Source organism: Spinacia oleracea, chromosome 1, assembly GCF_020520425.1.
Source record: "Spinacia oleracea cultivar Varoflay chromosome 1, BTI_SOV_V1, whole genome shotgun sequence".
In the NCBI taxonomy this organism is placed as follows: Eukaryota; Viridiplantae; Streptophyta; class Magnoliopsida; order Caryophyllales; family Amaranthaceae; genus Spinacia; species Spinacia oleracea.
In genome coordinates, this window is record NC_079487.1 from 115,001,127 (window position 1) to 115,137,534 (window position 136,408).

General features: G+C 36.2%; 12 protein-coding genes across 15 annotated transcripts in view; 7 read left to right on the forward strand and 5 right to left on the reverse strand.

The window, feature by feature from the left end:
- Window positions 1–159, reverse strand: part of LOC110778184 (uncharacterized) — a 1,191-nt gene extending 1,032 nt beyond the window's left edge. The window contains exon 1 of the mRNA XM_056834849.1: window positions 1–159. This exon is cut by the window's left edge and continues 279 nt beyond it. The gene's annotated coding sequence lies outside the window, so the exon portion shown is untranslated.
- Window positions 160–6,555: 6,396 nt separating this feature from the next.
- LOC130470506 (uncharacterized) lies at window positions 6,556–7,936 on the forward strand. The gene is made up of 2 exons (XM_056840753.1): window positions 6,556–6,712; window positions 7,394–7,936. Exons 1-2 carry the CDS (start codon window positions 6,625–6,627, stop codon window positions 7,702–7,704), a joined length of 399 nt encoding a protein of 132 aa, XP_056696731.1. The 5' UTR covers window positions 6,556–6,624; the 3' UTR covers window positions 7,705–7,936.
- Window positions 7,937–12,373: 4,437 nt separating this feature from the next.
- Window positions 12,374–17,171, forward strand: LOC110799005 (probable dolichyl pyrophosphate Man9GlcNAc2 alpha-1,3-glucosyltransferase). The gene is made up of 8 exons (XM_022004208.2): window positions 12,374–12,423; window positions 12,771–12,869; window positions 13,889–14,390; window positions 14,485–14,668; window positions 14,753–14,860; window positions 15,518–15,679; window positions 16,223–16,475; window positions 16,576–17,171. Exons 3-8 carry the CDS (start codon window positions 13,993–13,995, stop codon window positions 17,019–17,021), a joined length of 1,551 nt encoding a protein of 516 aa, XP_021859900.2. The 5' UTR covers window positions 12,374–12,423; window positions 12,771–12,869; window positions 13,889–13,992; the 3' UTR covers window positions 17,022–17,171.
- A 16,556-nt stretch (window positions 17,172–33,727) lies between these two features.
- On the forward strand, window positions 33,728–36,363 carry LOC110798999 (3-ketoacyl-CoA synthase 6). The gene is made up of 2 exons (XM_022004198.2): window positions 33,728–34,617; window positions 35,308–36,363. Exons 1-2 carry the CDS (start codon window positions 33,919–33,921, stop codon window positions 36,079–36,081), a joined length of 1,473 nt encoding a protein of 490 aa, XP_021859890.2. The 5' UTR covers window positions 33,728–33,918; the 3' UTR covers window positions 36,082–36,363.
- Window positions 36,364–40,221: 3,858 nt separating this feature from the next.
- Window positions 40,222–44,705, reverse strand: LOC110799001 (pentatricopeptide repeat-containing protein At4g32450, mitochondrial-like). Of its 2 annotated transcripts, none has more exons than XM_022004201.2 (3): window positions 44,446–44,705; window positions 41,347–43,693; window positions 40,222–40,770 (listed from the first exon to the last, which is right to left on the reverse strand). In XM_022004201.2, exon 2 carries the CDS (start codon window positions 43,657–43,659, stop codon window positions 41,371–41,373), a length of 2,289 nt encoding a protein of 762 aa, XP_021859893.2. In that variant the 5' UTR covers window positions 43,660–43,693; window positions 44,446–44,705; the 3' UTR covers window positions 40,222–40,770; window positions 41,347–41,370. The 2 variants fall into 2 exon arrangements, with proteins under 2 accessions (XP_021859893.2, XP_021859894.2); XM_022004202.2 differs by having other exon boundaries at window positions 40,222–40,755; window positions 44,446–44,686.
- Window positions 44,706–58,682: 13,977 nt separating this feature from the next.
- Window positions 58,683–62,499, forward strand: LOC130466143 (uncharacterized). The gene is made up of 4 exons (XM_056834850.1): window positions 58,683–58,756; window positions 60,893–61,011; window positions 61,747–62,142; window positions 62,233–62,499. The coding sequence occupies exons 1-3, from the start codon at window positions 58,723–58,725 to the stop codon at window positions 61,972–61,974; spliced, it is 381 nt and encodes a 126-aa protein (XP_056690828.1). The 5' UTR covers window positions 58,683–58,722; the 3' UTR covers window positions 61,975–62,142; window positions 62,233–62,499.
- A 14,359-nt stretch (window positions 62,500–76,858) lies between these two features.
- Window positions 76,859–82,032, reverse strand: LOC110799003 (caffeoylshikimate esterase). 3 transcript variants are annotated; one of them, XM_022004206.2, is made up of 9 exons: window positions 81,810–82,032; window positions 81,427–81,678; window positions 80,187–80,216; window positions 79,360–79,486; window positions 79,110–79,256; window positions 78,183–78,316; window positions 77,960–78,091; window positions 77,776–77,874; window positions 76,859–77,266 (listed from the first exon to the last, which is right to left on the reverse strand). In XM_022004206.2, exons 1-9 carry the CDS (start codon window positions 81,813–81,815, stop codon window positions 77,036–77,038), a joined length of 1,158 nt encoding a protein of 385 aa, XP_021859898.1. In that variant the 5' UTR covers window positions 81,816–82,032; the 3' UTR covers window positions 76,859–77,035. The 3 variants fall into 3 exon arrangements, with proteins under 3 accessions (XP_021859898.1, XP_021859896.1, XP_021859897.1); XM_022004204.2 differs by having other exon boundaries at window positions 81,427–81,686; XM_022004205.2 differs by having other exon boundaries at window positions 78,183–78,313; window positions 81,427–81,686; window positions 81,810–82,027.
- A 6,226-nt stretch (window positions 82,033–88,258) lies between these two features.
- Window positions 88,259–89,087, forward strand: LOC130465627 (secreted RxLR effector protein 161-like). Its single transcript, XM_056834461.1, has 2 exons — window positions 88,259–88,325; window positions 88,660–89,087. Exons 1-2 carry the CDS (start codon window positions 88,259–88,261, stop codon window positions 89,085–89,087), a joined length of 495 nt encoding a protein of 164 aa, XP_056690439.1.
- A 7,073-nt stretch (window positions 89,088–96,160) lies between these two features.
- Window positions 96,161–98,197, forward strand: LOC110799004 (uncharacterized). The gene is made up of 4 exons (XM_022004207.2): window positions 96,161–96,315; window positions 96,602–96,831; window positions 96,957–97,020; window positions 97,484–98,197. The coding sequence occupies exons 2-4, from the start codon at window positions 96,656–96,658 to the stop codon at window positions 97,799–97,801; spliced, it is 558 nt and encodes a 185-aa protein (XP_021859899.1). The 5' UTR covers window positions 96,161–96,315; window positions 96,602–96,655; the 3' UTR covers window positions 97,802–98,197.
- Window positions 98,198–100,028: 1,831 nt separating this feature from the next.
- On the reverse strand, window positions 100,029–104,547 carry LOC110798995 (50S ribosomal protein HLP, mitochondrial). The gene is made up of 4 exons (XM_022004195.2): window positions 104,395–104,547; window positions 102,866–102,916; window positions 100,985–101,079; window positions 100,029–100,763 (listed from the first exon to the last, which is right to left on the reverse strand). Exons 2-4 carry the CDS (start codon window positions 102,897–102,899, stop codon window positions 100,380–100,382), a joined length of 513 nt encoding a protein of 170 aa, XP_021859887.1. The 5' UTR covers window positions 102,900–102,916; window positions 104,395–104,547; the 3' UTR covers window positions 100,029–100,379.
- Window positions 104,548–104,594: 47 nt separating this feature from the next.
- On the forward strand, window positions 104,595–113,202 carry LOC110798994 (uncharacterized). Its single transcript, XM_022004194.2, has 11 exons — window positions 104,595–104,731; window positions 106,641–106,718; window positions 107,754–108,143; window positions 108,722–108,829; window positions 110,069–110,159; window positions 110,476–110,544; window positions 111,059–111,136; window positions 111,500–111,592; window positions 111,911–111,961; window positions 112,475–112,714; window positions 112,811–113,202. The coding sequence occupies exons 2-11, from the start codon at window positions 106,645–106,647 to the stop codon at window positions 112,934–112,936; spliced, it is 1,320 nt and encodes a 439-aa protein (XP_021859886.1). The 5' UTR covers window positions 104,595–104,731; window positions 106,641–106,644; the 3' UTR covers window positions 112,937–113,202.
- Window positions 113,203–115,088: 1,886 nt separating this feature from the next.
- Window positions 115,089–116,140, reverse strand: LOC110799000 (ribulose bisphosphate carboxylase small subunit, chloroplastic 2-like). Its single transcript, XM_022004199.2, has 3 exons — window positions 115,816–116,140; window positions 115,571–115,705; window positions 115,089–115,465 (listed from the first exon to the last, which is right to left on the reverse strand). The coding sequence occupies exons 1-3, from the start codon at window positions 115,990–115,992 to the stop codon at window positions 115,235–115,237; spliced, it is 543 nt and encodes a 180-aa protein (XP_021859891.1). The 5' UTR covers window positions 115,993–116,140; the 3' UTR covers window positions 115,089–115,234.
- Between the last annotated feature and the right edge of the window lie 20,268 nt (window positions 116,141–136,408).

Consider the following 136,408-nt stretch of genomic DNA (forward strand, 5'->3'; position numbering starts at 1 on the left):
AATGAAGATATAAAGAAATAAAAAGGGGAAAAAAAAAAATTAAAGTTACAACGGTTATAATGCCACGTGGGACGCTTCACCGGCTAAATCAGGTTTATTACCTGTAAGGTCTAATTAAAGTAGTTAGGGCTTAAATGTGGGATTATTAAAAAATATCGCTTAGGTGGGATTAATTAAAGAAAACCGGCCAAAGGTGGGATTAATATTTACAAATTTTCCTATATATATATAATATATATATATATATATATATATATATATATATATATATATATATATATATATATATATATATATATATATATATTTACACTCAAATGAGAAGAGAGCTTATAATGAGAAGAATGAGAAGTGATCTCATACGTTCGCTAAGATCTGATCTAACGACTCCTACCGCGTTTTAGTCATGGCATAATTGTAAATTTCACCAAAAAAAATTCCGAAAACATTCCAACAAACAAAACAACTCTAATTTTCTCTCTCCTCATTTCCGTTGCTATCTTTTCTCTCTCCTCGAGAGTTTCCTCTCCGTATTCTCTCTCCTCCATTTTCGTTCGCTCTCCTCTCCGCCACTGTCTCCTCTCGCGCAGCCACATCTCCGCGCCGCCACCATCCACCGTGCCGCCAACGTCTCCAACCTTCCATCTCCGACCGCCACCATGTCTACGGCTTTTCCTTTTGTGAGTTATTTTTAGGTTTTTATTCAATTTTAGGGTTGTATTTTCTGTCCAAAATTTCTGCAATTAAGTAGGTAGTTGATAGTTATTTCCTCTGATTTTATTTGTTTGATTTGTTCTATCCATTAGCAATTTTCGTATTGTTCTTGATCTAAAAAACTTGCTCATTAATTCCAAATAATTAAATAAATAATTTCTTTAATTTCGATTTCTTGCAATTGAGTAGGTTGTTGATAGTTCTTTAATTTCTTGTGATTTTGTGTTGATAATTACAGTGTTGTTTAGTTAAATTGATTATACTTTTAGAATCTACTCTGAAGCTTGTTGGGCCTGAAAATTTTGCTCATTTATTCCAAATGAGAAAACTTATAATTACTCATTTGTGCAAATGAGCAAATTTAAGTGTTTACATAGAACAGGACAAGCCACATATAATCTGTTACATAGAATAGAAACAAGCCAACTATGAATCAATCAGGCCATTTGCTGCAGCTGACAATGAACATAGAAGGTTGTGCAATCCATTTAGCTCATTATGAAGTCAGTGAACTGAGTTGCTGCCAATTGACATTGTTGGGAAGTTTTGAGTTGTCTTCTTTACTGGTGATGTTGGCACTTGGCACTTTCGATTTTGATGCCTTGAGGTGTGTTGCTGCATTTGCTACCGGAACCTCATCTTTTTTTATTCCCGTCTTATTGTTCGCATCGCTAGTCTTAATTGATGGAGTGATTGATAATTTCAAACCTGATTTTCTTCTTGGGTATGATATGAGGTCTGATTGTCAGCTAGTTGAGGAACTAGCAAACTGTAAACTTGTAATCTCTTATATTGCCTAATTAGTCCTCAAACTCTATTGTTTTTGTTGGCTAGAATTTTAGTACTGAAACAAATCACCTGTAATGATTCTGTCTTCTTGTTTTCAAGAGCTTCTAAAATGTTAGTACTGATATTACTCCTGTAATGAATTGCTTATTATTGATAAAAACTTACTTTTCCTAAATTAATTAGAACTAATATTACTTACCCATTATGTTTTTTAGTTTTTTAATTTTCCTTTATCAGTTTACTGAGTTTTGTACCGCAGCTCAAAAGATTAAAGCTTCGCAAGAACAACTGGGACTCAGATACTTATGGGTTTGATGAGGTTCTGACCGAATTTGCATCTCAAAAACGTGTATACGAGGTTGTGGAAAAACCTGTTGTTGAGGTATGTATTCTTTCTTTTCCATAGTTCATTACTGAAACAACTGAAGAATTAATACTTCTAGCTCCTGGTGCTAGAGGCAAGTTAGAAACTGAATTTGTTGATGGTGGCAGGCTGGCCTGGCAGCCTCATATATATTTAGACAGTCCATCTTGCTGCATAGTATTTGTTGCTAGACTGATAGGTGTTGGTGGTTTTTCTGTTGAGGTGTCTGCAAGTCTAATTTACATATTATGGTTTAAGTTTTTTCATTTCATTTTTTCGTGTGTTATAACTTATAAATCTGCTATTGAAATTATCATACTCCATACAAAGGACTTAATATGTTTATGTATCTTATCATAATCTGCAGAGTGTTTTGGATGGTTATAATGGAACAATTATGGCATATGGACAAACTGGAACGGGCAAAACTTACACACTAGGACAACTTGAGGAAGACACAGCTGGTCGTGGGATTATGGTGCGGGCAATGGAGGAGTATATAGAGTAGGGAATGCACCTATGGCCCCTGATGATGTTGTAGCAGCTGCGAGGAGTTTTTTAGAGGCCTTCTGTAGATTAGAGAACTTACAAGAAGGGCAGCATCAGGTACTATTGATATCAATTCTAACTTAGTCCAGATGGTTTATACCTAAGAAAGCCTCTGCTTTACAATGCTGGTTAATAGACTTGTATGTTATAAAATTCTACCGCTTAGAGGTCATTAAAAATAACTTTTTTTTGTTGTTGTACCTAACATGTAAGTAATGCCTATTAGCTCAATTGGTAGAGCTTTGTGCGATTGCACAATGATGTAGGTTCGAATCCTACATAGGCAACTCTTTGTATTCCGTTATGGAAACAAGTATTAGGAGATGTTCTGCCTGAAAACTATAGGACAACTAGATCTGCAGAATTTGTTTGCTGAGAACACTTCTGGTGTACAACTTCCTGCTGCATCTCAATTGGAAGTAGTGAAGGAAATTGATGGTACGGATAAGAAAGTTCAGTTGAAAGGGACGATGAAGGACAATGATACGATATCATGACCCTCGAGATTACTGATTTTGGAGGTAGTGTACTACAAAATACAGTTCGCTTTGAGTTCTTACTCGAACATCATACAATTCAGGAATTCGTGGAGGAACATCAGGAAGTGGCATTAGGAATTGGCTTGTCAACTGAAGATGTTACACTGATTGCTAAGCTGATTGAACAACTGGATAACAGGACTGAAAAAACAACCTAGTTGCTTTGGGAAGATGTCATCCCTTTGCTAATCACATAGCAACCCAAATAGAACAATAGCTCTATGTAATGGAAAGCAGTTATAACTTGCTTCATAATCAATCACGATTTCAATGGAACCCCACCAAAACCAAATCTAGTAACAAAGAAGAAATGGAAGATCTCATGTTGCATAATTTATTTATTGCAAAGGAGTTAAAAATAGAGGAGAAAGGAAAATGGAGGAGAAAGACAGAAAAATGGAGGAGAGAGAAAATGGGGGTGAGTTTTATTTGACAGGGTTTAAATATGGAAGAAACAAAATTGAGGAAGGAAGAAATCCACGTGAACAATTAATGGTTCATTTGGCCGACCAGCTGTCAACTACGGAGTAATTTGTTTCTCTTCAAAGGCACATTTACCATTGTGCCATTAATGACACGCGAATATAAGTCGTCGGATTTAAACAGATTTAATGATGGACAACTCTTCTCATTCTTCTCATTATAAGGATCTTCTCATTAGAGGGGGACCCTATATATATATATATATATATATATATATATATATATATATATATATATATATTAGTAATTTTAAAGGAATAATTTTTATTAAAATGAAAATTTTATTACTAAAATAGACAACATTACGTATATCAGAAAACTATTAAATATTTTAAATTAACTTTTACTCCAATATGCCGATGTATATTGTATAATATTTAGGAAAAATTGATAAAGGCAGTCCCAACTATGGACGTTCTTCTTTAAAATGTCCCAAGTACGGATTATTACTGACTGGTCCCAACTAAGAGGGGTGTTGACTTTGCGTGGGCCTTCCCCAAAAGTGACCGGTTTGGTAAGTAAATACTGATGACGTGTCAGGTTGTTAAAAAAATCAGGTGCCCACTTAAAAAACCGACCCGTTTAATAAATACCCGCCCATTTAATAAAACCCACCCTCTCAAAATACCCACCCACCCCTTTAAATTAGAACCTAGACCCCCACTTCTTCTTCTTCTTCTTCCAAATTCGACCTGTTGCTGCTGCCAACTACTCTGTTCTTCCTTTCTTCTTCTTCTTTTTCTTCTTCTTTCCTAACTTCTTATTTCTTTTCGTCTTTTCACTCATTTTCGACCATTGCTGTTGCTGCTCTGTTCTTTCCTTTCTCTAATTTCTTCCGTCTTTTCACTCATTTTATGTCTGTAATTTTGATTTGTTGATTTGCTGGGTTCGTTTGATTTGTTTGATTTGTTGGGTTTGTTTGATTTGTTGATTTATTGGGTTCGTTTGATTTGTTGATTTGTTGGGTTCGTTTAATTTTGATTCGTTGATTGGTTGGGTTCGTTTGATTTGTTGTTGATGATGATGAGGGGCGAAGCTACGAAGTAGGAGAGCAGCGTTGGTGGGCTTCGAATTGTTGAAGTAGAGGAGAAGCAGAAGACGAGAGGATGTGAACTAGGAGAGCAACAGAAGATGAGAGGATGTGCACGAGAAGCTTTAAAGCACGGGAGTTGCTCCCATGGTGAATTAAAGCGAAGACGGTCTAAGGAGGATGAAGAGAAGCGGCGTTTTTCTTTTTTTTAAAGGAGCGTTTTATTATTTGTTAATTATTTTTTATTTTCTTTTCTCCTTTTTAATTTTTTTAAAAAATTTTCCTTTTCTTTTTCTTTTCTCTCTTATATTAAGTGAAGGGTTGGATGGGTGAGTAATAAAGGCAGGTAAAGAAGGTGGGTGAGTTGGAGAAATAATTTGGGGAAAAAAAGATAAATTAAAAAAAAAGGGAAAAACTTTGACTTATACAATCGGTCACCAGTAAAAAGGCCCACGCAAAGTCAACACCCCTCTTAGTTGGGACCAGCAAGTAATAATCCGTACTTGGGACCTTTTAAAGAAGAACGTCCATGGTTGGGACTGCCTTTATCAATTTTTCCTAATATTTATTGTACAACAGTATTTAAATAAGAACTAGTGTGTGGCTCGGGCGATGCCCCGATTACTACATTGAATAGTTAAAATTTTAGATTTTTCTTGAGCAAAATATTTGATAAGATACATGTAAAGCATCAAGTGAAAGCATTCATCAAGTTCGTCAAGTACACAAACACACTAAGTCATTTATCATGAGAAATAATTTTTCAATTGCATCATCTTACAATTTGTATAATTTGTTTTTCTAGTGGAAATAAGTGATTCAAAATTAACAAACACCAAATTAGATACATGCAACCATACAAGACATTTCTGTAGTTGATGCTTATGAGACTTATGACATCATGTTTATTCATGATTGTCCTAATTCTTTAATTTTTTTTTCCAAAATAGTCAATAGAAAATAAAAAGTCACATAAAAGTTTTGTTGTTGTAAACTTCATGTTAACATCCATTTATAATTAATGTGAAGAGATAAACCACAAATGGTTGTTGGTTAAGATGGTAATGATAGTTATCCTCCACACTTGAGGTCTGGAGTTTGAAACTCATTGTACGTATTGATTTTTAATATATTACTACCTCCGTTCCTAAATACGTGTCCAGTTCCCATTTATAACGTTCCCTTTTATGTGTCCACTTTCCGTTTTTGGACATACACCTTTACCACTTTTCTATACACTTTTCCATACACTTTTCCATCTTTTCTATACATCATTACTCCCTCCGTATTTATTTAAGAGATACACTTGGTCGGACATGGATATTAAGGAGAAGAATTGAATGAAATAAAATAATAAAGCAAGTGTGGTTAGATAGATATTTTAATAATTAAACAAATGGGGACCATGTCATTTTGGTGGGTGGGAGGTGGGGTGGGTTTATGAAATTATTTGTTTAATAGGATGGTGGGTCATAGGGTAAATTAGATGTATTATTTAATTAGATGGTGGGGTTGATAAGTTACTAAAAATGGCAAGTGTATCTCTTAAATAAATACGGTCGGAAAAGGCAAGTGTATCCCTTAAATAAATACGGAGAGAGTATTACCTTTTCTTACACATTCTACACTTTTCCCACTTTTCAATCCCCACATCCACGAGTAAACTGTACTGAAGGTCCCTAAACTTTGCCAAAAGGAGCAGTTAGGTCCCTCAAGTTTCAAAAGGAGCATTTAGGTCCCTCAAAATGGATGGAAAACGCTGCTTTTTGTTTTCCGTCACTAAGGGCCGTTAAAATGAATATAATAATATTAAAAATTATTAAAATAAAAGTAGAATTAATATACACGTAGATTAATGATTGAAAACAGATGATTTTGATGAAAAGAAGCCTTTTCCAATTACTTAGAGGTTTCAACTTACTTTTTCAATGTGTACACGTGGAAACCTTCCAACTTCTCTCGTTTTTTCTGGTTCCTTCCTAATAATGTTTTGGCGGTAATTTTTTACTGTTCCCAACCCTATTTCCCCCCTTTTCACTTCCTATTTATATGGTCCCCCCCCCCCCCCCCATTTTCACTATCAGTTGTCTTTTTGCCATTTACTCACTCAAACACTTAAGAGAATTTGAAGTTATTACTCTGAGTTTTCTGCAAAAATGGGTTCTTGCGTATCAGGAAAGAGGACTGCTGATAAGTGGGAATGTCGCACCCCCAAGAGAACAAGAATTTCCAGATGGGACGAAGGTATTTTCATTCAATTTGTCGGTTTTTTTCAATAAATGTTTGCAGTTGAGCCATGATAAATTAGGGCTTTTTTGTTAAGTAACTTTTTCCCAAAATTGGTGCATGCATTATCTTGATTGTGGTGTTTTATATGTTAATTTAAACAATCGTGGGCTGATTTCGCATAATTTATCAATTGAAGTTGGAATTAGGGTTTCGTCCGTTTTTACTTTCCAATATTTAATTCGAATTGATGCTTGCATGTTCTTGAAAATGGTGTTTAATATGTTAAATTATACAATTGTTGCGTAATTTGGAATTAATTTAAACTAGATTTTGTAGTAATTAGGGTTTCACTTACTGTTTTTGATTCACTTAAATAAAAAACAGAGTTTGATTAATTCGAATTGATGCTTGCATGTTCTTGAAAATGGTGTTTAATATGTTAAATTATACAATTGTTGCGTAATTTGGAATTAATTTAAACTAGATTTTGTAGTAATTAGGGTTTCACTTACTGTTTTTGATTCACTTAAATAAAAAACAGAGTTTGATTAATTCGAATTGATGCTTGCATGTTCTTGAAAATGGTGTTTATTTAAACTATTGTTTCTTAATTTAGAAGTATTTTAATCTAGATTCCGTATAATAATTAGGGTTTACTTACTGTTTTATTGACTTTGGCCGTTACTTTGACTTTAGGAGACCTTGCTTTAAGGGAGGCACACCCCCTTTGCCATCATCAAGACATCCTCATCACCCAGATCTTCACCAAGCTGGACTGGGAGGGGCAGGCTGCTGTGCAGATGGTATGCAAGCAGTGGCGTAGGTGGGCCAAGTTGCGGTACCGCCTCCCATACCACTACCCTCAAGGATGCTACCGCGCGTGGCTGCGGGAGTGGGTGATCATGGACATCATTGACAATGATGGCCGTGACTTCCACGCCTGGATGGACAAGGACATGACCGTCTACTTTGACGGCTTCCCCCTCCTTTTCAAGGAGGAGGAGTAGCTGGTGGTGGAGGCCATGCAGGGGTGGGTGGTGGTGGCGCTGGTGGTGGCCCCTCTTTTGTCAAGCTTATGATGATCCAGCTTGTTTATAGCTTTTTTTTATTTTTAATTTTCAAGGACAATTACATTACTACTGTCATTGCAAGTAGGTTTTTGTGAATGTGACAAATGTTGGTTTTTGGTATTTGTCACTGCTATGACAGTAGTTTATATCTAACCGTAGGCTTCTCCCTCAATAGTGGGTTGAGGTTTGAAATGTTAGGGTTGAAGCCTACCCTTTTGTAAATGCAACTGACATGATCATGATGAATGAATGAATGCAACTTTAACCTTTTGTTATCTCTTGTGTTGTTATTCAAGATTTGGTTTGGTTTGATTTCTTAAAGTTTTTTTTTTAATTGATATTGTTTTAACTTTGATCAGATGTTGATGATTTGACTTTGAACCCTTGCATATATGTGCATCATGGTGGTGAATGGGTTGTGCAAGGTGATATGGTTTATAGTGGGGGGAGGGTGGATGTCTTTGATTACATCCATGAGAATGCAGATGGCAAATATGTTAAGGAATTAGTGGATAGTTTAGGTTATAATGATATAGAGAAAGTACATTTCTGGGACCCTAGGAAAGAATTCAAGAATGGGGTTAGGTTTTTAGGTTTTGATAGTAGTACTTGTGACCCTTTCTTAGCTTTACTCTTTGAATACAAAAGCATTCATATATACATTGAACATAAAATCAAACCCACCTACAACTTTAACCTAAACAGGAGTGAAGGAGGGGGAGGAGGGAGAGGTAGCTTCCTTGAGTTGTTGAATACTGATGTGGTTGACTTAAATTCTGATTATGTGGAACCACCTTTTACAGTACTCCCACCCAAACAAACTGAAACTCAACCTGAACCTCAACCTGAACCTCAAATTCAACCTCAAAATGTGCCTCAACCTGAAATTGATTATGATTCAGAGGGTACAGATGAAGATGATGATGAGTTAGCCACTGCTAGGTCTAAGATATCTGATGATATGAGAAGGGAAAAGACTTATTTGGAGGAGTTAGTAATGCTGAAAAAACTAGCAGAAAGTAAAGTAGAAGGTGGTCTGAATTTGGGGGATGACTTTGATGGATACAGTGACTTAGACAGCCCTAGTGAGTCAGAAGATGAGGATGATGTTGGTTACTTAGTTGCACCACAACACCATAAGAGGGGGAGAGGGAAACAGAAGCAAAACAACACTGAAACTGAAGAGAGGGAAGCCACTTTTTATGTTGGGCAACAGTTTGAGAATCCAAAGACATTTAGGAAAGCAATCATAGATTATTCAATTGATAAAGGAAGAAACATTCCATTTTCTAAAATGATTCCACTAGGGTTTGTGCAGAGTGTGAGCACAAAGATAAAGGTTGTAAATGGATAATTTGGGCTTCATGGGAGAGAGGAAGAAGGTCATTTACAGTGAAAACATTTGTCAGTGAGCACACTTGTGGTAGGACACCTATCATTAAGAAGATGACTTCACATTGGATTGCAGAACACTACCAGAATCTGTTTAAGGTTAACCCTTACATGAGAGTGCAAGATATTCAGGAAACCATTTGGTTAGAAAAGGGTATAAGGGTGAGCAAAGACAAGGCTGCCAGGGCTAGGAGAAGGGGTCAAGCACTCATTGTTGGTGAATACAAAGAGCAGTATGCATTACTCCCAAGGTATGCAGCTGAGATACTAAGAAGCAATCCAGGGAACACAGTGAAGTTGAAGTTGGATGCAAATGTGTTTGACAGACTGTATTTGTGTTTTGAGGCACTTAGGAAAGGGTTCTTGGCAGGATGCAGACCTTTCATATCACTTGATGGATGTTTCTTAAAGGGACCATTTGGGGGTCAATTGTTAGTAGCAGTAGGGAGGGATGGAAACAATCAAATGTTCCCTTTGGCTTGGGCTGTTTGTGAGGTTGAGAGCACTGACACATGGAGTTGGTTTCTAGAACTTCTAGCTACTGATTTAGGCACTAGTGAAGGAGCAGGGTACACTTTCATGTCTGACCAACAAAAGGGTTTACTTGCTGCTGTGTCAAATGTGTTTCCACAAGCTGAAAGTAGGGTGTGTGCAAGGCATGTGTACTGTAATTTTAGGGGAGTGTTTGGAGGTGGTTTAGAGTACATAAAACAATTTTGGACTATTGCAAAAAGCAACACAGTAAATCACTTCAATGAAAACATTGAAGTAATGAGGGGTATTTCACATGAAGCTGCTGAAGACCTACTGAAAAGGAACTACAAGAAATGGTGTAGGGCATTCTACACTCCATTATCTTGTTGTGACAGTGTAGACAACAACATGAGTGAGGTGTTTAATGCATGCATCTTGAGTGCAAGGCACAAGCCTATTATTACCATGTTGGAAGATATCAGAGAGGGTTTGATGGAAAGACTGCATAAGAAAAGAGATTTCATTGGGAAAAAGGAGATAATGTTGTGTCCTAGGATCCAAATTCAGTTAGAGAAACACAAAATTTGGGCTAGGGGTTGGAATGCATACTGGGATTGTGGGTTTTGCTATGGAGTAAGAGAAGGTGCAACACAGGTTAAGTATGTGGTGGATCTGAACCAACATACTTGCAGTTGCAATGCATGGCAGGTGAGTGGGATTCCATTCAAACATGCAATTGTTGCTATATGGAATAAAGTAGACCACCCAGAACAATATGTCAATGCATATTTCTGCAAACAGACCTACATGAAGGCATATGAATTTTTGTTAGAGCCTTTAAATGGTCCTCAAGAGTGGCCTACTTCTGATAGCATTGTTGTGGCTCCAAAGGTGAAAAAGGTCAATAGAAGACCTAAAAAAAGAGGAGATATGGTGTTGGAGAGGTAACTGCATCTGGTAAGCTGAAGAGAACAGGTTGTTCTATGAAATGCAGCTTATGTGGTGTGATAGGCCACAACAAAAGGGGTTGCAAGAATGCCCCTAAGCAACAACAACACAGCAACAATCATGCTACTGCAGAGCAGACCACACCACAGCAACAACACCCAAGAACCAGTTCAGCTATACCAATGCACAATAGGGGTGTGGGTATTTATACCTACCCAAATGGGTATCAAAGAATAGCTACTGTAAGTCATTCAATATACTCAAATTCTTTCTTACATGTTACTTTATTGTACTGAAGCCAACTTGTTCCTAATTTGTTTTAATTAATGCAGCCTATATCACAACACTTCCCCACACCACAGAGGCAAAGACCTCCTGCAGCTTTCCATTCTGATCATGGGGGTGAGCAAACCATCTACTCCTTCTCTGCACATGACTTCCCATTGTCACAGACTCAACCAAGTCAAGGACACACAATATCAAGCCAAGCATTGCAGGATCTTGCAATGGCTAGAAGATTAGAAAAAAGACCATGAGGTTAGATTTTATTGAATTTAAAGTCTTCATTACATTTCATTAGTGCAGATCATTACATTTTACCTACCCACTTAACCCACTTAACTTAAAACAAACCAGATAAAAAAAAACAGAACCACTAGGATTACAACCCACACTTCACATTTCACACTAATAGGTCTTCTCATCTTGCTCATCACATAGTCTGCCTCCCTCTTCCTTGCATAATTGTTAGCTTCACTAAGTTTTGTCCTAAAACTATCAACTTCAGCAGCAAGGCTTTGTTTATCTTGCATTAACCCTAGTATGACAATTGTTTGCCAAGTTGTTGGTTCTTGTTCATCAATCCATCTAAAAAAAATGCAACCCCTTCTGTTTGTTTCAACGTCATAATCTGGACAAGCAATGAACCTCCTTCCAGGATTTTCTTTTGTCCATGCCTTTTGAATGGATACTGTGAATCCACAGTAGCACCTCTTAGGGTGTTCATTATCACCATTGTTGAACAAAGAGATAGCCCTGTTCATCATTCTACAAATAAATTACGTTTTAATAATTATTTCCTAAATATGTTTAATTATTGTTAAAATAAGCTAACTTAAGATTTTAAAAAAAATGGCAGAAAAATACCTTTTTGTTGAGAAGAGTCAGCTATGGTGGAGCAACAGAGAAAAAACACAGAGCAGAAGATGGAGAAGAAAGAATTTTGTTTTTTAAGTGTTTTATTGTTGTTTTGTTGTGCATGGAATGTTAAATACTCTGTTTTTTGAGAGCCTCAACGGCTATATTTTTGTAAAAAGCTAACTGAAATGAATTCCCCTTTATTTAATTATTGGTAAATGGTAAATGTAACTGTTTTTTTGTCGTTTAGTGCCTTTTATTTAGTTTCTTTTTAATTTAATTGAATTTTAACGGCCGTTAGTGACGGAAAACAAAAAGCAGCGTTTTCCATCCAAACGCAGGGACCTAAATGCTCCTTTTGAAACTTGAGGGACCTAACTGCTCCTTTTGGCAAAGTTTAGGGACCTCCAGACCTATTTACTCCCACATCCACTTTTATTTATACTTTATCAATAAATAATTATCTAATTTTACCTTTCCAAAAAAAAAACATTTCCAATCATTACCTCTTACACACCATTCAATTTTATTAATTACCGTGTACATGTCCAAAGTGGACACGTATTTAGGAACGGAGGGAGTAATATAGATTTGAACTTTTTATCACTGACAGGTAGGTTTGGTTTTTGACAGACTATGAGTAGATAGTAGAGTACCGTACTTCGCATTTAGGAATTCAAGTGTTTTAATCTCATCTAAAAGGAGGTTTTCTGAATCTATACTAGGTATACCATTAAAATGGTATACTAAGGGTAAAACAGTAACTTCATTTGGTATATTAAGGGCTAAATGGTAAGTTCATGTAATAAATTAAGTCTGGCCCACGAAAAATAACATTTATCTTTGACTTGTTAGTACCAAACTATGTTGTTTAGAACCAAAAAAAATGAAACCACTTTACCAAACTATGTCATTTGATATCACATGAGAAAATACAACTATTTTTCTTGTACCAAACTATGTGGTTTGGTAGTAAATAAAAATGCAGAATATTAATATACCATTTCAATGGTATACCTAGTATAGATTAAGACTTTCTCATCTAAAAGTAGTAAAGGGCATTCTCCCTCCTTCCTTCTACGAATCTACCCTCAACCTCCAAACAGAAATTCGGGAATTTAATCTTTTTTCAGAAAGTCACTCGCTCTCAGGTAAATTGATGGTTGTCTTATCATCTTTCGAATTCAGATTCATTTTAACATGTTCAAGATTAATTTTTTATTTATTTTATATTTTCAGATTTTGGATGAATACACTATTGTGTGTAATTTGTATGATTTCATATATTAACTGTGCTGGATTTTGATGAATTTATTGTTATGATGGTTGATAATGCAGATCTTGTTAAGTAAACAAATGCCAAGAATTTCATAGTTTTGAAACAGTATGTAATTTAATTTTGCAATTCTATAATCACTTGAAGCAATGCTTGGTTAATTATGATATTTCAGCTCCAGTTTGTAGGTTATAAATTAATTCTGAACCGGATTTTGATGTATGAAATTTTAATTGAACATAAACACTATTTGTTGTCAATTGTCTGATTATTGCTTGCTAGTACCCCTATTCCGATCATCGATGCCACCTGATTTTGTAATTAGTTTCATAAAAAGAAATTATTTTGAAGGTATACATTTCATCAAATGTGTGTAAGTTGGATAGAAGAAAAACAGTATTACTAGATGGTACTAAGTGTTTGTAAGTTATAACTTGTGCGTTCTAGGAAGTTATTAGAGGGCAAAAGAACTGAGTTGGTCTTACCGTAACACCAAACAGCTTATGGTAACTGGAATGGGAAAAGGAAGCTAGAATCTTGTAAAGACTTTGATTTTGGATGTATGAGTTTTGTCTATTATGGCCTGTTTTCTCCCGTTATCGTGTATTGTTCAATACAAGAATACAACATACAAGTACGGTGTTGCCATATTGTTCTGCAATACTCCGTATTTCACATTGGACTACTGACACGAATTGTTTCTCGAGATATTATTACCTATAAAAGCGTTTCATAACCACTTGTGTTGCTGATGATATATCTATTCCTTTTCTTTACTTACTTTTTTTTTGCTATGGCTGAGGTTCATGTTTTTTACCTCAGCTGTGTTGAATTCCATTTTTCATGGTGATATTGTGTTTAGTGTTCTACATATTGAAACTTTGCAACTTATAGTGTTCTAGGTCTTGCTTTAAATGCCATGCTGGGTTGTCAAGGATGATGTAAAAATCTGATCTTTGGGTAAGATTGGAAGAAGACGGATAGCTTGGAAGTGGGAGATGGGAAACAAAAAGGAAAGAAAAGTCATTATTGTTGATCAGAATGACAATAATCCGTGGTGGTGGTTAGTTAACAAAGGTTTGGGAGCCTCATTCTTGTGCATCTCTCTTTTTGCATTGTTAGTTAGGTTGGCTGTTTCACTTCATCCTTATTCGGGTGCTGGAAATCCCCCAAAATTTGGCGATTTTGAAGCCCAGAGGCATTGGATGGAGATAACTATTAATCTCCCTGTTAAGGAATGGTATCGTAATAGCACAGCAAATGATCTGAGCTATTGGGGCCTCGACTACCCTCCACTGACAGCCTATCAGAGTTACGTTCATGGCATCTTCTTGAAGTCATTTCTTCCGGAGTCTGTTTCCCTTTTTACTTCCCGTGGTTACGAGTCTTATCTTGGGTGAGTGCTTTCTCGCATATTCCTCTCAGTTATTGCACATATCTGAGGGATGAGGATCCTTTTGAACTGATTGTTTTTTCTCCATTTCCTGTAGAAAGTTGCTGATGAGATGGACAGTCTTGTCTTCTGATGTGTTGGTGTTCCTTCCTGCTGTTTTTTACTTTGTTATATCATATAGTGCTAGCCGTCCTCACAGGCATAAGAGTGAAATAGCTTGGCTAATGGCAATGATTTTGCTGAATCCATGTCTCATTCTTATAGACCATGGCCATTTCCAGGTTCACCTCCATTCTTCCTGTCGACCTGTCATCTTTTCAATGCTAAATCTGTGGTTTTGACTCCAAATTTATGTTATATTCCAGTTCAACTGTATCAGCTTGGGTCTCACTATTGGAGCTGTTGCTGCTATTATATCCAGCAGAGAGCTGGTAGCTTGTGCTTTGTTCACACTTGCTTTGAGCCATAAGCAGGTGCTTCCTTGACCTTTAGCCCAGATAGTCAATGTGAGCAGGGCCTGAACTTGGTTGGACCAGGCACTGTTATTGGTCTACGGTTTAAAAGCTCCCCTTCCCCTCAACAACTGTTATTTATGGATATGCAAGTTTTACCACTGCATGCAAAATTGTCCAAATTCATTGCTTGATATTCTACAGACAGATTGATGCATTCTTGAATTACTTACTAGCTACAAATTGAGTTTATGCATTGCTTTTAAACTTAAAAGATAATCAACGGGGATTCTGATCATCTGTAGGTCTGATGTCTAGCAACCTTTTTCCCCTTATTTTTGGGTTAGTCGGCAGAGGAGAATTTTTATGACTTCTTGCCTTTGCTAAATTATAGTTAACTTGGGCAGCCATTCTTCGTAATAGGATGTAGCGTGTTCTTTTAAGTATGTGAGTCAGTTTTGTAAAGGAGATAGTACTTTAAGAAATTTGATTAGATGGCTGATTCAAATTCCTCTGGTTATTAAAAAAAAGGGCTTGTTAAGGTTGTCTCTGCCTGAAATTTGATTAGATAGGCAAGAACTTGTTAAGGTTGTCTGTGCCTGAAGTAGAAATTCACCTGAGTATTACAGCTGTTTTTTCTTGTGATTTGAAGTCAAATGATCCGTTGTTTTCTGACAGATGAGTGCATATTTTGCTCCAGCATTTTTCAGCCATCTCCTTGGTAGATGCTTAAGGCGTCGCAATCCTTTCCTTGAAGTGTCAAAATTGGCCTTGATTGTCATGGGAACATTTGCTTTAGTCTGGTGGCCATATCTGCATTCCAAAGAAGCCTTTTTAGAAGTATGAAACACTAAACTTTCTCATTTCTTCCTGCTGAATACTTATTGATGTATCACAGTTTTTGCTTATTAACAATTATGGTGGAATGCATATTAATCTCTTCATTTCACCTGTAAACTCTTCTGTATATAAAAGCACGTTACTCTGCTCCTGCAGCTTTTTTCTTAGGATCATTTTTTAGGAGGCAGCATGTTTATGTTCTAACCTTTTCATGTTAAACTCTGGTGCTAACTACTATCATCTTATTTAATTTCTGTCTTATACATGGTTTCTTGGAATATCAAACGTATTTTGAATAAATTTGCATCTTAGGTTAATAATTTGTAGTCTCTTCATATAAGCATAGTTATTGACCCTGGCTCACATTTAACTGGTTCCTGCCTCCTCTCCATGAAACCCTATGAAGAAATTTTGATTGCTTTCCCTTTTGGAAGAAATAGGTAACATGTTTTTTGTAGACAACTAAGGTTCTTAATGACTACAACAGTCTACTTCTAACTCAATGAGATGGCTGTCTTATCATTAATTCTTAAAATTGTGCAGGTTCTGGCCCGTCTTGCACCCTTTGAGAGGGGAATCTATGAAGATTATGTTGCCAACTTTTGGTGCACAACTTCAGTTCTTATTAAGTGGAAGAAACTGTTTAATACATCGTCTTTGAAGCTTATTAGCTTAGCGGCCACTTTGTCAACTTGCTTGCCTTCGATGATTCAGCAGATAAAGGACCCAAGCAACAAAGGGTTTCTCTATGCATTGCTTAACAGTTCTTTCTCATTTTACTTGTTTTCATTTCAAGGTTAGCTTTTAATTCACTACCATCCTATTGATTATTGCATTCTGATGATTTTACCCTTTAAATGCTGAACATCTGTATTTTTGTGGCTATAACTCTGCAGTTCACGAGAAGTCGATTTTACTGCCACTTCTGCCTGCAAGTCTCTTGGCTCTTGAAGAACCTTTGGTTTTCAGATGGTTAATCCATTTTGGCTTATTTTCGATGTTTCCACTTCTATGTCGTGATCAACTTGTCTTGGCATACATTGCACTCTTCTCTCTCTTCTACCTTCTCTTCTATGCACCAAGGAAGAAAGACTCGGGGAAGATCAGATCTTTTTTTACCTTGAAATTATTAATCACGACCCTTCTCGTGTTTTGCTCTTTCGTGCTTCACATTGTTTACTTGGCGATGAATCCTCCAAAAAGGTATCCTTTCCTTTTCGAAGCTATAATCATGCTTGTTTCCTTCACTCAATTTGTTTGGCTTGCACTTTATACCAATAAGAAGCAATGGATGCTACAAAAACAGTCTACTTGGGTAGAAAAGGAAAAGAAACTTCTTTGATCTCTTTTATGACTGAATTTTGCTAATATAAACATGCCATTTTAATGATTTATAAATGTTGATGCATTTTAGTTAAAGCCTTAATGAATTTGCTGTTTTGGAGCGTGGAACTTCTTGATTTTATTAATTTGATATCTTTGTACAGTCAGATATACCCTTGTTTTTCAAGTTCTGGTCTGGAATTGACAATATACCAGGCTTATCATAATAATATCTTCATACATGAAACTTCTATAGTTATATACTGTTTGTAAGAGTATAACTATCGTCCTATCGTACACATGCAATTTCAGTGATGTATTGCCATACTACCTCGGATAAGGCTAAGGCTACGGGTACAGACTGTAGGTTACACTGTTACAGTAATAGTGTATTTGGTATCAAGGTAGTAGGAATGAAACTGTGTTTGAATTTGGTTGAACCAAGTGGTTTTAGGAGACTTATGAGTGAAACCACAAACTAGGTGCTCGGGATGAAGATGATGCATTGTCAAATTATCATGGACACAATGGTAGTCTTACATACTTCCTCCCTTTTTTTTGCTTGCACTATTTTTCTTTAATAAAGTTGCATATTACTTGCACTATTTTTCACAGTGGTATACTGTATGCATTAACACATTTATTTTTTGGTGTGTTCAGAAACCAAATACCCATTTTACCCTTATACATATTTTATATTTACCATTAACACCTAACCTTTTCTACTGAATTTGTTTGTTATCACATGGGTATTCTATATTTACTTCATTTCTCAATGTTTGTGTCCAATCCAAATGGTGCAAGTAAAAGAAAAAAAAATGAAAAAAAATAATATTATTTAGTTATTGGGAGCCATGAAAGACAACGATGTAAACCGATTATGATTATACGGGGTAGATTTTTAGTACCAACGAGATGTTTGCAATTGCAACTGGCAAGTCCTATAGTCCTATTTGGCTATTTGTCCTGCAAAATTGACCTCATAATGCCGTAAAAGAATGTACCTTGTCCCTTGACATTTAAATGGTTACGTAGAAGGAATGTCGACGATGTCGATGTAACCAAGTCATAAACCTGCTTCATCTATTCGATTTTTTTTTTTATTTTTTTTTAAAGAACACAACCTTTCCGGTTGCAGGTAGCAAATTCATTTAAATCTTACATTCCTAATATATTTTTTTATTTTTTTTTTGAGGGAAAGGGTACATTCGTAATTCATTACGGATTTATGACTTCGCTACATTGATAAATATCAAAGGAAAGATTTTTTCACAACAAAAAAAAGAAGTAAAGATTTAGTTTGAGATGAAAAGGCATTAGATTATGAATGTCAATTTAATCCATAGTATTAATAAGGAGGGTCAAGGCCTCGAAGGGGTTGCCGGATTTAATTGACCCTATTTTATCGGAATAGCCGGATGTATTTGACCCAATTTCCCAGAATATCCATGGTAATACGATACAAGTCATACAACTGAAGGAGTGAAGGGGATTATGAAGTAATGTGTGGTGTTGGGCCTGGAATGCAGCCGTTAGCCGTATCTGTCGAAACAAAATACAGTTGGAGAGCAACAATGTGTTCAACATTTGGCCCACTTCTGAAAGTATCATTAACCTTCCCATTTTTTTTTATTTTTTTTTTTTTTTTATTTTTATTTTTATAAGAGCATGTATATTGGGGCTCTTTTTATTTTTTATAACAGCATGTATATTGGGGCTCTTGGAGTGACTCTCCAAGTAACTCACTAAGTAACTCTTCAATAAGAACTATCTCTTGGCCAACATTGGGGATCTTGAGGGGCTCTTGAGTAGCTCTTCATGTAGAGTTACTCCAAGGTAGCTCTTGCCTAAGAGCCCTCCAAGAGCTGATTTTTGTTGAAAAGTTGGGAGTAACCAAAGTGGGTAATAATTTTGAAAAATAGATAGTCACTGTGGTTAAAAGGACTATTAATTATGGACCATCATATGGTAAAAAAGAGTTTGGAGAGCTCATTTGAGAAATCAACCAATGTTGTATGTTTTTAGGAATAAATTATTGAGTGTGTCTTGTAGAGAGATAGTGGTAGAGAGAGACTAGAGAACCCTTCATAAGTTCTTTTAAAGAGTCACCCAATATACATGCTCTAAGGAAAGTGAGGGAGGAACCAAATGAGTAGCTTTAAAATTACAATCCTCCATTAAAGTGTAGTTATGTTGCTTTCGCTTGGTATAAAGCCCGATTCCAGCATCATTGTCCCTACTTTGCTCGTTTGCAAGTGGCCCTTAGTATACACCCTTTGAAATACTTGGGAGGAGCTTTGGTAAGTTTTTTGTTTTGCAGGGTTCGAGTTCGTGTTAAGAGCTCTGATGTCTCTTGGCTTTGGTCTTGCAATCCGGTGGGTGGATTCTTACTTCTTGTAATATTGTTTCATGTTGTGGTGTGTATGATGTTTGTTTTTAGCTTTCCTAGTGATAGGTTATAATTTGTCCTTCTTTTAATGAACTCTTTGTCAAAAAAAAAAAAAAAAATTACAATCGTGCACATCCTTTTGTTGAGTTGCAACAATGTTGATGAATAAACATCCTTAACTTATGTTAAAAGTGGCCTCTCTTTAATTGCAAAATAAAAAAGTGACCTCTTTTTAAATCTTTTATTTATTTTTGTTAAATAAGTTAAGAGTAACTCTTTAAGTTTTTAATTAAATATCGTACATCTTACTCCTTTTATTATTAATAACTAGTTTTTGATCCCACAAATTCTTATTTACAATGGGTGTACAATAAATATTGTACACCGGAATAAAAGTTGACTCAAAATGCTTAAAAGTTACATTTATATAGGTAAAAGTTATCTATTTTTTAATGATAAATTTTTTCATTTGAATAATAATTATTTCTTCAAAATCACTAATAATGTATAAATTAATCATTTAACCATTTAAAATGTTTATTTATCAACTTTTTAATTTTATAATATAAAAGTTACAGAAAAATTATTTAAAGTTACGAAAAACTGCATAAACGTTATCTTGGTGTACAATAAATTTATTGTACACCTTGTGCGCGCAAGACCTTTTGGATCCCGGGCAATGCCCCGGGTCATTACATGAAAAAACATATTTATGCCATTACATACAAAAAAGGTGAATAAATGTTCTATTATTTTATTTTCTTTACTATTTTGTCATTTATTGTATTTTTTATGGAAAGAAATAAAACAAATATGACATAGCTTGGTGGATAACTCTTTATTGTTTGAAACTTGAGATCAAGGGATCAAGTCTTATATAAACAATATTTATATTTTTGATTGTATGTAAAGCATGAAGTTAGACCCTTAAAAGAGGGCAGAAGGAGAGCGCCACATGACAAATGAACTTGATTATAAACGTCTTTTAATATATAGTATAGATAAAATTATTAGTCATACATCGTACTCCTTTTATTTTTGTATATTTATTATTATTAAATGGTCAAAATTTAATACAAAGTATCCATTTTCATTTAAAGAAAAACTTACGTTTACTATTCTTAAATTTCGTGTTAAATAAAAAAAAAGGCATAACGGTTTTGAAAAATACTGACAACAACTTAGTACTATAATGTATTGTGTATATTAATATCTAAAATGACAACTAAATGAAGAACACTGTAAAAATTCATTGAAGTAATTTATTAAGTAAAACTCATAAGTCATACTCCCTATGTATTTATTTAAGGGATACACTTGTCTTTTCCGACCGTATTTATTTAAGATATACACTTGCCATTTTTAGTAACTTATCAACCCCACCATCTAATTAAATAATATATCTACACCCCACCCCACCCCTCATTCCCTAAAATGACATGGTCCCCACTTGTTTTTCTTATTAAAATATCTACTCAATCCCACTTGTTTTATTATTTTATTCCATTAAATTCTTTTTCTTAACACCCGTGCCCGGCCAAGTGTATTTCTTAAATAAATACGGAGGGAGTAACGAGTAGGATTCTAATTTAAGCCTTTATTTTTAGGTATTTAATTGACTTTTTTTTATCATTGAATAGATTTGGGATTTGCTTGTTTAATTTATTTTGACTTATTTCATAAAAAAGAAGTTCCAATAAGTTTAGCTAAATGCAGAAAAGTTCTAATAGTCTAAATAGAACAAGTTTATTTCAAACAATTCCATATAAAATGATTTTTCCAAGAAAATTTAACTAACAAACATAATAATTTCAGACAAAACGGGTTTAGAAAAAACACAAGTTCATATAAAGAAATTACAGTCAATAATAAGTTAACAAAATCTTAGGGCACAAAATACATCTTACACTTAGGTAAACATAGAGAAAAATTGATCCAAATGAATAAAATTAATTATCAAAATTGAAATATAAGAGGTTAAAGATCATTAGGATTAATAGGCAAAACAGATCAAAGTGAGCACAAAAAAATGGTGAAAGAGAGGGGTAAGCCCCAAACGAAGCTACAAAAACACTAAGTAGCAAGCTAAGTAAGAAAAACAAAAATCTACACTACTATAGAAAAAAGAACGAGGAAAACACCAACTAATATCAAACGTCTATCAGGCACCAATCTAGGCCAAGCCACTCGGCCACTCCACTGAAGTCCTCTAATAAAACGGTTCAAATATCCTCTGGGATCGCCCTTAAAAGAATGGACGTGTGCTCAAAATGAGCAAAATACACACAAGTTTATGTATGATACAATCGGTTGTATAACAAGAATGTTAAAACACCTTAAAGGAAGTCAGATTCAATTACAGAGCTAGAACTTGGGATTTATGACATTAAATTTTAAGATTGTGAAGCATTTCCTACCCTAATGACTACTCCATAATAATTAGTGATGGTTTCTATCAAATAAAGATTGAACTTTCATTAAATTTGTGTCCATTCAGTATTACTCATTAAATAAGTACAGGTGTTTATGCAATGAATAAAACAAGAAAATCAATCATCAATAAAATAGTTGAAGAAATCAATTTCATCAAAGAAAACAATAAAGAAATTAATTTTGTTGCTTACTTGTCACTTATTCTTTGGGTCATCTCCAAACCGTTGGGTGTTGCATCTCCAATTACTTGAGAAAAATATTTAAAAAATAAAGAAATAAACATTGACTGACGTGTTTATGTTTACGGACCACTAAAATTAAGTGATTATAAAAAAGTATTCATCCTATAGTCTATACAAGTTGAGAACACCATTGCACTTTGCACCAACAATGGCTATCTACATTAATTGGTATTTACACTTGGACCAATAAGAGGCTTTTAAAATATAATAAAATTGACCAATGAGAGATCTAATAATAACAAGTGGACCAATAGAAGAACAAAGTAAAGCTCGATCAGTTTTAATTTTAAAAGGAAATTTAAGACATAATAACTTGTTGTACGTTGCTCGATATGGGTAAATAGAAAGGTTTACATATGATAGCCGTAGGGTCGAACCCTGTTAGGGGTAATTTGAGAGTAAGAATCGTCTTTTCTTCCCCTCTTCCTAACACCTTACCTGCCAAATTTCAGGGAACCTTTTTTTTTTACATAATATAATTTCTCTGTTCTTTTTTAAATGACATAATTATTTAGGCATGTTTGTCAATGCACGATTTTAAACATCAATATCTTCAATTATGAATTAGAAAAAATTATAAAAAAGTTGATATTAAAAAAATATTTATTGGGGCGATTTTAATAAAACCTCACACGACTATGTTATTCCTTAAATATAAATCGCAAAAGGAAGACAAAGAGGTTTGTGTGAATAGCGTCCAAAACTCAATTGTGTCCTGTAAATAACAGTGGACCCCCCAAAAAAAACTGGGAAAAGAAAACTTATAGCTGAGAGCTAACAGGCCTGGTATTATATAGAACCGATCTCTTAGGTTATAAATTTTGAATAGGGGGATAACCCTAAGAGTGCAGTCTTTAGAAACAACTGGTCTCTTAGAGTTTTGAATTTAAACACCCGCTCTCTTAAATTAAGTTATTCTTTTCGGTTTTCACCACGCATATGAAAACCGTAGAGAATAATTGTAATAATTTTGTACGATTGTAACATGAATATTGATTAATTTTAGGACGATACATTTTTTTATAGTAATATATTGTGTGTTGTGGAATATCACCAAACACAACATTCTAAAAATCTTGGGAACGTCACTGCCGACACCCAAAAAAAAAAATCCTGGCTCCGCCACTGATAACAACGGGAGGGAGTATATAATACCTCGTGAGCATTATATTATGTGTATGTTCAAAACCACAATAATATTTGGTGAATTATTCTAAACCTCATGTATACCAATTATTTAATTAGCTCGGCTTAGCCTTTTAGTTAATTAAATATTACCTTTGGGTTGTGCATCTAGCTGTTTAGTTCATACTTGTGACTTCGACGATGACATAACTAGTCAACTCTGGTTATTTTCTAGTGTGACTTTGTGTTGTGCGTCTACTTCTTTAGTTCAAGCTTTTTTCTAATTATTTTCTTGCATGAAAAGAAAATAATTCCACAAATGGATATTATTTTAGTCCCATGATGAGAGTGCAAAATGTAATTTTGAATTCTATGTGACAAACGTATGTTTTACTTTCAGATTAAACAATAATGATATGGGTTTTGAGGTAGCGGGTAGCGTTTTGACCTAGTCAAGACGCTACTTGTAAAATTTGTAAGTGTTTGGTAAAGTAACGATTTAGGTAGCGGTTAGCGGTTGGGTAGCTTTTGTCAAACGTTAAAATTAGTAGCGTTTAAGGTAGCGGGTAGCGTTTGACAAATTTATAATAAAGTTTTAAATAATACTCTTACTTTTATTTTTATTTTTATAATATCAACCGCTACTTTACCGAACACTCATATTAGTTACCGCTACTTTGACAGCTAACCGTTACCCACTACTATTCACCGCTACTCGCTACTTTAACCGCTACCCGCTACTCAACCGCTAACCGCTACCGTTAATTTTGCCGAACAGGGCCTTAAACTGGCATCTGAAATTTGTCTATCATTTAAAAGTTTGGATAAAGTTGATTTTTCTTCAAAATATATATACAAATATATTGAAATACGACTTGTATAAGATATGATTTTGATGCACTAACTTTAATACAACGTCAAAGTAAAGTAACCTTAATAAGTCCATTACATCTAAAAATAAACGAAGAAAGCTTTGTAAATAGAAAAATCAGTCATCACGTATAAAAAGCATGATATAAATTGATGAATTCACTATCGGCAACTTTTGTGAAAGACCGTCTTACCATAAAGACCACTTTAATTGGTTAACTAATTTGCCACATTGCTTAACTAACTAGTTTTAGTGCTTATATAACTAATTAGTTGCATTGTTTAACTATTTGGTTTCAGTATTTAACTAATTAGTTTCAGTGATTAATTAATTAGTTCCAATGATTAACTTATATGACACCAATGTGGTCTTTTGTGTAAGACCGCCTTATACAAAAGTTTGTAATTCACTATAGAATGGAAGTAAATAATAAATTAATTAATTAAACAATTATAAATCCATATTGAATATTTCGCGTAATCGTCCACACAAACAAGCACCTTGATGAGTATTAAACTAGTTAATTAATTACCCATTTACAAGAAAAGTGACCAAAAAAGTTAATTTTTCTAGCTTGAGTGACGTTAGTTACGGTGTAGTAGTTTAATTAGGCATTTTTAGGTCGATTTCCTAAAATAAGTAATCAAACTTTGGAGTTTAGTTTGCCGATATCCAACAATAATAACTGAATTGCCAACACTATAATTTCTGCTGCAACTTGCATCTAAAGTTTATTCGCTCATTCTTTTCTCTTTTGCTTGTCCTGTTTAAAATATTTCGTTTAAAGATGGATAAACTTCGATAATAAATATTTATCGAGTTTTATGTATATAAGAATGTACTACCTTCAGTTTAATTTTTTTTACACTTTGGAACATGTGTGTGTAAAGTGTGAAAACTTTGACCATAGAAGCAAGATTAACAATTTAACATAGTCTTGTCTTGAGACTTTCTTGAAAAGTCATGACAGCATTCCATTAATATTTAATAATTAAATTGTTGTTAAAGGTCCTTAAGATTCAATCAACTTTAGTTTCTCATCCATCAAATTCATTTAAGACTTGTAAATTTATTTACAATATTATTTTATTATTTAATTCAACTCACCCACCAAGTCTAAAGTTGAGTCTTAGTTTTTCAAAACTCAATTTAAGAATTTGTTAAGATTCATCCACTTTAGGGCGTGTTCGGCGGTAGCGTTTGAGGTAGCGGGTAGCGTTTTGACCTAGTCAAGACGCTACTTGTAAAATTTGTAAGTGTTTGGTAAAGTAGCGATTTAGGTAGCGGTTAGCGGTTGAGGTAGCGGTTGGGTAGCTTTTGTCAAACGTTAAAATTAGTAGCGTTTAAGGTAGCGGGTAGCGTTTGACAAATTTATAATAAAGTTTTAAATAATATTCTTGCTTTTATTTTTATTTTTATAATATCAACCGCTACTTTTACCGAACACTCATATTAGTTACCGCTACTTTGACAGCTAACCGTTACCCGCTACTATTCACCGCTACTCGCTACTTTAACCGCTACCCGCTACTCAACCGCTAACCGCTACCCGCTACCGCTAATTTTGCCGAACAGGGCCATAATGTTATAATGTTTTGCGTCTGCTTTTAAGACTGATGAGTCATATTCCAAGAACATTAATATGTGATATTCTGTTAGTTAAGTATCAATATTCAAAATATCAACTTTTAATAATTTTGTCTCAAATAAAATTGGATATATTAATGGTCAAATATTACACTGGAGTTCATGTATATAGTAAGTATAGGAAACTTTCAGGAACATAAATAGTTATTATGTCGGTTATGTGAGATTTTTTTATTATTATTTATTATTATTATATTTAAAATACGTAGTTAAAAATATTGATACTCTAATTAATACTATACGTTTTAGAAACTGAGTAAAAAAACAAAATGTAGATAATCGTGGCAAGTTACTAGTTGGCTTTTTCTTTATTGTTAATCAATTAAATTAACATTGTATATATATGGAAAAATTATAATGATGAGCAAATGATGCATGTGAAGAAAGGTACTAAAACTCCATTTATGGGGGTTCATCCATCAACTAAGATACGAAATGCAAGAATTATTAATGCCATAATTCATCAAAGCAAGCTAGCTACCTAGCTTAATTGACCATCATCACACATTTTTAGTATTGTTTGCCCTCCATGCGAAACTTTCAACACTCTTTTGATGATTTTTTTCCAAACTACTCGTAAAATTTAATGCTTACTAATTAATGCCTCGATCCTCCTCTGATTAAGACTTGTTACTTATTTGATACGGAGTAAATTTGAGATAACGGGAAATGAAAAATCAATGGATTCGAGGCATAATATGTACCCGCTAGAAAGGATGCGACTAGAGAGTTGGTTTAATTACAAGTCCGAATGATCGAGTAAAGTCGAATCCCACAATGATAACTCTTAGGCTTATACAGTCGGACAATACAAAGTACAAATGGGGAGAAAAGATTTGAATAATCAATGACTTTTCGTCCTCAAACCCTCAGTGTTAACTATTAGAAATTATAGCAATACTAGTATTATATTATCTAAGTTAACATGGTGGAAATTTTCTATTGAGGTAAATTTCCCCATTTATACTGTTTAACATATCACTTCAGATTGTTAACATGTGTGAAAAACATGGGTGTATCATTGTTATTGAATTCTTGAGAACTTATGTGTTTCTATACATGTTCATTTTGTTACGACGAATACCAAACAATTTCAATTTTATGTCAAACAAATAACAAATTTACTATACGTTGAAGTTGGGAATTGATTTTAGCACTATTGACATCAAAAGTGCCGAAATCGATTTTCAGAGTGTGCCGAAATCAAATGTCGTTGAAGTTATACGAGCCAATCAAGAACATATAACGTGGCACTACTTAAAGCACATACCAATAAATAATGTTGCCGCCTAATTACTGCAACTAAAAGTTATCAGTAAGTACATACTATCATTCACACTTAAAAAAAAATGGAAAATATCAACGTAAATAACTCCAATCCAAGTATCGTGATCCAGGGTTGCTTATTTTGTTTAACCGTCGTCTTAGATAAATTGTTTATATGAGTATGATTATAGTAGAAAAATACTCCGTAATTACGGAGTACTAATTAATAAGAACAAGTGAATTCCTACGAAGTACATAGGTATAGTGTATACATACAACCAATTGAGGTTGGCATGAGCGGTTAAGGGTCTCTTGCTCCTTAACCAAGGTATCGGGTTCGAGCCTTGCGAATGGAAAAAATCTCAACTGGGAGGGATGCTGCCCATCGAGGTACCCATGCAAACTCCCACGGGAGATTACCTCGCCGAATGCGGTGGGAACTCCTCGTAGTAGAACCAAAAAAAAAAATAGTGTATACATACAAAAAAATTAATTAGGTACGAAGAACAGACCATATTGAACCAATACCATCACAAGTTAGTAAGCCTAACTACGCACGCAGAATATGGATTATACACCCGGGTGCATAGTGCTCATTGTGCACCATAATGAACATTCATTGAACACCCAAATGAACATGAAACATGATTTTAATGTACACATACACGTGAAATACTTTAATATATGTTCTTTGGATTTGAATTATATGTTCTTTAGATATAAACAATATGTTCTTAATTTATATTTGAACTAAATGTTCACTTAAAAACAGGGTGCACATGCAGTTATCAATAGCATTGTGCACCCGGTTGCATAACCACATTTTGCTACGCATGTCTTCGTTAGAGCCACTCTTACGATTTCACAGTTGATAAGGCTCGGCATCATGACTTCCAAGTCACAAGTTAAGTTCCTCACCAACTCCACCAACTTATGTTGGTTATTACGAAGTACATAGTAGTACATAGAATATGATAATTAATAAAAAAAAAAAAAAACATTTATTGATATACATACTTCGTCAACAATATTTTTTTATAAATATCGAGTACTACATCCGTTCTAAAAGTTATTTACGCATTAGAAGATGTGTCCAAAGTATTAAATTTTTTTCAATTATTATACACATTAAAACGTACTACCCCGTCTCAGAAAAGATCTTTACATTTACTATTTGCATGAACACCGTGCGATGTTTGACCATTAATATATCCAATTATGTATGGCAAAAAATTATAAATAGTTGATATTTATAAAGTACATTTAGACGGATCTAACAAGACCTTTAGATATACAATAGTGAAAATTTATTTAAATAGTTGATTATTTTTTATAGATATAATAGTGAAAATTTATGGCCAAAATTTTGATTGTTTGACACATTTATCTAAGCGTAAATAACTTAATGAAACGGAGGTAGTAATATGTAAGATTTTGTTAGATTGGTCTCGGTATGTATCAGAAAATTAACTTTTTATAATTTTCAAACTATTGGATATATAAATAATTAAATATTATATTGGAGTTCATGTAAATAGTAAGCGTAAAGCACTAATGGAATTATAATGTCAATCAAATGATACACAAATGATCACCCATTGAAGGTCAATTTGGGTGAAAGTCCAGCTAAAGTTAACACTCGATCGATTTGCACCAAATTTAATTAGAAAAGTGCATGTAGTGTCAAAATTAGTTTTCGATCCAATTTGGAAAAGTGCATATTCAAATGCAAAAGTTAGAATATATAATGAAGATTGAGATTTTTTTTTGCTCATTCTCATAATAACTAACATTAATCCAATTTGGAAAAGTGCATATTCAAATGCAAAAGTTAGAATATATAACTAGTATAGTACCCGTGCGATGCACGATTTATTAAATGAATATTAAATTTGCATATCTAAATTATAGCTATAGAAAATTATCATCAAAATAAAGCTTATAGAAAATCTTCTTATTAAAACTAATGATGAATAGATTTATTAATGCTCCATTTCGTGTCTTATTTATTTAACAAATAAAATAAATTAAAGGTATATATATAGGTAAACTTACGTTCTTCCCCTTTCATATTCAATGTCAAACATAAATTTATTCTCATCCGCTCTTTACTTCGATAGTCATACACATATACTTTATTCAGCTAGAGATAACTTCGAAGCGGGGTGAGAATGGTCCCTCAACACATGTACCTTTCTAAAATTCTCATCCTCATGCCCGTCACCACAATATGTACAATACTCATCCCCACCCTAATCCCCCGACCCCCCGTGGGCGGAAAATAAAATTCACACCGCTTCATCACCCGTCCATGTATCTACACCCGCCTCAAACCAAGCCCTAGGCAAATGAACCCGCCATTATTTTATGATAAGAGAGTTTTGAATTTTAAAACTCTAAGAGTATTTGACAATTTGGTTGTCGGATTGAATTATACTTTGGACACATATATCTTATAGATATTTTCCCGAATAAAATTAATGATGGATAAATTTGTTATTGTCCTATTCGGTGTCTTATCCATTAAAAAGAGAAAACAAATAAGGGTACATAAACAAAATTATTTTCTTCCCCATTCACCACATGTGTCACATCTAGCCCTTGACGGCTTGACCACACATTTTTTTTTTTTTTTGGTAATAAGAGAGTTTAGAATTTTAAAACTTTGTTCTATAGTATTTGACAATTTGGTTGTCTGATTACATTATAATTTGGACACATATAGCTTATAGTTATTCTCTTAATTAAAATTAAGGAATGATAAATTTGATATTACCCCATTCTATGTTTTATTTATTAAAAAATAAATAAATAAGGGTACATAAACAAAATTATTTTCATCTCCATTCATCACATGTGTCAATCATAATGTTATTCTCGTCCATCTTTCACTTCGATAGTCATACCTACTTAGTCACTTTATATTTACCCGAGCACTTAACATCTAGTCCACTATTTACTTTATTTAGCTAGTCATGAATTTGAGGTTGGTCGGGGTCTCCACACTCGTACTCGTCTAAAACTCTCATCCCTATCCCGTCACCCATGATAGGAAAGGAACTCACCCCTCCCAATCTCCTTCTTAACGTGTAAAAAATAAACTCATCCCTGGTCTACCACCCATTCGTGTATCCACACTCGCCTCAAACCCATCCATAGAATCAACAATTTTTTTTTGTAAGAGAGTTTTGAATTTTAAAATTATACTATAGAGTCTTATACAAACTCCAGTGTCTTATTAGAATAATTGATTAAACAAAACAAAACATAATAATATTTACTCTCTTCGTCCGTATTTAATTGTTGCAATAGTCTTTTCACATAATTTTATGTGATAAGCTATTATTGTAAGCTTATATCCCTCCGTCCATAAAAGATTACTCCATTTTCTTTTTTGGGACGTCCCTATTTGTTTGCCCCATATCTTATTTAGTAAATCTTCTTACTTGCTCTCCCTCAATCTCTCTTTTCAAGGGCCCACTTTACCAACTCATGTTCACATTTTACACCCAAATGTTAATAAAGTGAAAAATTCTCGATGGATTTAGGAACGGATGGAGTATAATTTAATAGAAAAATAGGTATGTTGGGAGATAGGTGATAGAATCAAGCATAAGAAAGGCAAATCAGAGAGCGGCATAGCTCCACATCGATTTTCGTTATCCATTCCTTCTTTACTTCCATTAAATTTTATCAATTTTTTAAATCAATGGTGGTGAAAAATTATGTAAATTATTGGAAAATAAGGAAGCGGCTGAAGAAAATAGAGTTAAATACATGAAATCGTGGAAGAATATAACATATTAGAAGTATTACCGTTATTGTGACCCCTGCATAACATTTTCATCTATTTTTCCATTTTTCATGTGGTAAAAAATAATTTTTCGATATTTTTAGGTGGTAAGAAACAATTTATCCTAAGTAGAAATTATAAATTCGAAAAAGAAAAGATAAAAAGTAATTCAAAAAAAATTCAATAAGCATGATTTACACAACCTTGATAATACTACTTCGAATATTAAAGCATAGATAAATGGCCGTAATACATATCCACATTCAATATAAGACGCATATTTTAAATAGAAATTGACTACGCATACAATTAATCATTGGTAAATTTAAGTTAAATATTTTAATACATGCTAAAAGATGTACGCTAAATTTTTTTTAAATAAAAAGATGTTTTAGACAACCTTGTTAAAATATTTTTATTTTTATTTAAACAGATTATTGTCATATTGTAAATATTGGGATATTGAAGAAGATTCTTAGTATTATTTTTTTTAGCCAATGATCAATCTTGATACACACACAATATATTTCAACATGTTATTTTAGTAGTATGATTAAATTAAGAAATTTATTGCCATAAGTAAATAAATACTGCGTATTTCATAGTGAAATTGATTTATTACCATAAGTAATTAGAAGTTTTAAGTAAAAAATATACGAAGTGTATTAAATATTTTAAGTTTAATTATTTATATTAAAAGAGAGGCGAATCATACAGTGACATTTGTCATCACCACATTGATTTCCTCTATTTCAGTATATATATAGATAGATATATAGATAGATATATCATAGTGTCTTGTATTATATATATAGCATATTTCTTAAGTTCATGATATCAATATTTAGATTACAAAAACATGTAGACATGACACATGCAAGCATACACGTAGTGTCCTGGAAACTTACATAGTATATATATTTATGCTATATTTCACAGAATATTCATTGTAAATGGTAATTTTACTTAGTGCACCACATTTAATTTACGTAACGTTTAAATAAGTACAAATTATGCATGTTTTTCACATTTTCTATTTTTATTTAGTATTTTTAGCATGTTTATAAATCAACGAAATCTTTAAGATTTATATTTAATACTACTTCGAATATTAAAGCATAGATAAATGGCCGTAATACATATCCACATTCAATATAAGACGCATATTTTAAATAGAAATTGACTACGCATACAATTAATCATTGGTAAATTTAAGTTAAATATTTTAATACATGCTAAGAGATGTACGCTAAATTTTTTTTAAATAAAAAGATGTTTTAAACTTATTATCACCCTTACCATCCTAATGTTAAATATTTTATTTGCTCATTATCATAATAACTAACATTAGAAATGTTATACATGTAAAGATATCGATCAACTTAGAGCATTTCTAATGGTAAGCAAATTGGTAAGTTGCTTTTATTTGCCACGTCATATTTTAAAGCTACTCCGTATTATTTTTTCATGTGTGCTTTGCTCCAATGGTTAGCAAGTTGCTTGAATTTTTAACCATTTGTTTTAATTTATTTTTATTATTCAATTCACATGTTTATCAAATAAACAATTTATTTTCCGTACTTTTTTTCCAAGCTAATTAGCTTTGTAGAGCTAATTTCTAACTTGGCTAATTGCTCATATGTACTCCAAAGTAGCTAAAAAAATTATGAACATGACCATTGGGATACTCTTATAATTTTGTCGGAATATCCAAATTCAAACCAATTTTAGAACTTTAAACCATTTGAACTCCGAATAACAAAACCTTTTATTTAATGTAAAAAATTAAAACGACATCCATTTCTTATTTGTTATTTTGTTAATAATATCCCCAAATATAGACATTTTTTCAAAGATCTAATAATTGCGTCCTTTTCAATTGAGAATTTGAGATTGATCTTCGATAGTAGGCCAATAACACGTAGTGACGTTATAAATCTTGTTGCTTTTTAACATCTACTCTGTGACCGATATTGATTAAGCTTAAATATGATATGATATTATGTGACATCTAACCAATTTTGGATACAACATACAAGTATATCTTAAATACGCACGATATTATATTATTATGAATGATATACAAAATATGTCTACTGTCTTTTTAGCCAATACTCGCTAGTCACTACTCCTTCCGTCCCTTAATACTCGACCTGTTTTGAACAGATACGCTTGCCAATGCACAACTTTGACCACCAATTTGTTTAACTACATATTATAAAAACTTATAAAAATATTACTATTTTGAAAATATATATTAAGATGAAGCCAACAATATATTATATACTAACATTTATTTTCATGTACTAGAAATAAAATAGGGTCAAAGTGAATTATGTGAATAGTGCAAAAAGTCAAAACGGGTCGAGTATTAAGGGACGGAGGGAGTACTACTCACTAGCCATAAATATACAACCACATTCTTGTAAAATACCGTTTGACAGGTAGTAATTTATTAGACCGCATGACACATCATCGTCCTCCTACACAACTACTCCGTAACATACTACTATGTACTACCTCCGTTTCTGAAAGTTCTTTACGCTTTGGAAAATGTGCCCTAACTATAAAAACTTTGACCGTAAATTCTCACTATTATATACATCAAAATGTTACATGTAAGATCTTGTCAGATTGGTCTTGGTATGTATTTTCACAATATCAAATTTTTATAATTTTTTCACATACGAAATTGGATATATTAGTAGTTAAATATTGCATTGGAGTTTGTGCAAATAGTAACTGTAAAGATCTTTTTGAAACGGAGGAAGTATAATGTATTGATCATGATCTTTGACAATTAAGTAAGTATAAGACGGTCTGATAAGATATTAACGGACATACATTAATTCGTATGTTCTTTTTTCAACAATATATATTTTTCCCAACAATATTAATTAATATGAATATACTACGTATAATACAATAAAGTCCCCCAGCTAAGAGAGCGTTGCACGATGTTGAGACGTCCTCCATTGAATATCTTCCCATCTGCCCTCATTTAATTGCTTGCTCTCTTCTTTGGCCTCTCTTTATATTCCCCCTTTTTCCCCTCCTCATTTTTCCTATAGCTTTAACTTGAAATTTTCTCAAAAACTTTCTTCCCAAAAAAAAAAAAAAGAGGGGGAAATATTTAAAAAATAAAATTATATGGAGACTAAATCAGTAAGGCTAAAGTATGTGAAGCTAGGTTACACTTACCTAGTGAACCATTTTCTAAGCCTAATTCTTGTACCCATTATGGCGGGTATAGTCGTCGAGATCCTTCGGGTCGGGCCCGAAGAGATTATATCTCTCGTAAAATCACTCAATTTGGACATGATTCATGTCATGTTATCAACTTTTTTCTTAGTATTCGTCCTTACGGTTTATTACATGTCCAAACCTCGACCAGTTTACTTAGTGGACTACTCAACGTTTAGACCCCCGTATATATTCCGGGTCCCATTTGCAACCTTCATGGAACATAATAGGCTCAACTTGAAGGACGACCCGAAGGCCGTCAATTTTCAAACACGGATCTTGGAGCGATCCGGGTTAGGTGAAGAGACATGTTTACCCCCGGCTATTCATTATGTTAATCCTAAGCCTACAATGGAGGCAGCAAGAGGTGAAGCCGAGATGGTAATTTTTTCTAGTGTGGACGATTTATTGAAGAAAACCGGGGTTAAACCGAGAGATATCGATATTTTGATCGTAAATTGTAGCTTATTTTCTCCAACTCCGTCGTTATCCGCCATGGTCGTCAACAAATACAAGCTTAGGAGTAATATTAGGAGCTTTAACTTGTCCGGCATGGGTTGTAGCTGCAGTCCTATTTCCGTCGACTTAGCACGGGATCTGTTGCAGGTAACTTTCTATCGGTCGATATATTTTTTTTGCAACTCCGTACTATTTTAAATTACCGTAGAACAGTTGGAATAAGTATTTCTCGAAATTAAGTATGATTAACTTAAAACAGCTACCCACTTCTTGTAGGCCGATATCTTTCGAAATTTAAGTGTGGTTAAGTTATTTGTTGGGACATCAAAAATTGCATTTAATTCGCAATGAATATTGGTCCGTGACTATCAAATTTCATAGGCTCTTCACTGATTTCGAGGCATTTAAATCCGGAACAAGTTGCTAGTAGTAGTTGGGAGGATCTTGGTACGGTTCAATTTAAGTTGTTGGATCAAAACGAAATTAATTGACACTTTCAACATTTGCCACCAAATATAATCGTTGATAAAATTAGATTAAGGTCTAACTACATACTTAGTACTCGTATCTAACTAAATTTGTTCCCATGAGATACATGACTTTAACAAAAAATTGTGAATTTTTACGGAGTATATAACCAGAAAACTTTTTCTAGAGTAAATTCGGTACAACGACTAATGCTAGCTAACGTATTCATTCGATAAAACTAAATTAAGTATGCCAAAATTGTTTTTGGGTCAGAAAGGGTAAAGTCCTTTTTGGAAAAATAAGACTAGCAAATTTTCTATATGTTCATTTGTTAGTTTTCTATATGCTCATATAATTCATGGATTGCAGGTTCATCCGAACTCAAATGCCTTGGTGATTAGCACGGAGATCATAACTCCGAACTACTACCAAGGGAAGGAGCGAGCAATGCTCCTTCCCAATTGTCTTTTCCGCATGGGTTGTGCAGCCATCCTACTATCCAACAAACGCAAGGAGAAAAAGAGGTCCAAATATCAACTGATGCATGTTGTCCGGACCCACAAGGGTGCGGATGACAAAGCCTTTAAGTGTGTTTACCAGGAGGAAGATCCCGAAGGCAAAGTTGGTATCTCACTCCAAAAAGACCTAATGGCAATAGCCGGTGAGGCATTAAAGTCCAACATCACTACTTTAGGGCCAATAGTCCTACCAGCCTCGGAACAACTTCTATTCTTATTTTCTCTGATCGGAAGGAAAATCGTAAACCCGAAATGGAAGCCTTACATACCGGACTTTAAGCAAGCTTTCGAGCATTTTTGTATCCACGCCGGTGGTAGGGCCGTGATTGACGAGCTTCAAAAGAGCCTCCAACTCTCGACCGAACATGTAGAGGCTTCAAGGATGACTTTACATAGGTTTGGGAATACTTCTTCATCCTCACTTTGGTATGAGCTTAGCTATATTGAGGCTCAAGGGAGAATGAAAAAGGGTGACCGTATTTGGCAAATAGCTTTCGGAAGTGGTTTCAAATGCAATAGTGCTATTTGGAAGTGTAACCGTACCATTCAAACACCCACGGGTGGGTCTTGGGACGATTGCATTGACCGATATCCGGTTGATATACCCGAAATTGTCAAGCTGTAGATGGGTAATTCAACACACAAAAACAGTTGTTTTTCTTTCATGTCATCACTATATTTATTGTTACATCAACTTAATGTGGTTAATTACTCTTATTATCAGCACAAAGGGGGGTAATAGAACATCCTTTTGGGATAATTTTAATTTTTAGTTTAGTTGTCATAAATTAAGGTTTCTAAAGAAATCAATAGATCATATTTCGTGTTACTTTTAGCTTCTCCATGATGTACTAGTACTAGTACTGTATTTCACAAGGAAAAATTAAACACTGTTATATTATTATCATATGCTTTTTCATAATTAGTATATCGTCCCAAAACTTTTGCAATGTTCAGTGCATAAGTTAAGAAATTGTGTAGCGTAAGAGGGGAACACGAAACCCATATAAAATTAGCCGCAACATCCAAATAGTTACTTGGGATTAAGATACTTGGGAATTGTCAATTGAAATATCATTGGTTATTTTTGAAGTTTATTTACCAAGTTTACTTGAAACTTGGGTTTGGACAGTACGAGGTTTGAACGTAGGTTTTATTGTTCTCTTTATTCTCTATCTAATTTGCATAAAGTTATTGTATTCATCTGAAAGGATGATTTCAGATAATCCGTCTGAGTTTTATTTCTTATAAAAAAAATAGCATGAAGGAATGACATTGGATTTTCTAAAAGAAAAACAAGTTACAACATTCATGAAACTTTCGTGTAAACATTTCAATATTTATGGAACGACCAAGAGAGTATAAAAAGTTACTTTTATTGGTTAAAATCAAAATTGGCACGGTCCAAAGTTACTGTATCTGGTAAGAAAAATATTTGTCCAAAGTCAACACTGAAGAATTATTAAAATAGTGGAGCGCTAAAAGTCGCCTCATATTACTCAAAACCGTCCTACTATTTTCCCTTATTTTCCATTAGTACCCTTACTTAATCTTACTTTCCAATTCTCTCTCGCCACCGCCGGCTACCACCATCACGTCGTCGGCGACAAAAAGGCCACTTTTCACAAGAGTTTTTTTTTTTGTGCGGAATTTTTTTTTAGAAACTTATGCATTTTTATCTTGTACCATGGTACAAGCTTATGAATTTTAAGCTTGTACCATGGTACAGACTTATGAGTTTTTAGCTTCGACCATGGTATTGACTTATGCAATTTAATCTTGTACCATGGAAGGAGCTTAAAATTCATAAGCCCGTACCATGGAAGGAGCTAAAAATGCATAAGTCTCTATTTTTTTTTTCCGATTACATTTAATCAAATGCAACAACAAATCAAAACCTTAAATAATACTCCGTATAAACTTATGAATATTTAGCTTGTACCATAGTACAGACTTGTGAATTTTTAGCTCATTCCATGGTACAAGCTTAAACTGCATAAGTCAATACCATGGTCGAAGCTAAAAACTCATAAGTCTGTACCATGGTACAAGTTTAAAATTCATAAGCCTATACCATGGTACAAGCTAAAATTAAGTTTCTAAAAAAAAATCGGACCAAAAAAAAAAAAAAAAAAAAAACAGAACTCTTGTGAAGACTCGGCCATTTTGTCGTCGACGACGTGATGGTGGCGTTGGTGGCCGGAGATGGTGGCCAGCGGTGGCGGTTAGATTTGGGATGGGAAGGTAAGAGGGTAAATGAGAGGGTAAACAAAGGAGGGTATATGAGTAAATGAATTGGGCGGTTTTGAGTAATATGGGGCGGTAATTAGTAAGCCCCTTAAAATAAAGTACTCCGTATGTAATTATGTCAAAAATAAATCAGTTTACAGGACAAATTTCATGGAAAATGATGGAAATTAATTTAAGTGGAGGTTGAAACTGTGCCAATGCCAAGTTGCCAACTCCTTTAATTATTAATTACCTCAAAAATGTTGGAGATGACCCTTTGGTTTACTGTATGTTTTGATATAAAAACACCCAGAAATATATTCTGACATGAATTTATTACACTCATTTTTGCTGGTTCATATATAGATACAGTCATACAGATGGATTTTCCAAAATCCTTCATGAAAAAATGATGATCCAATAGTGATAAATGTAAAAAATTTGTACTATGTAGTTACTCCCTCCGTCCGGAATACTTGACCTGTTTTCCTTATCGGGCCGTCCCTTAATACTTTACCTGTTTCTAAAAATGGAAATATTCTAAAAATATTATATTATTTCTCACTCTACCCCTATTAACCCACCTACCCCCTACTAGATACAAAAAATAATTAAAAATTCAACCCCTACTCTCCCCCAACCCCACCTCTTAACCCACCTCCCACTAACTACATTAAAATAATACCCCACTATCAACTACTACCTATTAAATTAAATAAGTCAATTCAAGTTCCTTAAACTCTGTGCCGGTCAAACGGGGTCGAGTATTCCGAAACAGAGGGAATATTCAAGAACTCAATAAGGACCTCATGTCACATAAAAAAAGAAGGATCCCATGTCAAATGTCAGGGAAAATGATTTTCTCATATCAAGGAATTGATTTTCGCACACCCATAGTAAAATGAGAGGCAAATTTCTGTAATTCAACTAAGGTGTGCAAAAATCAGTTTTCTACATAGTTAATGAAGGCATAAACCTTTTATGTCACAGTAATATTTTATTCTCATTCTCTCCTTGTGTCAATGTGACTATGTGAGACAATGCAGATAACATTATCGTCCTATACAATCGTTTAATAAACGCACAGTAAACTTACTTTTAAAGGAATTAAAAATCTGGGATTATCCAATAAAGATGGTTGGATCCAAATCCAATTTTATTCTCATTCTCTCATGAAGTCATGTGACTATGTGAGACAATGCAGATAACATTATCATCCTATACAATCGTTTAATAAACGCACAGTAAACTTACTTTCATAGCAATTAAAAATCTGGGCTTGTCCAATAAAGATGGTTGGATCCAAATCCAACTGTTTGACAGGATTATCCAACTATACGGTTTAAATTTTGGAGGGTGGGGATCGGATCCAGTGATTTTTTATATGTAGTAATTGCCTAATAATATCATCGACCAACTGAATATCAATATGTAGGACATAGTTTTAGTTGGTCTAATTAATACGAAAAATCATTAAGTTTGGCAAATGTCATTATTATCAAAAACCCCATACTAGTACAATGCAACAACAACATTACTCGTTTTCTATAAACGTATCCCCTACTTTAGCTTATACTACCTCCGTTTTTAGCCCGTTCATAAAACTTGTTAACAAGTTTGTTTTATTCTGCTTTTGGCATACTATTTTCCCACATTAGCCTATATTTGTGGAGTTTAATACATTACACGTCATCAATTTTTTCATACTTGGTAATTTATAAAACTCTGCGAACCAACCATAAAAAGTAGTTTTGCCATTAATGTTTTATTCAGTTTGACAATTCTCAGCTGAAGTACTCAACTTCACTACTACTACTTCCCTAAAAGCTACTCCCTCCGTCCCTAAAAATTATAAAGATTTTAGTTTTGTTTGAATAAAAAGACAGATTTTAAAAAACATGGAATATAGTATTTGAGAAATTGAAGCATAGTACATTAATGATGTGAAAGTAGAATATAATACATGTAAAAAGGAATATATCATAGGGAGGTTTTCAATTTTTTTTATTTTTTTTTGTGTGTGAGGGTTCCAAATCAGGTTAATATAGCTATTGTATGTTCAAATAAGAAAACAAGACTATAATTATGGACGCCTAATTTAGAATAAAAGACTATATTTTTGAGACGGAGAGAATACTCCATTTCAAGCAAATTCTTAGTTGGGATAATTTATTGATAAAAAGGAGGACAATAAAAGTGGCAAAAGGAGAGAATACTGTGAAGGACGATCAACTATGGCCTACGGGCAATAAAAGTTACAACTGTCGAAATTCCGTCTAATAAACGTGGCAATTTTTCTAGGTACAAATGGTTGTACCTTTACCGGGTACTCACATCCAGAGCTGACCTTTTTGTTTATTTACTCATTTGAACTTCCAAATGAGCAAATCAGTAAAAATAAAAACATCAGAAGGTACAACCAAAGCTATGGAGAATACTCCCACTTACCGTTTAGACTTATGGTGATTTTTTAAAACTCATATTCTTAAAGAGGTATTTTGTTACATTTTCTTAAAAAACTGGTCACCTTTCGTGATTTTTTTAAAGGAATTGTAAGCCCGGGCAATTTATTAATGTAAATCAAGTTTCACCAAAGCTAAAGAGACTCTGTGGAAGTAACCAATACAAATATGCTCATCACTACCATATGTGTCCCCACCTTGCCTAAGTGACCTAGAATATTACTTGTATATTATATGCATGTTAAACATGTGAAATACTTTGTAGTTTGTAACAAATAAATCTAACAATAAGCTATAGTTCTTAATATCCTCAAACATCAAATGGAGGGAAAGAAGGAAACACATATACGTACTGTTTGTTGCACGAACCAAATCAATGGCATCACTCTTGATCAAAACTCGGTTGTACACAAACCACTTCGCAATTTCTGGTGTAGTAGCCTCGATCTTCTTCATAGAAGTCACAAGCAACTCATCATTTCCGTCTCGCACAAAAACCCCAAGCCCCGCCTTCGTCCCTTGCAGACAGTGAGCATCAGTGTTTATCTTGACACAATTTGAGGGTGGGCAAGACCATGGAGCTGGCTAGCCACGAACAGTTCACTTTTCTGTGATTTAGGAACCTGGTCATAAATGGCCAGTTGCAATGACAAATTCATCCAAACAAATTTTCATACTTGACTCATTCTCAGGGATTTCAAATATGACAAAGACCTAGTATTGAATAAAATTCAATATACTGTACTAAACTACTAATAGTTTTTTAACTATATTTCAGTTCAATTTAATACTTCAAAAAATAAGTTTCGTTTTAATGCAGAATTTATGCGAAGTATTTAAATTTAATTTGGCAATTTTAATTAAAAAGAAAAAAATACTCCGTATAAGATAAAATGAACATGTCCAAAAAAGATAACATATGTTCCATTAAAATTAAAAAATTATGAGTTGAATGGCTAGTTCACAGGACAAGACTTACCGTGAAAAATAAATTAGAGAATGTAGTGAAATCAATTTAGCATTTTCAGAAAATGTAGGTTTTCATCCTTGTCTAGACACAATCCTATGTGGGAGTGAAGGAAGTTACTTTGAAATTTGAATGTGCTGAAAGAATATCAAACATAAATTAAATGCCAAGACAGACTCTTCAAAGAGAAATGTTACAAAAATATAACAAGAACAAGGTGATGCATTATTACCTTTGGCTGTCAAAACATATTCATTCACCAGTAGTCATTGCAGGAACATTTTCCATCTTTGAAATGATGGAATCTCTTAGCATCTCTCATGATAACCTCCCTACCTACGAGTTTTGATATTATCTTAAAGTAATTGTGGCAATCCCCACAAACACGAAGGTTTTTAATTATTCGAAGTGGCATGCGTGCTGGGTTGGTAAGAAGTGCATAGGTGCAAGCAAGCCTCTCGCTATGAGCCATAATAGCTTCCTCTTTGCCCTCGTGGTCAATGTCATGAAGAACAAATTTGGTCTCTGCTACATACCCAGCTTCTTTTACTGATTCTTTTATTCCCCTCAGAACTGTATAAATCTTGTCATTCTCTGGATGTGATCGATCACCTGCTCTGTATTCATGCTTTGTCTGTGCCAATGGATTATGCTTCTTCACCTTCTTCTTCGGAGTGTCTGAAACATTAACCGGCAGGAGCCCATCTTTCAACTCCTTGCTCAAGCGATCAGGATCCAGCTGCTTCACTATTTCAGCACAACGATCCCCCATTTCAATGTTTCCTTGGACCCTAGCAATATTCATTAGGCTTTCCCAGACACTTACACTAGGCTCAACAGGCATTTTCTCAATGAACTCCAATGCTCCTTCTAGATCACCTGCACTGCCGAACATGTGTACTATGCTGGCATAGTGATCCATGGTCGGAGTAATGCTATGTATCTTGGTCATTGAGTCAAAATGTAGCAATCCCTCGGTAACATCATTCAGAACTCCGCAAGCATCAAATATACCAAGGAATATCTGACCATCTGGTTTCAGCCCTGCTTCCTTAAACTTGGTGAACATATCAATGGCATCTTCTCCAAGACCATTTTTAGCATACCAAGTAATCATCGTGTCCCATGATGTTAAATTACGCTCAGACATATTGTTGAATGTATAGTAGGCGTCATCCATTGAACCACATTTCCCATACATCTCCAATATCTTGTTAAAGATGCTAACTTTAACAGGAGAGGCAAATTTGATAAGATTCTGATGAACATCTTGAGCTTCTTTTAGAGCTTTGGCCTTCCCGCATGCATCTATCAGAATCAAGTAACGAGGCATGTCTATATAAACTCCTTTCTTGCTCAGCTTTCTCATGGATTTTACAGCATGTTCAAGATCCCAATCCTCGCAGAAAACATCCAACTCTTCAAGTGTGCCCTCAACATCATCAAATTCATCACTTTCAACTGATTGCCAATGAGGAGTGGCACTTACTTGTGGCTGAGGAAGTGTGCTAGGAGTCTTAGGACTATGAGATCCATTAAAATTCTGCTGATGAGGTCCCAAATTAGTATTACGATATCCACCAGCATTTGTTTGGTGGTTTGCATTCCAACTAGATCTACTGTCCACACGTTCTTCCTGATTATTTCCAGTGGGGTTTGCTACTCCATTTCCCATGTTATGAGGCGTAGTATTTACTTGCGGCTGAGGAAGTGTGTCAGGAGTCATAGGACTATGAGATCCATTGAAGTTCCGCTGATGAGGTCCCAAATTAGTATTACGATATCCACCAGGATTTGCTTGGTGATGTGAATTCCAACTAGAACTACTGTCCATATGTTCTTGCTGGTAACTACCAGGGGGGTTTGCTACTCCATTTCCTATATTATGAGGCGCAGCACTTGCTTGTGGCTGAGGAAGTGTGTTAGGAGTTACAGGATGATGAGATCCATTGAAGTTCTGTTGATGAGGTCCCAAATTAGTATTGCGATATCCACCAGCATCTGGTTGGTGATGTGAATTCCAACTAGATCTACCATCCACATGTTGTTGCTGGTAATTACCAGTAGGGTTTTTTACTCCATTTTCCATATACATATTACTTGGACTTTGCTGATACTGACCAGTACTCAGAGTCTGGTGGTTACTAGTCTGCTGAAATGCTGTTGTATCCACTCTATGGTGACCAAGATTTTGTGGACTCGTCCATTCATTTGTAACATAATGACTTGTTGGGCTAGAATGATGCTGAAAGTGTCCTGTATTCTGCTTGTAATTTACACTCGCAGCTCTAAGACCGGAATCACCTGGTGTATGTAAGTCATTAAGATTTCGAGGATATTCATACATCCCATCTGAATGAATATCCTGGTTATTTTCTGGAATCTGTTCCACTCCAACACTAGAATACTGTCTCCCACAAAAGGCAATTTCTCCTACGTTTGTTCCTTGACAAGAAGCAATATCATTACGCCGACTAATATGTAGATCACAATGTCGATTATGGAACCGTCTAAATTTGGAAAAGAGTGGCCAGTATCTATTCATCTGGAACTATACTCGAATTTGCTCATGAAATTTCCTACAAAGAGACAAACCATATAAGAGCATCTCTAACGGTAAGCTAATTTCTAAATTAGCTTGTCATGCCACATAATATTTCAAGCTAATTCCCTTTCTAGCTAATTAGTACCCTAGTGGTTAGCTACTAGTTTGATAGTTAATGTAGTCATATTTGTCAATCAATATTTAAATTTAATTTAAGTTAATGTTATTTCATTGGCCAAGTTTTTTCAAGCAACGCTATTTTATCATTTCAACTCCAATGGTCAAGCTAATAGCTTGAAATTTCTATAAATTGCAAGCAAGTCCCTAGCTACAACCATTGGAGATGCTCTAAACAAAATTCTCTCTTACCTTAAAGTAGAACAAAGACTATCTCTTTCAAATTCCGGGGAGGTGTTCCAAATTCTCATCACATGTTTGCATAAAATGGTAATGCAAAATGTTGTTTTCCTTAATGTAATAAGGGAAGAATGCCCCCAAATATAACGAAATTGCTTCATTGTATCTATACCTAGGCTATAAAACTACAAGCACAAATTAACCAATTTATTCAGTCAACAAATTTCATGTTCCCGAATTAACTTCCTAATTTATCAAATTAAAGAATTTCATGTTCCCTGTTCCCAAAACCTAAATTAACCAACTACTAATTCCCAAATTAAGTTCAACACAAAAATTAAAACAATAAGAATCCATAAAGGCCAATTTGACAATGAAACGAAGAAATCATCTACGAAGCACGGAAACGCCAAAAAAATCACGACTTACCGTTTCCGAAACGTCCTGGAACGGGGAAACCGGGAAACGCGCGCCGAAACCGTTTCAGAAAAATAGAGACGTGTTTGAAACTGAATTCATCCCGGAAACGAATGGGAAACGAGATTTCAATCTAATATTCACGTTTCCCAAGCAAACTTGCTGATTGTATGAAAATTTTTCCGTCAGAAAACTGAAATTAGGTTGAAGAAGATAGGTTGAAGAAAATCTCAGTTACTCTGTATTTCACACTTGCATAGCCTATATTCGAAACCGTGCTACAAATTTGGGCCTGGCCCAAGTAGACAAATGGAAATTAAATCATTAAGGGTGTATTTAGTTCATCATATTTTGAAATTACGTATGTGTTTGAAATTATCCAACTCCATACTTGATGTTTGGTTTACTATTTTTATAGGAGTAAATTTAAAATTTGGGGACCCACCTTCAAAACCTCTATGGTATGGAGTTCTCATACTCAAGGGCGAGGTGGGTATATGGAATTATATTAACTGAAAATAAAATCGACAGTGCAAACTCGATCAAACAAACACCATGACAGCCTAACTAATGTTACTCCACCACCGCCGCAGCCCAGGCTACCCAAAAATCAATATCAAAATTATACTACAAAGTTACTACACTGACGATTCGCCATCAAATCGCCAATGCTACCTAACGCCACCATCAACACCCCCGTAAGAACCCAAAATGACGAAATTAGAATACTGAAAAATAATTTAACTAAACATATCTTTGAATAAAATACCTAGATATATTGTTAATCGTCGAAATTTTGGACGTTGAAGTCTAGATTTTGTAGCTTCAATTGTAAAAAAAACAACCACCAAAAATCAAATTTCGTCTAGTGACAGAAGAATGTGATGGTTAAAGTTGAAGCAAATCGAACGATTGTGGTGGAGATGGGGCATATATCAAAATATAATGTCTGCCTTTTATATTTTATTGAATTTTAGTTTTTTTTTTCCTTACATCTTTAAGTAGAAGGAGGAAGGGAAGGTGTAAAAAACTAAAAGATGAGAATAAGGAGTAAGAGAGTATATTATCGGTAGGATTAAATTCTAAATTTATTTTACCAAACAGGTTGAATAAGTTATGATTTTCTATGTATCGTTGATTATAAACTCATGGGTTTAATACTCAAACATATACCTTATACATGTGGTCGAACCAAACGGGGTCTAACTGAATAGTCAACAAAATATGGATATGACTGTATACATTAAAAGTATCATAAATGCCACTAATAAGAACATTGTAGACAAAACTTTGACGTTAAATTTGTGTTTACAATGACAATGGATTTTTATTTATTTTATCTCTTCTCATTACTTTACATCGTAATAACATTTTAAAAATTGAATTTTAAAGTTTAAAAATTATTCATTAATAATTAATCATATGTAAATCAACAATTTTTTATTTATCTAATTAAATATATATTTTTTAATCAATCAATAACTTCAATAACTATATACTAAAATACACATCATGATTGACACATGTCATCTCTCGATGTGTCTTTGATTCTTATTTTTTAATTTAATTTAATTTAATTTTATAATCTCTACTCCATTAAAGAAACTTTTAAAAACTATAAATTTTCTAATTTGTTTCCTTCCATATCATAGAACAATATACGGAGTATATTACAAGTAATATTACGAGTTTTATTTATTATGGAAAAAATCGAAAATAATACACTGCACTATTACTATTGATTTTCTAATATTAATATGAAAAATATCAATCACGTAACATGGAAAAAATTGCAAATTATACACTGCACTATTACTATTGATTTTCTAATATTGGTTTATATGTTACTAATTACTATCATAAAAATATATGATTTTACAATCTTAACAGATGAATTTCAACTGCAATACAAAAATTTAGAGAAATCATTTAGCTCTTATGATTCTTAAACTTAACTTATTATTAAACATAATTTCTATTCAATTTTCCCGAAAAAAGTGAAAATAAATTAAAAATACGATGTTCAATTTGTAGTTTACGTACGTATTAAAATTCATGTTTAATTGACCACTTTGAACTAATTGTGTCTTATACAAATTCAAAATTTTACTACGTCGTAACAAAATATTAGTTCATTAAAAATATTTCATATTTATAATATTATTTACGAGTAATTATAATACTCCGTAAACAAATTTTAATTTCATATGTGCGTTACATGAGTCCTAAGCTAGCTATTTATGTATTTAAGACGTTTCCCCGTATTTTACAATTTTGAAATTTGAAGTTTCCGCGTATCTCCGTTTCCCCGCTTCCGTTTCCGTTTCCCGTTTCCATGCAACCTAGGAAATCATCATGGCAAATTCGCAATAAAGCAGCAAAAAGAAGTTGTTGGACATTGAAAAATTACCAGGATAGGTTGAGGAGGAGAAGACGTTTGCGGAAGACGAAATAAGAAAGCTTGTGAGCGCCGGCGGTGATGAGCTGGAAATCTTAGACAAACTCGGTTAGCCGTAAAGCTTTAGGCGGACTGTACAATGGTGGTGCGCCGGTGTATTAGGTGGTGTTGAAGGATGAGCAAATCGAAGGCTGCGACAAAAGCTAATACGGAGTCGGGAGTAAGTCTGAGCGCGGCGTTCAATATCTTAAGCCATGCATCTTAAAAGTGAGAGGCCGCGGGTCTATTGCATTTGTCGATTTGCGCATCATTAGTTAGGCTATGTTTGGTTCTCAGTTTGTCTAAACCTATTTGGCTATTTCGTGAACTTATTTTACTAGCACAAATTCTTATTTATAAGTGGTGTACAATAAATATTGTACAACGGAGAAAAAGTTAACTCAAAATGCTTAAAAGTTACATTTGTATATGTAAAAGTTATCTACTTTTAGTGATAAATTTTATCATTTGAATAAAAATTATTTTTTCAAAATCACTAATAATGTATAAATTAATCATTTAACCCTTTAAAATGTTTATCTATCAACTCTTTATTTTTATCATATAAAAGTTACAAAAAAGTAGGTTAAAGTTACAAAAAACTGCTTAAAAGTTATCTTGATGTACAATAAACGCTGTGCGCGCAAGACCTTTTGTTTTACTAGTATATCACGCCGTTTTCGACTTCGTAGGTGGCCCTGGCGATGTCTTGATTGGTACTCCGTAATAATTAAAATTAGTATGTGTCCGTGCCATTGCACATGTACCTATAAAAAGTACGGAGCATGAAAATTGAGATTAATACTTTTAATGAGAGTTCGAGAATACACTGAGAATGAAATCGAGTAGAGAATCGAGTTATAACTAGTGTCATGCTAAGAGACGTCTTGATGAATAAAATAAAGCCTTTGTGAATAATTAACGTCAAGTATGAATTTGATTGGGGTATCTGAATGGTCGAGACTCGAGAGTCTGAGTTTAAGATGAAATTTTAGGTAATAAAGAAGATGAATGATATCAAGTCGAGCCATATACACGAATAATATAGAAACATAGGATTTTGAGCAAGATGTTCAGCAGATTTATTGTCACAAAAGAGATGAACAGGTAGGGGAAGTGTGACCTGAAGATCTTCCAACAAACCCTGAATCCAAACTAGCTCACTTGCAGTAGCTGACATGCTTCTGTATTCTGCCTCAGCAGAAGATTTGCTTACACTTCTTTGTTTCTTAGTTTTCCATGAGATCAGATTGTTCCCTAAAAATATAGCATATGCATTCAGGGATCTGTTGCTGAATTGACAAGAGCTCCAGTCTGCATCACTGTAAGCAGATAATTGAGCTTCTGATTTAGCAGAATACCAGATTCCATCATCAAGAGTACCTTTCAGATACTTTAGTACATGTAGTGCAGCTCTTAGATGTGGAACTCGAGGATTATGAACAAATTGACTAAGATGCTGCACACTGTAGGACAAATCTGGTCTGGTGATTCCCAGATATAGTAGTCTTCCAACTAACCTTCTGTAAACATCAGGTTCATCAAGCAACTCACCTGAGTCTAGAGACAGTTTCAAACCACAAGATAAAGGTGCAGGAGCAGCTATACAATCTTCCATGCCTGCATCAGTGAGTATATCTTTGATGTATTTTCTTTGGGATAAGAAAATACCATGTTCATTTCTGTGTACTTCAATGCCAAGAAAGTATGAGAGCTTTCCAAGATCTTTAATGGTGAATGCTTGATCTAGTAAAGCTTTGACTTCTTCAATTTGATGCACAGAGGTACCAGTTACCAAGATATCATCTACATATACCAAGACAATGAGAAATTCTCCATTCTTGCTTCTAGTGAAAAGAGAATAGTCCTGTTTTGATTGTTGGAAGTCTAGAGTTTTCAGAAATTTACTTAACTCTTTGTTCCACTGTCTAGAGGCTTGTCTCAACCCATAAATGGATCTTTTGAGTTTACATACTTCATCAGGATTAGCTTTAGTGTAATCAGGAGGGGGTTTCATGTAAACCTCCTCATCAATATAACCATGCAGGAATGCATTGTTCACATCCAGCTGAAATAATTCCCATCCCCTCATAGCAGCCAAAGCAATCACTATTCTTATTGTAGCCACCTTAGCAACAGGAGAAAAAGTTTGGGTAAAGTCTTTACCCTCAACTTGCTGATATCCAATGGCAACAAGCCTTGCTTTATGTCTTTCTATAGTGTGATCAGGGTTTAACTTGGTTCTGTACACCCACTTAGAACCAATTGCCTTCTTGCCCTTTGGTAACACTGTGAGCTCCCAAGTATCATTGCTTTCTAAAGCATGAAGTTCTTTGTTCATGGCCAACACCCAGTTGCTGTCATGTTTTGCCTGATTATAATGCTTAGGATCAGTGTGTGTAGGTAATACAGAAAAAGCCAAAGATTCCCAAGTGTCATAGTTATCAAGTGCCATGGCAATCAACCAGCTGTCATCATTTTCAACATCATCAGCAGGTGATTTGACACAAAAAGAGAGAGACTCAGTAGTGGTGGGTGAAGGCACATCCCTATGAGGTACATAACTGCCAACAAAATCTTTCAGAATTGTAGAAGGTTTAACCAACCTTGCAGAATGTCTAATAACAGGTTCAGTAGGAGCAGTTCTCAAATCAGGAACATGAGTGACAGAAATATCTTGTCCAAGATCAGAACTGTGAAAAGATTCAGGAGAAGAAGATGTATCATGTGAAGTAGATAAAGATGGAGAATTGTGTAAAATCTGTGGGACAGAAGAATTAGATGGAGAATGAAGTATTGGTTGAGAGTTAGAAGAAAAAGAGAAATTTGAATGATTAGAAAGAGATAGATCTATAGAATCTGTGTTTATGTTAGAGGATTCAGTACCAAAATTTATCATTTGAGGGAATGAAGATAAGGATTTGTCAGAATTTGAAATCTTGTATGGGAAAATATTTTCAAAGAAAATGATATCTCTGGATACAAATATGTCATGTGTATCAAGATCATAACACTTGAAAGCTTTGTAATTGGCAGGATAGCCAATAAACACACATCTTCTTGTTCTGGGATCAAATTTGTCCCTTTGAATCTTGTTGTTATGTGCAAAACAAAGTGAACCAAACACCCTTAATCTGTCATTAACAGGTGCATTGTTAAACATCACTTCAAAAGGAGACTTCCAGTTCAACAATTTTGAAGGAAGTTTGTTGATTAGATGAGTAGCTGTCAGAACACACTCACCCCAAAACTTCTTGGGAAAACCAGATTGAAATCTTAATGCTCTAGCAATCTCAAGTAAACTCATGTGCTTCCTCTCAACTCTGCCATTCTGTTGAGGAACATAGGGAACACTTTTCTCATGTATTATACCTTTTGTGGCAAACAATGTCCTGCAACTTTCTTTCACAATTTCTGTTCCATTGTCAGATCTAAGTCTCTTAACTTTCTTGTTAAACTGAGTTTCAACCATGGACAAGAACTCAGAAATCACTTTATACACTTGTTGTTTATTGTGAAGCAAATATGTCCAGGTAATCCTACTATGATCATCCAATATAGTCAGAAAATATGATGCCCCATCTAAGCTTTTTACTCTATAAGAACCCCATAAATCCACATGTATTAAATCAAAACATTCAGATGCCTTACTATCACTTACAACAAATGGAAATTTGTGTTGCTTAGAATGATAACAAACATCACAATTATATTCTGCAATCCTTTTACAATGTTCAGCACTCATATGCTTCATCTTTGACAGAGATGGATGCCCCAATCTGGCATGAAGAAGATCTAATTGACCTTGAGTATCTATTTTAGACTGTCCTATACTAGTTGCAGTCTTATTAGGAAATCTCAACCTAGGTACATTGCTCACATCATGAGAAATTACATTTGCTACTGTATTACAATGCAATTCCCTTCTAACTATGCCAACATTATTTCTTCCAATAGAGCTGTTGCAGTCTGTATCTTGGACAAAGTAATATAGACCTTGTAACCTTTGTCCAGCACCAATCACCTTGAAACTAACAGGGTCCTGGAAAGAATACCCAGTACTAGTGAATACAACATGAACTCCATTATGTTCTATCAATCTTCCAACGGATAGAAAATTGTGTTTGAAACCATGTACCAACAAAACATCATTCAATATCAGCGTATCACTCAAAATTATGTCACCTATAGTGTCCACGGTCATTTGAGTTCCATCAGGTAATCCAACTTTAATCAAGCTTTGCAGTTTTCTTTTATTTATCAGCAAAGTTTCATCATATGTCATGTGATCACATGCACCAGAATCCACAATCCACAAGCACTTATCATGCAAACTACTCATAGTGCAATTAAAAGAATGTGACATTATACCTGCATAGTTGGCAAATGAGCAAGAATTTCCACCACTGGTTTCACCATTCTGTGCATGCTTCCCTTTCATTGCTTTCATGACTTCTAGACATATAGCATTCAGCATCTCATTATTCACAGTACCACAATCAGCAATTGTATCATCCAGTGGATTATCACCAACATCTGCAGAATGCACATGAGCAGCAAGCCTGTCTCCAGTTGATTGAAGCCCCTTTGATGCCTTGATTGAATTGTACCAATCTGGATAACCTATCAGCTTAAAACATTAATCAATAGTATGACCTTTGTTTTTGCAGTGAGTGCAAACTTTGTACATTTTCTCCTTCTTTAAGTCTTTCCAATCCTTTCTCCCTTGACAATTAGTGGATCTCTGAAACTGACCACTCTTATGAATCTGAGCAGCCATTGCACTGCTATTCATAGCATTGCTTTCAGCAAGAGCACTGCTAACCTCCTTCTGTTTTTCTATTTGTTGAGTAATAGAAAACACCTTATTTATACTAGGCAACGGATCCATAGACAGAACATTAGTAACAGTTCCTTCAAATCCTCCATTCAAACCAAGCAGAAATTTCATCATCTTATCCTCTTCTTCAAATTCTGCTACCTTCTTTAGAAACAAGCAATTGCATCTACTCAAAGCACCACATACACAAGCAGGAAAAGCTCTTAAGCTCTGCATTTCATCCCACAATTTCTTTAGTTTCCCATAATATGTGACTATGGTCATATTTTCTTGATTTAAATTGTCAATCTCCTTCTTTAATTGATATATCAGTGGACCATTAGATTGTCCAAACCTTTCATTCAACTCTTTCCAAAGATCAACAGCATTATCAATGTATCCAAAATCATCAGCTAAATCATTATTCATTGAACTCAATATCCAGCTAACTACCATAAAATCCGCACGTTTCCACTTAGAAAAATCTTTGTGATTTTCAGCAGGTTTCAGAATATCTCCATTAATGAATCCTTCTTTGTTCTTAGCAATTAGTGCACGTTTAACATTTCTACTCCAGCGAGTGAAATTCACACCATTGAACACCACAGCTACCAAAGAAGATGTAGGATTATCCGAATTTGCTACAAAATAAGGATCAAGATTACCTCTATCTCCTTCATTCTGCTGAGAATTCTGCTGATTACTTTCTGAATCACCAAACGCCATTTCAAACAAGTTTTGGAAGCAATTTCAATCGAGGAATCACAGGATTTGCACAAGAAATTTCGCACCAGCAAGAAATTTCGCAACAAAAACTCTCAGTAATTACTCGCACACACTCTCAATTTTTGGAAATCAAAACTGAGAGGAAACCTAAATCTCAAGCACGAGATATTGCTCTGATACCATATAGAATTAGAGAGAATCAGAATTGGGAGATTAGAGTTGTATTCTCATTATTGTTACAAACTGAAATATGAGGAGAATACAGCTTATATACAAGCGAAGAGAAGAGCAGAAAATAGGCAAGGCTTCTAACAACTAAGCCTAACAGCCTAACAACCTCTAACAACCTTTTGAAATAAAAATAATAAAATATAAATATTGTTATAAATCCTATAAATAATGTGGTGAGTCCTAAATTGTGAAGTCCTTATTATTTGGGAAGTCATGTAAGATGAGCAAGATCTTAAGTTAGAGTGGGTAATATTATTGTGATGCGATTGTATTTTTTTCTCAACTATTGTTTAAATAATGTTCCGGTGTTGTAAAGATGGAAACAATGGGCTTCGAATGAAGGCCCTTTTGTATGCGTTGAAGATCTTGCTTGTTGAATGAGTAGAGTCCGAATTTACCTGCACAAGAGCAAAGTCACTAGCCTCGGGGGTGTTTCCGAGGAAAGCCCCTCCGATGCCTAAGTAAGAACGATGCTCGGATTCTAGAGAGAAGTTCCCTAGAAGAGTAGTCTTAAGGCGATCAATTGGACGTACCTTGAGGTGTGAGCCTTGGCGGCCTATTTATAGTGTTTGCATAATAAATGCCCATAGGTCATTTATTGCTTTTGGGCCTTGGGCTTTAATGGATGGCTGACTAGCCATTGGTAGGTTTGATGCTGTTTGTTTAGAGCCATTGGGCTTTGGACTTAGTGGCCCAATTGGGAATCAATTGGGAGCCCAAACAACATGCCCCCCAGACCCGGTCCATTTAGAATTAAATGGGTGGGTTTCCAGCTGTCAGAAGTCCGAAAGTTCCCTCTCTTTTTTGAAAAGAGACGATTTGCATTGATGACAAATGTTGGGAGTTGTATTGTGTCGTGGAGATCATGGGTTTGAGGAAGTTGATGCGCCCCTTTTCTTTTCTATAAATACCGGGTGCTTTGCTCCTTTCGAACTTTTTACTCTTTCTTTCAAACCCATTCTCTCTCTAAATTCCGGCGATCGCAGTTTTTAAGTTTATTCAGATCTACGAAATTCGGCCAACTTTAGACTTCGGGAACTTGTGTTGTTCGTTTTATCGGCGAATTCCGCTTCGGAAAAAGGTAATTTGTTTCTGAATTCTCCTTTTTTCTTCGTTTTTCCTTCTACCCCTCAATCTCAACCCTAGACCGAGAATTCGCGGCCATGGCAAAGAATAGGGGCAAAAGCAAGTTCGTCGTTGGCTCCTCTAGTGAGAGGGAGAACGCGCCTTCGGGAAGGTTACCGAAAACTTCGAGGGGTCGGCCTTCGGAGAGGCCGGTGGAGAGGCGTTCGACTGGTTGGGATGCTTCCAAAGATGATGTTGTTGGCGGGTCTAGCGTGTCTGAACGCGTAACTTCTGGTAAGAAAGCTGGTTCTTCGGGTGTGCGCCGCTCTTACCCTGAGTTTCCAGTTCATTGGACTGAAGCTGATCCGCAGGGCAAGTATGCCCCGATCCTGCATGAGACCACTAAGATCGATGGTCCTTTGGAAAAATCGGTCAGCGGTGACTGGTTGGTGGAGGCGAAGCTGGGGAACTACCATCGGAGGGCCGAAGAGTTATACGGAATCCAGCACGCCTTGGGGTACTGGTGCGAGCTTCCCGATCAAGAGCGTCCTCGGGTGACTCATCCGCCGAGGGGGTTCATCTCTATGTATACTCATCACTTGGAGAACGGTCTCCGCTTTCCTTTGGATCCCTTCGTTTCCGAGCTCCTGGTGTCGTACAACATCAGTTTGGCCCAACTTACCCCCAAATCTATGAGGCACATCATCGGATTTAGATGGGTGTGCGATTTTATTAACTTTCCCTGCTCTGTTGCCGTGTTTCGGGATCTGCACGATCTGTCTTTCAATCACGCTTCCAAGGGGGATGGGTATGGTTGGTGGACCATTATCAACAAAAGGTCCCAAAGGAAGGGGGAGCCGAACTACATTACGGCCTACCCTTACCTCAGCTCTGACCATAATTGGAAGACGGAGTGGTTGTTCGTTCGCGTGCCGACAGATCCGAAGCATCCACATTTTTACCGCCCTCCGAAGTGGTTTGTGACTCCTGATCCTGATATGCGAAGCGTGGCTGCTCCGGATCGGAACCATCACCACTACGTGGATCTCCTCCAGTGGTTTTTGGCTCGGGAGGACAACTACAAACTGCCGTCCAACTGGCTCCCGAACCTCAACTATATCTTGCAGGAGGACATTCTTGCTGTTGACGGTCTCAGCAGGATTTTTGACAGGGGTAGGTGTCTTTCGGCTGGGACCGTGCTTTAGTAAGTTTGTCCTCCTCCTTTTTGTCTCGTTTTATTGACTTTGTTTTGTGCTTTATTTCTGCAGAGTACGGCTTTAGCTGCGTTGATCCTGTGGTCTTGGGCATTTCTTTGGATCTGAAGACTATTCACGACTCGGCTCCTGATTACAAGTTCGGAAAAGAGAACCCTCGTAATCCTCGCTTGAAGGATTACGTGCTGTCTCCGTCGGGTGTCGCTCGGATATCTGAAGTTCGAGCTGATCCGTGGGATTCTGCCTCTTCTCCCGAAGCTGTTCCAGTGAAGGTCGTGCTCCCTGATTTGAGGACAACCTCGGATCCGGTGAGTGTTTCTATATCTCGAAGTCTTTTGTTTGTCTTTCTTTCTGGTTGGCCGTCGGCTAACGTCTTGGTCCTGGACCATCTTTTTAGGGTCCTAGGACTGACGCTGTGCCGCGTGCCGTTCCTTCGGTTTCATCTCCGGCTCGGATAGATATCTCTTTATCTAGGAACCGGGTACTTCACGGTTTTTGCTTTATTCCTTCCTTTGCCTTCTTTTACATTTATTGACCCTTGGTCTCCTCTGTTTAGGATCAGCGCAAAAGGAAGGGTAGCACTCTTTTGAGGCCTTCCGCGCATCCGAAGAAAGCGAAGGCTTCTCTGTCCTCGGAGAAGGTATTTGTTCTGACTTGGAGCTTTTTGTAGTCCGTTCTCTCCTTTTCTGAAACTGACCTTTGAGCGTTTGCCCTGTAGGAAGCGGTTTCGGAAGTCATGCCTCCTCCCAAGAATCTCCTTCACTTCATGCCCTTGCTAGGGCAGAAGTTGAAGAGTGTGGTGGTTGCGGAACTGCCGCCCGTGGACCAACCGTTGGCTGAGGAAGATACCATCCCCTCTCCGCTGAAGCCGTCTGCTGCTTTAGGGATCGAGATCCAGGATATAACCAAGGTGATGGAGGCGATTGAAGCCGACCTTGTTCCTGGCTCGGATGTCCCTATTGTGGCCGAGCAGAAGGAGGAATCTGCTGACGTTTCTCTCGAAAGGGAGAAAAGTCCAGATAAGGAGATGGTGGATCTCACCGAAGCTCACATCACTACTACAAAAAGTGGCAAAGAGATCCCTTAAATAAGACCCCTTATTTAAATAGCGGGTCTCTTTGATGGAGGAGACCTCCTATCCCAAAAAACGGGTCTCTTATATCACGTATAGAAAAAGAAAAGACCTACTATCATAGAACACGGATCTCTTATATTTCGTGGGCCCCATTTTAAAAGAAAGAGGAGACCTTCTCTCACAAAACACGGGTCTCTTTTTACACCCCTCCTCCTTATTTCAATCTCCCTCCCTCTACCCGCAAACGAGCAGTCTCTCTCAGCAAAACCTAGCTAATGTTAATGTCTCTCTCCTCCACAACCTACAATAATCTTCAAAAAGAAAAAATATATGGAGCTTCAGCAAAAACCCCTAAAAACAACGACGATTGAGAACATGTTGGTGCAGATCTGCGATTGAAAGAAGCAAATTATGGAGAAATTCCTCGCCATTCTCAAATTTATACTTCAGGTATCACTGGTATTTCTCTTTCTCCTCAATTTTTGATGATTTCTTCTAGTTATGTCATAATTTGTTGGATGGTATTATTTCTTGGAGGCGTAGGTTTGTCAATTAGGGCAAAGATTTGTTCATTTTTTCAGCATTTCTAGTTAATTTGTGATTGCTGCAGATATTGTTAGCTCTAATTTTATATTTGTTGCTGATAAATTTATGTTAATGCGTTTTCAATTGAACTTCGTGATTTATGTGTTGTTAGCTATGGTTTTTTTTTTGTCAATTTTGTTCTTTAAAGGAATAAACAACAGAAAATGTGTAATTTTTTCAATTTGCTTAAACTGGATACAGTTCTTGTTTCTTCAGATAATTATTGTTGGTTTAAGTTGTTGATTGCTTGGTTTCAAACTCCAATTAATGTGAAAGGTTCTCTGTGTGACTTTATTGAGCTTTAGCAGGTTTGGTTTGGAGAGTGTCTTCTTAGGTATTGTTGGAACTTAGAAATACCCTTGTGTTTGTTCTTCAGTCAATTATCCCATAGGAAATGTGAAGTTTGGGCGTTTGGCATTTGTAACTTTCAAGTAGTTTGGGATATAGATTGGTCTATAGTATTATCCATTCTGAACTTTCTAGGTGTCTCTGTTTATTCATGGAGAGGGATGTTATTTGTGCAGAGAGTACAACTGAGCATTTCTTTGAATTCATCATTCCTGATATAATAATGTTGACCCCCCAGAGAAACTTTGCATACTATTTTCTTACGTCACTCAACCAAGGGACTGGTTTTTTTTTCTGGGGAACTATGTGAGGTTGATACTATTAGTTCAAGAACTATAGAAGTATTCTTACGTATATATCTTCTGAACTCCGCCACTATTAATTGGAATTTGCGTAGTCCATGACTTGAAATATTTGCATAGTTAATGACTTGAATCAACATGGTCTTTTTTCACGGGTTTCTCCCCTATATTGTGTAGTAGTATGACTGCACAATCAGAAGAGCGAAACAAGGAGCCTTTGTAGCCTCTTGCGTTTATTTGTTTGTAGCCACGATGCCCTTATGGATGCATTTTCAATTTGGAGAAGATCATACTAAGCTCGTGCAATGTTATCTGATATATGCCAACAGTCCCTTGTAGATGTATTTTCAACTGCTCGTGGTTTGTTGCTAACGAGTTACTTACAAGATACTACTCACAAGTGGATGTTTCAACTCTGATATTGTTCAAATCAACTATAGCTCTTCTTGGTCTCAGTAGTTTAAGAATACTTTGAATTCAGATGGGTATATTAACTATTCTAATCTATACTACTATTTAATAGCAAGGATGCATGCAAGAAATATAGAATGCACGTGTCCCCTTTTGTTATTTTTTTTAAATTTTTTTTTTTATATTTCAAAATTCCAAGTACTGTATTTTCTTTCACGTCGTTCATCAAAATCACCTCATATCGCTCATATCGCTCATCTCCTCTAATATCGCCTCTCTCCTTTCAAAATCCTCAACCCATTAAATTTGATTTCCATCCCATGGATTCCACCAGAAACTTCCATTCCCTCCCCCTAATTAATCCTTTAAACTCCATCCTGATCAAACACTTTTAAAAAGTTTATAAATCAAATATAAGTTAATCAATTTCCTCCACCAAGAAGAAAATTGTGTTGGTATGATTAATCCTGTTTTTTCTCACTTGCTATATTGACATTTTAAATAGGTTCATCTATCTTTTCCAATTTGATTTAAAGTTTTGTTTCTGTCTTTTCCAATTTGATTTTACTCCCTCCGTATTTTTTTAAGAGATACACTTGGCCGGGCACGGGTATTAAGAAGAATAATTGAATGAAATAAAATAATAAAGCAAGTGGGGTTGGATAGATATTTTAATAATTAAATATGTGGGGACCATGTCATTTTGGTGGGTGGAGGGTGGGGTGGGTTTATGAAAATATTTGTTTAATAGGATGGTGGGTGATAGGGTATATTAGATGTATTATTTAATTAGATGGTGGGGTTGATAAGTTACTAAAAATGGCAAGTGTATCTCTTAAATAAATACGGCCGGAAAAGGCAAGTGTATCTCTTAAAAAAATACGGAGGGAGTAAGTTTTAACTATTTATTTCTACGATATTTGCTTGACTATGAATTTTCTTTCTTTTAATTGGGGGTTTATTCATAATAATTTTAAAATTTAATCATTAAAATTGTCAATTCATGCATACTAAGTATAATTTTTGGGTTTGGAACCTGTGTGCAGGTGTTTGTACGAATTTAATTTAACGAGTTAATGGTGGATGGGACGGACGGAAATCTGAGTATAGGTAATCTTCTGGTAAAATTCAGATTTTTATACATTGATTTGAGAAAAAATGTGTAACGAAGTTGGGATAGAAGAAATTGGTTGGTATAGGTTGGATTATTTGAATGAGTAGTTCGTTTGATCTAGAACTATAATGTGTATGCCTATTCAATTCGAAGTTGGATTATTAATTAATAGTAGTTAGTTTGATCGAGAACCTGGAATGTGGGTGTTTATACAATTTGGTGTTACTGTTGCATGAATTTGGTGTGTTTATATAATGGGGTATTAATTGTATAGTTTTATGATTTTGTCAAGTTAGCAATGGTTGATGAAATGTCAAGGATATTAGATGCTTCAATATATGGCATTATGGCTCGGTAGTGTGAAACCCCCTCAATTTTCTCATTGACTCACTTTCTCCAAAGCAATATCTATTTCGTATGTCCATTCGACACTACGTATTTTCATTCAGCCTTTTCTTTTAATTAACCTTTCATAACAATCTCCCTTTTCAATCTAAGTACTCATCTCAAACATGTTTTATACTATATGTTTGGTGTTTTTTTAGCGTACTGGATTCAATTTTACTGATTTATTTTTCAATTTTTTCTTCTCTTTTTGCTATTTCGTGTAGTTCTCTGAAGCAACATACAGAGTAATGAATATAAATGAAAATATAACACAAATTCAACAACTTGCAAGACTTGGAGTTTTAGCATCTACTTTTGAACAGGTTCAGGTCATATTAACTCCAAATTTTTCACTTACATACCAACCAATTTCTTCTATCCCAATCTGAATAAAAATCGGAAATCTGAGTATAGGTAATCTTCTGGTAAAATTCAGATTTTTATTCATTGATTTGAGAAAAAATGTGTAACGAAGTTGGGATAGAAGAAATTGGTTGGTATAGGTTGGATTATTTGAATGAGTAGTTCGTTTGATCTAGAACTATAATGTGTATGCCTATTCAATTCGAAGTTGGATTATTAATTAATAGTAGTTAGTTTGATCGAGAACCTGGAATGTGGGTGTTTATACAATTTGGTGTTACTGTTGCATGAATTTGGTGTGTTTATATAATGGGGTATTAATTGTATAGTTTTATGATTTTGTCAAGTTAGCAATGGTTGATGAAATGTCAAGGATATTAGATGCTTCAATATATGGCATTATGGCTCGGTAGTGTGAAACCCCCTCAATTTTCTCATTGACTCACTTTCTCCAAAGCAATATCTATTTCGTATGTCCATTCGACACTACGTATTTTCATTCAGCCTTTTCTTTTAATTAACCTTTCATAACAATCTCCCTTTTCAATCTAAGTACTCATCTCAAACATGTTTTATACTATATGTTTGGTGTTTTTTTAGCGTACTGGATTCAATTTTACTGATTTATTTTTCAATTTTTTCTTCTCTTTTTGCTATTTCGTGTAGTTCTCTGAAGCAACATACAGAGTAATGAATATAAATGAAAATATAACACAAATTCAACAACTTGCAAGACTTGGAGTTTTAGCATCTACTTTTGAACAGGTTCAGGTCATATTAACTCCAAATTTTTCACTTACATGCAACTTTAAAATATTTGTGTCGTTTCATACGGAGTAGTATTGTCTGATTTTTGAACAAAATAGTCAGAAACATATAAAGTCATTGCTTTTTTCACCAGAGTGTTTTTTCTTCACGTACTTCATTAAAAGTGTTTTAAATTATAAAGATGTGAATGTTTTTTAATAAAGGAAAAGTTATCAGAAATTAACCTGATGTCAAGACCATATCCTGACGTATATACTCCGTAATTTGAACAGATGAAATTTAATTGTTTGTTGACTACAAAATAAGTGTATGCGATGATATTGTGAAATGTATAATGTACGTAGTTACACAATAATAGTGTGGTTGATGATGTTGATCGTTTATATTGCATCATTATCATTAAAGTTAAATATAATTAATGCTAATTAGTTGTTCAACTATACGCCTCACTAAATTGACAAAATATAATCAAATATATCACTTTTACTCTTTTTTATGTCCAAATTACTTTGTTCCTTTTGATTGGTTGCCAAGTTTGCACATTGTATTAGAAATAAGATTTGCAAAATGTATTTTGGACTACTTATTAAATATTTTACTATCTCACTCTACAGGTGCGAAAAAAGACAACATCGTTGGAAAAAGAAATTATCAACCCTCTTATGGAGATTACGGGGTTGGTCTGCCACAAGCCTTTTCAGCATCTAACATCTTGAAGAACTTAAATTTGAAGGTAATATTGACGCAACAAGTTCTAGAGGAATTCACTAATCACGAAGACAATAATGGATCTAAGATTTAGTTGATTTTGATGCTTAAGAGAAACACAAACAAAGGGCATTTCCTTATGCCAAGGATCAACCTCTAAAGTTAGTGTTTTATGCTTCTAACTGTGATATAATGTACTTCAGTTGCTTTTGTTCGTCTTCTGTTCTGCTTCTGATCTGCTCTGCGTACTAGTCTGTTTCTGTCCTACTTTACGAACTATTCTTTGCTTTGCTGATGTGTTTTTTTGCTCTAATGTGCTGAGTTCTAAACTGATTTGCTGTTCTGCTAGCTTTAACTAACTTGATTTTATGTAACTAACCTGATTTTATGTAACTAACCTGATCTGATCTGATTTTCTGTACAGCAGTGTGTAAACTGTTCTTGCTAGTTTTAAGGAGCTATTTATTGCTTTTAAGTTGGGATATATAACCTGATATTGGTTAATGTGGTGTTTTGTTTGAAGGATCTACATGTCCCAGTTCCATGTTGCCCGGTTGTTGTGCTGGTAGTGTCTTGTCAAAGTTATCCTAATTTAGTTGCATAATAAGTTAGCATTTAGCCTGTTGTAAAGTACATGAAAAATCTTTCTTACGATCCAGAAGCTTAATATTGGAATATGGTGCACAAGTTAATTCAGTTGCGTGCTATCTTTTGCTGTCTTTTTATGATGTACATTGCTCGTATTTGCTCAATTTTTCAGGATTGGGATTCACAGAATGGTTCACAAATAGCTACAGAATTGTGTGGATTTGTAACCATTTTGTCTGGGACGTTTCTGCTTAACAAAACAAAGGACATGGGAAGTACTCCAACAGCACCAGCAGTACCTGTAACTGAACTTGTTAGGCAATATAGCAGCAATTGCATTCATAAAAGTTCAAAGCATTCTAACCTCCATGGTAGCCCAGAACGCAATTGCAGAGAATAAGCTCAATTTTTAGAGATCCAACAAATATTTTTGCCGGTTAGATGATATCTTGTCTCTTGGTGCACAAAGTTTGGGCTTGAAATGTTCATCACAAATACAGAATGGCCAATTTTTTTTAGCAGAAGTGCAGACAAATTTCTGATTAAAGGGTGGACAAATTCCTGACCTGTATGTTTTGTTTGTTGAGGTTTTACCTACTTTGTTAACTATTATAGAACAATGCATTTGTTTAACTACTAATTATGCTACTTATTACAGTTTTCTGAAGAAATTTATTCATCGGAAAATGCGGATGAGGTTAGAGACATGTGGGTCGAGTATTTGCTCAAGCAAGAAGCGGATGAAGAAAACAAAGTTGATGGTATGGAAATAACTCCATGAGTTTTGGTTCCAATTGTTGATAAGTTGTGAATTATTATATTTTGGAACTGGTTTTTGTTTTACGTTTTTTGAAATTGCGATATAAAGCTTAGACGTTTATGCAAATTACAATTAATGTAAAGCTTTTGCGTTTTGAGCATTACTTGTGGGATTTTTATTTTTTTTTGGGTAATATATCGATTACTATGGAAGTTCTCGAATTATTACAAAGTACGTATTATAGCAGCAGGTGTACGTAGTTACGTACGTAATATCGATTTTTTTTTAATAAAAAAATTTGCAAAGAGACCCGTTAGGTATAAAAAGGGCTCTCTAGTTATAATAATAAAAAATTCAAAGAGACCCCATATCTAACATATGGGGTCTTAATTTGTAAAATATAAAAATATTAGAAGTAACAAAGAGACCCTCTATATTATATATGAGGTCTTAATTTCTTGAATAAAAAAAAATAAAAAAAATCAAAGAGACCTCCTATCTTACATAAGGGGTCTGAATATTTTTAACAAAAGACCTCATATCTCTAATATGGGGTCTCTTTCCCTTCTAAAATATTTTTGACCAAGTTTACATAAGAGACCTCCTTTCTTACGTGAAAGGTCTCTAGCTTTTAACAAACAGACCCCCTCTTCTAGAGAGGGTCTCTTTATCAAAGAGACCTCTGAGATAGAGACCCCTTGAAAGGAGGTCTCTTTGGCCATTTAGGAAGGGTCTCTTTACCATTTTTTGTAGTAGTGCATGGAGGTTCCCGAAGCTGAGAAGGAGGTCCCTTCTGCTGAGGAGGAGCAACCCGAACAGGGTCTGACGAGGAAGAGGCGCCACTCGACCTTGGGTTCTACTTCGACCTCGGCCCTGGATAGACTGATCCACGCTGACCCTTGCTCGGATGTTCCGCTGAAAAGGATCCCCGAGGAGGTAAGGGAGGCGATGGCTCGCTATGCTAGAGCTCCGGTTTTGGGGGAGAACCCCATGGCTCATGTGGGATCTTTGGTGGGTCCCGAAGCTGCACGGGAGAATCTTCTTCGGGCCAACCCGCAGTGGAGGGTTCCTGGAGCTGAGGAGAGGAACCCAGCTATGATGGCCCAATACTATCTGAATGAGGTAAGTGTTGGATTTTCTCTTTTGAGTTTCGTTTGTGTTTTACTTTTCCTCTTTTTTTTTTTCTTTTTTTTTCTTTTTCTACTTTTCCTCATCTTTTTCTTCTTTCCCTAGGCTGTTTTCTGGTCCTCGTTCGCTTCCGAGTGTAGCTCGGTTGAGGAGAGACAACTGAGGAGATATCAGGAGGCTTATGCTCGTGATATCCCTATTTTGGACCAGAAGGCTGGGCAGCTCTTCACCGAGCTGGTGGAGGTCAAGCAACTGTACCTTCAGTACAGTCGTGAGGCTAGGTAATCGACTGAACAGATCGGGGCCGAAGTTGGGAAGCTCACTTTCCAGGTCGAAGAGGATGCTGGAAAGATAGCTTCCTTCGACAGGGAGAGGAGAGAAATGGCCGCCAAGTTTGCGAGCGAACTTGAAGAAAAAGACAGTCTTCTCAAGGAGATGACGTCTAAATTTGAGGCGGCCATTAAGCAGAGCCAGGAAGCGGAGGCGAGGCTTCAGCAGTTTGTCAAGCATCGGGAGATTATTCAGAATCAAGCTGACAAGGTGCCCGTTCTCCAGCTGAAGATCCGAGAGAAGGATGCTGCCATTCGGAAGTTGGAGCAAGAGAGAGTTGACCTCTACACTGCTGATCAGTGTAGGGAGCAATACTGGAATGGCATCCTGGGTGCTCGGCGGATGTTCGCGAAGCATATGCCTCATTTTCCTTGGAATGAGAAGGTTCCGCTCTGGATGAGGGCCCAGGATCACTTGGTGGAGTGCCAGGCCGATCGAGACGAAGCTGAAGCTGAACGCCAGGCTGCTCTTGCAGAGGCTCGGGCCCAGAAGGCGACTTCCGAAGGTGACACTACTGCTGGGGGTTCTTCGAAGGATGCTCCCCTGGGGGCTGCTCCTGAGACTCCCAAGAGTTAGGGATTCGGGCAGTCGTCTTCTTCAGAGTCGGTCGGTTCCAGTTGAGGACTTCCGAATATGTGCTTGCCTTTCCCCCTTTTGCCTCGGCGCTGCGTTGTACTCATTTCTTTTTGCTTTCTTAGTACTTCGGTAGGCCGGTATTGTCTGTTGATGGCTGCCGATTTTAACTGTTTTCATTTTGTTTTCAATTTTTGAGGTTTTCAATGTTTTTGTACTTCCCCCAAATATTGAATGAAAAATGAATGTTTGTTACTTGACTGCTTCTTTTCAATTTGTACTTTCGCAATTTTAAGTCTTTGAATCCGTAGACTCTCCGAGCTTTTCTTTCTGTAGACTTGCTGAAAACCTTTTGATCTTGCGAGCTCTTTAAATCCGTAGATTTGATAAGAGACTTTTAATCTTTGCGAGTTCTTCAAATCCGTAGATCTGCTAAGAGACTCTTTAACTTTGCGAGTTCTTCAAATCCGTAGATCTGCTAAGAGACTCTTTAACTTTGCGAGCTCTTCAAATCCGTAGATCTGCTAAGAGACTCTTTAGTTTCGCGAGTTCTTCAAATCCGTAGATCTGCTAAGAGACTCTTTAGTTTCGCGAGTTCTTCAAATCCGTAGATCTGCTAAGAGACTCTTTAGTTTCGCGAGTTCTTCAAATCCGTAGATCTGCTAAGAGACTCTTTAGTTTCGCGAGTTCTTCAAATCCGTAGATCTGCTAAGAGACTCTTTAGTTTCGCGAGTTCTTCAAATCCGTAGATCTGCTAAGAGACTCTTTAGTTTTGCGAGTTCTTCAAATCCGTAGATCTGCTAAGAGACTCTTTAGTTTCCAGACTCTTCAAATCCGTCGATCTGCTCAGAGGTCTGGATTGTTCTTCCGATCTCTTGTGGTTCGGAAACCTGGGCAAGAGATCGCTAGTCTGCCTCTTAGTTATGTCTTTGGCGATCCGTGGATCTGAGCCGAAGTTTTATAACTTGATTCGAGCGACTGTTTGTTGCGAACAAATTTTATCAGGGTATCGCGAATCCGAGGATTCTGGACGATTCCCTGAAGTGTATGATTTGGTCATTTCTTGCATTTTATCAAGGAATGGGCAAAGTCAACCTGTTTTTAGTCTCGGATTGATCAGATCCGAGGCTGCATATATATATAAGGGGACAATAAATATAGAGATAAGTTTAATGAAACACATGGTGCCAATGGCTTTCCTCTTCTCATTAAACAACTTACTTGGTTTACAGACAGAGATCATACAAAATATTTCTTGAGAACATCGGTATTCCAATGGTTCTTCAAAATTGTTCCATCTAACTGTTTCAGCATAAACGTGCCTGGCCTTTTTTCGGAATGGATGATGTATGGTCCTTCCCAAGTGGCTGAGAGTTTGCCATGGATCCGTCCTTTCTGAACCGAGGCGGCGTTTCTGAGCACTAGATCACCGACTTTTAGGGGTCTGGCGTTGACTCTTCGGTTATAATGCTTGTTGACCCTCTGCAAATAGGCTGCGTTGAGTGTCCTTGCATCGTTCCGAGCTTCGTCCAGTAGATCGAGAGCTTCAGACAGAAGTTGGTTGTTGCTTTCTCCTTGGAGCCCATCATACCTGTTGTATGCCTGGATCCTCAGGCTTTCTGTTCCGATTTCCACAGGGATTACAGCTTCGGATCCATATACAAGGTGGAACGGTGTTTGCCTGGTAGCTTCTTTCTCAGTGGTCCGAAGGGACCATAGCGTTCCGGGTAGTTCTTCTAACCACTTGTTTTTGTCATCCTCGACTCTTTTCTTGAGTGCATTGAGGATGAGTTTGTTAGCAGCTTCGGCTTGCCCGTTGCTTTGTGGGTGGCAGACTGCCGAGTAAGCTAGGTGTATGCCGAACTGTTTGCACCACTTTTGCAACGGGGTGTTGTCGAACTGTTTCCCGTGGTCGAAGACCATCAGTCTTGGTATGCCGAACCTTGTGATGATGTTCTGCCATATGAACTTGCGGACCTGAGGTTCGGTGATGGAGGAGACAGCTTCGGCTTCGATCCATTTGCTAAAATAGTCGACTCCTACAATCAACCACTTCTTCTGGTTCGTCGCTGAGGGGAAGGGACCAATGATGTCTAACCCCCACTGTGCGAATGGTAAGGGATACAGTGTTGATTGTAGGGTTTGAGCTGGTTGATGGATGGCTGGTGCGAACTTTTGGCATTTCTCGCATTTCCTTGCCATCTGCTTTGCCTCGGAAACCATAGTGGGCCACCAGTACCCAGCCCGAAGGGCTTTATGTGCCAATGTCCTGCCTCCGATGTGGTTTCCGCATATCCCGAGGTGGATTTCCCTTAGGATGTAGTCAGCGTCTGTTGGACCCACACATTTTAGCAGCGGAGCAGAGAATGATTTCCTCATGAGCTCTCCTTCGGCGCTGATGATGAACCACTTGTTGAATCTTTTCAGTTTCCTTGCCTGCAGCTTATCCTCGGGAAGTTCTCCCCTTTCTTTGTATGCAACTACTGCGTCCATCCAGCTGGGTTTGGTACGTAAGCTGCATACTGTGGTGGGTGGCAAGTCAATGCTTCTCTCTTGGTGAACTTCCACGTGGACCGACCTGTTTAGGTCGATGAGTGTTGAGCTTGCGAGTTTTGACAGTGCGTCTGCTTGCGTGTTTTGTCCCCGGGGGATGAGAATGACTTCAAAGGATCTTAACTTTGACGTTAAGGATTTAATTTTTGCTAAGTAAGCTGTCATGCTGGGCCATTTGGCCTCATACTCCCCTCGGATCTGGTTGGCTACAAGCTGGGAATCAGTTTTGAGGCAAACATGCTCGGCCTCCAAGGATAAACAAAGCTCTATCCCTGCGATTGCGGCCTCATATTCGGCCTCGTTGTTAGTTGCTTTGAAGCCGAACTTCAATGCATACTCTATGCTTTTCCCCGTCGGGGGGATTAGTACAACTCCTGCTCCTGAGCCGTTTATTGTGGAAGATCCGTCAGTGAAGACCTCCCAAGTGCTTTTCGTATCATCCAGCATTTCCTGGTATGAGCACTCGGCCAAGAAGTCTGCCAATGCTTGTGCTTTGATTGCTGTCCTCGGCTGATATTTGATGCCGAACTCTGATAGTTCGAAGGCCCAGGCAGCCAATCTTCATGACCTCTCTATTTTGTCGAGTACTTTCTCGAGCGGTTGGTCAGTTAGTACTGTGATCTGGTGGGAGTCGAAGTATGGCCTCAGTTTTCGTGCAGCTACCACTACTGCATATGCGACTTTCTCGATGAGTAGGTACCGGGTTTCGGCCCCTGTGAGTGTTCGGCTGGTGAAGTAGATTGGCTGTTGCTTCTTTTCTTCTTCCCGAAGAAGCACTGCGCTGACGGTTCCAGGGCTAACTGCGACATATAGGTACAGGGTTTCCCCCTCCTTTGGTCTGGCCAGTGTCGGCAGTTGAGCTAGGTGGGCTCTGAGTTGCTGAAAAGCTTCTTTTTGCTCCTGTTCCCATATCAGTTCGGGATCCACTTTCCTCGGGACCCCCTTTTTCTTGACTGGTTCTGCTTCTCCTCCGGGGAGGTTCTTTGGTTTCAGTGCTTTGAAGAAGGGGGCTCCCTTGTCCGAGGCTTTTGATATGAACCTTGTTAGTGCGGCTAACCTGCCGGTTAGCCTCTGCACATCTCTCTTGGTCTTCGGCTCGGGTAAATCCAATGCCGCTTGGACTTTGTCCGGGTTCGCATCAATTCCTCTTTCGCTCACCATGAATCCGAGGAATTTCCCTGACTTCACCCCGAAGACGCATTTTTTTGGGTTCAGCTTCATGCTGTATTTCCACAGATTTCCGAAGGTCTCTGCCAAGTCTTTGACATGGTCTTCCTCCTTGATGCTTTTTACGATGGAGTCATCCACATAGACCTCCACATTCCTCCCTTTCTGGTCGGCGAAGACGTGATCAACTAGCCTCTGGTAGGTGGCTCCGGCATTTTTCAAGCCGAAAGGCATCATTTTGTAGTTGAACACTCCTGCGCTTGTGATGAACGTTGTCTTTGCTCTGTCATCGGGGTGCATGAATACTTGGTGGTAGCCTGAAAAGACATCCATGAAGCTGAGCAGTGCATGGCCGCTGGTGGAGTCAACCAATTGATCTATCCTTGGCAGGGGATAGCAGTCTTTGGGGCAGACTCGGTTCAGGTCTGTGAAATCCACGCACATTCGCCAGGAGCCGTTCGCTTTTTTGACCATCACCACGTTGGCCAGCCATTTCGGATACATGCATGGTTCAATGAATCCGGCCTCCTGCAACTTTTTCACCTCCTCGGCGATGGCTTTGTTTTTCTCCGAGGAGTAGTTCCTCTTTTTTTGCTTGACTGGCCGAGCTTCAGCGTTGACGTCCAGCTTGTGACAAATCAGCTTCGGATTTATCCCTGGCATATCTGCTGCTGACCATGCAAAGATGTCTTTGTGATCCCTGAGTAATTGGATCAAATCGATTCGGAGCCCCGAGCTTAGGCCCTTGCCTATTCGGACGCTCCTGTCTGAATCCTCTTCGAGGAAGATATCCTCCATTTCTTGATCTGGTTCGGGAGATAGGGTTTCGGGGCGGGCATCAACTTCTGCGGGAGACAAGCTGCTCGTGCTTGCTCTTCTCCTTTTTGCCTCGCTTTCCTCTCCCGTAGCTCCTTTTTCTTCCTCGGGGCCGTCCCCTAGTTTGGGCTTTCGGACAGCAGTGTGGCAGGTTCTTCTCGCCACTTCTTGATCACCTCTGATTCGTTCGGCGAATCCTGCATCCGAGACGTATATCATCAGCTGATGGTATGTGGAGGGGACTGCTTGCATCTTGTGAATCATGGTTCTTCCCATGATTACGTTGTATACGGAGTCGCAGTCCATCACCAGAAATTCGTCTCGAAGGGTTTTTGCTGCCTGGCCTTCTCCCACTGTGACTGGCAGGGTGATCTTTCCTCGAGGGATAGCTGCGGATCCGTTGAATCCGATCAGAGGATAACTGACTTTCGTCAGTGCTTCCTCTGGTTCTTCGAGGATCAGCTGCTCGAAGCAGTTTCTGAAGATGATATTGACGGCACTTCCTCCGTCGACTAGCACTCGATGTACGTTGTGGTTATTGAGGTCCATGGAAATGACTAGAGGATCGTCATGTTTGTACTGGACTCCGAAACAATCATCAGCAGTGAAGGTCATGTTCGGGGGGTGTGGCTGGTTGTCTCCCACCGCGCTGAAGTTGACCCGATGGGAGAGGGCTCTTAGGTGTTTCTTGCTGGCCTGGCCAGACTTTTGCCCCCCGAACACCACCAGGATGTCGTTTTTCTTGTGTCCTGTTGCTTCGTAGACCCTCTTCTGGGGTTGCTCATGTTGTTTGCCACTGGCGGCCTTTTCTTTTTCCTCCCTTCGGTCTAACAAGTACTGTTTCAGGTAGCCTCGGCGAACGAGGTCCTCAATGTTGTCTTTCAGCGAGTTGCATTCTTCGGTGTGGTGACCGAAGTCATCATGAAACTCGCACCACTTGTTCTTGTTTCTCCGAGCTGGGTTGGACTTGAGCTTCCCCGGTAGTTTCCACTTTTCATCATTTCTGTTGAGGCTAAAGATCTCTTTTCGGGGCAGATCTAGTGGAGTGTAGTTAGTGTATTTGGGTTGAAGTTCACCCCTTCTCCCGTCTTTCTTCGGGCTCATCTCTCTAGCTCCTACTTTCTCCTTCCCTTTCCTTGAGCCGCCCTCGGGCTTGCTCTGGGTATTCTTTGTGTCTCTCGGATCCGACGATCCCTTCAATCTTGCAGCGGCCTTGTTGAACTCTTCGGTTTTGATGAACGCATCAGCCATTTGGAGCACGTCAGCTATTCTGGAGGGGTTCTTCATTGAGAGTTCGTCACGGAACTTCCCTTCCTGGAGCGCGTGCTTCAAGGCGAAGATGGCCACGTCTGGCTGCAAGTTTGGTATGTTTGTTGATTCCTTCATGAATCTGGCCATGAATTCTCTCAGACTTTCGTCTCTTTCTTGTTGGATTGAGGTCAGTTCTGCTGTGGTTCGCTCGGGGCGATTGTTGCTCACGAACTGCGTGCAAAATCTCTTTTTCAGCTTTTTCCAGCTCTTGATCGATCCCTTCGGCAGCAATCTAAACCACTCTCCCGCCACTCCGGTTAGCGTGGTTGGGAAATATTTACACCAACATGCTTCGGAGTAGGGACTCAAGAACATTTGCTGCTCGTAGGAGATGACATGATCCCTCGGATCTGTGATTCCGCTGTAGGTTAGATGCGCTGGCAGTCTTACCTTCGGTATTTCTTCCATGATCAGCTCGTCCGAGAAAGGGGATGACGTGGGAGTCATGATTCTTTTCCCGAGTCTAGCCCTGATGCCTTCGTTTGCCGAGGTTCTGTGATTAGAACGTTCGGGCGTACGATGGGGGCTAGGGGTTCGATCATGCCTCCTGTCTCTTCTTCTCTCTCGGCTACTGACCTCGGGTCGTTCGCCAGATCTGCTTGGCTCTCCCACCCCGAGTCTCGTATGGATCGAGGGTCTTAACCTTGAGTGGACCGAGGGCCTCAACCTGCTGAGCACCGAGCTTCGGACCCGAGTGTTACGAGTAGTCGATTCGCTTTGGAGAGCTGTTGGAGTAGGCGATGGTCTCGCAAACCAATCTGGTTGCTGTTGTGCCCTTTTTTGGGTGTCCCACGTGCTTTCCATCCACCTCGACGTCAAGTGTGTACCTGTCAAGGGAAGGAGTTCTCGTTCGGGTCTGGACACTTCTGCACTGGGTGGCTCGTTCAGCCTTCGCCTGGTCCTCCTCTCTTCTCTGCGGTCATTTGCCAGTCCTTGCTGCTTCTCATTGAAGAGGAAGTTTTGCATGATGGTCATGGCCGCAGTGAGCTCTTCCCTAGTTGGAATCGGAGGTCCTGCATTTGTGGCGGTCGTAGCTCTGCTTGGCTGTGACCTCGCCATCGATTGAGGGTGCTCCTCTTGGTCAGATTCTGAATCTGACCGTACCATCATATCGTCATCATTGTTGTTAATAACATCATTTACCATTTTCGCGGAAAGAGGTGATTGACGTCTTTCAAAGGCTTTGAAGTGTTCTTCCCCACAGACGGCGCCAAATTGTTCCGGTGTTGTAAAGATGGAAACAATGGGCTTCGAATGAAGGCCCTTTTGTATGCGTTGAAGATCTTGCTTGTTGAATGAGTAGAGTCCGAATTTACCTGCACAAGAGCAAAGTCACTAGCCTCGGGGGTGTTTCCGAGGAAAGCCCCTCCGATGCCTAAGTAAGAACGATGCTCGGATTCTAGAGAGAAGTTCCCTAGAAGAGTAGTCTTAAGGCGATCAATTGGACGTACCTTGAGGTGTGAGCCTTGGCGGCCTATTTATAGTGTTTGCATAATAAATGCCCATAGGTCATTTATTGCTTTTGGGCCTTGGGTTTTAATGGATGGCTGACTAGCCATTGGTAGGTTTGATGCTGTTTGTTTAGAGTCATTGGGCTTTGGACTTAGTGGCCCAATTGGGAATCAATTGGGAGCCCAAACAAATAATAAGAGTTCCTGAAATGGATTTCAAAGAAAATAAAATGTTTATATCATGTAATGTTTTCCAAATATCTTGAATTAATGAAGTTGCTTTTCAAAACAGAATACATAAACATAAACTGAAACTATTTGAGTCAGCTATCAAATACATTTCAGGTTGGATAATGTATACTCAGATTTCCGTTGATTTTTTCTTTGAACTTGTCTTGGTGGGGACAGAGTTAATATGTTTTGCAGGATTAATTACCAAGCTCTAGGTTGAAACCAAGGAGCTAGGATGATTAGGAGCTTATCTTGTCTAAAGGTGTTGGTGATTGAAGTCGTGTTTGTACTTTCTTACTGTGTTGTTTAATCCTTTGTGTTTCTTAATAAAGGTATTGTAATATTCTACTCTACATGGATTTCTAGTCAGGATTGAAAGATTATTAACTAACAATACCTCCGTTTTGCAATACATGTATAATTTCTCATTTGGGCACTACTCATTAGTCAACTTTGATGGTCTTTCTTTCACCATTATGCAAGGAAAAACATAGTCGAGTGAGATCTTGTTAATTTCGTATCAATTAGAGGATTTCAAATATACTTTTTATAACTTTTATATATACGCATTTAGAGATATTAATGTCCAAAAAAGCGTCTTGGAATACAGTTGTAACGAAGTCTATGTGGTTGATGAAGTTAAGATTGTTTGATTTAAAGGTTAAACATTGTTAGCAAGCAACTTGTGAAGTGTGGGCCATTACAAGTATGTACTTGATTTAAAAAATAAAAAAAAAATAAAAAATAAAACACCTTAACTCCATTTTTTAATGACGGCGAGAAAGTCAAGTATCATGTTAGACTTTATCTTTTCCTTGTTCTGCAAAGCCAATTGATTTAAGTCTAGCTGGGGAATTAAGGAGTAATTAGCAAAATTAAATTTACCCCATGCGATGCACAAGCCTGACCCTGGGCATAGGCGAGAGCCGAGAGGTGCGCCCCCCTAGATCCCAGGGCAAGGAGGAGACCAAAAGTGAAAAAACTAAGTTTTAGTACTTATAGTATTCAACACACTAAAAACTTACATAACGCTATGTGCTTCAGTGGTTGATTTTATTTGAGGGGTTGGGTTCGACTCCCGAGCTCGTAATTTTGATGATTTTTCTTTTCTTTTCTATTTTATTTTAATGTATTTTCCTACCTTACTGTTCGATTTTATTCTTTAATTTTAGTTTGACTTCTTTTGTTGTTTTCTTATTCCCGGCGTGTCTTATTTATTTTCTTTCACATTTACAATTGCATCCCATTTTGTTTGTGTTATCTAAGTATTATTGAACTTATTTACGTAAATGCTTGTAAACTTAATAGATTAGTTAGGTAGGTTACTCGTTCAAATCAAAATAACCTTAGGCAAAAAATAATTCAATCTTTAGGAAAGACCACAATCAATCACCTATCAAAGTGGTTTCTATTTTATTATTGATGAGTATTACAAAATGTCTTCTATTTTCTAATGCAATAAAATTTCTCCTTCATTCCTTTTTTTATACTTTTGTATAATATACTTACCATGTATTTTGCATTTGCTTGTAAAATTTCGAAAATTCTACAACAAACGGCGTGTACCGCTATTTACCACTAGTAAAATAAACGTCGTGTACCGTTATGTACCATTAATAATATCTTTCTTTTTTTAACTCATTCTTAATTAATACTATATGAAATTATAATTAAAGCTTTTTTCTTTCTCATCCCCTATTTGGCGAAGATACTGTATAACTGTCTCGTCGAGTCGTCGGCAATTCCCTCTTGACCTTCGATCGTCTTTTGCTGCAATTCTTCCATCATCATGAATATGCGTATGTATCCACCATGAAAATGCAACTATGTTTGTCTACCATGAAAGGGTTTGGACTTAAATCTACTCAATTAATTGCAGCTATCCACCGTGAAAATGCTTCTAAATCAATTACCATGCAATTCATTAGTCATTAAATAAGATTGCCAAAAAATCAATTACTTAGCCATTTCCACTTTCTACAATTGTTTTTGCTTTTTTGGGTAAAATCAGTATATAAAATACGAAAATGATAAAGGTCGCAACATGCGACCTTTAAGCCGTGTCACAATGATGACATGGTATGCTTATGTGTCATTATTTTAATTGGAAAATAAAATATTTAATTTATATATCCTACTTTAAATGTTTTAAAAAAACTAGGAAAATCTTAATATTCTAATTTATTTCCTTATTTATATCGACTACCTTATTTACATATTTTCATAGTAAAAATATTGCATTGATAGTAAAAATATTATTATGACTCATAGCCTACGTGTCGCCTATATGTACCAATTAAACTACGACACGTAAGATTGCGACAACTAAATGTTGTCGCAACTTGCGACCTTTATCATCACCCTATAAAATATTCTCCATTAATTCATTTGAATATCTGGATAGGTTTCTATTCGAACATATTACAGTTTATTTGATGTTTTAAAAAAGAATACGGACTACATAAATTTCTTTTAATCTGAAAAAAAAAATCAAAAAACCGCAATCACATACGGAGTATATATAACCTATGTATCTTATGGCCAGAAGCGTAATCATCAATTGAAATAGAAGTTTAGATTTGTGATAGAAACAGGATGAGAGGGGAGGAGGGAGAGAGAGTCCGCAGGAAAAGGTAGGTATTTAATTAATCAATTTATACATTTAAAATTTTAATTAATAAATTTAATCATTAATTAATATTAGTAGTACATAGCAGTACATAGCGGTTGCAGTACATAACAATACACGCCATTTACCGTAGACTCATTCGTAAAATTTAGGGGATAATGTTATGTTGTTCCGGCAAATGAAAGATAGCGTAGGAATTTATTAGATGGATAATTTTTATACATCCTTTATTTTTCATACTTTGTATCCGATAAAACTCTGTATTAGTTACAGTAATCAATTTAGTGCTATTTTAAATGTAATGATCATACGTAGTAAGGAGTACTACGTAGTTATTTTGAAGATATATTAGACTTAGTACATATTTTATATAAGGAGCCCTAATCATAAGTTTCGCATGAGCCCATAAAACGTCAGGACTGGCACTGGCGCACCGGCAATGCACTATATGTTATTGTTGACCAATAGTTTCAAGATTCTAGCTGTATATTTTTGGTTTGTATAATAAATGTGAATTAGCAATTGTAACAATTTTTTTTTTTTTTTTTAACACAGGCTTAAAGAATCTTTTAACAATTACACAGAAAGGAAAAATGTTGCAACATCCTAAACAAATGCAGTAAGGGTTAAGCGAAACAGAATAAGACTACATTATTTTTCCAATACCCGATTCATGCGCTTCCTAGGTGCATGAGTTTTGAAACTTCATGTACAGCAGAACTGAGAACTTATAACATGGTTCATAATCCTCTAATTCTCCCTTCCTATTTTCAGGCGTTCGTCATCATATTCAATTCCCTGCATCATTTTCAGGCGTTCAACATCATATTCATTAAGGAATTGAAGGTGTGAATGTTATGATATGGCTTACCCTAACACAGGTTTAGCAGGGTGCAGAAGATCATGAACATATTTTTTCTTACACAAAAATAAACCCTTGGAAGTACTCACAACCTGTACTCCTAGGAAGTAGGAAAGATCACCCAATCTTTCATAGAAAACTCGGCAGACAAAAGAGAAATGAATTTGGTGATCAAGGAAGTCGAGTTGCCTGTGACAATGATAACGCCGACACAAAGAATAAGGTGCACAATGTATTTGTCACGACGAAAAATAAACAATAGAATTATCTGATTGACAACAAAAGAAGCCCTGTTGTAACAAAAAAAAACTGTTGAAGCGAAAATACCAAGCTCTAGGAGCCTGTTTCAACTATAGATTTCTTTCCTAAGACAAGAAGTGTGATTAGAAAAGTCAGGATGAAATGAAACCTGCATGTTGTTTCATGTAGACCTCCCTCGGTTAGACCACCATGTAAAAATGCATTTTTAACGTCTTATTGACTAATGACCCAATTATAGGAAAGAGCTAAAGACAAAACCAACTGAATAGTAGTTGATTTAACAAGAGGGCTAAAAGTCTTAAAATAATATATACCTTCCTGTTGGCCGAACCCACGATCAACCAGACGAGCCTTAGGCCTAATAACATAACCATTTTTGTCGTTTTTTATCGTGTAAATCCATTTAGTACCTACCAAGTTCTTTGAATCTTTGATGCATCAAATGGTACTAAATCCCAAGTTATGTTGACAAGAATTGCATTAATCTCTTCCGTCATAGCTTCACGCCACTTTTTAATTTTATTAGCTTTTGAAAACACGTTGGTGCCTTTTCTTTTAATTGTACTATTGAATTTGATTTTAAAATTCCATCTTTAGAACGTGTTCGCATTTTTTTGAACATTGGTCGTATACAGAACCACAAAAATACCATTCGAAGGAGGTGCACTCGAGTCTTGGGTCGGAATTGGAGATATTGACTACACTTGATGGGTATATATGCTGGGCTCATTTAATGGTTGGGCACTAAACTCAAATAATGAAATGAGTTGTGCTAAAAAGCAGAGCACAAGAATCACTTGGAAGTTGGGCCACTGAGGTATGTTGGGTTGTTGGGGTATGGTGGGCCATATGCTGCAAAGAGAGGTGGAATTTACGTGTGGGGTTTCCAGTTTAGTGGGCTGTCTAGAATAATGGGCAGCATGTATGGGCTGACATTACTGGTTAAATTTCAAGTCACCAGCTCCATCTCATTCATTTATGGTATTGCATACTTGATACTAATCAATGTGATTAGCCACTTTAATTTAATTAAGACAACAATATTTGTTATTTTGGCATTGTAACAATTACATGAGACTTGGCTGGAAGAAGTCAGGACTAGCTTGGAGCAAGTCATAGTTCATCCCGAATGCCCAAAATAGCTTACACCCTTGTTGAAAAGCCGATAAAATATCAATTGACACAAATATAAGCTAATTAAGTAAATCCAGCAAAACAATAGAATGGCTTCAAATTAATTTATTGCATATTCACTTTAAAATAATTCAATTAAACAACAATGCTTTTAGCACCAAATTTTTTCCAAAGCCTATAGTAATTCCTTTGTACAAAACAAATATTCCGTAAAAAAAAAAAAAAAAAAAATTGTTTCCCCTTAATTTTAATTCATCAGGTCTGATTAGATTCGTTCATGCTGCGTTTATCTAACCAAGAGGTGATATCATCAAAAACACGAAAAATAACCTCATCTGGCTCCCCTTCAAGAAGTGAATGGTACGAATCCTTGTAAAGAAGAAGCTTTTTGTCGGTACTACTTGCCTTCTCATATAGTGCCTTGCTTATTGATGGATCGGTTACCTTATCAGCCTCTCCATGTAGGATCAACAACGGAAATGACACCTTTAAAATACAAACATGTAAGATTATATATAAAAAATTACTCAATGCTCTTTATTTTTTGTTTAAAACTACTAGCTGGAGAACTGGAGTCTTATGAACATCCAAATCTCTACAATAATTTTTAAAATCATCAAAACTACGAGCAAATTATTTATTTTATTTCTTCCAGAAAGCAAGGCATGAGAGGTGATATTCGAGTTTTCACTTCTTTTTTTGCTAGTTTTGGTAGTATTAGATGTTTTGACGGATTAGACTCAGAAACCTAGTGTGAAAAATGATTCAAATTAAGGAGATTTGAGCAAGCAGAATACTTATGGAGTACTCTGTATCAGATAACTGAATTGGCATGCATAAAGCAGTCCATACAGTTAGCAGAGACCTGAAAGCTCACTCATTAATTACTAAGTTTGGTCATGTTACCAATTTTCACCAAAAACAGGTTATTTCATGGCAATGTTTATTGCTTTATAAATAGAATATATAGATAATAAGGTGCAGAAATCACATACTTCTTCCAGTCGACTAGCTATCTTGTCTGTTGTGTGAAGCATCTCAACAGCTGTCTTCAGGCGCGGTTTATCCTTGTACGAAATGACATTATAAACTGTCTGAATTCAACAATGAAAAACAAGCACATGTTCAGAGTTTTGCACCAGTGCCAAGCCTTAGGGAAATAGAAGAGGGGTGGCTAACCAGTTCTACGTTCTCTCGGAATGACAACTTAGCTAAATCTTTTTGTGGAACCAATTTCGATTTTGGAAACACCATAGCTAATGTAATTAAAATCTGGGTCAATATAAATGGAGGATACATGTCATCTGCAATCTACACAAATGAACATCAATCGTCAATTTTGCATAAGTTTTATACTGTACAAAGTTAATGCTTGTAATAATTTTATAAAAAGGGGACGTACTTTGCACATGGGTGCCAAAAGAACTGCGCCATTCCAAGCATTGGGTTGCTTGAAGTGCACCTGAAGAGCCACAGCTCCGCCCATAGACTGTCCAAACAAAAAACTTGGAAGGGCACGAAACTCTGGTTTTTCTGCTACACCAAAGTACGAGGTCATCAGCTTATAACTAATATACAAATAGAAAATGGTAAGAGAAATCAGGTGGTTTCATGATTAATCTGGAATTGACAATGTGAACATTGCACGGAGTACTAACTATCCATATAGAACATTAAAAGTGATTCTTAAGGAGTACTCCGCTGGTGACAATATTGATTACTACAAAACAGATGCTTGTAACTGAACTTGGCATCTCTAACGAGAAAAGATAATTTCCCAAACATGATTAAATCGTGTAGTGTAGGAAATAGGAATATTTAAAATAAAGATGAGAATATTCTGTTTTCTTGACCAAAATTAATCAATAAATGAAAGAAATCAAAAGGTTGGAAAGGGGAGAATCAACTAAAACTCAAGTGGAGTATCTTAAAAAAACACCACGACATTGAAGAATTGAAGATAGGAATGTTCTCACTTTTTCTCCACCAAAATGATAATAATTGAATAAAGACATGTCATGATTCACGGCACTCACGAGGCTAAAAAAGAAAGAATCAACGGAAAGTTAGGAGAATGACATAATCTTCAGTTTGTCTTTGAACTCATCTGAAAAGCCAACGAGAAATATCAGTGTCATCCCATATTACTGATGGCTCTTTCTGATGGAATCTCTTCTGGCAGGTCGATTTCGAATTTTCAATACATTAAAATTAAAAAGGCAATAACAAATTCTGATACGCAAACATCATGAAACACCAAAAAAATCCAGGACATATATTAAGAGTGGGAGAAAATCCTCTGAAGAGTTGGCTAAGTGTCCGTGATTACCTTTTATTTTGGAGTAGTTCTCAATCACATCATCGACGAGCCCATCAAAACTTTCAATATAACCATGAAGACCATCTGAAAGGCCAAAACCTGGATAATCCATTGCACAAACCCCATATCCAGCTGATGCTAGCTTTCTCGCAATTCCTGCAAACTAACAAAGTAGAAAGATTATCATCAACCTAACTTTCGTGGTTTGATATGAAACCTCGCGCTGAATAAGAACACAGACGGGAAACAAGGTGCATGCCTTCGAAGAAAAACGTGCATGTGTCTGCATAGCCATGACAAAAGCAAATTAATGCTTTTGGTGGAGACGACTCTGGAAGCCAAGTTTTGGAGAAGATTTCCAAACCTCTTGAATTCTTTTCATACCTCTGTTCCACAAAAACAACAAATTATCTTCACTTACATATTACATTGCACACCAAAGAAAGTTTTACATGAACATTATTTATACAACCAAAGGAGGGAGGAGATGCCATTTTTGGGATTCGACTTTACGAGTACTTTGGAAATAAGAACTGACATAAACAGCAATCTAAAATCTTTTGTGATGACAGTGATCAATCATCCCCACTTCCCTCAGTAAAACAATGATTCACTGCTGTGATACATATTGCTAATAGGAACAATTAAGCGAACATCCCTTACAGCTTTGCTACCACTTTGCTCAGTGGCTCAGCCTCTAATAATTTAGAATACAACAGAAGAAGCATCGAGTTTTCATGTTGATAAAATCATCAGAGAGGTGAAGTTTTATGTAGATTTACCATCAAGAAACCAAGACTAGCAAAAAAGTTTTTGCTAAAAGACCCCAAAATGAAAAACATTATCATGAAGTTGAAAGTACTATAGATGTACTAAAACTTACTGTAAATTGAGTAGTTAATCATATAACTTAACAATTCTCAAAGACTATCAACTTAGATTAATCGATTTTCAAATTAGCAGAGTGTTCCTTCCTTTTTCCATCTTTTTTTTTAAAAAAAAAATATGATGTCGGGGTACTTAGTGACTGAAAGGACTCGTTGGAACTTGGACTATTCAGAGCTTTACATAGATAAGAATGATTACCTCATCCATCTTCAAACCCTGAGTTGGAATCTGTGGCACATCAAAAAGGAACAGAACAAAAACATCAATTAAAAGGAGTCTTAAGAGTACAAGGAAGTTCTAACTTCTGAAATCAACAGGCAACAGAATCATCCATCATAAACCCTCAAAGTAGAAATTGGCAATGGAATTGAAAATCAGCTTAAGCAACCACAATATCAATACAATCCAACAATTCAGGCTAAACAAGGCTTCTAGCTTAATGAGTATGAGGTTCAACTGTTCAAGTCACGAACAAAGCAACAATTAGACAATACGCAATAACGTAAGCCTAAGTACTTTGCTACGAGTGAAAATCCAAATTAATGTTATATCAAACCAGCATTACGTACCAATTCCATAAATTTTATACGGAGTACTAAATGGACACTCTGTTGACTATGACTCTATGAGCTGCACGAGAACGTAGGCTCGATTAGTGTGAATCCTGATATTAGAAATAATCCAAGTCACTAAAACAATCAAGCCATTGAAGTCTGCTCAATTGGTTGAAGCAAGAATCAACCAAGTACTATACGCAACTTCAATAAACATAACCTTTAAATGACAAAGTGCTGACTTTGAAGTTTGAGCTACACAAAATCAACTACGCTTCAGGACCAACAAACAATCAACTAGGTGCACATATGATTTCACTAAAATAAATATTTACACCCCACGGCTATAAATGCAACAAACTCCAACCATTTTTACCAACCTATTTATATGCTATGCATGAGTTTTCCCTATGTTTGATAGCATAGTATACATACATACACCTTCATTAATGTTTTCCTGACATAGCAGCTTAGTCCATGCATTTTCAATCAAAGGGGTCTAATATGAACCAACACAAATATCATCTTTATATACTTCCTGTCTCCGTGTTTGATATGATAATTTGAACTACTAACGTGACAAACTGACAATCCAATCCGGACCGAGATACTACGTACTTATTAACCGTGATAGTTTTAATAGGCACCGTACGTGACCGGAATTCAAGATATCAAGGACGCTCCTACCATCGTTTCTACCCGGAACACTTACTAACCTCAAATTTACTAAAGTTTTCATCTTTGACTACTATCGTCCTACTGCTACTGTGCTACATTTACTCGTAAATCAATCAACACATAACATAGAAAAAAACGTGGGATTCAATCTCAATTCTTCAATTAACTACTCAATTGAGACGATGAATTGGAAGAAAGAAAACGACCTTGAATAAGCAGTGATCAATTGAGAGTTGAATATCCTTGAAAGCCTCACGAGCGCGGCGACGAGCAGGAGCTTCATCCATATTAGCGTCGAGAATGATCTTAAGATCGTCGGAAATTCCATTGAATTTTGAAGAAAGAGGAGGAGAAGCCGCCATTGCTGAAACTGAAGTTTCTCTGCTTTTCTTCTTCTGCTTCTGTTTTCTCTCTCCTCCTCCCACGACGAGATTGCAGCAATTTATCCCAATCCTTCGCTGTTTCACTTAATTAATTAAAAAAAATCAAACCCCAAATATTGTTATTCCTTTAAATATTATTTTTTAAACGGGGAATATCCGAAAATTGTATTAAAAAAGTTATAAATTGTGAATTAAATTAAAAATACCATCATCGAAGGGAGATTGGTCGTTGTTGGTGGAGTATGACTTAACCAAATTCAACGCCATGTAGGAAATTCCTAAAATTAGGAAGATTTAATAAGAAAGTTGAGAAATTGTGGAAAGTGGGGTGTGAATGAATGATGGTGGAGAGTTTGAGGAAGAAGATAAAATACGCAAGTGATGGGATTAAGGGTTGATTGCATGACTTTGCAAATTGGGATACCAGATTTTTCTTCTTTGGACTGTCTTTTGATATTTCTTTTGTTTTTTTATTGTATGGAAATTGGAGAGTAATGTAAATGATATTTTATTTTATTTTATTTTCCATTTAGAAGGTGAGAAGAAGTGATATATTCGGGCTGGAATTTCACACTGGTCAATCTGGCTCGGGTTAACGGGTTAGATATTTTGCTACGAAGCCTCCCTTAAAGTATTCCTAACGGGAATTGAACTTATGTTTTTTTTGGTTGGAAGGTGAAATCACTTCCACTAGACCAATGCATTAAATTAACACACATGTGATGTGAGAATTTCACATGAAAGAAATAGAGAGAGATTGACTAACATATGAAATTTTGTGGGTCCAAAACTCACCTTGTAGGACCGTATATGACCAGGAGTCAAGACGTAGCAAGGCCAAGACGCTCATACATTACCAAGGTAACCTTAAATAGCTGAAATAGTAATATCTATACTACGGAGTAATATATTAAAAGGCGTTGCGAAGAAAGTTTATATGTCACGTATAACTCTCCTATTACGCCAATTGATTTTAGGATAGAACCTCGTCAAACTTATGTGTGGGCTCATGCTAGACCGGATGAATTTATCAATCTGTTTCCCGGTTATCTTACTTAGTTGAGACAGGAAAGGTGAATACTCCGTAATTGGTTTGATTGCTTTCCGGATCTGTGATCCATGCGATGCCCATTTGCATAACGGGTTGAAGCCCGTACAATGAAGCCCATTTTTACGAAAGGGTTGGTAAGTTGGTAACATGATGAGAGGGGGGTAGGCCCAGTGGTAGGAAGGTGGTGCCGTAGTGGTACGATTTGATGAATTGAGTGAGGATCCTAAAAATTGCTTAGTCATAGACAGCAAGGATCACGCGCCGAATCCGTGCTTTTGACTTTAAAAGGAGGGGAACAGCTCTAGGGTGGGTCCCACGCATGTGTAGATGTGTCCCCTGTGTGTCAGATCTTACAGTAGTACTCCCTCCGTTCCATAATTATCTTCCTATTTGATCAAAAACACGGATTTTAAGAAAAGTGGAATATAGTACATGAAAAAGTGGAATAAAATACAAATGATGATTGAGTAGTTTAGGAAAGCAGGAAGATAATTTTGGGACGGAGGGAGTAGTTTAAAAGAGCGCGTGTGAAGCAGAGTCATTATTGAATTCAAACAATTTTATGGAGATCTGCAATTTTGTATCAGAGTTACGTGGCGATGTTTTATTCGATACAGAGGAAGGAGGAATACGGTGTGTTTTGGAACAGTTTGACTGTCGTAGTCCAACTCCTTTGCCTATTTCGCGCTACTGCGCCTTTCTTATGTCCTTCCTCTTACATTATTTTATGTCTGCTCGTATTAGTGACACTATAATATTACTAATAAATCCTTTAAAAAAATAAAAATTACTAATAATACACTCTTTGTCTTTCCTAATAAATTTAGGTTATTTTCGATTGAATTGAAAATGAACTTGAACTTGAACTAAATTAAACTTTTTCGCCGAGGGGACTAAATACTCCTCCGTTCTACAATCTATTACTATATATTAAAAGAGACACCAGAAATGACACGTGTCAATTCCTGGTGCGATTTTTTCCCGTCAAAAATCCTTTCCTAAAAAAAATATTTACTTTATTCTATTTTTATTTTCTCTCCTTTTATATAAATGTTTATAAATAGAAAAAATTATAAGATTATTAAATATGACATTATTACACAATTTTGGTAATATTTAGTCAGATCTTCATATCAATAATAATATTTTGTTCATATTAAGCATAACAAATATTTAATTCGCTCAAATCATCATATTAAACATATAAAATATATAATACGTAATAGAGCGGAAATTATATATTATATGATAAAATGAGTACGTTCGAGATTTATTAATTACGCAATAGATTTAAGGGATAAATATTTCAATTAAAAAAGATAGTCAGTTAATAATTTTCAAATAACCGTGCGGGCACGGGACCGAATATAGTACTTATTATGTTTTTCTTTTTCATTCGTCCCACTCTTTCATCGAAGTGGTTATCGCACATCTTTCTTCTACTTCTTTTTTTCCATCGCCTGTCAACCATTCATTCCTTTAATTAACATAGGTCGCGAGCGGTCTAATTCAAAGGAGAATGCTTTGGTAGAATTCATTTTTGGGGAAATCCGCTATTATATGCCTTCTATCCCACTTAGGAGAAACTTAAAATAGTTATTTACTATTAAGCAATGAACACCAACTTAAACTCGAAGCATTTGAGTTGAGAAAAGATTGAATTCATCGCTTTGATTGATTGCTTGCGACAGCTTATCGATGCTCGTTAGCAGTGCTCAAACTAGAAGTTTCAAACAAAAGCGGGCCTACGAGAGAAATTGACTTTAGGCCGCCTCTTGACATCTTTCGATGACTAAATTAATTGTTACACTTTTATTATCCCATAATTATTATCTCTCTCTTCCCACTAACTTTTTTGTCCTCACACCCTCTCTCATTAAATTTTTTAAAAAATACTCTAATAATTCTTATCACATCTGTTATTTCAATAAAATAACAATCGGATTTTTCATGAAATAACTCTGAGGTTTACATTAATGCACCAAATACCCCTAATGTTTCCCGAATGCACCAAATATCTACGAGGTTTAAAACAATATCATCAAATGCCCTTTAACGAGCATTTTGCGTCCATTCTGTTAAGTCTCCGTTAGCATGAATTTACTTTTTTACCCTTACTCAACCATTTTCTCTATTAATCCTAATATTAACACTTAATTATATTAATTAAACCCCAAAATAATAATTAACTACTATTTTTTAAAAAAAATCTATAAACTTTTGTTTGGGCTCTTGTTCTTCCCTTCACGCCATCAATTATCATCATTTTCTTCTTTCTTTTTCATCTTCTTCCACCACCATCATTTCTAATTCTCTACAATCTATTGCAAAACCCAGATCATTGCAACCCCAAATTATTTCAAGAAATCGGCGCCCCCTTTGACCCGTAAGAAGCTCTGGGTGTTTGTTTTGGTGGCAATTGCGGTTGCGGTGGCTTCATTTTCTCTATCCTCAGCTTCTTCTCGTTCGGCTTCGGAGGCCCACAAGCCTACACCACCCCAAGGTTTTGACATCTCTTTCACGGTTTACTGCAATTAAATTAAACAAATACCCAGAGCTCGACAGTAATGGAGTTGGGGTTAGATGAAATAAGAGAGAGAAACTACGGGAAGAGAGGTATTCAAAGAGATTGCAGAAATGAATTTGGGGTGGAGGAGAATGCGACTGCAAATGTCATTCCAGGAGCGACTAACACATGCGGCTGATGCGAAGGATTCATCTGGAAGTTTTGTGAGGATGGTCTGCAGAAGATAATCGTCGACCTGGGATATTGCCGCAACGCCGTCCCAAACCACAAAATGAGCCGACACCACCACAAAGCTTGACTTTAATTGTATAGCCATTGATTGTCACATCCTTAGAGCGAGGATTCCCCCAAAATTATATCATTTTGTGATATATTTCTGCCCCCAAATTACAGTGGTTTCACAATTAAAGTCAATTCAATCATTATGAGGGTTTGGGGGGTTTGAGTATTATCTGAATTCAATTGATTTTAGGGATTTGGGTATTTTTAGATGAAGAACAACTTATAATCTTCCATGGATGTGAGGAGAGAGATATTAAAAGTGAAGGTCAAGGGAAAGGAGGAGAGAAGAGGACAGACATGGTGATGCCATTGAAGATCCAAAGAAAAGACTAAAAAGAGAAAAAAAGAAGAATAAGTTCTTTATTTCCCATAATGGAATAACGCCTAGAATAAGGAAACAGATTAAATTTGTCGAGAAGTGCAAAATCATATGGATACAATCCTCATTGTGTATCTTGGGAAAAAAGGGAAAAAAATAAAATAAAATAATGTTAACGGAAAACTTAACGGAATGGACGAAAAATGCTCGTTAAGGGCATTTGATGATATTGTTTTAAACCTCGTGGGTATTTGGTGTATTTGGGAAACATTAGGGGTATCTGGTGCATTAAGGCAAACCTCAGGGTCATTTCATGAAAGATCCGAATAACAATTGATAATCAAACAACCACTTATCACCTAAAACTTTGTGCAAATGTAAGTGTTGTGGGAACTTTGTTGGTGATGATGTGTCACCCTTTCCTCAGAGGTATCAAGTATGCGCTAGCACGACCTTCTTGCCACCTGCAAAACAAGAATATTCCCGTAGGAATATTCCCTCCGATGCCTAAGTAAGAATTGGCTAAAGAGAGAATTAATTTCTAGAGAGAAGGCAGAGCATAATAGTTTAAGGTAGGTAAGAATGAATTGGTTGTCCTTTTACCTTGGGATCTAAACTATTTATAGGACTAGGGTTTTGGAAAGTGTCCCAAAACCCTAGTCATATGATTTGTTGACCTCAGAGATGGGGACATGTGTCCTTGTCAAGTATAGAAGGCTTAAGGTGCCTTTCAGTTTGGGTCTGTCATAGGAAATTTTGGGTCTCTTTTGTTTGTCTTCAAGGATAATTTTGCTAGATGTGTACATATGCCTAGCATGCATGGGTCTATGTGAAAAAAAACGAAACTATTTCTTATAGCAATGAGCATAAAGATAAGTGTGAAGTTTGTCCAAGCCAAAATGAAAAGGAAACCTTTCCTAAAGGTTTATAGACAATTTGAAATTTTAGAGCTTCTACATTCCGATACTTGTGAGTTAAATGGTGTTTTAACTAAAGGTGGCAGTAGGTATTTTATTACTTTTATAGATGATTGTTCTAAATTTAACTATATCTGTTTAATGAGATACAAAGATCAAGCTTATGACATATTTTGAGTTTACAAAGGCATGGTAGAAACACCAATCAAGAAACTGGAAATCTTGAGAAGTCATAGAGGTGGGGAATATTTCCCTACTGAATTTACTTTATCTTGTGAAGACAATGAAATTGCTCACCAAGTTAGCGCACCTTATAGACCTCAACAAAATGGGGTGGCAGAAAGGAAAAATGGAGTTTTGGTTGATATGGTAAATGCCATGATTGTTAACTCCAATTTACCAATGAACTTATGGGGTGAAGCTTTACTAACTCCATGTCATGTACACAACATAGTTCCTTCAAAGAAGCTTAAATTATCTCCTTGTGAAATTTGGACAGGAAGAAAACCTAATACTTCCTCCGTTCCGAAAATATCGCACCATGGTTGACTTTTACTCCCCTAACTGTTACTTTGACACTTAATATCTCAAATCATGTGCAAGTAAAAATTATTAAAAAAAATATTTAGAAAATATATATCGATACGAATCTACCATGACCCCACGTGACTAAAATTTTCTTACGTACTAATCACCAAAAATGGCCAAAGTTGTACTGTGAATAGTGTAAAAAACAAATTGTGCGATATTCCCGGAATGGAGGAAGTATTAGTTCCTTTAGGGTATGGTGATGCTTATCTTATTATAAGGTCCTGAATCCTAAGTAAACTAAATTAGGTCCAAGCGCTTTGAAAAGTATATATTGTCGAATATGCTGAAAAGACTCATATAGGCTTTTGGATTTAGACTCAAATGTTATTGAGGAATCTTCAAATGTAGAATTCTTTGAAAATAAATTTAGAAGTGATTCCAAAAAATTTAATGAGTCTTTTCAACAAATACCACAAACTGAAACAAGTTCTAACCCTTCTTTTAGCAATGTGAGATTAAATCCTAATGATTCCAGTGAACTTAGAATTAGAATTAGAGCTGGAAAGGTAAAGAACTTGAGACCATATTTCATTAATTAAAGAGAAATTGCATTTCTCGTAGAAGGTAATAGAGGAAAAGTTACCAATAAAATCCCAATGATTTTCATCCCTGGAAATGAGAGTGGTGATCCAAAGACATTTCGTGAAGCAATGCAATCTATAGATTCAACATTTTGGAAAGAGGGAATAGATGATAAAATGGATTCTCTTATGGCTAACAAGACTTGGGTCTTGGCAGATTTGCCTCATGGTTCCAAAGCTATTGGATCTAAATGGGTTTTTAGGGAAAAGAATAATGTGGATGATAAATCGATTTAAAAAATTTCAAAGCTAGTTAGGCTTGTAGGTCAAGGTTTTAGTCAAAGAGAATGAGTAGATTATTTTGATACATATGCTCCCGTGGCTAGAATTACACCCGTCAGAGTCTTGATAGCTATACCTTCTTTGAATGGTTTGCATGTGCACAAAATGGTTGTAAAAGTTGCTTTTCTGAATGGTGATTTAGTTGAAGAGGTGTACATGAAGCAACCTGAAGGTTTGTCCTTCCTAAATATGAAAATAAAGTTTGTAAGCTAGTTAAATCATTATATATGGTTTAAAGCAAGCTCCAAAGCAATGGCATGAGAAATTTAATTCTGCTCTTTTATCTCATGATTTTGTTCATAACTCTGCTGATAGATGTATTTATTCTAAGTTTACAAAGGAATATGGTGTCATTTTATACCTTTATGTTGATGATATGTTAACTTTTGGAACAAACATGATTTGCATAAATGAAACCAAGGCTTGTTTAAGTTCTTATGAAACCAAGGTTTATTTAAGTTCTTATTTCAAGATGAAATACTTAAATAAGGCTGATACTATTTTAGGTATCAAAGTGAGAAAAAATAGTGGGGGTTATCCATTGAGTCAGTCTCATTATGTTGAGAAGATGCTTAAGAAATTTGATCATTTGAATTTCAAAGAAGCAAATACTCCTTATGATACATCATGTAAGCTTAGTGTGAACAGTGGAAGAGTTGTAGCTCAGCTAGAGTATGCTAATGCAATTGGTAGTTTGATGTATGGTACTCATTTTACAAGACCCGATATTGCATTATTTGAAGTTTGCAAGCTTTCAAGGTCTACTAGCAATCCCAGTACAAAACATTGGCAAGCAATTGGAAGAGTTTTTGGTTATTTGAAAAGAACCAAAAGTTATGCTTTACACTTTGGAAACTTTACAGCTGTACATAAAGGATATAAAGATGCTAGTTGGATATCTAGTGATGGGGATAATAAATCCACAAGTGGTTGAATTTTTATGCTCAGTGGTGGTGTTGCGTCTTGGGCTTCAAAGAAACAAACTCGCATTACTCATTCCACGTGGAAGCTGATTTTTTTTGCTTTAAGGGCAACAGACAAATAAGCAGAATGATTAAGAAATATGTTATTGGATATAAAGTTGTGGCCATAACCCATGCCATCTATTTCTTTGCACTGCGATAGTGAAGCAACATTGTCTTGAACTTATATTAAGATTTATAATGGTAAGACTAGACACATCAGTTTGAGACATGCATATGTGAGACAGTTGATATCCGACGGGAATATAACTGTAATTTATGTAAGAACAATTTGGCGGATCCTTTCACCAAGGTACTTCCGAGAGAAATGGTTTATGGAACAAGCATGAAAATGGTCTTGAGACCTATTTGATTAATCAACAACAATGGACACCTAACATTTTATTATGAGTACCCATAATTAAAAGGTTCAATGCGGTAATAACAAATTGTTGATAACTGATTAGATCACACTATGGTATCAATTATTCTAATGTATGTTTCTTGGTGAGTTATATATCCTCAATGTGATAAAATAATTTCACCTATGTAGACATAAGAAGTGGTGCCGCATCTAACAAAAGTTTTTAGGTCAAACTTTTGTAAATATCTATAAACCAGGTGGAGCACATGGCCATTATAGTGCTACCTTGTTTTAAGAACACGTTAAAGGAAATTTGTGTGTGAAGTTTTCCGATTCTAACATAAGGAATTTTGGCTCAAAAGCTTTAAGTTGCCATAAAGTTCGTTTGCGTTTTGAAGAACTATCACTAAGTGAAAGTTCATATCGAAAGATACTTTCATGTACGCACATTCTGTCAAATTGAAGACTAAGTGGAGGATTATTGGTTATGGTCTTTATTTTGTATATGTGTAAGAAATATGTTATGTTGAATACCTTTAAACATACCTATGTGCAAGTGGGGCATTTGACTTGGTGTGCTAGTAGTGAGTTTATAATATGGCTTATATATTATTAATCAAGACTATCACTTAGCACTTTATACGCGGCATGCACATGGTTTAATTAAGGGTATAATTAACGTTAATCTATTGCGATTACTAATATATTTTAATTATTATTTTTAATAGGATATTATCAAAAGACAGTTATTCAGTAATTGTCAATTTGGTTTCCTATTTATTCTAATGAAGAAGGTTAATCCTAATCCCTTTTTCACATTTTTAAGAAAACACATCTCCAAAAGACATGCTCATGAGAATGGTTGAGTTTATTGTATTCCATTCATATGAATAGAGAATTCTAGGGCTAGGGATTATGTTAAGATATGTTAAGATATTAGATATTATTCTGTGAATATTATGTAGAGTCCTAACTATGGTAAGTTACCTAATGTGTACCTAGGGTATAGGTAACTGAGTTGTACTATATATACGTGTGTGATTAATGAGAATGATACGAGATTACACAATATTTGACATGGTATCAAGAGCCTAGGTTAAAAACCCTAGATTTTTTTTTTCCGCACGAGTTTGAGAGAGTTTGAGAACAGCGAATTCCTTCGCTTGTTGAGTACTGCGTTCTGAGGAGTTACAAATTCCTAGGGCATAACAATGGGTAATGACGAGGAGCCACCACAAAAGACAATCGCCGCCGCCGTCGATCTGGACTACTATCTTGGGTCAGGTGACGGCCCCGGTATTGTCATCACCCCTGTAAAACTTCGAGGAGCGTCGAACTACGATGAGTGGGCCAAAGCGGTTCGTCGCTCGATGATTTCAAAATTCAAATTTGGTTTTCTTGATGGGTCTGTGAAGGAGCCCATTACGGACGAGACGAAGATGAAACATTGGATTGCGGTCAATTCGATGGTGGTGTCTTGGATCACAAACACCATTGACGAGAGTTTGCGTTCGAATCTGGAGGACTTTGATATTGCTCACGAGTTGTGGAGTCATTTGAGGACGCGGTACTGCGTCGTGTCGGGCACCAGGGTCTGCCATATTAAGATGGCTTTGAGTGGTTGCAAGCAGGGCGCGTCTGAGGGCGTCATGGAGTACTATGGCCGCTTGTCGAAGGTATGGAAGGAGTACGTACAGTATGCACGAGTTCCCAGGTGTGTATGTGCGGGTTGTACGTGTAATATAGCGAAGCAGGTGGGGGACATTCACGATGAAGATCGTCTGCACTATTTCCTAATTGGCCTGGATGATCACTATGAAGCCATTCGTGCACAACTGTTAGCACGATCGCCGTTGCCAGGACTCGACGAGGCGTACCAGACGGTTATTAATACCGAGACCATGCGCGCCAAGGCAGCGAGAGGTCCGGAGAGTGTCATGGCGTTCAAGGTCGAGACTAAGGCTCGGTCGAGGTCGGGAGATGTCAGTGGCAGATTTTGTGGACATTGCAATCGTGAGGGTCATGAGGAAGAAACTTGTTATCAGCTGATTGGATTTCCTGAATGGTGGGATGAGAAGAAACGAGGTGGACGAGGGCCTGGTCGAGGAGGCAGGACGTCGATTAGAGGAGGCAGAGTAGCTCGTGGGGCAGCGTCGTCGACCAGTGGTGTCGCTCGTGCCAATGCCGTGAGCAATGCCACAGGAGGGGCGACAACCACTGTGACGAGTGGAGACGGCTCGCAGGGTGCAGTGACGACAACCAATCATGAGCTTGTTGGGGTGACGAAGGAGCAAGTCCAGCAAATAGTTGACATTTTGTCACGACCTTCAAACAAGTTGCAAGGTAATCTTGATTTACGATGGATTGTTGACAGTGGGGCATCACGTCATGTGACGGGTGATATTTCAATCCTGAGAAATATCAAGACATCAAGAAATCAACAGGTTGTGTTGCCGGACGGTCAACCTGCAAATTCAAACCAATATGGTTCGGTGGTCTTGGAGGATGGTTTCGTGCTCGATAATGTTCTATTTGTGCCTAAATTGAACTGCAATTTAATTTCTGTAACTCAATTAAGTGACGAATTACATTGTGCTGCTCAATTTACTAACAAAATGTGTGTTCTTCAGGACCGCTCGACGAGGATGGTGATTGGCGTAGGTGATCGACAGGAAGGACTAAATTTTTTCCGTGGGGTTCCAAAGGTTCGTGTGCTAGCAGTGGAGTGTGTGGTCGACTTGTGGCATCAACGGATGGGGCATCCGTCGGAAAAAGTGTTGCAGTTACTTCCTCATGTGAGTCATAAGATTAGGAAGAATAAAACAATTTGTGATGTATGTCCGCGGGCGAGACAATGTAGGGAGAGTTTTCCAGTTAGTGTTAGTCGTGCTAGTCGCACATTTGAATTGGTTCATCTTGATTTATGGGGACCCTACAAGACTCCCTCGTCTTGTGGGGCAAAGTATTTTTTTACCATTGTTGACGATTATTCTAGAGGTGTGTGGATTTATTTACTGAGTAATAAAATGGAAGTTGCATCGACATTTCTTAATTTTGTTGCCATGATTAAGTGTCAGTTTAATCGATCCCTTCGAGTAGTACGCAGTGATAATGGTATTGAATTCAATTGCTTACAAAATTATTTTCGTCAACATGGGATTCTGTTTGAGTCGTCGTGTGTTGGGACGCCTCAACAAAATGGGAGAGTCGAGAGAAAACACCAACATATTTTGAATGTTGGGAGGGCGTTACGTTTTCAAGGAAATCTTCCAATAAAATTTTGGGGGGAATGTATTTTGGCCGCCTGTTACTTGATAAACCGTACACCTACCCCGATCCTTGACAATAAAACACCTTATGAGATGTTGTTTGGTAAACCACCATCGTATGTGCCTATCCGCGTGTTTGGGTGTCTGTGTTATGCATATAATCTTCGGTGTAAAGGGGTTAAGTTTGAGTCTCGGAGTCGCCGATGTGTGTTTTTGGGTTATCCGTTTGGCAGGAAGGGATGGCAACTTTATGATCTAGAGACACATGAGTTCTTCGTCTCACGGGATGTCAAGTTTCATGAAGGGACGTTTCCTTTTGTAGATGAATCGGATGTGTTGCCACTGGTGCATGATGGTCATGGGGGGCTTGACCATTGGAGTTTGGATGAGAGTGGGACTACGGGTCCTGAGACCGTGTCGTCGCCTGCAGGTGATACTGCTGGGGTGTCGCCGCCTACAGGTGATACTGAGGGAGTGTTGTCGCATCCGGGAGCTGATGAGGGGGTGTCATTGACCAGTGGCGACGACAGGGGAGTGTCGTCGCCTGTGAGGGAGGAACAACAACATGAAACACCTAATCGAGTGGATTCAGACGTCGTCTCCTCACAGACAGGTGTAGAGGAGACGACGGGTAGTGACGAGAGTGAGACAAGGCAGTGTGTGGAGGATACGGAGTTAGGAAGGGGGAAGCGTGCGAAGTTTCCGTCGACAAAGCTGAAAGACTGTGTGATACATACAATACGGGAAAAATATAGTACTTCCGACAAAACACCTACGGCGTCATCACTCTCAGGTACTCCTTATCCTATCACATATTTTGTTAATTATGAGCGTTTTTCGTCAAAGCACAGGCATTATATAGCAGCATTGCAAGAAGGGCAAGTTCCTAAGAGTTTTAAACAAGCGATGCAGCATGAGGGGTGGCGTCAGGCAATGGCTGCTGAAATCGACGCGTTGGAGGAACAGGGGACATGGACGTTGGAAAATTTACCGGAAGGGAAGAAAGCACTGGGGAGTAAATGGGTGTATACTGAGAAGCGTGATGAGGATGGGAATTTGTTGAGACTGAAGGCTCGATTGGTATGTTTAGGGAATCATCAGGAGGAAGGGTTGGATTATAATGAGACATTTGCTCCCGTCGCGAAGATGGCGACAGTTCGAACTTTCCTAGCTGTCGCAGCTGTCAAACAGTGGGACGTGCATCAGATGGACGTCCAATGCGTTCTTGCACGGTGACTTGGAGGAAGAGATCTATATGAAGATTCCTCCTGGATTCCAGAAGAATCACTTTGACAAAGTGTGTCGAATGAGAAAGTCGTTGTATGGGTTGAAACAAGCACCTAGATGTTGGTTCCAGAAGTTGTCGACGGCATTGACGCACTATGGATTTCGACAGTCGATGTCCGATTATTCGCTCTTTACTCTGTCTAAAGGTACGTTGCAGCTGAGTGTGCTCATTTATGTGGACGACATTATTATCGCAGGCAATAACAAGTTTGCGCTTGAGATTTTTAAGGCATACTTGAAGGAGTGTTTTAAAATGAAAGACCTCGGGGCTCTGAAGTACTTCCTTGGGTTAGAGGTGGCACGAAGTAGTCAAGGGTTCTATGTATGTCAGAGAAAATATGCCCTCGACATCATCTCAGAGGCCGGATTGTTGGGAGCAAAGCCTGTGGACTTTCCCATGGAACAGAATCATAGGTTGGCATTGGCAGACGGGCCAGACCTGTCGGACGGTGAGCAGTATAGGCGTCTGATCGGACGTCTGGTTTATTTGGCTGTCACGCGACCAGACGTTGCCTACTCTGTACATGTCCTATCTCAATTTATGCAAGCACCAAAGGAGGCACATTGGGAAGCAGCTTTGCGAGTAGTGAGATACTTGAAGAAGTGTCCGGGTCAAGGTATACTACTTCGGTCGGACAGTGCGTTGCAGTTGGAGGGGTGGTGCGACTCGGATTGGGCAGGGTGTCCAATGACGCGTCGGTCGGTGACTGGATGGTTTGTGTCACTTGGTATGTCGCCAGTTTCTTGGAAGACCAAGAAACAACATACTGTTTCTCGGTCGTCTGCTGAGGCAGAATATCGATCGATGGCAGCTCTGACGTGTGAGTTGAAGTGGTTGAAACAACTACTACGCGACTTGGGGGTGACACACGACCAAGGCATGAGGATGTATTGCGACAGTCAGTCTGCGTTGCATATTGCACAGAATCCGGTGTTCCATCAAAGGACAAAACACATCGAGTCAGATTGTCATCTCATTCGAGATGCAATCAAGGAAGGGATCATCAGTCCGTCGTACGTGTCGACGAAGGTTCAGTTAGCAGATATCTTCACCAAAGCGTTGGGGAATGCGCAATTTGAGTTTTTTGAGAACAAGATGGGCATTCTAGATCTACATGCTCCACCTTGAGGGGGGGATGTTAATATATGTTAAGATATTAGATATTATTCTGTGAATATTCCGTAGAGTCCTAACTATGGTAAGTTACCTAATGTGTACCTAGGGTATAGGTAACTGAGTTGTACTATATATACGTGTGTGATTAATGAGAATGATACGAGATTACACAATATTTGACAGATTAGCTGTGAATCCCATCAACAATATAGCGAAGGCTAATATTATCCTAAGAACAACGATTAACTCGTCCTAATCTAGTTTATGTATTTTTCTTTATTGTAATTTAAAACATAGTTTCTAACAAAATATACCCTAGACAGCTAGAAAAGAGTTCCTTCACATATTCCATATTTATTACGGGGAAACAAATATCAATCAATTTGAAATGCTACCAAACTTTAACAAGTAGACATATATTACGAAATTCGCACAAAAGATTTATATTGAAAGAGCGTAAACATATATTACCAAATAGGTAAAAAGAATGTAAACATATATTACGAAATTCGCACAAAAGATTTATAATGAAAGGCCATGAACGAATAATTTTAATTTCCCCCATTTTTGGTGCGAATGAGCTCTATATAATTTTAAAATTATGTGTACTTGTATTACGGACATTATTTAACTCTACATAGTATAATCAAGATTCTGATAAAATACGTTAAAAAAATAAAATAAAAAATTCTTTTAAAGGAAAAAATAAAACAAAAAAAAAATCGGACCAAATATGGAGTTATTCTATTTCACACAACCCATTTTCCTCATCTACTAAAAGGCACGCAACCATTTCCAATCTCACACAATATTTTCCTTTTTTGCCATATTTTATTTTTATTTCCTTAAAAAAAAAAAAAAGTTAATTAACAATTTACGGAATGAGTATGTATAGTCCCACAGTAATAATAACATTGATGTCAACCACAAATAATAAACGTGACAGCAAGTTGGCAACACACCAAAGTCGCACCCCTACTTCCCCGACAATCATACGACGCCGTACCATCTCATTACACCTTTAAACGTCGTCGTATTACCATCTTTCAGTAGGTCACCTGCTTCCTTTTATCCTGCTATAAATCATCCCTTTCCTCTGCATTTCTACTTTCGCCCTTTCTTCCTCTATTTCATCATTTCCGTTCCGACGATATTTTTTCCAGGTACTTTTTCTCTTCTATTTCTTCCCCAATTAATTTCTTCGATTCGTCGCCAAATTTTCTCTGATTTTCAACTTTTTTTCAGCTCAGATCTTCCAATTAAAAAGTTTGAATTTATTTTCTTTGATTTCCTTTTCGATAAATCCGATCTATAAAATCCCTAATTACTTTTCTAAAGATCTAGCTTAATTAGCGATTTTTTAAAAATTAAAATCATATAATATATGAGTTTGGATTGAGATCTGATGAACTAATTGAATGAATTTCTGTGTTTTCTTCTTCTGATCAGGTGTTACTTTCCCTTCCGATAATTTCATAAAAAGGAAAAAAGATAAAAAAAAAAATGAATAGATGGGAGATTCAACAAAACGCCATGGTGGTAGGTTGTGAAGAAATGAGGGGCCCATCTGCAGCTTCGTTGTCCGATCGTAACGGTTCGGTTCTTGTTCGTCCCAAACCTAGGCGAATCCATTTTTTAGCTACTACTAATCTCACCATGTCTTTGCGATGGCAACGAAGGTATTTTCAATTTTCAATTTATCTTATCTTAATTATTTCCTTCTTTTAATTTCTGATTATTTAAGATTCTTTTTTAGATATTTTTTTCTTTCTTCTGATTTTCTTTTTGATTTGTCTGATGGCAGCCAACAACAAGACGTATGTGATTCTAAAGCTGGTGCTGAGCTTCTTGACATGATTCTTCGCAAGGTAATTTAAATTTGATTTTTGTTTCTTGAATTTAATTTAATTTTGGGTAAGAAATGGTTGGTTTAAGAAGATGTTTCTGCTGGTAATTAGGTTGAATTGTGTAAATCAGGTAAATATTGGATTTGGGGATAATTGCATATTTTCTGTTTGATTTTTTTTTAATAAAAACTGAAACTTGACCATGTTGTTAATTGTTTATTTAACAGTTTAGATTTAGCCTTGTGGTATGTGGAGTTTCATGGCGGTAGCTGGTTGTCGATTTTCTGGATGTTGATGTTCCATAGATCTAGATCAGTGATTGATTTTAATCTCTTTGTGTAAAATGATTTGTTTGTTGAGCATGCTGGCTGATCTGATTTACTGTTCATAAATGAAAACCAAACACCAGACTGTAAAAAAACACTGCCTTTTGATTAGGAAATTAGTTGATGGGTTTGCTAATGGTGTTATTTATGATCTGCAGGAAGGTCATGGTGAAGGAAGATCTTGTTCAGGTAGAGAGATGGCATCATCACCCCCATTTTATTGTGGATCACCACCTAGTAGAGTTTCTAACCCAATAGTTCAGGACGTGCAATTCGGGGATGAAAATTTATCCCCGTTGTCAACTTTACAACTGACATCTCCTTCCACTTCTGCATCGCCTTCACCATCCCCATCAGCTATGAAATCAGGCGGTGTGAGGATCAAGTATGGTCTCAAGTCACCCACAGTTAGAGTAGAAGGTTTTGATTGTCTTGGTAGGGATCGCCAGAATTCAGGCATCACTGCCATGGCTTAAAAGAAAGAAAAGAAAAGGAAAACAAAATTCATTTGGATAACTGTATATATACCAAAAGAAGATTGAAGTGAAGCTGCCATTTGCATAAGCAATTGCATCGGAACTTCTCTTGGAGGAAATTAAGGTTTTTGACGTTATGGTTTTGTAGAAATATTTGGTGGAGAGATTTGTCTTGCCATTTGCCATTGTATATAGGATGTTTGTTCTACTAGTAGTAAGAACACCCGAGGGAGACGACCCGACCCAACCCAACCCAACCCAACCCGTAGAGGTTTTGGTCTCTTTTGTTTTTTTGTACTATATGAGAGAAGGATTGTAAGAGGAATTTGTATAGACAGCCATTGAGTGGTCTGACCTTGTAACTTATGGTGTAAATATACGCTCATTTGCTACTTATTACTGAGTATATCGTACCAACTGTTCTTTCTTAAGTTTGGTTCAGTTTGATCCCAATTTCAGGTCTTGTTCTCTTCGCCTGATAGTTTTTGGTTTCGTTGACTCTGTTTTGTCGTTAAATCTAAAGATATTTTGTTAATTCATTGTTAATGGAGTGATATGGTAGACAATCATAGTTTCTCTCATCAGAATTCGAGGGTGGATCCTTTTAGTCCATTATCTCGATTTAATTAGTCTTTCCTAATGTTTGATTATGAAAATATCAAAGACTTTTCGACAGACTCGGTAAGAAGGCAACAAAATGAAAAGATTGCGGCTGCTGCGACGAATTCAACCATATGCTTATTTCAAGGATCAATCTAAGATCTAGTCTTTTTGCTTATCAATCACAAACTTAAGCTTAAAGTATTGTGTCAATGTCATAAATTCACAATAAGACCCTGTTCTTTAGAGCTGAACTGAACTGAACTGAATGCTACTCAACTGAACTGAACTGCCAAATAAGTCCTGAAACTGAAATTAAGCCAAAAAGAACAGGGCCTAACCCTCTTCAAGTATAACATTCTTTATTTTATGCAGTTTCTAGATATTATGTTCTTCCTGTTTGTTTATTTGAAGGACGGGATTTTGGTGCAAGCAATGCGTGCAAACACTTTAAAACTCTTGTTTTTCATTCTTAGTACTCTGTAGTATTATTGATATTTTATACGGACAAGAAAATCCTCCATTGTTCATTTATATAAATGAATAGAGATTCACGTTGTTGCTTGGTCAAAGGTTTGATAATGGAGTATGAGGACAAATAAGTAACAGCTAAGATGTTAGGTAGTTCTCCTCTCCGTAATTTGCAAGATATGGTTCGCATGTTCTCATAAGATTTAAGGACAACTTTTTCATAATTGTTGCTGGTTAGAGAGAGACATTCTTAACTTTTAATAATTTGAAATAGTTTAAATTTCATTTTCTTTTTTCTTTTGACTATTTCGAATTCATATTCAAATACTGGTATATAGAGGGAGCGGGACAACATCTCCTTTTTGTAAAAAAATATTAATTCAAGATTTTGAGGTATATGGAAGATATACCTAAAAGGCTTAAAGGTCCCTACCCCTTCTCAATTATTTTTGTTTTTGGTAGATTTATCACGCGTCGATTTAACAGATAGTATAACAAAATAATAATCAAGAGGGAGAGGAAACGTCAAATTATTATTTACTAAACATAGTTTAGGGCCCGTGCAACGCACGACTACTACTAAAACAATTTATTATTTTAATAGTAACTAAAATACTTGTGATATTAGGAAAACATGAAAGTAAAAAGGATATATGAAAAAGTATAAATTCAAAATTGTGTAAAAAAAATATTCAAATGAACTAAATTTGCATATTACTATGCAAAGTTAAAAATTATAGTCGTTACTTGTATGTAGAACGATCTAACAACGTTAACCAAACCCGAATGACTCAAGACTAATTTTCGAAAAGACCCGAACATAACCGAGTTAGTCAAATACAACATATTTTGAATTGAGTGAAATCTTGATAAATAAACTTATATGTTAGTCTACTTACATTAGAAGTTCATTTATCATATTTTTTATATTTCTTATCAGATTAAAAAGTTATAATATTACATAAATAAAATTATATCATAAAGGAAAAAATAATATTAATTTAGCTTTCCTCCAATAATATATTATGCAGTACACATCTATGGTAATTAAAATATATTTTATCTTAGTTTCCTAAAAAACGTAATGTAATTTATTTATTTTAAAGTAAAAAAAATAATAAAAAATATTTTGGCGGGAAAAAATTGCACCAGAAAATGACACGTGTAATTCCTAGTGTCTCTTTTAGTATATAGTAATAGATAAGGAAAAATTACAGCAATGTTTTACTATAATTAACGATAACAAATAAGTACTTAAATGTTGATCGCAGTAGACAGATGTATTGTAATAATCCTAAATCTCAGGCCAAAACTATTGCCATTTTCCCCATTAATTTTCCAAATGATGGTGAATCTGCAAAGAGGCACCATTATGATAAGTTGACACCAAATAAAACTGAACGAATTCATCGATCTACCCTAATATTTGTCCTACAAAAGAGTCTGAAGTCACAAGAAATAGACTGAGATAAAAAAGATATCTGAATCTGAAGTCACAGGATGATCATCATGCAAGATGTTGAGCCATTGTAAGAATCTTGAGATGCTTTTTCTTCCGTAACTCATGTGGGACTGGGCCGAACACTCGGGTCCCAACAGGCTCACCTTGCTTGTTCAGAATAACAACTGCGTTATCATCAAATTTGACCTCACTTCCATCACAACGGCCACGTTGCATGGCAGCTCGCACAACAACAGCCCTTACAACATCTCCTTTCTTCACTTTCCCTCCAGGACGAGCTTCTTTCACAGAAGCCACAATAGTATCTCCCAACCTCGCCCCTTTCTTTCCCTTTAGAGCTTGTATGCACATAACCTGCTTAGCTCCAGAGTTATCAACTACAGTGAGCTTTGTCCTCATCTGTATGAAAGTCCTTTGTTGCTGCAACACCTGAAACATGTTCATGTCATACACATGCAAATTTCATTTTTCCATTTCTTTGTTGAACAGCAGCATTTTTGGATGTTAGGGTTTCATGACGAAAACTTATAATCCTATCAGTGAAAAGGCTTAGGGCTCGTTTAAATAAATGGCAGAAAATTTTAGTACGGAGGTACAGCTTTAACTGTAATTGCAAGGAAAAGCAAAATTAAACAGAAAAGGTGGCAGACCTGGGCATGGAGGTGGTTGCTTATGGCCTCACTTGTAGATTTCAGTAAACCAGAGCCACTCCCATTGGTAAGGCCACCCAGCAGTGACCGGCCCCCTTCAACACATATCGCAAGAAGCAAAGTTAGTCAATCAGCTTCAAACAAGAACTAGAACATAACAACTAGATCATACACCAAAAAAAATAAGAACACAACCGTACAAAACCAAATGCATATATAGTGCAGCAAGTAAAGTTAAACTATACTAGCATAAGAGTGACTCATTAAGACAACAGTGGTTTATAACCACTTAATCAATCATGATTTTATAAATGCAAACTCATTACATTATCCCCAAAAGAGTTACTGTTATTAAAAGTTACTTCCGCCCACCCATACAAGACCACCCGAAATTAAGGTTCTCAAGACATCATAACCAGCACTCTACTACCCACACTCAATGATGATTCGCCCACACATCTATGTTGCAGCAAAGCTAGACATCACGTTTAGCAGCCTGCCCACAATGAGTGTCAACAACTAGCAACACCCTCACGCCTCGCTGTACTCCAGCATACTCGCGCCTAACAACATAGACGGCAACTACCCTCTCACAACCTCAGACCAACATCATGCGCCAGTAAAAGTACTCCCTACAAGTGACAACCAATACCAAGATGATATAAAACTCCTCACCCGCAGAGACATCAACAAAATTACAAGATAATATATGCTCCCAATTTCCTAATCAACTGTTAAAGAACAAAGACAATCAATACCCAAAATAAACGTGCATATAATGCTCCTAAAAGAGAACATCCTAACAAAACCCACATTCGACAAAGAGAATAATCACCAATCACCATGGACAACAAGATACATTATTTCAATGTCAAAAAATATGGCTACAGCTATAAGACATAAATCTAATGTCATGAACCAATTGAATATTTTACCTTACTTTAAAGAAAGGTTATAGATCAATAACCATGTACAGAAATACAAAGGTTCCTAGCTTGATTCTATATCATGTAAAACAATAAACATCTAGATTGTGTTTAGCTTCTCTCTTAGTATGCCATGGAGCGGTATGTTTTTTAGCAGCAGAAGAGTCAGAAGCTCACAACTATAAATGGCATGGTTAATAGGCTAGCACAAACTAGAATAACCTCCTTCCTATTAGCTTAAAAAGTCATTGCCTAGTGAAAAAGAAGGGACAACAGGAGAACCGACAATAATTTTACTATACTCCCTTCCTCCAGAAAAGCCAGCATAAATTCATTCTCCACAAAGCACAAACTAATAAAAGTTGTACAACCTCTTTCCTGATGCGGTAATGCTTCGCCTTAGATTCTGTAGGAACATGCACCATTCTTGCCTTCGAGAAGTAATAACTAACAAGGAACAACTCCATGTCCTAAGTCCAGGTCCCAAGTCCCCTTTTGATTTAACAGTGATAGCCACAACTGATAAAGAAACACACAAACACAGTACATACCATCTTAAGTTTGAGAAGTGCACGGTGCACTAAATCACCAAGAAGTCTTCAAACCCAGGTGTAAGGTGAGAGACAGGCGTAAAGTTCAATGGAAAAGCTCCTAATTGTTTAACATCACTTTCTACTAAGAAACACTACAGCTACTAATCTACTATTGACAAATTAATTTCCATAAAGACCAGATACTCAACACCAAACGTTGCATGCAAAATAAAGGCACATTTTAAGCTCAAATGATTAGCACAAAGAGAATAAGGAAAATCTTCAGCATCCTAACTATAATTCTGAATCATCTACTTGGTTTTTACAGTGTAATTCACAAATCGTTTCAGAAAATCATTTGACAGAGCAATAAAACCTGTAAATCCGAAATTACGAAGCAAGTCTACGTTATGAGCATGTACCACGAGAAAACTTTGACGCCATAGAAGCTGCCATCCCTTATTTTGATTTGTCTGTCAATTGAAAAGAAAAACAAAGGCACATATATGATTAAATTAAAAAACTACCACAAGTAATCTGCATAATTATGAATGCGATAAAGTAAAAGACAGTCTCATAAATACGATAATTCAATAGCTAGAAGAAGGGTGTAGGGTAATTCCTTTCTCTTCGATGGTTGGAGAATAGTTTTAACCAGCAAGAGCATATGCAAGAAATGTAGGTACCATAGGCAAAACTGCTAAAGTTCTGTAGGGGTTTCAACACTATATTTCATTTTTACATTTATGGAGGTGTGAAACAATTCATAAAGTTCACTATCAACAATGTCTAACATTTCACTCTCAGAAGACAATACAATACATAAAATAATGGAGAAATCACGAAGCATAGGAAGACAATCAAAGAAAGTCAAACTAGGTAAAGAAGAAGGACGAAAAGAAAATAAACACTGAAGCTATTCTAATGTATGCACCATGACACAGTTTTACCTCTTGCATTCTTTTCATTGCACCTACAAATCCTTAAAACCAAATGTCAGTCAATGACCTCTACTATCAAACTACATACTTGTAGGCTCAAATGCTCAATATAACAATTGGTAATGTATCAAATTACTCAACACACGGTAATAGGAGATATTTGCGAATTAAGCAAATATCAGAAATCGTAACTACCATTACAAGTTTTAAGATCATGATTTCATGCGCAACTTAGCCGTGATGGACTGATGGATCTTGCACTATCGGTATAAGTGACTATAAACACGGTTTGCAGGGAAGTCAAACGTAACACAATACACTAGTGTAGTAGTGATATTTCTGAAAATCAATCATTAATAAAATTCAATCAACATTCCTCTTAAAAAATCTTAACTGTGTCGGATTCTGACTAAAATATAAGCACAAAGATAAATTCAATCTTACACAGGAATGATATTTCTTTTCATTTTTTAAATTTTTAATAAGGGAAGAGAAACTAGGCAACTCCTTAGGACACGCCTGTATTGGGTTTACTTATTAATGGGGGAAAAATATAAGGGGGAAGTATTACAGGTGAAATTATCTAATGGAGTACTTTTTCCTTTCAAAGGTTTGGAACAAGATTAAAAATTACTCCCGAAAGAACTTTAAAATCTCTATCTCTACCTCATTTTTTCTATTTATTGAAAGCCATTGCTAAATATGCAGCACCACCATTCATGGCGGCGGCGCTCATATCAATGCCGCAAATCTTCATTAAGAACATTAAAATTGCTCCAGTTTCCTGGAAAACCCATTTGCACTAATACCTAATAACAATCAAAGACTACCCATTTTCTATAAGAATCCACTTAACATTTAATTAGTTTAATTTTGTGAAATCCCTAACAATTAGCAACAAAGAAATTAGATATTATCAATAAATCCCCAAAACATTCGCAAATTCACAATTATATTAAACAGTTGATTAATCCATTTAAAAAGTAAAAGAATAGGAGAGAGAATGTTACCAAAAACTGTGGCAAGATGTCAATGGCCACTTAGTAAGAGAGAGCTGTGAGCAGAAGCCAAGAAGCGGAAGCGGAAGCGGAAGCGGAAGCTGAATTGTTTTGCCTCTTATTTTTCTTCTCTCTTAAATGCAGCACAAAAATTATAAAATGTACTTTGTAGATTTGACGATTTGTTTAGCGAAACTTAAAACGACATAAAGACCAAAATACCCCTTTAAATTTTAAACAACCTAAAAGACCAATATTGCTTTACACTTTCACGCGAATTGCCGTCTACTGCAACGCAACTTGTGCTCCTTCAAAGCTCCATTTTTTATGCTCCTTGTTTCTCTTGAAGGTATGTTCTATCTCCTATCTTGTTCAAATAATTTTTTGAATTTGATTATTCGTAATATTTTTTTCTTAATTTCGTGTATGAAAAAAGGGTTAATATAATGTTAGCTTTGAACAAATTGAATGGGACTGTAAAAAAAACTGGGCACATAGTTTGATCCTACCACCGCCAGTAAGCTTTAACTACCGGATTCTACCACCGGAAGTCTATTCCAACCTCCGTCTGGTGATTTTGGTACTAGCATAGAGAATTATTTTGGCTAATTTTGAGCCTCAGATTCGACTGCCGGATCCTACCACCGGCAGCCAGCTTCGACTACCGGATTCTACCACCGGAAGTCTACTACAACCGGCGTCTGGTTGTTCCGGTACCAACTTAGAGAATTAATCTTGGTTAATTGAGTTGTATTTGAGAATTAAAAGCATTGCCCACCAAGTGTTTGTTGAAATGACACAGTGTAATTTTTTTACTGAATCATTGTTTTCATTGTTTATTAGTATCACAATTAAATCTTATCTGTTACAATAATCCGTTTAATGTAACACTAGTGTGGAATCTATCATCTAACCTCTGTTTAAGGCATTTGCAATTGAGCAGTTGATATGTACCTGTTGGTTAAATTACATGATTGATTAGCTTATTACCTCAGAAAAAAGATTAAGGATTTAGGATACAGAACAAGTTCTGGGACTTCTAATGAACCAAGATCAAGTTGTCAAATTCTTCTATACTCAACTTAGAAGGTTGTCTATGTCCTTGCCTATATTCCCCCAAATTGTGATTGTGGTTACTTTTATTCATATCAACCACTAGTTTCCAAGATCCTCCAACTTGTTCAACTCCAACAATTTGAAAGGGATAGTGATCATTTTTTGTACTAGTATTATTTTGATGCTTGAACTTTTTTTCGGGTGAGGGCACATTATACCTATATGGCCCACTTTTTTTACATCCAATATACACCCGGCCATTTCCCTAGGTTGGGTAGTCTAGAAGATTGAATGACAAAATACATGTATTCTCCATACCAACATCCTTAACCCAATCTAGCAATTCTTGGCGATCATCAAATGTTGCATCCGTCATAAAAAGATAATAAAAATTAGGAAATTGTTGCGCATTTTCATTGGGCATAAAATTATAATCCTGCAATTATTTTGATCAAAAACTCAATAACAAGTACTCCCTCCGTCTTTTATTAGGAGTCACATTTTGACCGACACGCATATTAAATGAGGGTTAAATCTAATAAAAATAATGAAATACGGAGAGAGTAAAATATAGGTGTTATATATATATATATATATATATATATATATATATATATATATATATATATATAAAAACATAGCACAATTACAATAAAAAGAAGATAAAAAAATTCAACAAATATTTGGAAATTCCCAGTGGTCTAGTTTTTCGCCTTAAGTAACCGGAGGTTGATCTAGGGTTCTGGATTTGTGTCCTGGAGGGTGAACAGAGGTGCCGGGTAGGGTTTACGAAGGTTAACCAACACCACTGGTTAAATCATCCGGAGGCCTAGCAAAAGCGCCGGATACTATATCCGGAGGTGGGAATCGGCTCCGGATTTTATCTCTGGAGGTGCTACATAGGTGCCGAATTTTTCTTCGGAGCTGGATGATGATGAAATCATCTCTGAATTTGGGGAAGTTTGGAATGGGTATAGTGGGAAGTGGGTGTTCAACATTAAAGTTTCACTCCTTTGATCAATGGCACTAATTATTTGTTAGTCCTTTGGAGGGATGTGAGATGTTGGAAGATGGGTTCTCGTTTATATATTTATCTGTATGAGTTGAGCTCAATAGGTTTTGATGGAAAATGGAATGTGTTATATTTAATTTTCTGAATGACCCCAAATGGAAGCCTAAGGTTTTTGATTTGGATGCAACAGAACAATGGCAAACATACCAGTGGATGCTTTCCACCTCTTGGACCACTTACTGCGTATTTTAGATCGCGATCCCCTTATGTAAGTTTCTGTCTTCACTGTGTGTTGTAAATAATACATGTATTGCAATATGTTCAATTTCAGTTTCTTCAATTGTCTAATTTAGATGCCTGGCTTATATTATCTTAATTTGGTGAAAAATTCACTTCACTGTTGTTTATGATTTATGAGAAATGACCATCTCATGAATCAATTTCTCTTTCCAGAGAATATAACCCTATAACATTGCTTGATCATTGCTAGATAAACTGCTGATAGATTTCTGTCTAGTTCGATATATTCCCCCCTGCTCATCATGTCACTTTTCCCTTAGAAGAACATATATCTTTATCTTGTCTAGGCAATTCAGAAAGGAAGGGTTCATGAATTCATCTGTTATTTAAGCAATCTTTGAACTTTGGTAAAGAGAAGTCTTGTGATCTTCCCGTCAGTCTTTTTAACTGCTAGTGTAATTGTTTTGTATTCAGTAGGCGTAGTTTTCCTTGTTCCATGAACCACAGGACTCTTACCATTCATGATGGGAAAGGCTAGTCCCCTACCATTTCCTTTAAAATCTGGCCGTATGACTCAACTAACTTTCCCATCTCGAGGATAATCATCGTGGAACAAGGTTATCCATGATAATATATCGTTTATGTCACACAAGTATCATTTAGATAAACTGAAGAATTCATGAATTCATTTTCATAAAAGATTTAAACCTAGAGGAACCAAAGAAGGTGTCTAAAACCGTGCGTCAAGTGCCTTAGGGCACCTCAACTGTGCTTCAGCTAAATTGCCTTCCCAAGAGCCATAAAGGCGATCTTGTGCACTTGAGCCTCAGTGCCTCAAGTGTGACTTTTCGTGTACTTCTGAACTAAAATGTGGAAACTTGATTTCAGTTCTCTTTTATGACGTATGAGGATGTCTCACTCTACTCCATAGTAAAAGAAAAATAGCTTCACCTGTTCACCCACTGTTATTTTTCTCTGCTATACAACATATGGATACAAGAATATTTGTCCATTGCTTGTTCCCTATTATAATTCCCTTTTTATGAGATTGATTCATATGCAGTGATGAGTTGGGATTTATTCACCCATCCCAGCTCATGATTCTGAATGAAGGGGAAGATGCTGCCATTCTTACTTTTAAGGAGTGCAAAGGAGATGCAAATCTGGGTTCTGAACCTTCCGAGGCTATTGAAGTAGAAGGAAAAAATGATTTTTTCTGGAGTAGAGAACACAAGTTAGGAATTTCAACAGAGTATCTTTATCCATTGTATAAAGCTGCAAAGCACAGATTTATGGATGTGTATGCAACTTATAAAAAGCATTCTTGTTTCTCTTTGAAGAATGAAAATGCGGATAGCAGCCACGCCTTTTCTGAGATTGAGAATGCGGTCATGAAGCACAGCAAGGCTCTTTTGTTGCTGAGCAGTGACTTTGGGACTGCATGGAATGCAAGGTTAATTTTGCTTGTCTTTAGCTGGATGCATTTGCTGATATTATTAGCTGTTTTAGCGGCTTTTTTTTATATTTTCTCTAGATTCTTTCTTTCGGGTTATTTGCAATGTTGTCTGCCCTTCAAGACTGGCAAGACGTAATTATTATCTTCGATCGTTAATTTGATCCAAGAAGATACTCCCTCCGCCCCTTTGATTTCCCCATATTCCTTTTTGGGGTGTCCCTTTAGATTTCTCCATATCTTAAATGATATGTTTTCCAACTTGCTCTCTCTCTATCTCTCTACTCATGGTAACCACTTTATCAAACCATGTGCACATTTTATACTCAATTCTTAACAAAGTGAATTTTGGCTATGGGGCAAACAAAAGGATGGAGGGAGTATATGGAGAAGTTGAATACTAATTATGTTTTTTGTTATGTTCTGGTTTGGGTGTTTTCTGAAGAAGATACATTGGCAAGTTGGATTTGCTAACTACCTGATTTCTTGGCTAAGTTGGTTTAAAAGTATATGTTGTGGGGATTTAGGTGTAAATGCTATTCTTTTGCACTGAATGTTACTCTGCCTTGTCAATACAGGAAGCTTATAATATCAAATAGAGAAGATTTTTCAATTTCGGATGAACTTCTTCTGTCGGCTTTGATTCTTTCATTTGCTCCGAAATCTGAAAATGCCTGGAACTACAGGTATCATGCTTTCCTTGATGTTATAATTTCTCTTTCTTTTTGTTCATATTATCTCAATTGAGACTAGTGAAACGAATTCAATTCTCTTGGGGCTGATGTCTCTATGTGTGTATCATGTTAGAAGGGCTCACACATGAACCCTTCTTACTATGAGAATTATGTTGAATAAGAACTCTTCAATGAGTTGAATCTCCAGCTAAAGATGGAGATTAAATAAATTGCATGTGGATAAGGCCTTGGATTATAGTAAGCTATCAAATTTTAGTTTGATGGCTCAAATTTCTCTCAAGTCTTCCTTTTCCCTTTACTTAAAGCCTACCGTCCTGCAAACTTCAAGGCACAAAGGCTCCTTATCAGGCAACATGCAATTTGCTGATTTGATGTACAACAAGTAGCCGCCTTTTCACCCTGCTCCCTCTTTTCTCACTCCCTCCCTCTTCTTCCAGAAGGCTCAAACACTGGCCAAAACTGCTACTTGTCCTTCATCCACTATTAGGGTTGTTGGTTCTGGACTGAGCCTACAGTGATATCCCCCCCTGAACCTTCTATTCAGTCTTTCTTCTTCGCAAGGTAGAATACATTTCCATGCTTCACTCTAGCCCACTTTTGCCCTACTTCGGTTGCTTACATGGATCAGTTTGGCTTGGGCCTTAGAACATAAGGAGGTTCTGGCAATAACAGTAAGCGGATAAAATAAAAAGAGAAAAACAGTTCATGAATTATGATTTACTGTTGCTTTTATGGCTTCTTTTGGCCTTTCCAACGGGGCATGGGGAATAGCACCTGCACCAGTTAATGGTCATCTGTTGGTCACCATCACCTTTTTACTCATTGTGGAATATGCGACAAGGCAGGGGTTGAGTTGATGGAATATTTTGTTGTAGTTTTTCACCTTTTAACCCATTCAGATTGGATCTGGATAATTTTTTTGGTATTGAGATAAGTTTGAGTGCTTGATTCTTGAATAGTGATTTTTTAAACAAGGGTGTATGTTGAGTTGTTCAGTCTGGGGCTAACATTTTGGGTTCAAGTGCTGCATAAACTCTTACATAGGAAGAGAGGGGATGTGATTCATGTGAATCCTTCTCTCATGTCAATTAATTCCAGGGAGGCAATTCCATATTTATGCTTTTGACGGTAATGTGATGTTGTGGTCCTTTTTTTTAAAAAATATCACCGTATGTGTTTCTGTGTGATTTTGGAATTTTCTGACCTGCTTAACTGTGTTCGTTGATATAGGAGGTGGGTTATCAAGAGAATTGCTGGAAGATGTCCAACTCTGGAATCGATTTTGGCAAAAGAATCTGAGCTTGTTGAGAAAATAGCAGAGGTTTAATTTCAGTTGCAGAACTGGGTATTGTTATTAAAGGTTTATTTGCTATTCATTGGTTGTGTGGCTTCATAGCTAAGTGTTTATTTATTTATCGTGATCATCTATTTTTTTTCTTATTTTCGGGTGGTTGGAGAATTTTGCTGTTGCATTTAATTTGTTCTGCAACTTCACGTTCAAAAGGAATTGTATCTATACTTACTACTTACCATGAGATTGTGCTTTGTGTTTTTAGATGAGAATTGAATTGAACAAGTAACGTAAATGGTACTTTCCCCCCCTAGAAAATGATACTAACCCTTGTCTTTCTTTGCAGAAGTCTAAAATGAACTACCGTGCTTGGAATCACCGGTGTTGGTTAATTTCTTATATGACTAGTGAACAGGTGAGATTCTGAACTAGACTGGTGTGCTATGTACAATTCCATCCTTTGACTGTCATATAATGGAAATTATGCAAGATAGGACAACGCAGTATCTGTTAGAGCTGATTTGAATTGGCTTCCTAATGGGTCCTGTGGGTTTACTTTTGATAACAGGGTTTCATTATTCGACTTCAAATAAACTACTAATTGGCATAGGACTCAAGGAAGTGTTCAAAGTCAAAATAATAGCCATCCTGTCGGGACTCGGGAGATACAGATTGCATTGAGTTGTTTCAAAGGGATTAACAATTTTATGACCTAATAAAAACTGGAAGATCCCAAAGTAACTTTTAATCTGATACTTCAGGATAATGTAACTATGTTTATAAACATATCTAAGTGGAAAATGATAATGAAAAACACTTACTATAGAACTATCTTGCAGAACTAGCAAACTATTGGGACATGGTTTTTTAAAGGTTTTTTCTCCCTGCTTTTTGTTTCTCTGATGGGATATGACCCTGCCATGCTACAGGCACTTCGTGAGTTGAACACCATCAGAAGCTGGGCTGCGTTGAATGTTACTGATAATAGTTGCTTTCATTATCGACGGGTAAATATTCCTTGCTAATTTTTAAGTCTTCAGTGAATGCTTTAAGGTTTGCAGGGAATACACTAGGCGTCTAGGCCTTATTGCGCTGCTTATCCACAAGCACCATACTACTTTATTTTATCCACGATACCTGAGTTCTACCTTTCCAAATTCTGGCAGAGCCACTGATGTTGAGTTAAAGTTAAACGCCACTTTACTGCATGCTGACTTTTACTGGAGTAAATATGTGTGCCATGGATATCTTATATTTCTGTTCTACTAATGTTATTATTTTACTGGCATCCACATTTTACTGGCATCCACTCTTGAGTATAATTTCTAATGGAGTTTGTGGATGATTTGGCATTTTTTGCTGGTTGACAGAAGCTAATGCTGCGAATGTTGGTAGATGTGAGCCATGGGATAGTTGCAGATACATGTACTACTCAGTTTGAATCGTTTAAACAACTATGGAAGGTAATGTCTTGAATTCTGATAAGATGGTGTTCAGTAATTTGTTGCTGAGGGACTTGATTTTTTATTTTATTTAATAAATATGGTATTAGCCTTTAGTAAGTTGTTTGGGTTGGTTTAGCAGGGTTGTTTTGGTTTCAGTTAATATCTCCAACACTGTGACTGGTGTGGCTTGTGTTTGTTTTTACACTCTTTACTTTACCTGTTACACATAGAAATAACACCTATGGGTTCTCCATTGCCTAGTGTTATTTGCTGGACTACCATCTCCAATCAGACCTTATCTTACAGTCTAATTCTTTTGTAATTTGATGATTCCAGGATGAGCTGGACTGGAACGAGGGGCTAATCAGACGTTATATCGGGCGAGAGGTACATATTCCTATTTTCTTGCTTAATGTTTAAGCTGTACACTCTATGAATTATACTTGTGTGCTTGGTATTCTCCCGGCAGTAGCCTACTAGTCAGCTATCAGTTCCTTTGGCCTGAAAACAGTGCAGTTGATTGAGTTGTGATGTAAAACGATTAAAATAAGGGTTTTTGAACAACATGAGATTTTGGTCTTCTCTACTTGAAGTATTCAGCTTATATATAGTTATATGGACTTGGCTCTATTTTATTATTGTTAGTTTTCTCTCTTACAACTAGTACTTGTACGAAGTTTATGAAACTTGTGTGAAGAACTAACCTTTTCAAAAGTAGTGTAAGATGATGTTGGCTAATGATGCAAGATTTTATTAAAGGGGAAATATTTAAAAGTAGACCAAGTCAAGTGGAAATCGACTAATTGCAATTGACAACCTTTTGGAACTGAGCTATCAATCTTTCTTGGTTATATTCAAGTCACTGAAAATGGTATTCCAACACTATCTTATTTTTGGCAGGCCTTGTGGCTTCATCGCCGTTTTTTATCTGTACATTGGGTGAAACATTTTGGAGCTGATCAACTTGAAATCTCACGGCATCCCAGCGAGAAGAATGGCAATGAAGATCATTATGTTTCTATCTTAATCAATAATGAAGTCGGTCTTCTCCAAGATTGCTTAAATCTTCCGGATAGCATGTTTGAGGATGTTCAATCACAGGCCATTCATGCTGCTGCTTACATTTTGTGGCTAAACAGGGTAATATGCACAACTCTCACCCCTCTACTTGTCAGATCAGCAAATCTGTAATTTTTCTGCCTTACCAATCTTTTCCTGTTACACTGTACAACTCAGGAAATTCTCTCTCCTTCAACTATCAATCTGAATCAGAAGCTTGAAGCTGTCGATTTGAGGACATTACTAATCAAGTTGTGCCCTCAAAAGATTAGAGTTTGGGATTGTTTGCTGTGCGACCACTAAGACGTACTTCTGCAGGACCATTTTGTGCAGGATACAACAAACGAAATACTATAAGAACAGAGCCTTATTTTGTTACAATAAGAACAGTACGCCGTCTGTAATCCATTATCGAGAAATTTCTCATATTCTCGTTATTTAGTTACATAGTAATAATGTCATGAAACATGTAAACTCTTGGATAATACTTCCTCTGTTTTGATTCGATTATCATCTTCCCAGGACAACATAATCAGGAATATATGAAAGTATGAAACTATTTTACCCAAGATAGATACCGTATTATTGATATGACACCGTATGGATCTCTCTAATTAGGTAAAGAACTAAATATAGATGTTATAGATACCGTATCATATTCTGTTTTGACCGCCTTTGATGATTTATGCTTAAAGACAAAAATGAAATCGTGTAAAATCTTGTTAGATTCATGTCAATGTATATTTTCCATATTACTCAGCATCAATAATAATCAGGTGTATATGAATTTCACTAATTTGCTAAACTCATATCAGGAATACACAAATTCTTATTTACATTGGGTGTACAATAAATATTGTACACCAAAGTTAAAGTTGACGTAAAATTGTCAAAAGTTACATTTAAATATGTAAAAGTTATCTACTTTTTAGTGATAATTATTTTTTTTTAATAAAAAATATTTTTTCAAAATTACTAATAATGTATAAAGTTATGTTGGTATACAATAAATTTATTGTACACCTCATGCATGTAAGACTTTTGATCAGGAATATATATGAATCATAGTCTCTCACTAATTTGCTAAAGATAGATACAGGTGTTATGTTAACCATAAAAAACAAGTGTTAAAAAAATAAGATACTGTATGTAATGGTAAACTTACCAGCTCAAACCTATTGACCTATGTGAAGTATCGGCAGATAAATATTATAAGTCCAAGTGAAATAATTTATTTATGGAAATAAGATGCATTCACACGCTGACTTTGTCTAAAATTGTTTGCAAATCCAAATTTTCCTTTTCTTGAGGAAACTCCCATCGTTTTTGTTACCATAAAAATTAACAAACCTGAATTTAATTAATACCTTTCCTTTATATAAAGTGAAAACATAACAATGTAATTAAGATCCCAAGCTCTATACCATCTACCGCCATCTATATAAATATCCTTGTTGTTCATCAAATCAAATAGTTTTGATTTCTTCAAAATTCTCTCTCAGTTTTTTATTTTTTATTTTTTATTTTTATCTAATCAGAAGAAAAAAAAAATGAGGTCTTTTGTTGAAGGAGATAATAATAATAGTTATTCAAATAATTTATTGAATTGGGAGGAGATGAGGATGCATTATAACATTTGGGGTTTTGATGAAATTGAGGTTTGGTGGTATCCTTTTTACAATTTTGCGATTGATGGATTTTTGGAAGATGGTGAGGAGATTGTTTGGCAACATGATGTTTGGAATTTGATGGATATTCAACAAACTCCAAACCCTTAAAGGTACATTGACTAATTATTGGCACCAAAAAAAAAAGAGGAAAAAGAAATGCAACCAAACATAAAAATTGTGGTTTCTATTGAAGACCGAGAGGTAAATTATGCAGCTGATTAGATACTTAAGAAGGTAGGGTATTTAGTTCATTCTTGTAGGTATTTTTTCATAATTATAATAGCTCATACATATTTTGATTAAGTCGGACCGGTAGGTTCGTGAGTAATACTCTGTATACTCTAATTTTTTATTTTAAATTTATTTATACCGTACGTTGTACAATAGATATTGTAATACATAATAAGTCCTTTTTATTTAGTTTTATAACTTTTTCATCCATAAACTTTACGACATACAAGTAGTCTATAAAAATAGCCAAATCATATTCGTTACTAGGTTATTATAAAAAGATCATAATATTTTCACCCTTCACTCTAAAAATCATATCTTGGCATTTCCAATTAATATCATGGGTTCAATTTGGTACCAAAGCCCCTCCCTCGTTTGTAATTTATAAAGTGTTTGTAGTTCATTCGCAAGAAATTAATAATAATTTTAGTTATAGAGGGGAGATTTATAAATATAACCAGGAAATAAATCAATGTTAATTATAATTATAATTAGGAAAAAAAATCAAATTATTGGCAACAAATATGAATAGAATGATTGATGAACTTGCACACTTTTAAAGAAAGGGATCGGGGATTTCATTTGAATAATAATCCGGAAATAAATCAATTACAAACAGAACAATCACATCCCTCTATATGATCGTATTAATTAAAATTTCAATGAACAATAAAAGGTACAATCAATATTCATTACTTCATTAGTAGCCTTCAGGCTTGTAGGCAATGAAACTGACACATTGGACTTGACGGTTGCTGTCGAATCCAATGATACGGATGAAGGCGTTGGGGTACTCCTTCTTGCATTCTTCGAGCTCATTCAAAACCTGGGCCGGGTCAGTGCACCCGAACATCGGCAACTTCCACATTGTCCAGTAACGACCGTCATAGTACCCTGGGGAATTGTGGTGCTCACGGTATACAAATCCATGCTACAATTAACATAACATATATAATTATAATTATCATTATCAATATCAATATCATATACTTATTAATTAATAATTAAATATAGGAGGACTAATTAATTAACTTACTTCAGTCTCGAATTCTAAGCAAGGAACCCATTTATTGTTAAGAAGGTAATCGACCTGCCGCGCCAACTGGTCTGTGGTAAGAGGTGGAAGGTACGATAGAGTCTCGTACCTCTTCATGTTTTGTGTTGGCCATACCTGCATTATATTTTTCAACAAATTAGATAATTAATTAATTAATTAATTGGTCTTGTTTCATGTTATCAATCTGTCACTAATATATTACAGATCGAGTAGTAATCGATTACCTTCATGCACTGGACTCTTCCACCGTTGCTAGCAAGGGAGGTAATGTCATCGTTCTTCTTGGTAACAGGGAAGCCTACGGTAGACTTCAAGCCGGTGAAAGGACCCACCATGTTAGCCTGAGCTACGCTGGCTGTAGCCACGGCGGTGGTGGCGTTGTACATCAAGCTGGAAGCCATTGTTTGTGTATGTTTTCTTTTGGTAGTCGATCTGTTGTTGTTTGAATGAGTAAGATGATAGATAAGACGGCCCGAATTTATAGTAGTTGTGAAACCAGTGAAGCTAATCAGGTAAAAATGTAAGATAAATCATGTATGGTCATTGCTAAGTTCACAAACAAAGGGATATAATTTTGGAAAATTAATAGCCATTTGAACGAGGTGGGGTGATAGCGTGGGACCTTACGCATCAACTTAGCCACACAACCAACGGTACCTTTTTTAAATTTTTTTTTTTTTTATAAAACACACAACACACCCAGTTGGACTACATTCATTCAGAATTGATCTGTGTCGTACACCTTGTTTATGGTGGTGAGTCTTCCAACAAGAGTTTCTGCATACGGCGAAGCTCAAACCCAAGACTTTCCTTAAGCGACATCAAACTGCTTACTATTTGAACCAAATCCATATTAGTTTGTTCTTTCTTTTTTGGTCGGCACCCCATTATATTTTTCACGATAAGTTTACAAACAATTTGTTTTGTCAACTGTATAACCGCTTCATAAGTAAAAAGAACATAAATCCGTCCGTAGTTTATAAAGAGGACCATTCAAATGAAGTGGTAAATAAAACGGAGTATATGGTAAATAATTACGGAGTATAAGACATGATTCGAACCGCCACTCATGTCAACGTGCTATTGATTTTTTATTTTTGTTCCTTTACCGACTAAGGGTTATCCTTTTACCACCACTGTCGGTCAAGAGTACGTATAATACTCATGTGAGATTATACTAGTTATCTCATATTGAGTAAATAGAAAGAAATTAACTCACATATAGAATTGGTGGACTACTCTTTATCACCAATTGATTTCCGAATAAAATATTATCAGATTTATATGTGATCAGTCTTTTCTATGCTAATGTAACTTGTAATCTTGTATTGACCCCTTATTGTGGCCCATTCACAGCAACAATTATTTCCGACGGTTGGTAAAAACTCGGGTTAGTGACAGAATATTACTCCGTAATTTCGTAAGCAACGGCCAAATGTTCACGTAAAAGTACTAGACTACCAGTTGTACATTGACGCACTGACTTACCTTTGTGAGTTGTGACTCTAATTTGAGATAAGAATACATATTTTGGATTTTGCTTAATCTCAAAAAAAAAAAAAAAAAACAAAAAGTGAGGCTCTATGTATTTGATACTCCGTATGTATGATTATAATCCAAAAGAAAAGCCAACCACAAAATTTGAATGTCATCTAAAAGATAATGACTTCCAACCTATCAGTGCTCTTCATCCAACTTTTAGAACATTAAAAGAGTTGCAATGAGTTTAATCAATTGTCCCACAAATTTGTCCATTTCATCACTTGACATTAATTAGAAAATAATTAAATTCATTGATCTTATACTATTGTTCGATCTAAGTCAAGGAAAATTTGTAATTATTAATCTAACCTTTGCCCGATTTTCTTTAATTAAACCTACCTATGCGATATTTCTAAATAATCCAACCTTTATGACTCAACTACTATTATTAAGCCTGAATGATCGGTTACCTGCTACAAAATCAACGTTAAAAACGTTGACAACCTAAAGTTGGTTTCCCTCCTAAAATATTGGACACGTCATCATCACTTGCCACCTAAACAAAGATTTCATTTTTTTTTTCAAAAAACCCTTAACCCTTCTCTTCTCTGTACCGTGTTTCAATTCCTCTCTCCTCCATTACTGCTGCTTCAACCACAATTGTAATGGTTCATGACATCATCAGCGATTTTCTTGAGGAAATAGGTGACTTCATCCACGCGCATTCAAATTTCGTCACCAAAATCGTACAATTGAAGGTGAACTTACGAACCTTAGCGTTTTTGTTCCTTTTTTGGTAAGTTTTGAATTTTGGGCTTCCTTGATGGTCAGTTCGTAAAAGCTCGAGCTGTTGCAATAATATAGTTTTTTTATGTTGTGGGATGTTGGTTATTGTGGTCTTGTTGAAAATTTAGAAAGAAAAAAAAACCTTGAATTTGAATAAGATCCAGATCTAACAGGCAATTGCTTTACCTCAGCCATAGCAATTGCTGATTATTTTTGATGAACTTAGAATGGAGAGGTATGAGGGATCGACAATGGTGGAGAAGAGGTAGAAGAGAAATAATGGAGAGGAGTGTAGAGATGAAGCAGAAAATCGCAGAGGAGAGAGAAACGAAAATTAAAATAGCAATTAAAGAAAATAAGGGGAAAAAAATAAAAAAAAATTATAATTGTTATATGCCACGTAAGATTGGTGACAATGACGATCTCCTACGTCGATTCATGTTAGCCGACCCCAAATCATTTTGGGACTAAGGTTTTGTTGTTGTTGTTGTTGTAGTAGTATATGCCACGTAAGGGTGAATACCGCCTATAGCAGGTTAGTAACTTGTTTAATAATAGTAGTTGGGTCATAAAGGTTGGATTATTTAGAAATATCGCATAGGTAGGCTTAATTAAAGAAAATCGGGCAAAGGTTGGATTAATAATTACAAATTTTCCTACTTTTTAAACAAAGTAAGATTTTCCTATATTATAATCAACCTTATGTTTGTTTTTAATCAAACGTTAATGTAGACGTACAAATCTTGGTTATTAACTTTTACAACTACAAGGGTACAATGCATAAAATTTAAAACGTTTGGGTACAACGTAGTAATCGAAGAACCATTAACATAGAAAACCCCTCAAAATTACCAAGAAATTAAGATATATATATGGTCTGGCCATCCAAAAGCAAGTAACTCAAGTACATAACATAATGTCCTAAATTGAGGAAGACTTGTTTAGAAAAATTTCAATGTAAAACATGCGAGTATGCAACTTGATAATAATATACAGTAGTAGGAATTTCCGAAAGCGGGTGATGACAAAGGTCGCAAGTTGCGACAATATTTAGTTGTAGCAATCTTACGTGTCGGAGTTTAATTGTACATATAGGTGCCACGATAGCTATGCGTCATCATAATATTTTTACTATCAATGCAATATTTAAAACCATTTTATTTAAACATGTATAATAGATTATATAAGTTAAATATTTTAGTTTTCAATTTAAATCGTGACACGACATAAAGGTCGCATGTTGCGGCCTTTATCATTTTCGAAAGCTAAGATACAACAAAGAATTTGAAATCAATGGGCAAGTAGTTAAGCACGTAAAATCAATCAGCGAGTATTGAAATAACATGTTTATAATTATTTGTAAAAGACTAAAAGTACATAACAAGAGATTTAAAATTATTTGTAAAAGTACATAACAAGAGTTGGAAATACGGATTAAAAAAACCACTCAATAAAAATAAAAAATAAATAAAAAAAGACTGACATTCAAGAACGAAAGAAGTAAAAGTTATCAATATCTGTTTGTTGTATTGGATCGATGATCAATGGAGGGTGACGAGTGATTCGACCCAAGGTTGTATGGCAGGCAAAAACCAGTCACAATCAGGAGATATATATTCGTCCTTTGTTTTCGTCATCCGATATATTCGTCCTTTGTATTGGTGTAATCGACGCGGAATTTCTAACTTGGTTATGTCTTGAGTTTCTAAATCACAACAAATTAAGGTTTTTTTCAGTTGGCCATTATGACTAACTAATAACATGATCTTGCTCCCTTCTTGTAAGCAAGCAATATGAGTAACACTGCACCATAACGCGTGAGGTAAAACAGGCCCTGGCGATTCATGAGGAAGTCTTTGTCATAAGTGACTTGTGTCCATATTGGACACAAGTGAGTACCAATACAGAATTTGAAGTACCAATACAGAATATGTTAGTACCAATACAAATTATGTGAATACCAATAATAACACATATGACTTATATTGGTGGTATTTCTAAGCAATTTTGCATTTTGATACTGACATATATGTGTTGGTACTCAAGATGATTGTATTTGGATCACTTGTGTCCATGTGGACACAAGTCACTTGAGGTTTAGAAACCCTCGGCGATTCATATGGGTTACGAAAGATACGAGTCCAAGATTTGTCATCATTATAATCTTGTAATATCCATATATCCAACTTAGACGTCACGAAACCCAATTGTCCTTTCAAGGTTATCAATCTTGGTGAATACGGTATTTTTTCAGGAACAAGTAGCGATTTATTGTAATACCTCTCAGAAAACAAATCAAAGCATTTTATCTCTTTATTATTATACCTGCCACTCATACCTAGCCAGTGGAAAGAGTTATTAACCATGGCATTATGTGAACCAAATCTTTTAACCCAACTCTTATCCTTATCCTTATCCGTGTCCTTATCTTCAGACGGATACTCAATAATCTCCCATGTATTGGTTTTCAAACGGTACACCACTGATAATTTCTCTTCAACTATCCCCGTAATACGACTCCGAAAATCCGTAATAATCAGAACCTTATAATCATCTGATTTACAATCATAACCAAACGCTATTAACCTATACACCATATAATCATTATCGGTCGTCTTCTCAATCGGATGTGGTAATATTCTATACTCTTTATCGGTCGTCTTCTCAATTGGATGTGGTAATATTCTATACTCTTTGGTGGCGGGATTGTAAAGTAAAAGTGAATTAACCTTTGTCTTGAAACAAAGTAAGCCATTGCAAGACCCTACAACCTCGTTATCAGGAAGTCCTTTGATAGGTTCAGGGTAAGAGATTTCTTTGGGATAGTAATCGTAAACGTCTAAAGAGTATCCCAAATTCTTATATGAGACTGTCCTCACCATCAACTGATGGTGAGACCAGTTCATGCTTGTGAATTTAGGTATGTTACTTCTATAGTTTAGCAATTCGTGGAAGGTGGACACAGGTCCACGTAGAGGACCGTGCACCCTGATGAAAACGAATTGATTTTGTAATTAAACGATACTAAGTACTTCAAGTCAGCCTTTCTAATTTTTATTAAAATTTTGAAATAACTAAATCCTAAATATATGGCACCAAAAATGGAGGATATATAGCAAATCTCGCTGGAAATTCACTGCGAATCTTGGATTCTTATTTTTTTTTTTTTTTTGATAATCACTTATTTTTAATTAAATAACCAACTTAGCTCTCCATTTTCTCCAACAAAAATGTAAAACCTCATTGAATTGCTGAAAATTTTGAGGCTCTGCAACAACGACACAAGAATGGAGGAAGAGAAATGAAAGAACAAGATGAAAGCAAGTGGGAGGAAGTTTGTTAGTATATTTAAAATAAGATTTCTTATTTTAAAGTTAATTTGACAAAATATTTACTACACTAATACAGAGAAGCAAATGCTAATATTAATCAAGTTGGATTATACCGAACATCTAATGACTCCACAATGAACAAGACAAAGGAATTAAAAGAACATGTCCAATATTTCACACCCAAAGGACATTGATAAAGTTGGAAAAATAAAAAGAACAACTAATTGATTTCCAATGAACATACAAAGCGAATAAAAAGAACATACAAAGTAAAGATTTAGATAATAGAACTTGCTTCACTAATACAAAAAATACTAGCTAATAATAATCCTTCAAAATGAACATATGAAAGGAAGAAAAAGAACATGCTTTTGTAACACCAAGAACAACATATACAGACCATTAACAATCAGGCCTTGAAATAACCGTCTATGAGTGCGTTAGGATGAAATGGGAAGCTGCAATCTATTGGTTCAAATATTTTAAATGGAAGAAATAGTGAATGTTGCTGAATTCTACTCCGTAAAAAGGATAGGAATGGATGAAGGTGGAAATATGTAAAAAGTGAAAATCTTTTTTCTTTTCAGTTTTTTAAAAGAAAACTAGTTTTTAGGCCCGGGCGATGCCCCGGGGTACTACATTAATAACATTAACGTTTACTTATATATAATTTTTTGTAATGATAACATGAAACATGTAATAGCTTAGTGGTAAAAGCTTTATTGTTTAAACTCAAGGTCATGAGTTCAAACCTTACACAAACCATGTTTGCCATTTTTTTTTATGTAGATGAATATTACATGGAGAGAATGACCCATAAGCAGAGCGTCACGTGTCACGTACACTTTCTTGTAAACGACTTTTAATATACAGTATAGATTGCAAAAAGGTACCAAAACGACGTAGTTTTGGTAGTGGTGCACGTAGAGGTACGTGCACCACGGTGCACCATCTAAATTGCGATAGTTTAGACATGTTATTTTTTTTTTATAATTTTAGAGGAGGTAATTTGTTTAGTTTAGGTATGTTACTTCTATAGTTTATACATGTTACTTTTTTTTATACAGAGTAGTTTTAGAGAGATACCTTCTTAGTTTAGGTATGTTACTTCTATAGTTTAGACATGTTACTTTTTTTTTTTTTTTTTAAAAAAAAAAAAAAAAAAAAAAAAAAAAAAAAAAAAAAAGTTTAGAAGAGGTACTTTTTTTTAGTTTAGGTATGTTACTTCTATAGTTTAGACCAGTTACTTTATTTTTATAGTTTTAGGGGAGGTACGCTATTGGTTTCGCGCTCGTCACACCATCAAGTTGATGGTGTGACTGGTCTCACAGGAGACGCGCTATATATTTTATATGTTTAATATGATTGTTTGACCAAATTAATATTTGATATGCTTAATATGAACAAATATTAAGTAAGAATGTTTTCTATTATTGATATGACGATCTGACTAAATTAATATTACCAAAATTGTTTAATAATGCCATATTTAATAATCCTACAATATTTTCTATTTATAAACATTTATACAAAATGAGAGAAAATAAAAGTAGAATAAAGTAGATATTTTGTTTTAGGAAAGGTTTTTTGGCGGAAAAAAACTGCACCAGGAATTCACACGTGTCATTTCCTGGTGTCTCTTTTAGTATATAGTAATAATAGATAGATGCATGTCAATCGAACTCCATGACTTATTTCGCTACTGATTCCTCGTCGCCGGAAAATCAGAGTCTCTGGCTTTCCGTGTCAGTTGGACCCCGTTGGTGAAGATACAACGGCGGATCTCCGATTTCTTCTTGGGGTTGAAAAATGAAATATTACTCCCTCCGTCCCTTAATACTCGCACCGCTTTCCTTTTCGGGTCGTTCCTTAATACTTGCATCGCTTCTATAAAAGGAAATTATTATCAATATTATATTATTTCTCACACTTACCTACTACCCCACCTACACCCTATTCTTTACAAAAAATTATTTAAAAATTCGCATCCTCCACTCACCACTCCCCACCTCTTACACATTCCCCACTAACAATATTAAAAAAATACCTCACTATCAACTAACACCATTAAATTAATAAGTCAATTCAAATGTCTTAAACTCCGCACCGGTCAAACCGGTGCGAGTTTTAAGGGACGGAGGGAGTAATGTTTATAAGCATAACAAAGATTTATACTCGAACTCGAATCAAACTAAAAATGGTAAATCCGCTAATTTATTTCTAGATCATCAATGAAACCTTCAATTTGAAATAATTTAAACATGTTATACTTTTTTTTTTTCGGGTCAGGTATTATATTACGGAATATTGATCAGATTACTTGATTACTTTAATGATAATTATTAATATATAGATAGCTATGCACCTATCTGTACATGCATACGCGATTAAACGGTTGCGTTTCATCGATAACAAAAGCACGCAGCTATTCTCTCACCATTCTTCTCTCTCCTCTAACCTCTCACCATTTTCTCTCTCATCAAAACCTCTCACCATTTTCTCTCTCATCAAAACCTCAAACTATCTTTCCTCCATTGAAGTCACTCTTTCTCTCTCCTCCCAAACAATCCGACCTCCTTCCCTCCGCCTTTCACCGCCGCCTCCCTTCGATCTAACAACCGCCACTTCCTCAACCGCGCGCAGCTACTCAATCGTGTTAGATCCACGCGACACTGCGCCATAGATATTGTCTCTGAAGCCTTCTCCTCCCCTGAGACGTTGCCTCTCTGATCTTGTGCCATGGCGGTCGACATTCTCCGCCGCCGAACATCGATGCTCCGCTCTCTGGAAGTTTCTCTTTCACCGCCGACATCGAAGTCTCTCTCGGCATTGTCTGACTCATGCTCAACAAAGAACCGTGAATCCTTCCTTCTCTTAATCTGGTAAGTTCTATCTCCTTCGTTTGCATAACTTACTAAATTTGAATTTACTAATTTCGGACGAATTTTTTTGAAAGTAATTAGTTGTTAACCCTAGATTTTGTGTGAATTTGATTGAGAATTTTCATGTTCATGTATTCAATTTTGTGTGCGAATAGTTCACTTATTTCGTCAATTAATAAAGTCAAATTGCAAATAGTTTTCTGATTTAAGTGTCAATTTTATGAATTTTAATTTGATAGAGAAATTGCAATTTATTCATTATTGATTATGATTTGGTGACAGATTATTTGATAAAGAATTATAAGTGTGATTAGAATGAACAACATTTGTTAATTTTGATATTGTTGTTGTTGGTGGTATTGTGGTTAGGATTGTTGTTATGTATGATAGTTCACAAATAATAAGATTTTTGTGCGATGTTTAGTTTTTCAACTCTCTTGTTCAACTTATAAAGAATTATGTTCAATTTTACACAAAACCATGTTCAAATAAATTTAAATTGTAAAATTAATATATGTTCAATATTTTTGTGTGATGTTCAGTTTCTCAACTCTCGTGTTCAACTTATAAAGAATCATGTTCAACTAATTTCAACTTATAAAAGTGATGTTCACAACTAATAACATTTTTGTGTGATGTTCAGTTTTTCAACTCTCGTGTTCAACTTATAAAGAATCTTGTTCAATTTTAGGCAAAATATGTTCAATACTTTTGTGTGATGTTCAGTTTCTCAACTCTCGTGTTCAACTTATAAAGAATCATGTTCAATTTACACAAAATCATGTTCAACTAAATTTAACACTTTTGTGTGATGTTAATTATTTTTATCTTTTGAACAATATATGATGTGATTATCTATCAATTATGTTTGGCACCAAAAACATCTATCGTATTATGTAATTTGTGTAATTGTGAAATGTTAACTCAAGTTGCATTGCTTAACTTTTGGTTGTGATGTGTATTAATTTCATTAATCATAGTAATTAGTATTAGCTTCATCTATTTACGCTGATAATATCGCTGAACAAATATTTTCTTCTTTTAGAAATGATTAATTTGCTACTTTGTTAGTCTTGATTTTGAGTGATGTTCAGTTTTTCAACTCTCTTGTTCAACCTATAAAGAATCACGTTCAACTTATAAAACTATAATATGTTCAATACTTTTGTGCGATATTCAGTTTCTCAAGTCTTATGTTCAACTTAAACAAAATCACGTTCAACTAAATTTAACTTATTAAACTAATATATGTTCAATACTTTTCTGTGATGATCGGTTTCTCAAGTCTTATGTTCAACTTACACAAAATCATGTTCAACTAAATTTAACTTATAAAACTAATATATGTTCAATACCTTTGTGTGATGTTCAGTTTCTAAAGTCTTATGTTCAACTTATATAAAATCATGTTCAACTAAATTTAACTTATAAAATTAATATATGTTCAATAATTTTGTGTGATGTTCAGTTTCTTAAATCTCATGTTCAACTTATAAAGAATTATGTACAACTAAATTTAACCTATAAAACTAGTATGATATTTTCAAAAGAATTTTTTAAGTAGGTGCTCATTATTCTTTAATAATGTTCAGATTTTATAAGCAGATGTTCATTATTCTTTACTAAAATATCAAAAGTGGCGTTGTCTAAAAATTGCCATGTTCAGTTTATAATTCATCATGTTCAACTTATAGAAGATGATAGTTCACAAATAAGAACATTTTTGTGTGATGTTCAGTTTCTCAAGTCTCATGTTCAATTTATAAAGAATCATGTTCAACTAAATTCAACTTATAAAACTATGATATGTTCATAAATAAAAAACACTTTTGTGTGATGTTCAGTTTCTCAAGTCTTATATTCACCTTAAACAGAATAATGTTCAACTAAAAACATTATGATTTTCTTACAGGAAGGTAAATGTTGATAAGAATGCGGCAATAAAAGAAAAAAAGTTGATTTACCAAATGGAAGATATGGTATGAAGAGATGTTGTAAGAATTGAAGAAGAATTGAAGGCAGAAGCAACAAGAAAAGAATCTGGAAATAAGGTCGCAGATAGAAAGAGAAAAGAGACCGATGTACATAAAAAGTGAAGTCGAAAGGAAGGAAGCAGAAAAATTAGAAGCATATAGAAAGAGAAAATAGGAAGTAGAAGTAAATAAATGAAATGTTCATTTTTTAAACATGAATGTTCATTAAATTACTTTAAATGTTCATTTGTGTGTTTTTTATGTGTGCTTCTTGTATCTTACTCAAATGTTCAAATCTTTTTTTTAGGAAAACAACTGTGATAAAAAAGTTTTTAAAAATAAAAAATTCAAAAAAGAAAAGAAAAAAGAAGGACACAGAATAATGGACTAAAAAAAGAAAGGAGAAATCACACAAAACTGCTAAAACGGAATATTTGTAGCCCATATGCATGCAGAATTGCATGCATAGGTATGCAGCCAAAAATTTGGGACTTTAATGATATGTTTTAAGGGATTGTGGGATATAAAATGTGTTTATAAAGTATGTTTTATGATGATTATATTCAAGCAGGTTTATGTATGATTTTATAAGAACAATGTCTATGAGTTATTAATAAGATATGAAACATGATAAATAAAAGTGTAACCGGTTCTGGCAGTTAGTGGGGTTACTATTTTTAGGCCATGCACGTACCGCGGGATACCCAACAAGGGAGAGTGCTTCTTGAGGGTTACCGCAAGCTAAAAAGAGAAACTAATTAGGTATGGGCGTATGTCTAACAAGGGAGAGTGATCCTTGAGGACTATCGCAAGGTGGGAGACGTCCCACAAGGCTAACTTGTCAGTTATCAAGTAAAATGAAGGTTTTATGAAAGATAATGGGAACTATTAAAGTGTCAAGTTATAAATGATGTATAATGCATTTATGAAAGTGTTTTACTATATTCTATTCTCCCTGTTTGCAAAATAAATAAAATGAGTTGAAATGAATTTACGTTGTTAGGGTAGTATGTTACTGGGCCTCGGCTCACGATGTTGCTTTTGTTTTAGGTGCGAAGAAGATCATGAGATGCCTTAGAGTGAGGATGCAACCATCAAATTCACGATCGATGTTTAGTAAAGATAAGTAGGTCTCACTAGTAATAATGGATGTGTTAATTAAACTATAAGTTTGATTTCATGATTTGAGTTAATTTTAATATTAATGTTTAATCAATGCTAGAAGTATTTATTATTAAAGTTTATTTAGTAATTTAAAAAGGTTATGTCGCCTTGTATTTCCCACGAGGGAGATACATCCTGTGACGCTCCGACTAAATTAGGGTTTTCGCTGGTAATTAAATATAATTAACCTAATTAATGGTGTTTAGAAGTCGGGGCGTTACACGTAGGATTGTGACAACTAAATGTTCTCGCAACTTGCACCCTTTATCATCACCCAAAAATTAGATGGTGATGTAGACAATTTATTAAAAATGGAAGTGTGACTCCTAATAAAATACGAACGGAAATAGTATGTACGACTCCTACAAAAATATAGATGAAGTATAATATATAGGTATCCTATAAAACCGCTATATACGCATAAATTTGCTGATTTCATCACTAAAATTATATACTCCCTCCGTCCCGGAATACTCGACCCGGTTTGACCGGCACAGAGTTTAAGGGACTTAAATTGACGTATTTAATTTAATAGGTAGTAGTTGATAGTGTGGTATTATTTTAATGTAGTTAGTGGGAGGTGGGTTAAGAGGTGGAGTTGGGAGAGAGTAGGGGTTGAATTTTTAATTATTTTTTGTATGAAGTAGGGGGTAGGTGGGTTAATAGGGGTGGAGTGAGAAATAATATAATATTGTTAGAATATTTCCATTTTTAGAAACAGGTCAAATATTAAGGGACGGCCCGATAAGGAAAACAGGTCAAGTATTCCGGGACGGAAGGAGTAACTACATATTAAAGTCGTCTAACTATTTAATAGAAAGTATGAGTATTTGTTTGATTATTAAACGTAACTATTTGATCATAATATGTAACTACCTTGATTAGAAAATATGGCCAGATTGAACCCAAAAAATTCTGCTCACAATTGAAAATTACTATTAAATGTCTAAAATAAAAAATATTACGTATGCTTTGGCAATTTGGCATCAACTCTACACGTTGTATGACAAAGTCGTCCTTAACATCATTATGATTTCAAAGTCAACTCGCAAATTTGTGTTATCTTCTTTTGGCATCATGTCGAGAGTGCTTCCATGTTCTACCTAAGGTATAAAGGATATTAACCGAGTAACTTGTTCTAGTTTATGTTCATGTTCATTTAAATAAAGTAGGTGAATTAATGGTTCATGAATGTAATCGAGTCGAGAGAATAATCACATACTCCGTTCGTAGGTTTCCTAACTCATATCTCTCTCCCTTTTTTCTCTCTCTTTTTAGGGTTGACAAAAATTAGGGGTTTCTAGGGCGGAAATAGCCAATTTCCTTCGAAAATTTGGTTATTTCCGCCCCTTCTCTTTCAATTCTGTTGTGTTTTGCGTTAGATCTCAATAAAACTACATAGTTTCAGTGTGTTAAGTACCCTATGGTGGATTTGATTGTTTCGGTGTAGTAAGTACCCCTATGGTGGGTTTGTTTTTAGTTAAGTTTTGTGTGTTTAGTTTAGTTCAGCTTGTTTCTTTGGTAAAGATTTATGCGGGATTGAAGAGGATATCAATCTTTCGACTACAATCAGACGAATCAGACGGAAATCATATTTGTCACGGCTACAACAGATCTATAGACCCCCTCGTCAATGAAGGCTGTAAATCACAACGATATAAAAGAGGATATTCAGAATGTTTGATATACTATACGATCGTAGTTATGTTGAAAGGAAGTTTTTATTTGATTCGATTGTTATGTATTTGTTAGATTTAAATCTTTATGTAGATGTCGTATGACTTTTTATCAATGAATTAATTTGTTTATCAAAAAAAAAAATGTAATCGAGTCGAGAATTTTTTTGAAAGTCAAAATATTCATTAACAAATTTTTTTGGTGCGAATGATCGAGCCACGAGGGCAATGTAAATTACAAATGGGGGCAGGGGGATTCGAACCTGAGACCTATTGTACACAGACCCTCAATCTTAACCACTAGGCCAAGACATCATTGGTATTAACAAATTAGTTACACGACATGAATAATATAAATCAAAACTAGTATAAATAAAATAATTTGGAGTAAATAAAATTCTAATAGCTTAGCATGGGATGTAACAATACATACTCAAGTCCATTGAGTCTGACTATTTCAACTAGTTAGCTTCCCATTCAAGAAAATTCGTTAGGTTCAGCTTGACCATAAGCTCAGAACCCATGATGATGTTTTGATTGTTGTTTGCCATAATTAAAACTACAATTGAAAAAGAATAAACAAATAAATAATCATTCACAGTTTTTCTTAATAAACTTAAATTCTAGCATACATGCATAATTTAATGTTCATTAAGCATTTTATTCATGTTATGTGTTCCGGCAGGTGTGAATAAAATGATTCCAAGATCCTAAAAACCATTGAAGAATTAAGCACATTATGTATTTAGACTCAATTCTAAAATCTTTTAGGTAAGCAAAAGCCTTTTGCTAATAGTCTAGAAACTACTCTTGGTTGATAGGTACGTCTAAGAACTTATTAGGTAAACCTATCGATTTTGCCACGACATAAAAGGACTCCTTACTTATATCGTTGAGTTTCACCAAAACTAACATGTACTCACAATTATTTGTGTACCTTACCCCTTTAGGATAAATAAGTAACACCTCGCTGAGCGTAAAACTATTACTAGATTGATGTAAAGGTTATCCAAGTAAGTGTTATTTTGGCATGACACCTTTTAACTCAATTTTTAAGTTTGGAACTTAAGGCTCTTACTATGTTGGTTAGATTTTAAGTGAACTAAAATCATTAATCATGCAACATAATCAAGCTACAATCTCATGCATATTTAAGACATATTTAAAAGCAATAAATAACTTAAAGCATGCATAAGATAAATGTGATCTAGTATGGCCCGACTTCATCTTGAAGCTTCAACTTCAAAGTCCGTCTTTGAAAATGGATTGGAAACTCCGTCTTGAATTTCACCGTGGGAGGCGCCATTTTCTTCAAACAGGATCAGCTATAATTAAACTAATTACAACTATTTGATGGTACGCAGACCATATTTGAATTGAAAAACAAGTTTGGTGCTTTAGACCAATTACATTCAAATTAATGGTACGCAGATCATATTTTCTATCCTATTTGGGCCATACTAGTCACTTCATAACCTGCAAAATAGTACATATACAACATATACCATTTACCCATTCATTATTATGAATGGCCCACATAGCTGGTTAGTAAAAACACGTTGTATGCATCACATAAATATTTGCAGCAATTAATTAAAGGCACCAATAATCTATCAATTATTCAGTCCTTATTAATTCTAATCAAGTTGTTTAACCTTAAAGGATTTGTAGACCTAATCAAGAGTTTATGACTAAAATTGCTCCCACTTAAACCAATAACTTTATATGCTTTACTAATTTTAAACATAAAAATGTATTTCTAGTCTAACTGAAAACATACAAATTTAATTAAAATTTAAAGCTCATATAAAATTATAATCGAATCCATTAATTTAATTTATTTTTCAGTTGAATAAATTTAAATTAATTCAAGGTTTAATTTTAGTAAAATAATTAGTATAAATAAAATTTATAATAATTATAATATTCAAAGTTAAAATCCGAGAAAACAATTTAAATTATTAATTTTAAAATTAATTAAAATTATTTCCGAACTGAAAATTAAAAGTAAAACGAAACGCATCAATAGTTTGCAAGACGAGGCACTTGGGCTTGCGCCCAAGCTCCATCGAGCTACGAGGCCCATGCCCCGCGCCATTGACCATTGCACATTGCCCGCACAGCGACACCGCACACACGCCCCATGGCCACGCACACACGCAGCCTCGAGGGCCACGCTGCGCGCAGCTTGGTGTTGTGTCGTGGCTCCCTACCTTGCGGCAGGCTTGGTGCGTCGTGGCGCAGCGCTGCTGCCCACATGCATCTCGCTTGTTGCTGTGTGTGCCCTTGCCCTCGCCCATCGCCATGCACGCACGCCTCGGCCTAGAGCCTTGCGTGCCGCATAGCTCGTTGCTCGCTGCATTCGTACCGCACGGGCGACGAGCTGCCTTGCTCGCCGTCGCGTGCCCACACTATACAACACCCTTTAAGGGTAACACGTAGCTTCCATTGCTTTGTGCGTGCAACATTTATGGGCGTTTTCATAAAAATTTAAAATTTTTAATTTAAAATTAATGACAAATTAATAAAACATATTAATTTCATAATTTTAGGGCTAAAAATCGAAAATTTATTAATCAATTAATTTCCGATTAACATGGATTCTAATCTAGGTCATAAAAATTTAAAATTTATCACAAATTAATAATTTTTATGGTGGATTTTAATCATGGATACCTAATTAAATTATTAATTAATTATGAAAATCAAATCAATTCTAAATTATTCGAATTTCAACAAATTAATCATAATTACAAATTAGGTTGTATAATTAACAAGTCTAGGCATTCATAATTGTTAAACATATACTGTAGGTCAATCAAAAAACTCAAGATTTATCAACAAGAATCGCAAATATTCAATTTAACATCTTAAATTTACAAACTTTTGCGTTCGAAAAACTAAAACCTCCGAAAAGTCATAGTTAGGCTTCGAATTTAGAATGCCTTTTACCTGTGGAATTGACACAAAAATCACTCGATTTGGTTGAGTAACTAGTGGGCGTGGTCTAATTGTATAATATATGTAGTAGGGTTATATAACAAATTTCTAGATCAATTGCGACTTATTTATATATCAAGTGCGGCTCTTTTTTATGTTTGTGCTGCCCATTTTAATGTCAAGTGCGGACTAATTTCCAAAATTGGCAGCACAAAATTTGTCAAGTGCGGGCTCATTTTCAAAATTGGCAGCACAAACTTTGTCAAGTGCGGGCTTATATTGCAAAATTGGCAGCACTAAATTTGTCAAGTGCGGGCTCATTTTGTAAATTGGCAGCACTTGAAGTATCAAGTGCTGCCAATATCAAGTGCGGGCAAGCCATGTGCTGCACATGTAAAAGCCCGCACTTAACCCCTTAAAATGTGCCCGCACTTGAGCTTTTTCTTCTAGTGATTTCTGACTGTAAAGATGCAGTAGACAACATCACCAGTGAACAAGCACCAGTTTCCTTACTTACTAACTTGTATGGTAAATGTAGGGAGCTGCTAAGAAGCCAAGAGAGCCTGTGGGTGAACTTCAGAAGAAGGAAACAACTCATGGAGGTGTATTACATAGCAAAAAAAGTCAGGAGCCAGTTGAGTCTGTTGAATCAGTGCATTGACATAGCCCCACCCCCCTTGCCCTTTTAATGATATCTCGAAAAACAAGGAAACTAATTTTTTGAAAGCATGTTTGTTTCGTAACTTTTGGGCCATATGTGACTGTGTACTTACCTCCAGCAGCGGCGGATCCAGAAATTTTTAACAGGGTGGGCCAAATGAATTAGATATATTGTTTTATCATTAAAATTTTTAACTATTTTTAATTCAATAAAATTGATGAAAGTAGTTGTAAACTTAAAAAAAATCTATTAATGAGTAAGAGAAAAATATTCAAGTAGTATAGTATGAATATAAAAGATATTTCTATTAAAATTTGTTTACAAAATGAAAAAAAGACTAACAAAAACATTTTTATGGTAATTAATTATCCTATATATGAAGAAATAACAAGAGGGCGTCAAGTAGTTTATCGCTAAAGTCAAGAAGCCAATAAGAGAAAATACAAGCTGGAAAGAAAAAATGAGAGAGCTTAGCCAAAATATTGAGGATAAGTGGAATTGTACCCTTGACCTACACACATTCAAGTTAAACCCCATATACCTTTTCACAAACCAACTGAGCTACATTTTTTCATGTGTTTAGTTAAAGAACATTTAATAATAATAGGTAAGTTTATCCATAGGGTGGGCCTTGGCCTAGATAGGCCCTCCCTTGGATCCGCCATGGAAGTGGAGAGAACTAACTTTTAGTCATGTTGTACTATGGTTTGATTTTTTTTTTAATCTAGTCTTGCTACCAAAAAAAGAAAAGAAATACCCATTTCCTAAAAGACCAAACTAACCAACGGCCCAATTCAAACCTTTCCCACCGCTCTAATCCTTATATATACCCCTGTCACAAAATCCTAACCCTAAAACTTAATACTGCCTCCCAACCTCCCAACCTCCCAACCTCTCTCTTACTCGATCTCTCACTCTTACTCAAATAACTTGCTAGATCTATCAAAATTGGGGATAAATTGGGGGATAAAAATGTCTAAAGGAATGTCTGTTTTTTTTGGATCCGATTACGCCGGTGGTTTAAATCCCAGGATCAAATCATCGGCGGTTGATCAATTCGATTTATGTGGTTTCAGCAAAAATTGGGATCAATTTTTGATCCGTTTAGGGTTTAGTCCTCCCAACCCTCTTATTGGGATAAATGTTAAAGGAATTGCTAGATCTATCAAAATTGGGGGATAAAAATGTCTAAAAGAAGTGTTTTTTTTGGATCCGGTTACGCCGGTGGTTTAAATCCCAGGATCAAATCATCGGCGGTTGATCAATTCGATTTGTGGTGTTTCTAGTCTTGCTACCAAAAAAAGAAAAGACAAATTCAGATCAACACTTTCTGTTCCCTCTAGAGCACGTCTCTTGGGAGGGTTTCTCTGTTCTAGCAACCTGCTAGGGTTTTGGCTCCTTTTCGAAGGTTTTGTGCTCGAGATTCCGAGAGGCTACGAGTTCTAATCATGGCGTCGCAGGATGAACCTAAGACACCAGATCATGGTGAGACGAGTAACGAGGAAGAGGAGGAGGTAGATTGGGAGGTTGGGGGAAAGGAGGAGGAGGAGGCTAGGGCAGCCCTAGGGGTGATGGGGAAAATCTGGACCGACCGGAACATCAATGTCAATGCTCTGATTGCAACAATGAAGAAAATCTGGAACCCTAAACACGGTATGGAAGCAAACTGCATTGAAAAAAAACGTGTTTTTCTTCTAATTTCACCACTGGAGGGACAAGGAATTTGTGATGGAGGCTCAACCATGGCATTTTGACAAGCACATTATGGCGTTAAGTGATATACAGGGGGACACGAAACCCTCTGACTACCCCCTTTTCTCAGTTCCTTTTTGGATTAGGGTTTACGACCTACCTGTAATGGGGAGGCACAACAAAGCAAATGCGAGAAGGATCGGTAACAAGGCGGGGGAGTTTGTGAAGATGGACAGATCTGATGTCATAGGAGTTAACAAATCTATGAGGATTAGGGTAATGGTGGATGTGCGAAAGCCCCTCAAAAAAGACGTGGAGATGAAGCTACGAGGAGGTGTTACGGAGAGAGTCCGTGTCAAGTATAAGAAGCTGCCTGTTTTTTGTTACGTGTGCGGTAAGTTAGGGCATGGAGAGAAGGATTGTGAAGTGATCTCTAGCCCAATCGCAAGGGATTTCTGTTTTAGCGAGACAATGAGAGCCTCGCCATGGCAGGCAAACAAGGGAGATTCGAGTGAGGATCCTAAGGAGGGTATCTCGTGCGCACGAAAGTTGTTTGTGAATTGTGACTAAAAAGAAGCCTCCTACACCGGAACAGATCCAGGAAAGTCAGAAAAGGGTAGAACAGGTGGTGGAGCAACTGGAGGGAGTGTCTTTGTCCATAGCAGCGAGTATAGTAACTGCCACAGAGAAGGTTGCCACACTCGGAGAGCAACCGACCACCATAACAAGTGGGAGCGCAGTTCTTGATGGACCACAGGATGGGTGCAGCAAGGAAAACGACATGAGACCACCAACATTTTCCATGGGCAGTGGTAGTAGCAAGAGCAAGAAATTTCGTCGAATCCAAAGGAGGGGGCCACAACACAATGAAGCTTGTGACACGGGCCAGTTGGATGAGACGGGAAAGGGAGGAGGCAAAAGGAAAGATTATATGGAGATTGATGATATGGATGGATTGAAAAAGGTTAGAGTGGAAGGAATAGAGGAGCCTAGCACGTACTTGATTTCAGTAGCGGCGGTTGCGGAGCAACCCCGCGAACAACAATGATAGGCCTTTCCTGGAACTGTCGAGGATTGGGGAGTCCTCGTGCAGAAAATGCGCTCAAAGGAGTGGTGCGCATCGAGAATCCCCACTTTGTCTTCCTCTTGGAGGCGAAGTTGAAAGGTCATGAATGGGAGGGTATCAAACGGAAACTGAATTTTAGCAATTTTGTTTGTGTAGACTGTCAGGGTGAAGGGAGGAGTAGAAGCGGGGGGCTGGCGATGTTCTGGAACGACTCCATAGAGTTGTCTCTCACGTCAACTTCACTAAATCATATGGATTTCCAGGTCAAGGGAGAGCATGGAGAGCACTGGCGGCTTACTGGGGTTTATGGGTATCCGGAAGAGGAGCGGAAAGCTGACACCTGGAGATTACTTGATGGGATGAACGGAGAGGGCACGACTCCATGGTTGTGCTTTGGGGATTTTAATTGTATACTGTCACAAGAGGAGAAGAAGGGAGGACGGCTAAAACCCCAGAACGAGATAGAGGGCTTTCGTGAGGTCACAGACATGTGCCATCTTCGAAGTATCAGGTACGAGGGGTACAACTTCACATGGAGCAATAATAGAGAAGGTGAAGATAATACGCAGGAACGACTTGACCGTTTCATGGCGTCGGACTCATGGCTCGATCTCTTCCCGTGCACATGGGTTGAGCATCTCCCGAAGAGGAAATCAGACCACCTCCCCATTAGAAATAATATTCGATCACAGGTTCAAGTGGACTCCAGAAAAAAGAAAAAGGGAAGGAGCTTTAAGTTCGAGAAAGAGTGGCTCAGGGACAATATGTGTGGCGAGATTGTGGGTGAGGCATGGCAGGCAAGACCGAGTGCCAATGTGATGGGTAAGCTCGAGACTTGTGCATCTAAACTGCGTAGCTGGAGTTCGAAACGGCCCAATGACTTTGTCAAAGAGGTGAAGACTAGAAGGGACCGTATGAAGCAGTTAATGGCCCTCGAGCCAACTCACGAATCACTGGCAGAGATCCGTACCATTGATGCTGAGATCGACGAGTTGGAGAGGAGAGAAGAGGAGTATTGGGCCCAACGGAGTAGACAGAACTGGCTTAAAGATGGTGACAAAAACACAACCTTCTTTCACAAGAAGGCAGATCAGAGGAGGCAAAGAAACTCGATTGTTGGAGTTTTTGATGATGGTGGAACATGGAGGGCGAAAGAAGAGGAA

What these genes read in the sequence shown, in the direction of transcription:
- LOC110798999 (XM_022004198.2), top strand. Translation starts at nt 33,919, where the DNA reads ATGGAGACTAAATCAGTAAGGCTAAAGTATGTGAAGCTAGGTTACACT. An exon ending in TAGCACGGGATCTGTTGCAG is followed by an intron (nt 34,618 to 35,307) that starts GTAACTTTCTAT and finishes CATGGATTGCAG; the next exon opens with GTTCATCCGAACTCAAATGC.
- LOC110798995 (XM_022004195.2), bottom strand. Translation starts at nt 102,899, where the DNA reads ATGGCAGCTTCTATGGCGTCAAAGTTTTCTCGTG. An exon ending in GGCGTCAAAGTTTTCTCGTG is followed by an intron (nt 101,080 to 102,865) that starts GTACATGCTCAT and finishes TATGTGTTGAAG; the next exon opens with GGGGCCGGTCACTGCTGGGT. An exon ending in GCAACCACCTCCATGCCCAG is followed by an intron (nt 100,764 to 100,984) that starts GTCTGCCACCTT and finishes AACATGTTTCAG; the next exon opens with GTGTTGCAGCAACAAAGGAC.
- LOC110799001 (XM_022004201.2), bottom strand. Translation starts at nt 43,659, where the DNA reads ATGAATAGATACTGGCCACTCTTTTCCAAATTTAGACGGTTCCATAAT.
- LOC130465627 (XM_056834461.1), top strand. Translation starts at nt 88,259, where the DNA reads ATGGTTGTAAAAGTTGCTTTTCTGAATGGTGATTTAGTTGAAGAGGTG. An exon ending in GTACATGAAGCAACCTGAAG is followed by an intron (nt 88,326 to 88,659) that starts GTTTGTCCTTCC and finishes ATACTATTTTAG; the next exon opens with GTATCAAAGTGAGAAAAAAT.
- LOC130470506 (XM_056840753.1), top strand. Translation starts at nt 6,625, where the DNA reads ATGGGTTCTTGCGTATCAGGAAAGAGGACTGCTGATAAGTGGGAATGT. An exon ending in AATTTCCAGATGGGACGAAG is followed by an intron (nt 6,713 to 7,393) that starts GTATTTTCATTC and finishes CTTTGACTTTAG; the next exon opens with GAGACCTTGCTTTAAGGGAG.
- LOC110799000 (XM_022004199.2), bottom strand. Translation starts at nt 115,992, where the DNA reads ATGGCTTCCAGCTTGATGTACAACGCCACCACCGCCGTGGCTACAGCC. An exon ending in GAAGAGTCCAGTGCATGAAG is followed by an intron (nt 115,706 to 115,815) that starts GTAATCGATTAC and finishes AATATAATGCAG; the next exon opens with GTATGGCCAACACAAAACAT. An exon ending in GCTTAGAATTCGAGACTGAA is followed by an intron (nt 115,466 to 115,570) that starts GTAAGTTAATTA and finishes TGTTAATTGTAG; the next exon opens with CATGGATTTGTATACCGTGA.
- LOC130466143 (XM_056834850.1), top strand. Translation starts at nt 58,723, where the DNA reads ATGGTGGATGGGACGGACGGAAATCTGAGTATAG. An exon ending in GGACGGAAATCTGAGTATAG is followed by an intron (nt 58,757 to 60,892) that starts GTAATCTTCTGG and finishes CTCACTCTACAG; the next exon opens with GTGCGAAAAAAGACAACATC. An exon ending in TGAAGAACTTAAATTTGAAG is followed by an intron (nt 61,012 to 61,746) that starts GTAATATTGACG and finishes TCAATTTTTCAG; the next exon opens with GATTGGGATTCACAGAATGG.
- LOC110799004 (XM_022004207.2), top strand. Translation starts at nt 96,656, where the DNA reads ATGAATAGATGGGAGATTCAACAAAACGCCATGGTGGTAGGTTGTGAA. An exon ending in TCTTTGCGATGGCAACGAAG is followed by an intron (nt 96,832 to 96,956) that starts GTATTTTCAATT and finishes GTCTGATGGCAG; the next exon opens with CCAACAACAAGACGTATGTG. An exon ending in TTGACATGATTCTTCGCAAG is followed by an intron (nt 97,021 to 97,483) that starts GTAATTTAAATT and finishes TATGATCTGCAG; the next exon opens with GAAGGTCATGGTGAAGGAAG.
- LOC110798994 (XM_022004194.2), top strand. Translation starts at nt 106,645, where the DNA reads ATGGCAAACATACCAGTGGATGCTTTCCACCTCTTGGACCACTTACTG. An exon ending in GGGACTGCATGGAATGCAAG is followed by an intron (nt 108,144 to 108,721) that starts GTTAATTTTGCT and finishes TTGTCAATACAG; the next exon opens with GAAGCTTATAATATCAAATA. An exon ending in TTGTTGAGAAAATAGCAGAG is followed by an intron (nt 110,160 to 110,475) that starts GTTTAATTTCAG and finishes CTTTCTTTGCAG; the next exon opens with AAGTCTAAAATGAACTACCG.
- LOC110799003 (XM_022004204.2), bottom strand. Translation starts at nt 81,870, where the DNA reads ATGGCGTTGAATTTGGTTAAGTCATACTCCACCAACAACGACCAATCT. An exon ending in GAACTACTCCAAAATAAAAG is followed by an intron (nt 78,317 to 79,109) that starts GTAATCACGGAC and finishes ACTTTGGTGTAG; the next exon opens with CAGAAAAACCAGAGTTTCGT. An exon ending in TTTTGGCACCCATGTGCAAA is followed by an intron (nt 78,092 to 78,182) that starts GTACGTCCCCTT and finishes TCATTTGTGTAG; the next exon opens with ATTGCAGATGACATGTATCC.
- LOC110799005 (XM_022004208.2), top strand. Translation starts at nt 13,993, where the DNA reads ATGGGAAACAAAAAGGAAAGAAAAGTCATTATTGTTGATCAGAATGAC. An exon ending in GGTTACGAGTCTTATCTTGG is followed by an intron (nt 14,391 to 14,484) that starts GTGAGTGCTTTC and finishes CATTTCCTGTAG; the next exon opens with AAAGTTGCTGATGAGATGGA. An exon ending in TTACTTGTTTTCATTTCAAG is followed by an intron (nt 16,476 to 16,575) that starts GTTAGCTTTTAA and finishes ATAACTCTGCAG; the next exon opens with TTCACGAGAAGTCGATTTTA.